This window comes from Budorcas taxicolor, chromosome 2 (genome assembly GCF_023091745.1).
Source record: "Budorcas taxicolor isolate Tak-1 chromosome 2, Takin1.1, whole genome shotgun sequence".
Taxonomy (NCBI): domain Eukaryota; kingdom Metazoa; phylum Chordata; class Mammalia; order Artiodactyla; family Bovidae; genus Budorcas; species Budorcas taxicolor.
This window is the reverse complement of record NC_068911.1, coordinates 74,917,417-75,061,595: the sequence shown is the minus strand read 5'-3', so window position 1 is coordinate 75,061,595 and position 144,179 is coordinate 74,917,417. Positions and strand designations below refer to the sequence as shown.

Here is a 144,179-nt window from a genome sequence, read left to right as displayed (position 1 = left end):
GCCTGGCATGCTGTGGTCCATGGGGTCACAAAAAGTTGGACACGACTGAATGACAAACTGACTGATGAAGGAGACATTTTATTTTCTGTATTTATTACACCTAGTGTAATTTACCCTTACTACTTTTTTTCTCCAGTTTTATTGAGAGACTGTTGACATATAGCACTGTATACTTTTAAGGTATATACCGTTATTACATTCTAAAATAAAGAGTGAGCATTATTAGTCTTCAAGAAATAAATGGATTCAGGAACCTATAATTGGTGATTTCAAATGAAATCCAGTATTTGAAAAATAGTCTACCTTAGGTGATTTGCTAAACACTATGTAATTCTCAACTGTTGACTGAAAAAAAAAAAAAAAGCACAACATGTAAGTTGTGAGTTAAGATTTATTGGGGGGCAAAATAAGGACTGTAGCTCAGGGGACATCTCAGCTCTGAGACTCTGCACCAGAGAGGTAGGGTGAAGATCAGTGTTACACATGTGGGGATGTGAAGGGGGATACATGCAGTCAGGCACCTGTTTTGGCAGAGGCTTGCTGCTAGTCATGTGGTGCAGATGTCTCCATTAATGATTTTAGTGCTTTTCTAGATATGGGGAAATGCAAGAATTTGGGCTCATAAAATCTTCTCCTGAAAATATCTAACTATATGAAAGCCTGCTCTGCCAATTTTCCTCAGAGCACAAAGTGCCTCCTTCCTGATCTACCCCAAACTCCTTTCAGGGTATATTGGAGGTCAGCAGTTGCAGTGGCTACTGACTTCATCCTTGTGGAGGCAGATGGTGAATGCCTTCACAAGGCACTGATTTTTAGATAGCAAAACCAAAATAAAAATAATATATGTTGAATGCCAATAATGTGGTAGGGTTTTACACTATGTAGTAAGATATTACAAATACTCCCATTTTAGAGATGAGGAGACTGAAGCTGAGAGATGTTAAGTATCTTCCCTGATATCACAAGGTGAAGTGAAAGACATGGGCTCAATCTGGGTCTGTCTGACTTCCTGCTCTTTCTACTTTATAAGTTTATCCTTTGCAATGACGGTAGTCTGCATAAAAAAAATTGCTCCAAAAGATAATGCAACATTATATTTGAATCAGATTCATCCTAAGCAGTTTTTTACCCCATAAATTCAAAATTGTTTCCTAGCAGTGTTATCTTGTTTTAAAATGTATTTTTTTCTTCATATACTTTTTTTAAAATTTTAATTGGAGGTTAATTACTTTACAATATTGTGATAGTTTTTGCCATCACTTCAGTTCAGTTCAGTTGCCCAGTCGTGTCTGACTCTTTGCAACCCCATGAATTACAGAATGCCAGGCCTCCCTGTCCATCACCAACTCCTGGAGTTTACCCAAACTCATGTCCATTGAGTTGGTGATGCTATCTAATCATCTCATCCTCTGTCATCCCCTTCTCCTCCTGCCCTCAATCTTTCCCAACAGCAGGGTCTTTTCAAATGAGTCAGCTCTTCGCATCAATCCTTCAAAATATTTGAATTTCAGCTTGAACATCAGTCCTTCCAATGAACACCCAGGACTGATTTCCTTTAGGATGGACTGATTGGATCTCCTTGCAGTCCAAGGGACTCTCAAGAGTCTTCTCCAACACCAGAGTTCAAAAGCATCATTTCTTCTGCGCTCAGCTTTCTTTATAGTCCAACTCTCACACCCATACATGACTACTGGAAAAACCATAGCCTTGACTAGACGGACCTTTGTTGACAAAGTAATGTCTTTGCTTTGTAATATGCTGTCTAGGTTGGTCATAACTTTCCTTCCAAGGAGTAAGCATCTTTTAATTTCATGGGTGCAATCACCATCTGCAGTGATTTTGAAGCCCCCCAAAATAACATCAGCCACTATTTCCACTGTTTCCCCATCTATTTGCCAGGAAGTGATGGGACCAGATGCCATGATCTTCGTTTTCTGAATGTTGAGCTTTAAGCCAACTTTTTCACTCTCCTCTTTCACTTTCATCAAGAGGCTTTTTAGTTCTTCTTCACTTTCTGCCATAAGGGTGGTGTCAGCTGCATATCTGAGGTGATTGATATTTCACCCAGCAATCTTGATTCCAGCTTGTGCTTTATCCAGCCCAGCGTTTCTCATGATGTACTCTGCACAGAAGTTAAATAAGCTGGGTGACAATATATAGCCTTGATGTACTCCTTTTCCTATTTGGAACCAGTCTGTTGTTCCATGTCCAATTCTAACTGTTGCTTCCTGACCTGCATACAGGTTTCTCAAGAGGCAGGCCAGGTGGTGTGGTATTCCCATCTGTTTCAGAATTTTCCACAGTTTCTTGTGATCCACACAGTCAAAGACTTTGGCATAGTCAATAAAGCAGAAATGTATGGTTTTTGCCATACATTCACAAGAATCAGCCATGGGTGTACATATGTTCCCCATCCTGAACCCCCCTCCCACCTCCCTCCCCATCCCATCCCTCTGGTCATCCCAGTGCACCAGCTCTGAGCACCCTGTCTCATGCATCGAACCTGGACTGCCGATCTATTTCACATCTGATAATATACATGTTTCAGTGCTATTCTCTCACATCATCCCACCCTCGCCTTCTCCCACAGAGTCCAAAAGTCTGTTCTTTACATCTGTGTCTCGTTTGCTGTCTTGCATATAGGGTCATCATAAATTCCATATATATGTGTTAATATACTGTATTGGTGTTTTTCTGACTTACTTCACTCTGTATAATAGGCTCCAGTTTCATCCACCACATTAGAACTGATTCAAATGCATTCTTTTTAATAGCTGAGTAATATTCCATTCTGTATATGTGCCATGGCTTTCTTATCCATTTGTCTGCCACTGGACATCAGATTAGTAGCCTTTTAAGCAATGTGGAAGCACATTTTATTGGGTTCAGAGAATTTCCCTCAAGTAATACTGTATAGCCAAATTGCTTTTCCTGACAGGCACCTAACTTTCCTCCTGGGTGAAGGTGGGAGAAGAGAAGGAGCTCACAGTTGAAACCCATTCATAGTTTGAGACCCTGGAAAACACTATAAAGCAGAAAGCGAATTACATACCTTTTTTTCAAAGTGGAGTTCTAACTGACTTAAACTACAGAATTTAATTCATTGGGTAGGTATCTGGGATTACTTTAACTATATTGCGACTTTTTAAAAATTTGAAGGATGTTAGTAAGCATTGTGAAAATCTTTGCAAATAATATTAAATATATTAAGTAAAAATTAAAGTTTCTTTATCTCCTTTCTTCTAATTGGTAAACAGAGTCAAAGACATATCTTCTTTTAAGCCTTTTTCTGTGTGTGGTAAAAACATTACCTTGGTGTTCTCTGCTTTGGAACATACATAGGAACCACTCATTTTTACATCTGCAGAGCACCCCATGTTATGAATGTGTCATTACTCATTTAACTATTTCCATTTGGAAAGACATTTGAAATTCTTTTCAATTTTTCACTGTTACAAGTAGTGCTATAGAAAGCACTTATGTATTTCCAGAGAATATGCTCCTAGATGTAGAATTGCTGGTCAAAAGAGTTGGACATTCAAAATTTCTGACAGTGCCAAATTACTGAACAAAAAAAAACTGTGTCTGCAATGAAGTAGGCAAAAGCCTGCTGTCACATCCCTTTGCCAACATAGAATATCATCAGTCTTGAAATCTGCCAGTCTAGTGTGTGTGCTTTGTTGGTATCTCTGGGTTTTAATTTTCCCTTCCCTGATTATTAGAGAGGTTGAGGATCTTTTCATATGTATATTGACAGTGTTTCTTTTTTCTATTAAGTACATGCATAGAATTCAAAATACTCCCAGTTTCTCAGTGATTTTTGCTTTTAGATTTGACTGAAATAGTCCAGAGGGTAGTCAAACTTTACCCAGGAAATAAGAGTATGTGCACAGATAATTATTTTCAAAATAAAAAGCATATTTCTTTTTGTGTATTTTTTTTACTATAAAAGTAAGTCATGATAATGATAAGAAAAGTAAAATCCAGGTGTGCAGGAAACTATTTAAAAAAAACTATTAAGAGTACACTTAAGAAAAATGTTAAAATCTCTTTAACAATAACAATCCAGAGGTACCACTATCAACATTTAGGTGGATATATATATTTTATATTATTTCATAGCATACCAGTTTACAAAATTAATAAAAGATATTAGAGCATATTATTTTTAAACTGCAAGTATTTTAAATTGTAATTTATTTTGTTTTTATTATGAAAATAATGCACACTCACGGTAAAGCACACAAATGCCTAGAAAAGTATGATATGGAACTCAAAACTTCATGCTCAGCCCTGCTGCTGCACAAGCTAATTTTTTGGTTTGCTAAATCATTTCCTGAACAATTGCCTTATTATTTTGGTATTCAAACCCACGGAGTGTGTAGATGTTAGTCGCTGAGTCGTGTCCAACTCTTTGTGACCTCATGGACTATAGCCTGCCAAGCTCATCTGTCCATGGGATTTTCCAGGTAAGAACACTGGAGTGGGTTGCCATTTCCTTCTCCAAGAGATCTTCCCAACCAAGGAATCAAACCCAGGTCCTGCACTGCAGGCAGATTCTTTCCTCTCTGAGCCACTGGGGCAGCCAATTCAGATCCACGGAGAAAACCTACTTAAGCAATAATGTAGTGAAAATTCCTTCAAAGTATGCACTGGGAATAATTAATCACAGAACTTTGCTTTTCCTGAAGTATCACAAATAAAACACAGCCTTTCGTTATGAAGACATGATTAGAGTCCCATTTCTGCTATTTATTAATAGTCTGACATTAAGAACTACTTCTCTCCTCCTCAGATGTAAACTGGGATTAGTAACATAGACCTCTCCAAGATGCGCTGAGGATTAAATGACATTACTGCCTGACACATGGCAAACTGCCCAATAAATATTCTTGAATTTGAATTATCCAAACTATTCCATATAACTACATTTACCTTATAACTAGATTTACATAGGAAATAATGTTATTTTCACATGCTATAATTTAAATATATATATATTTAGTTATAAATATATAACCAAAAGTCATTGTGTCTCATCACAAAGACAGCAAACAAGACTTTAATATTGTGACATAAAATATAAGCGCTTCATATTAAGTCTTAACATTTATTATTTTCAAGAAAAAGGCATTTAAATTGTTTGGAGATGGTTATATATCCTAAAAATTGAGAAGTGTAAACATGAGCAAGCACATAAAAACTACCAATAGCATCATTTTTTAAGTGACATTAAAGAATCATATTTAATCATGGTATCTCAATAGTTCTGTGAAGAATCCATCATGGACAAGGTACTCTTTAAATAGATTTAGACAGAATTATGTCAAAAATTAATATAACACATATTCATGGTATTTTTCAAAACTACTTCTTTAGGAATTTCTATTCCAGTCTAAATAAAGAGAGAATTCACTTTTAAAAATATTTTCCCATTACTTACATTCCCATCCTTTCAACTTTTTTGGTAATTGTTTTACTGAGGATATATATACATATATATATATATATATATATATATATATATATATATTACTGAAGAGATAAACATACACACACACATATACACACACTGAATATACATAGACTAGTAAAGAGTTTTATGACTTACTTAAGGGAAACTACTTTTGAATTCTTGAATTCTTAGAATCTGGCTATTTAATCTGCTCTTAGTTATATTGAGATTGCCTGAAGGAATAATTTTGAGCTGGTGTTTCATATTGTGAAGATGGTTCTATTTATAATCTGAGCTAATAGAAATTGCATTTTTATGAAGTCTTCATCTCAGAGTCCTATTAAATCTGGGAAGTACCAGAAATACTTCTCAATTTTCAATGTAAAAATACATAGCTTTTCCAAGGTTCACAACTATAAACTACAGATTTGTTTGGAAGAATTGAAAGTTAAGGTAATAAATGTACGTTTAAACTTAAGGGACCAGTTTGAAAGTTTACACTTATAGTCAATTAATCCAAGTTAATAGCAACTGTCTGCTTATGAAACTAGGCTGCTATAGAGCTTGGCCTCTGGCATAGAAAGCTCTGGGGTTTTCTATGCTACAGAGTTAGTTTGTTTTGCTTTGCTTAAGAAATACACCCTAGTTACTCAACTGTAATTTAAGTTTAAATATGATAGCTCTCAATTACATGTAATATTATTGTTCTCAGTGAACTGTTACATTTTCCTTCCATGTTATTCTATTTGAATCTTCACAAAATTGCTGAAAGATACATCTCCTCACCAACACTCAAACTGGGAAGAATTGAAGGGATGGGAAATGTGACAGAATCTAACATGACAAGAAGATAGAGACCATATTTTTTCTACCTATTAAAATCCCCTACAAGGCCACACAGGCTCTAGAGTACAATAAAGATTCATTGTTATGGCTGCCTGAAGGAGCTTTCAGTTTTTCTGAAGTCCATATGCTGTAGATGATGTGTCCTTCCACATTTATATTGACATCTAGAGATAATCATCAAAATGACCTTGGAAATGTACAGAGGAAAATAAATCATTAGTCCAGCCCAAAGGTTTTCCTGCAGTCTGTTGCTCATCACTGAAGAATCATAACATTTTTAGAGTGGGAAGCATACCATGTTTTTAAGCTATTTAATTGTCATTATATGCATAGGACCTTGAATATTCTAAGAGCTGGCTAAATAACCCTAGCTTTAGGAAGGAATTAAAGATGTGGTAAAAGGATAAACGATCTTCCTAGGCCCTGGTGATGATTATTAGTGATTTGAGGGCAAAAAAAGACATTAATAAAACATCAACAAAATTTTCAAATATCACTGGTGGTGCATGAACAAAATGGAAAAGAGAAAAGAATTGGATGCCTGAATGAAGGAAAAATGTGATTTTGATGTTGCAGAATATTATTGTAAGTAAGGCCTTATTTTAGAGAGAATTTAATACATCAGTAAGTCTGTGGATGAATTATAATGTGATCCTGTGGGAAAAAGAAAAATCAAGGGGAACAGAGTGGACGATTTATTTTGAATAGAGTAGAAATGGTATTAACAGCTCAATTAAGTGCCAATAGTTTAGAATTCACTGAGAGTCATTGTCTTCCTGGGACAAGTAAATTCTAGCTGTTCTAACTTGCTTTATGTTTTACATAAATGTGAACTAAAATGTGCTTACATCTTTCCTGTTGACAACAGAGCAAGCCCAGAAAAGGCTTCATCTGCTGAGGAGAAATGAAGATTCACCCGTTATTGTTTTCTAGAACACTGTCAGGGCACAAATCCTTTTAAGTTTCTATATTTAGGCTAATAGAGATACATTTTCACTGCAAAAATCTGGCCCAGCTCTTCTGAATCTTCCCCATTCCTTGCTGTCCTACTTTCTCTGTCTCCAGCTCACATTCACTAGCTATGTCTTAAGAGGCCACCATCATTCCATAGGGGGTTAAGGTTCTCTCATCAGTCATTCTGCCTGGATTCAGGCCTCTGACAAGAACAATTATTTGATGAAACAATCATGATCAGCTTTTCCTCAAACACAGTTTCTCTGCATTGTTAATTTTATCATATAATCCCACTTTCTCCCGCTCACATCCCGAATACTTTTTTTTTCTTTAACCTCTGAAGTTGCTCTTTTAGATCCACTTTCTCTTACCCTTTTTCTATGATCTGCTTCCAGAACTACACAGCTTTCACAATCCCTTCCTGTGCTCTCATTCTTTGATTCCAAATCTGCCTGAGCTTTCAATGCAATTCCAAGGTCATTCTCTTACGGAGGGTTGAAGCTCTTGTTTCACACTGGCTAGGTCAGGCTAATATTCCTAGTCATTTCATCTCCACTCAGAACCCTAGGATAGACACACTGTTATGAGTTCTCCCCACCCCAGTGTGACTCTACAAAAAGATGTTGAAACAGACAGTTTAGAAGTTCCCATTAAGAGAAAATGAAGTATCCTTCACAACTTATTTCCAGAGTGCTTATCTATTTTCCCCAAAATCTTTTAGTCTCCCCCATACTCAAGTGAATAGTGGGACTCCCACTGTTTGTCTCTCTACTACTCATCTTTCTCTTTCTCTGTTGTCCCTGAGTGCTAAATTGCAAATGGAGATAGAGAAATTATACATTAAAAACACTCATGTGTACCCAGCAATGGCAGAAATCAGTTTCAAAAGCCCCTGCAGATCTGGATAATGATGATTTCTTTCTAATTCTGGTTGTTCGTTGCTAAAATAGAAAGCTGGGAGCAGAACAAAATTGCATTACCAGAGGAATCTAAATGGTAGCATTTCATAACAAAGTAAAAATAATGTTCACTGATTTGCAAGCTCTGTGGATGTGTCATAAAATATTGGGCTATCATTCTGGATCTGGGAGCAAAACAAAAATATGTAAATTACTCTAAAAAAAGTTCAGAAGTCCAATCAACTTTAGCCTGTAATGTCAACTTGTTCTCACATGAGACAGATACATGGAAGGAAATCTTCAGAGGGTTTTAAAGAGTTTCCAAAGAAGTACAGAAATTCAGTAAATAGAGAAAGTGTGAAAAAGCGTTCCTATTTATTTTCAATGAAGAATCTAGCTTATTAATTTTCATGATGTGATGATAAACAACAGAAGACCCTACATCCTTGTTTACAGACATTTTATGAAAAACACTATCCTCCGAAATATTGAGAACTCATGTTGCTGGGAAGGCCAGTGTCCTGACAAAATCTGTGACCCATTCTGTTGCCCTACATTTTCATTTATAAGCATGTTGGGCAGAGTGGCTCAAATGGAAATTTAATTGAAAGAGAAAAAAGCTATTAGTTTTTACACAAATAGTTAAATTATGACCTCATGGAATTTCTGATTAATATATTACCAAAATCATCATATCACAGAAATTCTACTTCCTGTGCTCTTAAGCCCATCCCCTTCAGACTCCTACAGCCATCTCTATTAGTAATCTAGAGAGAAAACTAACCGTCTGTTTCAGTATAATACTTATCCTCTATCAGCCAGTGTTAAGGTGAGATAGGCTTTGGTGTTGGCAACAGGTGGCTCAGACGGTAAAAGCTGCAATGCGGGAGACACGGGTTTGATCCCTGGGTCGGGAAGATCCCCTGGAGAAGGAAATGGCACCCCACTCCAGTACTCTTGCCTGGAAACTCCCATGAACGGAGGAGCCTGGTGGGCTGCAGTCCATGGGGTCACAAAGAGTCAGCCACGACTGAGTGACTTCACTTCATGGATTTGATAGGATAATAAGAACCAATATTTTTGAATTCACTGTGGACTAGTACTCTGGAAATCACCTTATATGCATATCTTCTTTAATCCTCAGCAACCTAAAAGGTACAAGCTATCAGTATCTCTATATACAGCTATCTACAAACCCCATATCTCCCCTTCCTTCACTGAAAATATTAGTGTCTTATTGTTACACTCCCTAACATCATATCTTCATAACCTAATTCTTGGTTATATCAATGTCCAGGCAGATAAGGAGAAGGCGATGGCAGCCCACTCCAGTGCTCTTGCCTGGAAAATCCCATGGACGGAGGAGCCTGGTAGGCTGCAGTCCATGGGGTCGCTAGGAGTCGGACACGACTGAGCGACTTCACTTTCACTTTTCACTTTCATGCATTGGAGAAGGAAATGGCAACCCACTCCAGTGTTCTTGCCTCGAGAATCCCAGGGACGGGGGAGCCTGGTGGGCTGCCATCTCTGGGGTTGCACAGAGTCGGACACGACTGAAGTGACTTAGCAGCTGCAGCAGCAGCAGCAGGCAAATAAGCCTTCCAGTGGCAGGTTTCTGACTACCTTCTCCAATAACTTTATGTTTTGCTTTCTTTCTGTGTATATACCACACAGCTTTTCATATCCAATAATTGTAGCCCTTCCATGAGCTCAGTCTCACTAGAACTCTTCTGTGATCACCATTCTCTAACTACCTCCTGTCTTACTTGCTTTCTCCCTCTAGTAATATGAATCTTGTAATTCTACAACCTCTTAAGGACTTACCATGCATGGATCTCACCACCTTTTTACTCATGTCTTCCTTTCTTCCCCAAATAGACTAGATTCAGTTCAGTTCAGTCGCTCAGTCGTATCCGACTCTTTGCAAGCCCATGAACCACAGCACGCCAGGCCTCCCTGTCCATCACCAACTCCTGAAGTCCACCCAAAACCATGTCCATTGAGTCAGTGATGCCATCCAACCATCTCATCCTCTCATCCCCTTCTCCTCCTGCCCTCAATCTTTCCCAGCATTAGGGTCTTTTCAAATGAGTCAGCTCTTTGCACCAGGTGGCCGAAGTATTGGAGTTTCAGCTTCAACATCAGTCTTTCCAATGAACACCCAGGACTGATCTCCTTTAGGATGGACTGGTTGGATCTCCTTGCAGTCCAAGGGACTTGCAAGAGTCTTCTCCAACACCACAGTTATAAACTAGATTACATTGCCCATTATTATAATCACTTCCTTAAATTTATCCTCAATTCCCTTGGCCCATCTCTCCCACTTTATAGTACATTCCTGGCATGATCTGACCCCAGGTTCAACCTAACACTGCCTATTTTAGACCTATTTCCAGTTGAATGTGACTGGAGAAAAATGTACAACTATACTGATTTATTTCTTTTTAAACTTATAACTACTAATTTCAACTGAGCTTTGCTGGTAGTCACTAATTCTATCATACTCTCCAGGTTCACTAAGTTCCTTCGAGTTCAAAAGACATTCTTTCTCTTCTTACAATAAATTTCTAACACCTCTTCCTGACATCTTTGTGATCAGCTTATGATCTTGTTTACTACTTCACTGAGAAATAGAAGCAGAAGAGAAATGGTGCAGGCTCTCCTCCATAGCTCTACCTTCCGTTAATATTTGTCACTATGGATGAACTGTTCGTGTTGCTATCCAAGACCAGATACTCAGTGTATACATGAGATCTCATTCTTTGTTGCCTATCCAAAGAAATTACTCTGATATTTACTCTTCTTTCCCATATCATCAGTATCTCCCTCTATTATGTCAGTTTTATCAGCATGTAAGTATGCCTTTTTTTTTCTTTAAAAGTGAAGTCTCTCTTCTTTCACATCACCTTCCATCTATGCCTCATTACTATCCACACACTTAGCAAAACTCCTTGAAAGAGTTATTTACGCTCTCTGGTCACGCATTGCCCCTACCACTTCATCAAAGCTGCTTATCAAGGTCACAGTGGCCTTTGAGTTTCTAAAAAAAATAAAATTGAATTCTCAGTCTTCCACTTACCTGACCCATCAGTAGCTTCGGAGAAAGCTGATCACTTCCTCTTGTGCACTCTCTTATGTTATTTTTTTGCTTTCTTTACTTTCCACTCATAATTTTCTTTTTGCCATGTTTGCCGACTCTTCTCAGCTTCCTTTGCTGCTTATTCCTCATTTCCCCAGTAGCTAAATACTAGAGTGCACAGAACTCAGTTCTCAGACTGCTCTCTCTTTTATGTACAATCTAGAGGCTTTATGTATATAATTTGTTCACTGGAAAATGTTAATCTTGAGCTTAAAGACCTTCCATAAAATTCAGCTCATATATAGATTGAACTATCTATCTGACTTCTTCACTTAAATATATAATAGACAACTCAAAGTTATTTTTATCTAACCTAAACTCCTATTCTTATTTATTCCTTGGGAAATTTTTGCAGGATTTCCCAGTAAAAGCACTAACGCCCTCTTTGTAATCACACAGGTGACAATCCTTGGAGTCAAGGTTGTCTCCTCTTTTCCCACACCCCAAATCCAGCAAGTCTTTTTTTTTTTTATGCTACTCCAAAATGTGTTCAAAATAAACCATGTCTTATCACCTTCACTTGATTCAAACCTCCATCATTTTTCATCTGCTTCATTGCTAACAGCCTCTAAAATGGCCCTCTTTCTAGCCTTCCTCTCCCATGATATGTTTTCAACACAGCAACCAGAGTCGTCTTTAACCTTATTCAGATCATCTGCTTTTCTGCTCAAGATCCCCGAGGGACTATTTCGCTCAAAGTCCTTACAAGAGGCTGCACATGATAGTCCTGTCTGCTCTCTCCTGATACCGTGTGACCACCTCCCCCACAACCTGTCTCCTCCTCTCTCCATCCCTTGCTCACTCTTTTCCAGCATTCTTGCCTCCTTGTTATTTACAGAACAGGCCAGTTCTTGTGTAGTTGCTGTTTCTCTTTCCCTGGAATTCTCTTCGCTGTAGATACTCTCATGGCTCACTTCCTTCAGGTCTCTGCTCAAATATCACTTCTCAGTGAGACTTTTCCTAATCACCGCCGGAAATTTCCCATCTTCCTCCTCCATCCTATCACTTTACTCCCTATGCCCTGTGCACTTTCCATATGTTAGAGTGTATATTTTAGTTATTTTCTTATTATCTATTTATTTCTTTCTCCCCTCCTTCCCTTATGTCTACTAAAATGAAAGTTCCTTGAAAATGAGAATTTTTTTCTGTGCTTAGAAAAATGCCTGAAACATAATCTGTGTCCCAAAGGTATTTTTTTCATGAATGACTGGAGTTTCCATTTTAAATATGAGGCTTAGAAAGTGTAAACCCCAAGCCATAGAGCAATAAGCTGTGATGCTGGGAACAGAACCCAGACACTCTAAATCCTGTGCCTTGCCAAGTAGTCTTCACCTAGACCTGTTTACCAGTTACTGGAGTAGGAGCTCAAGTGACAATGGCTATCCATACTTTACTTGTTTGGTAATAGTGAAGCTGAGATAGTTAGAGAAAAGAGAAGTCACACTTTCAATAGAAACTGAAGAATAAAATGAAAACAATGAGGAAAGGCTCTTAGAGCAGTCTTATGAATTCAGAGGCTGAATAAATAAGTAGGACTAGGCAGAGGAGAAAAGAGATATTTTTGATAGGAATAACATGTTCAAAGGCATGGAGGTATAGGATTGCATTATATAATAGGGCATTAGATATATGTGTGTTATTATTTTGTATTAGCTTTTTTCCATCCCCCCTATTAGTGGGATGGAGATAAAACATATAGGATTTGATAGAAAGTAAGAGGCTTCCTGGGGAGAAGGCAATGGCACCCCACTCCAGTACTCTTGCCTGGGAAATCCCATGGACGGAGGAGCCTGGTGGGCTACAGTCCATGAGGTCACTAAGAGTCGGACACGACTGAGCGACTTCACTTTCATTTTTCACTTTCATGCATTGGAGAAGGAAATGGCAACCCACTCCAGTGTTCTTGCCTCGAGAATCCCAGGGACAGAGGAGCCTGGTGGGCTATGGGGTCGTACAGAGTCGGACACGACTGACGCAACTTAGCAGCAGCAGCAGCAGCAGCAGCAAGAGGCTTCCTGAGGCAGGAAGCAGAATCTATATGGTGGAGGGTCTTGGGGCCATGCTAAGTATCCTAATAGTGAGTCACTCAGGAGGTTAGTGGAGAGGGTGGTTTCTTTGATTACATTGTGTTTGAGATGGCCCACCTGATGGCCATCTGGTGGTATAAAAAGGGAGAGCAGGGACTAGACCAGCACAGTGGTCCAGCTCAGTGAGAAAGCCTGGGCAAAGGCAGCCATAGTTGGGATGTGGCTAGAGGGGCAGAATTAAGAAACATTTGATGGAGAAGTCAGTGCTTAATTAAGTGGAATTAGGTGTAAGGGCAGGAAAGCATTGAGAATGATTCTACATTTCTTGGCTTCAGCAACACGGGTGGCGTTGCTGGACTAAGATGTGGAATGTGAGAGAGAAGCATGTCTGGTGGAAATATCTACAGGTTCGTTGTCTGACACAGTGACTTTGGGGACACCTCAGGGAAATCCAAGTGATGAAATGACTCTGAAGTCTAAAGAGAGATCAAGGTCAGAGATATAAACATAGAGGTCATCTGCAAGAAAATGAAAATGAAACCCTAAGAATGGATCAGACTGCCAAGGCAAGAACAGGGAACAGGGAGAAGTGGGTGGAGAATGCTGGGGGATATCAGGTGGGAATGGTTGCAGAAAAGAGGGCTGGATAAAGAGGAACCTGCCATGGCAACCAAGAATCAGAAGTTGGAAAACTAGAAAATGCCTAGAGGGATTTAATGCAAGTGACAGAAACTGAACACATAAAAAGGGCTGAAAAATAAAAAAGAGTTTCTTCTGGAAAGGCCAGTTTTAAAAGAATGATAGAAACAGATGCCTTATTGAAGAATAGGTGAGAGATGATAAATTACAATAATTTTCAAAAATATTGGGTATAAAGAGAGTAGACCAGTATCAAGATGGCAGTGCAAAATGTGCTTTGTTTCATTTTTCGGATGAAATGAGGTGTGTTCTGGATTGGTATTTGTCCTAAAGACATCAAAATTATTCACTAGTTGCTTATGGCTCCTATTAGATATGAGAGGCAGATTTTCCCTATTCTGATTGGTCAGAATCTAGAGTCATCAGTCAGTATCCAGAGTTATTGCTAAATATTTTTTATATTCTCCTTAGTGTGATTGGGAGAAGGCAATGGCAGCCCACTCCAGTACTCTTGCCTGGAAAATCCCATGGACAGAGGAGCCTGGTGGGCTGCAGTCCGTGGGGTCGCTAAGAGTCAGACACGACTGAGCAACTTCACTTTCACTTTTCACTTTCATGCACTGGAGAAGGAAATGGCAACCCACTCCAGTGTTCTTGCCTGGAGAATCCCAGGGATCAGGGAGCCTGGTGGGCTGCCGTCTCTGGGGTTGCACAGAGTCAGACACGACTGAAGCGACTTAGCTTAGCTTAGCTTAGCTTAGTGTGATTATAGGCTAAAAGGAAGAAAGTAGAAAAGGAATGGTTGAAGATGTGGAAGAATGGCCATTATTCATAGCAGAGGTCAGCAAACTATGGTTGAGAGTCAAGTTTGACCTGCTACTTATCGTATTTGCTCATAGAATGTTCTAACATTGTTTAATAATTGGAAAAAAGAAAAATAACATTTCATGACTCATAAAAATTTCACATTTCAGTGTCCATATGTAAAATTGTATTGGAGCACAGATGCATTGATTTATCTACATACTGTCTATAGCAGCATTAGCATTGCAACAACAGGCCTGAATAGTTGCAACAAAGACCATATGTCTTGAAAAAGCATAAAATATTTATTATCTGGACTATTACAGAAAAAACTTGTTGACCACTGATTTATAGCACAATTCCTAAGAAGAGAGAGGGAGAATATGGGATCAAGGGCACATGCAGAGGTATTAGCCAAGAAAAGGAAAAAGATGCTTCGTCCTACAAAACAGGGAAAGCGTGATAGGATTGTACAAATATAAACAGTTTTGTAGGGGCTGGAGGAGAAAGGGGAGGGAGCTCCCCTCACCACCACATACACCCCACACTTGAGGTGAAATGTGTTAGCTTCCATCGATCATGACATTCTAGAGGACAAAAACTGTGTCGTATTCATCTCTGTCTCCCACACAGCTTTCAGCACACTACCTTTCTTTCAGCCACTCTCACTAAATATTTAATTGAATTCCAGGTGAAACTCTATTATAAGCACATTCCTAGAAACCTCTGCCCTTAGGGCCTTGCATTTAATTCTCTTACTATCTGAGCCCACATTTATTAAAGTTTGATGTTATGTTTAGAGGTGTAAAGATAATGGAAGCTGGCTTCTCATTCAGTTAATTTCCAGTTCAGTAAATGGAGTCAATGTAGTCAAAGAGAGTTAATGTTCTTATTAAAATTGCCCTGTTTTCCCTTTTCTTTCAGCCTGAATAGTATTGTATATCTCTAAAGGGTTTTAAAAATAAATACAAATATCAGGTGTTAACACAGATTTTTAAAAAGCTACTAACAAGGTAAAAGGAAAGTAGAAACCATAGGAAAGTTGAAAAGTTAAGGGGGAAAATTATTATAAAGTAGAATATATGGCAACTCTTTACTTATTTTATTTAGCCAGCATGTTAGGTTTTAAGAGTTTGAATTCTAACACCTTTGGGTATATACTACTCATTCACTGCCACTATCACAGTTTCTATTGTCTTATACCTACTCGTAGGAATACACTGCCAGCTCAGACCTGGCCTTTAACTACAAATTAAATTTGTAAATGCTAATGAAGAGTCATCTGAAATCATAAGAACAGTGATTAGCTTAAGGTTTATGTTTATCATGACTTAAATATACTTGCACACATACACATACAAGAATATTTACATAAATACACATAAACTCACCCCAACCAGCTCTCTCTTGGAAAAGTAACAGCATGACAGTGGTAATCATATGGCAATATATAAATATATCCAACCATCATGTTTTACACTTTAAACTTACATGACATTGTGTGTCAATTATAAGACAACAAATAAGCAAATATAAGTAAGCACCAAATTTTTAAAAAAGTGACAGCATGTATGTGGAAGTGTTAGTGACTTTACCTATTAATCCATTATGAATGTGAAGGTTGATTTTGCAAGCACTCAGTTATCTAATCTTCTTTAGCCCCCCGCCCCCAATAAATTTTTCCCATCTCCAAAGGGAGCTATTCATGTAGCAATATATGATGATACTTTTCTTGGCATGATCATCCTTATTATTAATCATCTAGCAGGCATAGATTGCTGAAAATAATACTCTGAATTACTGATGATAGCACTATAGTGCCCAAATGACAGAGAAACATATCTATACATGCAACATAATAGTACGGAAAAGGCAGTGGCACCCCACTCCAGTACTCTTGCCTGGAAAATCCATGGACGGAGGAGCCTGGTGGGCTGCCGTCTATGGGGTCGCACAGAGTCGGACGCGACTGAAGCGCCTTAGCAGCAGCAGCAGCAGCAGGCCCATGTTCATACGCACAGGCTGCTGCCTGTAAATGAGACACTTGTCTAACAGGTCTAACGTAAAGGACAAACGTAGAGTCAAATGATAGAGCAGAAGCTTCGGGGGTGGGAGGCAGAGCAAGAGAGAGAGAGGGCATGTAGAAAGAAAAAACTCACAACCTTTTGCATGTTAATCAATTCATTTGGGATATGAAATTTCAAATATGGAAGTTTCCATTCCTTATTTCCAACTGCATTAGTTTTCAAAAAAATACAAATTTTTGGTTCTTTGCCATTTTCCTCAAAAAAGTCACTCTGGTACCAGAAAAAATACCCAAAAGAAAACAGTGCATAAAGGTGACAGAAACAGCAATAAAAATATTCCGTTAACTGTTGATCTCTACTGATAGAGGTGCACCTTTAAGATCACGTGTTTTAAATGGTATCCAACTCAGCATGGATAAAGACTAGGAGAAATAGGGTATGATTGTCAAGTGAACATGTTTGTTTTTAAGTCTCTTACTTAAGGCTTTCTAACTGAACAACATTTAAATGCATCAAACCAAGATAAATGTTGGGAAGCTGAGATTTTTTTATTTTTTTTTTATTTTTTTTGAGTTTTTTTTAAAAAAATGAATGAAATAGAATTTATTAGCAGACTAGTTTTTGGAAGGAGTCCCAGTTGTTCACAAGTAAAGAAAAAGAACGTATAAAAGGACTAATGGTTGTACTAATGAACCAGATCAGGTTCTATTGTCACCATTTAGCTTTGACACATTAGAATCCAAGGGAATATAGCTAAGTTAAGAGATCTGTAAGAACAAATCAGAAAACTATTACATTTGCATTTTAAGTCATCTTGCTAGTCTCCTATTTATCCCATATTATAGAATTACTCTGGGATACTTTTCAAAACCAGTATCATTCTTAATTCATCCTGTTCCAAGAACAAAAGGTTATATATTGTTATAGTTAAGTCCTATTTCTTGTCTTAGAGAGCTCACAGACTATTATCTTATCCAGAAATTTATTCATTGTTAAATGATGGGATCAATGGACTTCATCCCTAAAAATTCATTTTTAATAGGAATATCAATTTAAAATATTATGCCTATATTCCTAGGGACAGAAGTAGTTTCTTAGTGACTTCTATAAAGATTTTTTGAAAATGCCCCAAGATACAGGTCTCTTAAATAAGAGAATAATGTAGTTTGCCCCCTTTTTAGCACTCACTTCAAACATAGTTTTCATAACACGTGTGAATAATCTTTATGTGCCCATCTCTTTTCCTGCATCTTCATCTATCAAGTTATTCCATAGCCAACCCAAGCTCTATACTGTCTTTTCTATCTAACCTAAAGCCATGTAGTTCTCACCAAATGATTCCATTCATGCCCCCCGACAACCTCCCCATCTCCAGTGATAGTATCCACCCAAACAGCCAGAAGCCTGGCTCCCCAGTTGAGCTTGAGTTATTCAAATCACTCTGTTTTTGACAAGAAGAAAAGCAATACAGTAATCAGGTGATAAAGTCCTATCTAAAAGCAAAGCTCAAAATGTCTGTGTATAATTTGGCTAACTACTCATCAGATATGAAATTCAGGTCCGTATGGCGAACCAGACATTTTCCCGTTATGTGCTTGGCTTGCAGATCTACTCCATTCGTGATTTGTCTTCAATCTCTAAACTGTTTCACTGGTGTCTATGATATGATTTGGCTCACTGAAGCTTAAACTTTTGAGAAGCAAAAAATGCTATTATTTTTATATTTGGTTATAGCTATCCACTTTCATACAGTGCATTTAGGAACAGGAAGCATCCCTTTAAACACTATCCATTTATCTAACATATAAAAAGAAAGACTTTAATTCCTTATATTAGTTACTAAGGACTATTGCTTGTCAAATACATTTCTCTAGTTAAATAATAAAAAGCCAGAGTGCTTGACTGAAAAGAGCATTAGTCTAAACTAAGAAAATGGTCCCTTGAAATATTTATGTCTTACTTTTCCCATCAGTAAAATGGGATAAAGTTACAAGTGGTGCTTCTTTCTTGCATGGGTACTTAAGGATGAAAGAAATGTTTAAAACATCTCAGGAGAAAATTCAAGTCCATCAAAAGGTTGAATAAATTCAAGTTACCCAGCACAACCCCTTCAAAAGGCCATATGAAATTGGACTCAGAAAGGGAGAATAGTTGAAATGTTTTTTCTTTCTCTCCAAGAATGATTTCTTACTTTTCCAATTTAGTAATGATATTTCTGTTTATTCTGTGCTCTTGATATTCAGTAAAAAGTCATTTCAATTTTGGCAATATATTCACTGAAACCTTTTGGGTTTTATTCTCTCTGCAAATATTATAAAATTGTATTTTTTTCTATAAATTTAGCAGCAACATTTACAAAATTGTTGCAATACAGGTCACCTTATAATCTCTTTTGTCCTATGAAATTCTCTACAGCTAAACTGAAATCTTACTATTTTCCACAGCACAGTATGTCCCTTGCCTCAAGAGGAAAGAATAGTCAGTTGCAGGCAGGTTCATGTTGATGTATGGCAAAACCAATACAATATTATAAAGTAATTAGCCTTCAATTAAAATAAATAAATTTAAATTAAAAAAAATAAAAACAGAGTAAGAAATTTCTACTTTGTAAACCCTTTTTCCTTCTGGTCCATCTGCTGTAGATTTGATGGGGGAGGGGGTTCTCATCATCAATCAATGTCTCAATAAGCATTTCTTATGTTAATAACCGTTAGAGTCTTGTGAACTTAATGCTGAATGAATATAAATACAAAGCTCTTCTGTATGTACTATTACTGTGTGGACATTTTAGTCTATCTAACATAGTTTCATTTAACACATGTCATGAATTGACAGAAAGCTTCTGTTGACAGAAAAAGTGTTCTTGAAATGGCTTACATATTGGCAGACGTGTTGATCTGAAATGTGACATGTTTGTTAAGGCCCATTAGCAAAGCCTGAATACCTCTTGATGTGCAAGTGTCTGTACTCTGAAAGAAACTGACCTCTGACTTCAAAGAGATCACGTTAGGCAAACAAGTACAAGCAAAATCACAGGCCCTGCTCTTGGACATAGCAACAGTTGAAGCACATCTCTTCTGTATTTGGAAGAAAAGGAGGGAAGGGAGAAAAATTGTTGGCAAAGGGGATAGTAAGGATGATTGGTACTTGAGGAAAAGGCCCAAGAAGTTTTATCAGTTGGAGAAATTTTTAACAAGGCTGAAAATGTGTTATCAGCTGTGGAACAGCTACTAGAGGAGAGAAATTGTAAGATATCCTGTCTGATCCAATTTTCACAACCCTGTTGTGATGGGTGAGAGGAGGAAGTGTGCACAATCTTTCCAGCTTTTCATCTGTTTTCTATTGAGACAAGCTCAGAAAACACAAACTGGAAGCTGGTGTTAAACAATAATTCTGTCCTCTGAATAGCAACCTGTGTGTTACCAGTGTTATCAAATATTCTAAAGACAGCTATCTAAAATCTTTGTACATTTTATGTCTATATTCTAAAAACACTTTTGCAAGAACTTGTTCACAGCATTGAGCATCCCCCAGCGTGAAAGGGTTGTGGGAGGCACTAAAGATATAAATGTGAATAATGTGGAGCCTTTATCTTTGAGATCCCAGTTTATTGGTATCTTTCTAGAAATGCAAACACATTACTACAGTATGATATTGTAAGGTGGGTAGTAGAGTAATAAGTGAAGACATGTGAAAGAGAGAGAAAATTATGGCCTTTTCTCTCTGTGTGCAAGGGATATGGAGATAGGTTTTAAAGGGAAGGCAATTTTGAGCTAAATCTTAAAGGGGGAGCAAGAGTTGACTGATGAAGGAAAGAAGAGAGAATAAGGAAGCAGAGAACCATCTCTCAGTTAATACTGGCCTGTGGTCCGAGAATGGTCTTCTATTGCAGAGTCTCCTATTAATCACCAAAGATTTATGGGTCATTGCAGATTCAAAGTCGCTCCTCAAATTGTTGCCTGGGAAACTCCCCAGCTATGTTATACTTTTCCAGTATATGATTAACTGTAACAAAACTGACAATGGGATATTAGGTTCATAAGTTTTAGCATCATGTCTCTCTGGGATAGCAAGAAAGCCAGAGTTAAATGGCTGGGCACTTGTTTTCCAGGCACTCTCATGCATAAGGAATATTTTGTATGAATGCATTAATATTTTCCCAATTAGATGCTTTTACCCCAGGCTTTCCAATTTTTCTGCTGTTGAGTTTCAACTGGAACTACATAATGCCCAGCTGTAGATTTTTGATTTTTAATCCCAACGTCTTCTTCCAATTTAAACATGTATCTCTTACTCTAGGGCCCTTACCTTCTTCTGTATGTAAAACAACAATCATCTCCTCCAGGCAAGTAAAATAATGTATCGTAATGTAAGGCTCAGCAGCTCATTCAGGAGTGGGGTTACACATTGAGACCTTCTCGTGCCACCTCTAGTCACCTATTCTGGTCCACTGCCCTGAAAGAAGGCCTGGGAGTAGATTCGTGAACGTTCTTGCAGTACCTCAAAGGTGAATTTAGAAAAACAGCACACACAGTGTGTAGTTGCTTGAAGAAAATGTTGAAAAGGAATCTGTTCATCAATGAAAAAAAAATCACATCTTTGAAAACCTAGTAGACCAGATGGCATTGTGTCAAATCCGGCCTAAGGGTGGAGTGTGGAGGCAGAGTTCAATTTCCTTAATATCTGAAGGCTTAAAATCACAGCAGTTAAAATTGAACAATAGCCTTAACTTTAAATTCTTTTTCTACAATCAAACTAATTTAGCATAATTAATTTTAATATGAAAATTATAATATCATTAATTTTTCACTGTATCAGTAACAGGAAATAGAACACATAAAATTTAGAAAAAGCCAAAGTCAAAAATCGAAATCACCTATTACTTGATGTCCAAGAGATAACTACTTTTTATGATTTTGATTCTACTTTTCTAATTATCCTATGCTTAAAACACTGAACTTGCAGTGTGTATATTGTTTTAAACTCATACACAATCCCTAAATTCCTTTAATTCCTCACCAGTCTTCTTTTATACATTTTAGTTGTAATCATGTTTGTTTATATTTCTGGTAAATTTCTTCACTAATTATTATCTTTTAAACATTTATATTTTTATATAGTCATAATGCTGACTTTAATGGCTATATGATATTCTATGACATTGATAAATATGTAATAAGTAATAAGTATTGATATTAATTACATATATAATAAGTAATATGTAATACTTAACTTGTAGTTTATTAAGTCTTAAATTTATTGCTTCCACCTGGTTTCAGGGTGGCTATAATATATAGTAAATTAAAGCAAAGGGAAAAATAAATAAATAAAGGGGAAATGAAATAATGTAGTCATAGGCTTCCTGGGTCAAAGTGATACTGTACAGACACAATGTAATAAGCATCACTAGACAACATTAAAGTCACCTCACTGTGCATGGCCGGGAAATGGTAGCAATATAATGCCCAATTTTGTCTCAGTCATCATAATCCTGTTTCATAGATAAATATGGGCTTCCCCCATAGGTGATTCAGTGGTAAAGAATCCGCTTGCCACTGCAGGAGATGCAGGTTCAATCCCTGGTCTAGGAAGATCCCCTGGAGAAGGAAATGGCAACCCACTCCAGTATTTTTGCTGGAGAAATCTCATAGACAGAGGAACCTGGTGGGCTACTGTCCTAAGGGCTGCAAAAAGTGGGACATGACTTTGTGATGGAATAACAGCAGCAACAACAATCAAAAACTATCAGACTTCCCAGGTGGCTCGGGTGTAAAGAATCCGCCTGCCAATGCAGGTGATGCAGGTTCGATCCCTGGGTTGGGAAGATCCCCTGGAGGTGGGCATGGTAACTCACTCCAGTATTTTTGCCTGGAGAAGCCCCATGAACAGAGGAGCCTGGTAGGCTACTGTCTATAAGGTTGCAAAGAGTTAAATACGACTGAAGTGACAGCATACACATAGATAACTATCAGCAATTAAAGAGGCAAAGATTAAAATCTTGCTTTGGCCTCAAAAGAGTAGCAATACCTGTAGTATCCCTGGTTGTCAGCTAAAGTTATCAGGAGTCACCCAGGAATCCCTCAGGATTCCAGATAAAATGTATTTACAGTTCTTTCTATTCTTAATCTAAGGTAAGAAATTCTTAGAATATCTAGACAGAGTTTAAATGAGACTGTGATCGAAAGTCTTTTTTACTATTTATTTGCAAGACTGATGGCTTTCCTTCAATGGCATGTTGATGTTCCAAATTAAGATAGGTGTGAAAGGTTCTTTAGCCTGATAACCCGAATTAAATAACACCATCGTCTAATACAAAGGAACACATATACACTCTGATCACATTCATATATAACAATCGTGTGTGTGTGTGTGTTTTAGTCTCTCAGTCGTGTCCAACTCTGCGACCCCATGGACCCGTCAGGCTTCTTTGTCCATGGAATTCTGTAGGCAAGAATACTGGAGTGAGTTGCCATTCCCTTTTCCAGGGGATCTTCACAACCCAGGGATTGAACCCAGGTCTCCTGCATTGTAGGCAGATTCTTTACTGTCTGAGCCACCGAGGAAGTCAATTATATACCAGTACAATAAGGGTGTATAATTTCCTTCCCTCCAGAGTTAAAAATTAGAGCCAAACATGCTTGGATCATGGTTTCATGTAATAGTGCTCTTTGATAAAAATAGATATGAATAATGAATACTAAACAGGAAGCTGACTATATGAACAGGAAAGAAAATGCATTCCTCATTTCAAAGAAGTCAGTCACTAGCATTAATAGCAAGCCTGGGGATTAAGCTCATTAAAACACCTGCCTAAAGGAGAAATCTAATTTATTTTTTTGTATGTCTTCGTGTTGTATGATTAATATAAAGCATGGAGGTAGATTTTGTAATCTGGACCATGATCTTAATCTGCATAGAACACTTTTATATAGTTTCCTTATATGAGTATCACAATTAAGTTCAATTAATGGTATTCCAGATTTGAAGTTTGATTGTGAAGTTGATTGTGTTTTCTTCACCTTTAATCAGGCCACTGAGAGAATGGAGAGAAATGTATATCTGGATAATTGATCTTGTCTGTGAACTCCTCTGCCAGGCACTGAACACTCAGGATGGAATCCTTGTGTTCTTAGGGCCTTGTACTTTTTCTGGGTGCATTTTGGGCATCCAGTGTTTACCACTGACTGGCTCCACATCTTTAATTAAGTACAAAGACTTTGAGAGTCATGTCACCTAGAGATCATTTTATACACTGCTCTGTTTGGCTGCCGATCTCTTCTCTCCTCAGGAATGCTGAGGCAGATACCCTTTCACGAGGAAGAGAGATCCATGGTCCGTTGTCTGTGCCAATAACGAAATTGTTGGAGAGCTGGATGGCAAAGCTGTTGCCATTAGCATCTTTTACGTGAGCTACATTAAAAGAACCAGGATGTCTCTCCCTGTCGGTGATCATAGCAACTCTTCCCAAGTTGGCACCTCCAGTCACCATGCACAGGTTGCCAGCATTAAATTTGATGAAATCAGTAATATTTCCAGTCTTCAAATCAATTTGAATGATGTCATTCACCTTGATGAGGAATTCGGGGTAGCAGATAGTGTGGGCATCATGGGTCACAGGATGAGGGATTCCTTTTGTGCCCATGAAGATCTGTCTTACTTTCCACAACTGATACTTGGCCTCCTCGGGTGTAATATGATGAGCAAAGCAATCCCTGATGTCATAGATCAGAGGAAAATTCTCTCCAGTCTTGTCAATGCTGATGACATCCATAAAATCATCAGGGTAGGTTGTATCAGTGTGGACCTTGCCATCAATCTTAACGAAATTCTGTATACAGATCTTTTCTACTTCATCCCTTGGGGCATACTTAAGCCTGTTCCTTCAGTTCAGTCACTCAGTCGTGTCTGACTCTTTGCAACCCCATGAATTGCAGCACACCAGGCCTCCCTGTCCATCACTAACTCCTGGAGTTCACTCAAACTCATGTCCATCGAGTCGGTGATGCCATCCAGCCATCTCATCCTCTGTCGTCCCCTTCTCTTCCTGCCCCCAATCCCTCCCAGCATCAGGGTCTTTTCCAATGAGTCAACTCTTCGCATGAGGTGGCCAAAGTACTGGAGTTTCAGCTTCAGCATCATTCCTTCCAAAAAACACCCAGGACTGATCTCCTTTAGAATGGACTGGTTGGATCTCCTTGGAAAATGATTTGGCGGAAACATTCCCTCAGCTTATGGGGACGGGTAGCTGAATGAGGAGCAAACACGCCAGTCAGTATATCCAGCATGCTATGCTCTGGAGCTGCTACACGTTTCAGGCGCTACTTGGGACCACAAGTCATGGCTGCCCTAGGCATGAAAAGAATTCCTCTGTATTTCTAACACTGGTTACTGATATCATCATCCATGCTGTCCCCCAAATAAAAAATCCTGGATTCAGGGTTCCCCCTCATTCCCACCTAAGTATCTGCTGACCTACTTCCTTAATATCTTTCCTTTCCATAACTAGGCCTGCTACTGTCTTCATTCAGAGCTTTGTAACCTTTTCCTACTGGAGATTTCAACTGTCTCATTTGGTGTCCTTTTTTCCAGACCTTCTCTCCAGTTCATTCTCCTGAATCATCTAATAACAAAACACAGATGTAGTCAAGCAATTTTTACATCCCCTATAAGTACAAACTGATTCTTAGTTGAATTCCAAATAAGCCAGCACTACAAATGCACAATCCCATATCAAGATCAAATAAACTTACCATTTTCACAGTAAAGTTTTTAGCTTCTTCCACATATACATTAGTCATGCCTCAGACTCTGTATATATTTTAGCTCTTCTGCCTAGAATACTTTTCTCCTTTTCCGCAGAACTCTTACTCATCCCTTAAGATTCATTTTCCATATCACCTCTTCTATGAAGCCCACTGTGACTATCTCAAGTAACATGATAGCAGTGGAGGCACAGTGCATTAAAGTTATACTGTCTGGCTTTGGATACTGACTCTGTCAGTCACTTAACTGACAAGTCACTTAACAAGTCACTTAACTAGCCTATTCCTCAGTTTTCTCATCAATGAAATGGAGATGGTAAAAGTAACTTACCTCAGAGGCTTGTTGCAATTGTTATGAGTCAATTTATATGCGTAAAGTAAAACACTTCAGTCTTAGTTAAGTACTTGATAACTATTAGCTATTTTTATATAGCTTATTCACTCCTGTCTTTATGTTCTTATACATTTTTCAATTAGAGGATGTATCCCATTATGTTTTATCTATTTCTTTACATAGGCCCCTCCCTCTAGATGGAAAACCACTTAGCTTGCTGCCTGTGTCTTATTCATCTCTTTAACCTGTCAGAGCACTGAATCAGATTCTGAGCATATAGTAATCAGTGAATGTAAAATGAATATGTGAATGAATGAATGAACCCAGGTAAATAATATGCTAAAACTATTTCTGTATGTCTCATATAAATCAGAGTAGATTCAATCTAGTCAAGTACCTATAGACTTGTGTTAGTGAAATAAAATATAAGAAACTCCTCCCTGTCTTGAACCCCAAAGTAGTGCCATAGCTCTTTTGTATGCATGCTCACTCACTTGGTCATGTCTGACTTTGAGACCCTACAGACTGTAGCCTGCCAGGCTCCTCTGTCCATGGGATTTCCCAGGCAAGGATACTGGAGTGGGTTGCCATTTCCTTCTCCAGGGGATCTTTCTGACCCAGGGATTGAACCCCCATGTCCTGTGTCTCCTTGTATTGGCAGGCAGATTCTTTACCACTGATAGTTCTTTTACTTATGATATAACCTTCCCATTGATATGGAAAAGCCACTGGTCCTATTAAATTATTATTTTTTTCTTTTTCTTTTTTTTACCTGCTCAGTTCCATATTTTTGGTCCCATGTTAGACATCTAATTCAGCATAAAAAGAAATCCTAATAATCAAAGTTGATGGTCACTAAGAAATAAATGTATCCTTTGTGTTCTCAGAGAGAATGTTTGCTTCATTTACTCTTTTCTCTGGATAAATGCTGTTTTCTAATGCCTTTGTGCTGATAAGGAGAAAGAAGGGTAGGGGAAAACCTGGATACTTTCATCTCTGGGTCACTTTGCATAAAGACTTCTTTGCAGCCGTGTTCAGATGATTTATATACATATTGTATCTGCAGCAGCAGCAATTATAGCAATACCTGCCATTTAACCTGCATCATTCTGCGTGGCTGTTCACTGGCTGCTTAACCTAACATCTGATACTTTGGTAGTCTAGTATCCAAATAGAATGAAGAGTCAGAAATATAAAGCTCTAGTAGACTTGTATACTTTGATAGGTAATGGTGTGTGGTTTCGGGGGTGTCTTAGTTTGCATTATCCAAAAGTATCTACCTTTTTGATCTTTGTAGAATTAAGACGTATTTTTATTTTCCCAAGTTAGGAATCAAACAGCAGAAAGAAACATAAGTGGTCTCCTCTATGTACTTTTTCTATTTAAGGAAGAGCCTGTTTTATAGTCTTTTGTAAGCTCCCAAACACAATGTTAACAAAATTTGATGTAAACCAATTTTCACAATATTTGAAACACAAACTGAGGCCAATACAAATCAAACTACCCATGAAATTACTAAATCTGTCTAACAAAGCTAGTTAGATGCTCTATACTGGTCATATATAATTTGTAACTAAATCACAGAACTGTTGAATTTAACGTAATAAATCAGAGAGCTTGGCGTATCCCACCAATTTAAAATTCCTTCCTTCTTTATGATGAATTCCTTTCTCTTCATTCCTCAGTTGCCAGGGTCTCATCATTTCTTCGTATCTCCTCTTCCTTAGACTCCCTGCTGCCTTGCTCCTCTCCTGCCAGTGTTGACCATCACTTATTCATCACTTTGACCATACCTCCTTTTCTATGCCTCGGGCACTTCCCAGTGTCTCCTACGTTGCACAAAATCTCTGCACTTCAAGCTTCATCACACTCTAAGAAGGGGCACCAGACTTCCTTTTTTCTCCTTTAACCTCCCATCACATGCCTAAATCTCCTGCCACCCAAGCTTCCTCAAAATTCCTCTTATTATAGTAAAGCTATTGCCCCTGTTTCTGGGATTTTCCCAAAGTGCCATTACTGGGAATTCCCTTTTCTTCTGGCTAGTGAAGCAGTCTCTTCTCTGTTTGTTCAGATACCCCATTTCTGCAATACACTCTTCTTGAATAACTCAGTCTTCATGTGCTTGGACACGCTCTGAATTTTTTTTCTCCTTTTTTCTCCACCCTCCTAAATTGTATTTTCTTTTAATGAATCCATTAAATTCACCCATTTCACTGAATGTTTACATGCTAATTCTCTTCAGTCATGTCCAACTCTTTGTAACCCTATGGACTGTAGCCCACCAGGCTCCTCTGTCCATGGGATTCTCCATGCAAAAATAATGGAATGGGTTGTCATGCCCTCCTTCTGGGGCTCTTCCCAACCCAGGGATCGAACCCCTGTCTCTTAAGTCTCGGGCATTGTAGGTGGATTCTTTACCACTAGCACTCCCTGGGAAACATGTATGTGTGTGTATATATATATATGTATTTGTGTGTGTGTGTGTATATATATATATATATATATATATATATATATATATATTAGACTGCCCTTTCTTGTACTTTTATGTTTATTATGTTGTCTTTGTCCTACACATGTAAAAAGGTTCTAGTTATCAATATCCGAGTAACTACCACAACACTTAGTGCCTAAAACAGCAACCATTTTATTACATCTTTTGAATTATTTAGGACAAGAATTTGAGAAAAACTCAGCTCAGCGATTCTTGCCCCATAGTAACAACTAGGGTAACTTCATGATACACCTTTGGTGGATAGGTAGATTTGGAGGGTTCATGATGGCTTTACATATGGGTTAGGTATCAGGAATGGCCAGAATCCTGGGCTCAGTTCAGATCATTTGATCAGAGTGCTACTATCTGGCTTCTTTGTGACAGTCTTAGTGTAGTTATTCCTCTCACGTTGCAACTCAAGGCTCCTGAAGACTCAGGAGACTCCAAGAGGCTAGAGTGGAAGCTTTATAGTTTCTTAAGAACTAACCTTGAAATCTCCAAAACATCACTTGTGCAGCCTCTATTGGTAAAGCAAATCATTAAGGCTAACTTAGAATGAAGGCAAGGGAAATAAAATTCAACCTCTTGATGAGAAGGATACCACAGGAATATGTAGCTAATACATGTTACATATATAGATATAGACATCTGGATATGACATTTGATAAATGATTTTCTGATTTTATGAAACAATATTGAAAAGAATTATATTAATTGTACCTAAAATACATGCTAAGTCGATAAAATAGTCAAACTTTAGAAAACATATCTCTGTTGTACTACTCCTCCCATAGCTTGCTAAGCAACTTTTATTTTTTAGCTAGATAGATTATAATCTTCTTGGGTACAGTGTATTTTTCATTTTTATATCCCTAGCAACTCTCTCAATCTTAGTACATAGTAAACTCTCAAATGTTTGTTGAATTGAATTTAGTCCTGGATTTTGACATTGACGTGGCCAACTTATTGACTTCTTTGAATATACTGTAAAGAAGGGTGAAGGTACCTTGAAAATACAGCCTTATCAAGGGTACATCTAACATGACGTACTGGTATATGCCAGTATATATGTGCGTGTGTGTGTGTACGTGCCAATTAATACGGTTCTAGTTAATGCAGGTGATGGTATCTGTTAATCTTCATCTTCATGCGGTAGAATTTTCAAGGGACCATTCACTTGGCGTGTCTATATCCAAGTAACTGAATGAATTGGATAGCAAACATTCTGGATTACTTCTGACAAGCTTTAGTTATTTTCTAGAAAAGAGGGGCAAACAAAACGATTCTAGGGGCAAACAAAATGATTCTATTATGCCTCTGTCATCAGAGAAAATTCAAGCTAGTAAGAGTTAATAATAAGAATTGACATATCTTTTTTGAATTCACAGCTTTTCATATACAAAGCAAATTAAAATTTTCTTTTAATCTTGGATGGAATTTCCTTCTTTAAGCTGTGATCTTGTGTTTCCCTGGTAATTTCAAATGTAAAGAACTCTTGGCTGATGAACCTGTTATATAAGCAGAGGCATTGCTGTTCATTGTGTGAGAATCAGAAACTCTGCTGCAATTCTCTTGTCATGTCCCTGACCAAGTTACAGAATTTTGATTGGAAGGATGGGTATATTTTGTAATTTGTTTTAATCCTGAGGCAATTTTGAGATTCATTTCAAATTACTTACTAAATTCATTTCTAGTTTATTTTCTGCAGGTATTAGGGAAAAAATCAGCTCTTGTTTCAGAAAGTCCTATCTACTTATTAGAACTGTTTATCTTTTCTATTAGGATAATGCATTTAAAAATTCTCTTGACTATTCAATTTTACATCATTTCTCCTTATTTTACGAATATTAGTTGACAATGCTTGGTTAAAACTTATTTAGAGAACTGAAGTATAAAAATATTGCTATTTATTTCCATGACATGTTTTCCAAAGATTTTTCTGTTCCTATTTGCAGACTTGACAAATAAGGCATAAGATGATAGAATAATTCACCAAGGTCATTTAAGACAATAGTAGACCTGGGAAGCTTATATACTGTTTCATGATCATTTTGTTTTTTTTCTAGATCTTTCCAACTCTGTTGTCCATCTTTAAATACCTTTTTCAACATTAATGAATTCAATAAGCTTTTACATTTAATACATTGTTTACAGACTATAGTCTTTCCATTGGAGATATTATTTTACTGATAATTTGTTTAAATTGCTTTCTATTTCTATATCCTTTGTTTTTATTTATAGTTCTTTATTATTATAAATCATTTCTTTATATACATTCACACAAAATTCATATATATGGAATTTTATTTCTAATTTCACAACCTTTGCCCCTCCCTCTCCCCAAAATTTGAAAGTAACTTGGTTTTCTGCTGATTCTTTTTTTCCACTTGGCGACCATTTTATTTCACTGTTTTTGAAGTGATGCAGTAACAGAAAAATGGCTGCCTTTTGTTTATTTCCTTGTACATTAACATGATGACATCATCAAAGATATTAGCTACAATATGCATATCTTTAAGAACCCAGAATTACACTATAAGCCAGAAACCCTTGTTTTCCTTTTTCTTTTAATGCCCCAAGGTTTTCTAGCTTTAGCGCGTCTCTTGTTTGCAGGGGAAAATGAACATGAGCATTTTGGAACAAATACATTAAAATGGTGGTATTTGAAACATATCTGAATATTTTTTCAAGGTTAAGAAAAACCCATGAAAAGGCATTTACTTAAATCATGAAACATTCTAAATCAATGTTAAGACTACAAAAAATATTATAAAGAATGATGTTAAATCATCATATTTAGAGACTGGCAATTTAGCCACACATGCCTATTTTGGCTTTAAATTATTTTTTAAAGTTTCAGCTGACACAGAAAAATTTTAAATTATAATTATTTCCAAAAAATAACTTCTCATTAATGAAAAGTTTAACAGGTATATAGATTTACTATTTTTAGGATTACTATATTACTTACAGGCATTATTAAAATGTTCTATATATCTAACTGTACAGAAAAATTTATTTTCTGATATTTATTTATGGTTTTCTGACTGACTTTTACTTCTGTGCTCTTCGTTGCACAGTGCATGTATTTGTCCTAAGATTTCCATTGAGATTAACAAGAAACAAGCTTTCAATTACCAATTCAATTTAGATTATTAAAGAGATAAGAAGTTTATTTTTTCATCAATTTCCAATTATTAAATAGCTTTTTCATTTGGAAATCCACTATCCATTTTCAAATTTTGAGAAATTATTTTAGGTAATTATTTTAAAATATACTTTGGAAAGATAATCTGACTATACCTATGTGTATATATGTATGTGTATTAATTCAATATTTACATAGGAGAAAAATTACTGTAAATGTTGAGTAGTCAGCTTTGAAACTACTTGTTAACACTGAAATCAGATAAGGTAAACCATATGCTTTATTGAGGTAAGCTGTCTAAAATAAGTTACTGTGATTTTAAGAATTAATATGAACCACATGCCCTTTAGATCTTTAAATTGAAATCTTCATTGTTCTTTTAAGTCAGCTCTTCTAGGAATGTGTCATCTTTTGTGAAGATAAATTAATCTACCTTACTTATATACATCAATAAAAGACACTCACTCTCTCATCTACTTTATCAAAAGTAATTAGAACATCTCTATTTTTATTCATATATCGTATCTATTAGTGACTGAGATTTTCATTGAGGCGATTTTGAGGGAAACAGTGACTTATCCTTTAGAAAACAACCAAGAAAAAGAAAGACCAGCAATCTAAAGGTTAAACATACTGTCAAATCATTCAGTTCAGCAAGGTTCTTTAATAACATTTGTACAAAAGTACTTTCAGAAAGCAAAAGGTGGGAAACAGCTTTTTCCTTAGCTCCCCTTCCTTAAATTATTTTCCAGCCTCTTATTAAAATGAAATCTAGTGAACTTCTTTTGAATTCCTGCTCAAATGTTTTCTATAATAATAAAAAAAAAATCTTGTGAAGGGATTTCCATAAGTTGTGCTGCATTAATAACTTAGAGCAGCTCCCTAATCTGTTATTCCTTCCTCCTAGCAGACCTCAGCTGATAAAAATATCCATAGACACAGTGAAGTCAGTGGCATGCCTGGCTTTCTCAGACAAAACTCCCATGTGATCACATATAGGCAGCCTCAGTGAGGCTGATGCCGTGCAGCAAGCAGTAGGTAATGAGTCTTTGTGCAGAGTGAAGCTCTTGTCGCTGAACAATAAAGCATACGGTACCAGCAATAAAACACAGGGCTGGCAAATTTCAGAAGATTCCGCTGAACCAGGAAGAACAGTGCCTTTGGTGATGCTGACACACATTAGAAAATGTTAATCAATTTATTTTGGATTCTAATGAAAAAAGAGTGCAAGGACTAAGACTACTGCTATTTGAACAGGTCAGTGATTTTATAAATTACTCCAACACTTCCTTGTGTTTGATTGGATTTAAATTAGGATGGGCTGATGTGTATTTTGCCTTAAAAACTTTGCAAGATATTTACAGTGTGTAATATGAAGGATGCACTTGAATTGACCCAACTCAATTAAATGGCTGATGTAGTCAGATGTGATAGAGAAATGTTTATATGATTATAGTAAACTGAAAAGTTATTTATCCTATTTAAAAATTTATGGGTTAAAAAAATCATTTAGTAATTTCTAACCTTCTATAATGCAGAAATAACTTATGGGAGAATACTAACAAATAGCTCAAATAAAAATCTTCACATTTATTTTTCCATGATTAAAAAATTCTGTACTGCAATAGTTTGTGTCTTATGAATTAGATGATATATCATTCAAAATTTATTGATATCTTTTAGTATACTACAAGAGATTTAACATAGTTAATTATTTAAATGACAAATTTTAAAACCAAGAAAATTTTAAAATGTTAATAATGCTATCTCCCAGAACAATGCATTTTATATTTTATAAAATAACATATCTATATTAATCTGTTGTGTGCCTTTTATTTTTCATGTTATATTTCTTTATTGCATTAAACCTTTTATTTCATAAATATTATTCACTCATTAAAGGAGAAAACAAATTAGCTTAATTTTAAAAAGAAGAATGGATTAATTATGTGATGATGCATACTTCCCTTGACTCACCATTTAGAAAAGAATATGTGCCTTCATGGGTATTTATAAAAATATGTATACATGACCTTCTGTACCTAGAAAATAATCACTTAGGTTTATGAGCAAGAGAGTTTGTGTTTTAAATAGAGAGACTGCTGTGTGTAGGAAGACAAGGGAAGAAATAACTCTAGCAAATAATAGCACAACACTGAACATCTCTGCCAAAGAGAGACAAGCGTTACTGCTGCATGAATCTTTGGATCAAAACACATAGTTTAACTTTGCTCTACATTTTTATTGCTGTGTTGTTTTAAAGGCATCGTGGGACCTAAATTCTTTACAATTAATTTCTCGGACACCATTTAGGATGATCTTAAGGCACTAGGGCGCATTTAACATTTTATAGAATTACCACAGTGACTTCATGTATTCGTATAGTGACTCAATGCCTGTAAGATGCTGTTTAAACCACAACAAAAAGAAATATCCTATGTTCCTGATTATGCGTGCACTGTGCCTTCCAAGGGGGGAAAATAGCTATGTTTCAAAAACAAGAGGAGTTAATGAAAATTTTAAATTGGCCTTCCACATGTATTTAAATGAAGTATTTGACTATTTGGGTTTCCTTGGTTACCATAGTCGCGGCTGACAGCTTCTTTTTGGTGGGGAAGGGGAAAGCAGGACTCTAAAACAAAGAGTTAAAAACACTTATACATTAATAGACAAGGGGGCCTGGGGGTGGGGCTGTGATACGGGCAGCCCGGCGCAGTCGGTGCCCACCCCCTATCGCGGATTCCAGTTCTCGGGTGATTCAGGTATTCTGGCAGAACTGCAGTTCCACAATTCCTTACCCAGCATTCCGTTTCAGCTGCTGGAGGGCTGCCCGAGCCTTATGCAAATGAGACCAGCTCCGAGGCTTTGACTGCAGAAGCGAGAGGAGGGGGGGCAGAAGGGAGTTCAAAGGTCACAGGGCTGGTGGAAAGCTGGATCAGTTGCCCGAAAAAAATGCACTGGGCTCCTCTGCAGCAGTGTTTTGCAGCAGTTACATGAAGTGTGCTTTATGTCTCAGAGTGAAGATCTTACAGCGTGTGTGCCGTAGTCGTTTAAAGTGCACGCAGGTACGGTGACAGATTTCGTGATGCGCCTGATTTTATTTCTATAAAAGACACCGATGAGGATTGGCTATTTTAATTCATTGTGGAAATAGGCAGGGTGTTCTCGATTTTCACCTTCCCTTAACTAGTTTATTTAATCTTCTTAATGTTGTCTCAATTTGAAACGTGGGTATTTTGTTCCAGTGGAATAATGTCATGAGAGAAAAAAATTGGATTGGGGATTCTAAATAATTCCATTTGGGAGAAAGTTTTTGATTGCAGGGAGGTATCTCGGTTGAAACATCTAGTTGAACGTCAAGACTTTAAAGTTTTAGAGGATTTTCACATTTTTAATAATTTTGTTTTAAATAAGAACCTAAGATTGTCGTGAGGTATCTGGAACTAAATAATGGAGTTCTTTTGTTCATAACCCACATGATACCATAAGGACAGTTTCAGTAAGTTATATGTTCGTTTCCTTTTAAGAGAGGATTCATTGTGGAGAGTCTTCATTCTGCATTTCATTACTAAACACCTTATCAGAGAAATACTTTCTTATTTGGGGGTTGCATCCTTTAAATCCTTTAATTTTCATAATTGTTATTAATTTTCTTTGGGACTTTTTGGATAATGCTATTTTGAACTCAACATGTTCAGCTTCCTATGACTTTTCCTTTCAGTTAAGTCTAGATTGTGAAGTGAACCTCATAAATGTCACAGGCAGGAAAAAAGTCTTTTTCCATGGACTAAATTTCACACTTTCGTAAAATGTGTGATTACATCATAGTAAAGTCTGACCTGAACCAAACAAATGTGTCCTTACTTTTATTGTTCATACTGCTTTTTTATTTAAAAAGCATATGTTTAAATAAACTTAATTAAAGCAGCATGATCAGCCTATCTATGTCATTAAAATTTTCAAATATATCAATTCAGCAGTTACAGTGCTGATGGGGAAAAATGTTATTGTAATTTGCATCAAATATTTGTATGTTTACCTTATAAGTATATGTGTATGAAAATAAGTTGGAAAGATGAAGAGGCAAAATGATGTTTCGTCATGAAATTACTTTATGCTTTCATATTTGCCTAAGATATTTTGAGTGAATTTTATGAACCTTACCTACAAAGAGCTAGCACATGTTTAGATAATTACTTTCTTTTGCATTGAAAAGGGGGGCATTAATTTTATTATAATGATTATCAAGATTTGGTAGTTTGGCACTAATATCTTTTATTTTAAAATGGGGTACGGGGAGCATGGAGGGCAGACCAAAACAAGAGAATGGCCATTTAAAACAGTGAAGGACAAGTATTTTAAATATTTATGAAATCACTTCATAGTAGTCATTTAGGGCCAGATTCTCATCCTTTATCACTCTATGGGGACATTCTGACATTTATCCAGGATCCTGAGATTAAATTAGGAAAAGATACTCATATTTTGTATGAGTTTTGTAAAAACAAATAAACTGCCATTTTCTTCTAAACTCTCTTTTGTAACTTTCAGTAATGAGCTTAAGGGGGTATATTTTAAATCAATCACTCCTTTTTATGTTGAATGGAAAATGCTGTCCTTTGGTCCAAACAACATATTTGGTTACTTTTGTTTTATATATAGGTATATAATTGTTTTGAAATACATATTTACATATATTTAATATATTTATATGTTATATATAATATATATGATATGTATATATTATATATGTATGCTTACATACTACATGCATACCTGTATTTCAAACAGCCAAATAAAGTCTTTCTTACAGTCAGCTATATTTTATCCAACAATTTTGAAAAGCAAACCTCTTTACTTTTAGCTCAGGTCATGCCCAGAGTTTATACCTACCAATCCTCTACGTGTGTTACAGGCAGGGCACAGGGAAGAGGAAAGAACTAGGTTTAAAGTTCATTTAGCCTGTCCAGTACTATTAACTTTGTAAATGCAACTGCTACTACCCATTAGCACATTCTGAATATAGAAATAACAACAGTGCGGGCAAAGTAGGAGCGCCTGTGAAGATTCTTGTAGAAAATGTGGTAATAGACAAATGTGAAATAAAGAGAATTGTTGTGCTTTCGTGAGCCACGAGAGAGCTATATATGTCCTGCAGCAAATTTATGGCTTTGAATATCCTGGAGAATTTATGTCTCTATGCAAATTCACTCAAAACTTTGAAGTCTTTTTTGCATTTGCTTGAACCATACAGCTTCCATACAAATCTCAGCAGCAGGTACCTAGTAAGTTCATAGTCTGGATACTTAAATGCATATAGAAAAATGCATTTCTGTAAATGCAAATAAAATTAAATTTAGAAAGTTAAGAGTAAATAGAGTAAAGTAAAAGCAAATCATTGAAGGACATACACTTAGTGTACTTTAAGAGGTGGTATTATATCAGACTTCAAAGAAATCTTTAAGGATTTTTCAAAAATTAATTTCCTGCTTTCTGATTACCAATCTGTCTTTGTCATCATTTGAAACTAGAGACCATATTGTAAGCTTGGAAAAGATTTTAGGGCAAACATGTTGTACTCAGTCTAGCAGGATGGAACATAATCTAAAATCTACAAATAGCTGTTGTTGTCTCAAAATTGTGTGTGTAGGTTTTAGGGTGTATTATCAATATATGTGTCCTCTTCCTGAACTTCTGGTGCCTATGAAAAAGAAAGAAGAATAAAATTACAACATATAGATGGAAAACATTCAAAATAATTGAGTATTCAAAACAATCACATTTTTTCATCTTAACCTGGCATTTCTTAGGAAACAAAGCAAATGATTGCATTTTTATTGGCTATTCTAAAATGTAAATAGACTTGTATTAATTTTGTTGAAGAGTATAAGGATAATAAAATTCTAAGATGGTTTTAAAGGTCTTATTTTTATTCCATATTATTAGACAGATGGCAACATTATAGTAATACTTTGTCTAGGACAGTTGGAAAGTAATCTACTAAATTAACCAATTTTCCAAATATGTAAAGTTTATAACTTAAATGGCCAGTTTTTCTTTAATGATAATTGGTTTCATGGAAGTAAGATATGGTACATATCATTCTGCTTTGTTGAGCAAAGTGGAAATCAGTTTAGGCCCTTCTTCATGGCATAAGAATCATTATTTCCACCATTACACCGACTTATAGCAAATGATAACACTGTTACTCAACTGTACCCCAGTACTAAATAGTGTTAGTTGCTCAGTCATGTCCAACTCTTTGCGATTCCACAGACTGTAGCCCACCAGGTTCCTCTGTCCATGGGATTCTTCAAGCAAGAATACTGGAGTGGGTTGCCATTCCCTTCTCCAGAGGATCTCCCTGACACAGGGATTGAACCCGGGTCTCCTGCATTGCAGGCACATTCTTTACCATCTGAGCTACAGGAAAGTCCAGTACTAAATAGTGTTGCTATTATATACTTTTTAGCATATAGCTTTATATGCTTTCTGTATACTTTATGTGCCCTTTATATTTTACTCTTTCTTTTCTCCTTTTAATATTTATTATTTTAGTAATTAATAATTACTCCTTATCTGACAGTAATTAAAAATGAAGTGTATGCACTTTATTTTACATTAAATTCCATATAGCTTAGACTTCGGTGGGCAAAGTGGGGAGAGGTAAACATCCCTCTATACTACCCCATGTGCTGACCTTCTGACGCATGCAGATATGTAGTATACTCAGCATAGAAACGTAGAATTTGTCTTCGTTTTTCTTACATTTAGGATATTTAAAATCATGTTGGAACTCCAGATAAATGAGAAATTGATTTTGGTTGCTACAATGAGAATCTGTCATACTAAATCACCAACAGGGATTTGAAATTACTTTTTCTAACAGGAAAATTAGGAGTTTCTAACAAGTATACCAAAGAAAACACACAGACCGATTATCTTGGTGGCGTTTGACTAAACACTAGTGCATATACCTATTCTTAGCAATTTCAGGAGTTGTGGTCTATTCCATTCTTAAATCCTGGGACTTTTAGGTACACCACCTTCTACCACCATGCTAATTATTACTCAGGCAATCTCTCATCTCTGTGTAAGCTTATGAATGCACATATTCATTTAGAAATGCATTATTTAGTTATTTGTGTGTGTGCATGCATGTACACATGTGTGTACACCTAATATTCCCCCAATCATATACAAGAAAAGTAAGACAACAGAGCCATCAATCCCTATTTCTTCAAAATTCACTAGTATAGTGTATATGTTAAGACACATACAGTGGTTAATATCATACCCATTAATAGATGGTCTCTTACATTCTGAAGATTTTTGAGGAGCTGAAGAAATGTTGCTCCTCATTCTGTAAGAATTAGAATAGTCCAAAGTGCTGGGGAAAATTTCCATATCATGGTCTTCTTTTGCCCACTAGCATTTAAAAATGCCTGAGAACTACTTTAACAAGCCTGGGTAATTTTGCCTAATACAACAAAACATTGTAAATCTAGGGCAATTCATGAACAACTGAAAAATCAGGAAAATGTACATTGTTTTCTTGATAAGTAAGTGCTTTTATGATGTAGTTTTAAAGAGTGTGAGTTCACACTATATTGTGGAGCGTGAAAAGACTGAATAGCATGGTGTTCGGGAGTTTACCTTTAAGTTCCAACCCTGGCATCACTTCTAAAGCATGGTCTGCCATTTACAATCCATGTGGCCCTGGACAGAGTACTTGAAAACTGTAAGCCTCATCTTCATTTGCAAAGTGGAAATAATTTTATCTATATCAAAGAGCTTTTATGAAAACAAAATGGCATGATGCATGCCTGGCACAGAATATGAGCATTAAAAGTGGTACCTGTAGTAATAGCATATTAAAAAGCAGAGACATTACTTTACCAACAAAGGTCCATCTAGTCAAGGCTATAGTTTTTCCAGTGGTCATGTATGGATGTGAGAGTTGGGCTGTGAAGAAAGCTGAGTGCCAGAGAATTGATGCTTTTGAACTGTGGTGTTGGAGAAGACTCTTGAGAGTCCCTTGGACTGCAAAGAGATCCAACCCATCCATCCTAAAGGAGATCAGTGCTGGGTATTCATTGGAAGGACTGATGCTGAAGCTGAAACTCTAATACTTTGGCTACCTCATGCGAAGAGTTGTCTCATTGGAAAAGACCCTGATGCTGGGAGGGATTGGGGGCAGGAGGAGAAGGGGATGACAGAGGATGAGATGGCTGGATGGCATCACTGACTCGATGGACATGAATTTGGGTGATGGACAGGGAGGCCTGGCATGCTGCGATTCATGAGGTCTCAAAGAGTTGGACACGACTGAGCAACTGAACTGAACTGAACTGATAGTAATAAATTAGTAATATTTTTCAACCTACAGGAGTTGGTTCCCTGGTCCTCATATGACAAGTTCAGCTTAAGTCTATAGTTACAACACTCTTGACAAGATTTCAATGAAGACATGTTTTCCAAAGATACAAACCCACTAGGAGTTTCTTAGAGGTCATACCTAGGAAGTACTGGGCCGTTGTTACCTTATATTCAGATGGGACAAGTAGAGGTGGCAGCCACCATAGTCATCAAATTCAAAATATATGTGGTTTCATAGTCCTACCAACTAGAAGTATAATATCCACAAAATCCTCACAAATGTAGTAATATATGCTTTTTTAAAATTCTCTTGTTTTATATCCTTTGTTGCTTTAAAGTTTTTCATTTTTAAGGCTTTGCTCTACTATTTTTTTCTTTTCCATGTTGTCTTTGTACAATTAAGGCATTAGTTGTTCATTTTCCACCCAAAGTTCCTGGTTTATCCATAGACTATGTGTTGCAGGAAGGGGGACCTCTTTAGGGCCCGAAACTGGACTCTTGTCTAACATTCGGAAATGAATTGTCCGAAGAGACACATGCTGACAAAGCAAGAGATTTTATTGGGAAAGGGCGCCCAGGCAAAGAACAGTAGGGTAAGGAAACCCAGGAGAACAGCTCTGCCACATGTCTCACAGTCTCGGGTTTTATGCTGATGGGATTCATTTCCGGGTTGTCTTTAGCCAGTCATTCTGATTCAGAGTCCTTCCTTGTGGTACATGCCTTGCTCAGCCAAAATGGATGCCAGAGAGAAGGATTATGGGAGGAGGTCGGACATGTGGTGGCTCCTTTTGACCTTTCCTGAACTTCTCCGGTTGGTGGAGGCTTATTAGTTCCTTGTTCCTTACCAGGACCTCCTGTCATAAAACAACTCATGCAAATGGTTACTGTGGTGCCTGGCCAGGGTGGGCGGTTTCAGTCAGTGTGCTTCCCCTAACATATGGACCTTTCAGTTATAGAGGGAGCATGGCTCATGTTCGGTGCCCAAGAAACGTTTGCTGATCCAGTGCTGTTGTAGAGCAGGATTCCAGTTCTGCCTCATGACTTAAAAGCACTAATTTGTTTAAATCATGAAAAAAATATTCATGGACTCACTGCTGTTTAAAACTTCCTCTGTATCAGAATGATGTCTAGAAATACTGCATCAATTGATTTAGCCACAAGATTTTTCAAAAGAAATCTAAGAAATATATCTACATCTTTTTTACTTAAAAATTATTTTAACAGTAGCATACATAAAAGTGTTCTGTGATGACTATACAGGAGTAGCAAGTGTTGGATAAATTGGTGGTGGACGGTGGGGGATATCATGATTCTGCTTTTGTGAAACTTGTTTGAATGATGGAACTTTTCTCAATAGTGGGTTTCCAAGTTTTAAAAGATTGTATGAGTTTGGTGTGATTTATTTCTGTTGTGAATGATTTTAATTTATGCCAGGAGAATCTTCTCTGAGACTTGAAAATTCAGGTATTTAATCTTACTCTCTAAATTATTTTTACTAATTGCTGCTTCATGCAATGTCAGCTGCAGGTTGAATAACTATTTACTATATGCCTTCGATAGAAAAAAAATCTATATCTTGCCTAAGGTAGTGATCATTTTAAAGAACATGTTAAGTACTTTTTCTACTTATTCTAATTTTTCAAATCTTCTTAATTTTTTTTGCACAGTATCTTTGTCAGGATCCCAGTGCTTAGATGGGTATGGTCCTGAAGTTTGACCATATTTATTATGATGCCCACTTTAGGGTACTTTACAAGGAAGTGTTTTTAAAAGATCTTTCACTTCAGTCTATTCCCATGATTCTTCTGAAGGAAAAGGATGTCATATCTCTCAAATATCTTTTGATCTATGCTGACTACTCTATTATTTAGTCAGAAAATTTCTAAATGATGAAGAGAATCTTCTTAAGTGCTCAGGAGAAAAAAATGTTAACTTCCAGTGCTGCAGTAATAATTCTAAATTCTTTCACATTTGTGTGGTCCTTTTTTTTTTTTTTTCCTAATGTGGGAAGTCCAAGAAATTAGACTAAGTCTTAATAGAAGCATATAAAATAAATTTTTCATTGGTACTTTTGTTGTTGGGGTAGGAAAAATAGGCTTACAACAGGCACTTGATCAGTTTTCAACAGTTTTAAAAGCCTTATCATGTTCCTGGTTGGGTCTCTCTGCTTTTGCTAACTGAAAATGCATCCTGAAAGTTAACTTTAGGGAACAACTTTGGCTTTCTGTCCACATGTATTCTATTATATTGTGTTGCCAAATAACAATTAATGTATGACCTTTTTAGGGTTACAAAGCATTGAAAATCAAGTTCTGGCTATCTTATCTGGACACTAATCCCAATGACAGGTAGTATGGAAAGCTTCTTGGGGTTCTATAGAACCCCTTTAGCATTAGTAAGTGGAGTAGCCTTCCATTCCTTTGTCAGCAGGGCATGCATCAGTTTAGACATTGCAGTTTGCACACAGTGAGGCAGGACAGTATTGACAGTTAGAGGCACCCACCTTTGATGGAGGCCAGGCTTTTATCATTTACTCCTTGGTTATGGGGACTGTACTGCATCAGAGCCTGTTCTTACTAGGTATGCCCTGCCCCTTGTTTCGATGGAAGTGGAAACTGAGACCCAGAGGAGATAATCCTCTTACCTAAAATTAGGCCACTTGTTAGTAGCTGATCCAGGATTAGGTTCCAAACTGATGACCATTCATTTACTGAACAGGCACTGGAATACATACTCAGTTCAGGAAGAACCTTTCAGTTAAGTATGTGACAGTCAGGTGAACTAGTAATTCTGATGCAGTGTAGTAAATACTGCTCTGTGCACCAACGAGGTGCTGTGCTGTGAATGTAGGGAGGTCACTAGACCCAGTGTGATGCTGGTCAGGGAATATTTTTCAGAGAAAGTCTGGCTCAGGTCTCCTGGACCAATGACCTAGATCTCTGAAACCACAGTTTCCTTTGCTAAAACTACCCTGCAGGTTTTGGGAAAAGATTACAGAGGATAGGTGCAAAGTGGCCCATAAAAGATATTCACCAAATGGTGACTGACATTATTATAAAAGGAATGAGGCAGTCTAAACTACATCTTAGAAAAGACAGACACTGTTTAGAAAGGAACCCTTGAAATCAGTAAGATGCAGTTCACTCTTTGGCACCTATGGCAGAAGAAGCTAGGGGAGAAAGAACCTTGCCTTAGGAGAGGGATGACCCTGGTGTAAAGGGAACAGGAGGTAACAGATGCTCAGACTTCTAGGATACTTTAAACTAATGTGTTCACAATCAATTATTCTTTCAAGTTCTGGATGTCCACCAAAGCTGAGGAAATGGCATTAAGTCACTAGAGCAGAAGTTTTTAACCAGGAAATCCATGGATAAATGGCGTAAGCATGTGTGCACTTGTTTCAGGGGCAAGCATTCATTTCTTTAATTAAATTCTCAAACTGCAAATCATCAAGCTACAAAATTGTCGAAATTCAAAAAATATAAAGTAACTCAGACCTTTAACTCAAGGTCACAGCTAACTCTGGCATAAGGAATTCATACATAATTGGGGAACCCTCCAATTGTTTCTCCAACAAAAATATTCATTAGACAAGAGCACTCCCAGCATTTTTGGCTTAAGCAGACACCTGGACAAGAGAAATGTATTTGGCTAACTTGTACTCCTTGAATTGGCAAATCACCAGTATCATTTTTCACATTGGTGGTGCCCCATGGAAACACCTTGCAGGATTTTACCTTGTGAATTCATTGCCAAATCCCTATCTTCTTGGCAGCAGCTATATTAATTTCTTGCCAAATGGGTTAAGGCAGAAATAGCCTAGTATTGTGGAAGAAGATATCCCCCCTTTTAAAAAAAGCAATGGATAAGCATTCTGAGACCGTTTGGCATGGTGTGGTCAAGGCATTGAAGTCAGATGCCAACTTCTTAAGATAATAATTATCTTATTTAGTAGCAACTTCAGCCAATAGTCAGGGTTTGATTCATGTAACAGTGTAAGGGCAGTAGCAGTGTGAATGTTAGGGCAGAACAAAGATTACTCAAATTCATGGTGTAAAAAACAGGATGCAAAAGATTTTGATTTAAACTAACTCATTTAAAATTGTATCCTGATGGGCTTTCTGGTGGCTCAGTGGTAAAGAATCCACCTGCAATGTTGGAGACCCAGATTTGATCCCTGGGTTGGAAAGATACCCTAGAGGAGCGCATGGCAACCCACTCCAGGATTCTTGCCTGGAGAATCCCGTGAACAGAAGAGCCTGGTGGGCTATAGTCCATGGGATCGCAAACAGTCAGACACAACTGAGTGACTAAGCATGCATGCAGTCAGGAACACATCTTGATAACTAATGATATCCCACCAGAAAACACTACAGTGTGATATTTTCAGCCAAGCCCTCTTTTCTTAAGTACTGGAATAAAACCTGCACACCATCAATTGAGCAACTGTCCTCTTCATCCTCTCTCTGGCCCTGTAGACAATCTAGTTGATGAAGTGTGACATTGTGAATAATCTTGGTTTTGCCAGCTAAGCTTTTCCCACCTGCTATCACAGAAGAGCCATACACCAGTATTTTCATCAGCCTGTTTGCAGTGCTTCTCATCTCATCATCTGAATTTGGTGAAGCAACCAGAGGAAACATCAAAATTGCTTTCCATTCTGCATAACAGTAAAGGAGAATGATCTGCTTTTTCTGTGCAACTGAATCCTGACACTGGTGGTTCCTGGGCTCCGGGCCCATTGCTGACTGAAGTGAACAGCCTTAGCTTATCAGAGTCGTTGGGAGAGAACTTTATTATAGTTTCTTAGTTTTTTGTGCTTGCTGGAAGAATTTGATGAGGATGTAAAGTAAATTATTTTCTTCTTTGATAAACCAGGGATAAATATCCTTCAAGTCAGGTTACATTGCAAGCTAACACACTCCTTTGATATATGCCACGTCACCGAGGCAGAAGGGTCTTTGTTAATGACCTTTGCAGTTAAAGATTACTCTCATTTTGATTAACTACAAAACTAGCAAGCAACCAATGCAAAGGATACACCCAGGTAAAACTGAGCAGAGGGGCTCTAGACACACCTCTTTGTTCCTGAGAGAAGACCATGTATAGTTCCTGGTCTAAGTAGCCTCCATGGAATTAAGGACCTGCAGGTCAGATGAACCATCAGGCTAGGGAAGAAACAGCATCTCACTGAAAATATCTCCCCATTTCAATATAAAGAAATTCTTGCCACGGCAGAATTACTTCCTTTTAAATGCATTTTTTCCAGCATCAGTGATGGGGCAGGCTTGCCCTTAACTTATTAACTATCTCCCACCGCCCCCTCACCTTTTTTTCAGTTGTTTGATGAACTCGTGATTCACCCTAATGACCTTACATGTTTCATTTACTGGGTTTTATCTGATTGGTAAAGAACAGGAATATTCATATGCAGTAGTTCCAGTTAGTGAAGCGAAGTGAAGTGAAAGTTCCTCAGTTGTGTCCAACTCTTTGCGACCCCATACAGTCCATGGAATTCTCCAGGTCAGAATACCAGAGTTGGTAGCTGTTCCCTTCTTTAGGGGATCTTCCTAATGCAGGGATCGAACCCAGGTCTCCTACATTGTAGGCAGGTTCTTTACCAGCTGAGATATAAGGGAAACCCAACAGTATTGAGTGGGTAGCCTGTCCCTTTTCCAGCAGATTTTCCTGACCCAGTAATCAAATCAAGGTCTCCTGCATTGCAGGCGGATTCCTTGCCAACTGAGCTATCAGGGACGCCCCAGTTCCAGTCGGTAGGTGGCATCTTTTATGTAGATGTTTTCTTGATTTCATAGTCATTCTGCTTTTTCACCAAGAGCCAAGAGCACCAGTTAGGGATGTAAGAAGAAAAGCAGGGTGCCCAGTTAAATTTAAATTTCAGATGAGCAACAAATAATAGGTAAATTTATATCTCAGATGTTATTTTTTTAGTCTAAAATTCAAATATAACTGGGTGTCCTTTATTTTAATTTGCTAAATCTTGCAACTCTAAAATGCATCTTCTCCAAATCAAAGAACTTGCTGTACAGAACTAAGAGATTGACAATGCTCTTAAGCCATATTTTCTGTAGCCATTTCCTTATAATACATAGCAAAACATTAAAAATAGGGACAGACTGTCATAAGAAAAAAGGATTAAACATAAGATGAATATAAATGGGATAGTAAGAACTCAGTGAGTTACCTAGAAAAGCTATGAAATTTTTAGTCTGTTGAAAGAGAGGAACATGAACAAGATTCCAACAAATACCCAAAATTTAGCTTCAGTCCTTCCCGAGGCATTAAAGTGTACATTTTTATCCAATGTCTTACTTTTTTTCACCTTCCAGCTTTCTGGTTTCTGACATTTTTTTCCAGAAATGCATTAAATAAAATAATTGTACTTATAGAAAATCTGGTATAATTTATCAGTATCTTTCTGAATAGAGATGGAAACATTTCTACTTTGCAACTACTTTTTCTTTAAATATCCAGAGGCTTCTCACATCTAATACAACTATGAAATAAATAGTATATGTTAATTAAGAATAACAGATATCCAAGATTATAAGATGTTTATTAGAATTTTAAAGTTGAATTTCACAATAGAAAGGGCACTTGAGTGTAGGGAAAAAGGAATCGCAAACCAAGAGGCTGGCCAAGTGATGAATTCATGGATTATATTAATAAACGAAAAAATCAGATAAATCAGTGCTAGACAAAGAGAGACTATTGGCTTTGAAATGCGGTGAGCTTATTGAAGCCTCTGAGTGAGGTTCTTCGTAGTGATACCTAATTGGGTGGCTCCTTGCCCAGTGGCCTTGTAGTAAATGGTCACAGGACTGACACCTGACCCAAAATGGGCTAAAGGTTGCTCATGCCTTGGAACATTAAGCTTAAACTGTGAGACTCAGAAGTTGCTAGACTTAAACCTGGTAACAGTGGTGCTCTAAAAAAAAAAAAACACACACACACACACATCAAGGAATTTCTACAGCTGTAATCTAGAAGTGGTCCTTATTCCTGCTGTTCGTCAATTTTTCATTTCAGCTGTATTTTAGATTGCATCAACTAGTTCAGTATTTTTCCAACAGATGTCTTTGTGCTTAAGTTAGCTAGAATTGGCTTTTGGGTTGCTTGCAAGCAAAAAGAAATTATATGACGCTTTGAGGTCAATTTCATCTCATTTTGATTCTCATCTAATCAAATATGCCAGATATTTTGTTAGGAGAGATAGAATGGTGAATGAGATGAACATGAATCTGCTTTATGGAGCTTTTAGTCTATCAGAGAAAATAGACACTGACAACATAATTAAACTGTGGAAATGGAAGAGTTTCATTCATTCATCATACAAATATTTATTGAGCCCCTATTAGATATAAAGCATTGTTCTAGATGCTTGGAACATCTGTAAAGAAAACAAATATTCCCACTTTTGGATCTTCCAGCAGGGGATGAAAAATAATTAATAAACCTAAAAAGTACATAAATAATATAGATTTAGAAGGTGGTAAGTGCTATGGAAAATAAGCTAGAAAGAAGATTGCAAGAAATCATGTATGCATCAAAGGGCTTAGAGTCCAGAGAGAAAAGACAGGTTGGAGAAAGTGAATTATTATTAGAGCTGAAATACTGGCAACAAGGCCAAATGGTCCAAAAAGGTGAAGTTAACCAGAGTATGTTGTTAAAGACTTTATAAGCCATTTTGAGGATTTTGAACTTCATCCTAAGGCAGTCCAAAGCCACTTAAGAGTTTTAAGCTACGGACATGATCACATTTGCATTTTAAATTTATCGTCCTGCCTCCAACCTGGAAAACCCATTGAAGGCTAACCAGTAGTAGATGAGAGAGAATAATTAGGAGGTGGTTGTCCTAGTCCAAGTGAGAAATGGTGATACTGTTGATTAACATGTGTTTCTTGAATTGGAAAATGGTAGCTGTATTTAAATGGCTGTTAACGAGGCAAATTTTCAGCTTATCATATTTAGAGTAGATTAATGCCTGTCAGGTTTATCTTCTGTTCTTCGAGCTTTGATGCTGTTTACCAATTTGAAATGTTGACCACTTTTTCATTAGCTTCGTACCTACCAAGTTTAATTATGTCTCCTCTTTAGGAAAAAAATATATGACAAGTTAAGGAGCTGTGCAGCCACAGGACAAGCATTGATTCTGTTCACCTGCATCTGTTCCTAGCTACCTACATATGGTTGTCCTCTAATTCTGAGAGAAATAATACAGGGTACAAGCAAACCACGTATATACAACTCCTTTATTAACAGGCCTTCTCTTTAAGTTCTTGTATTCTTTTCTTCCTAGTGAGACACTATAGATGTAGGAGAAAACCACATGCTCCTTTTACCATTCCACTATTAGGTCTTGATCAAGGTTTATCTGCTGGTAAGCAATAGGTCACTTGGCCCTCATAATTTGTGATAACGTCTTGTTACACTCACATATTTTTAAAGGCTGTGAAACTAGACAAGTGTTATGCTTGGTTGCTGCACAAGCAGTTTAGCACTTAACCAGTTTCACTGGTATGAATGAAGTTATAAAGTTATGAAGTGTAAGTCGCTCAGTCGTGTCCAACCTTTGTGACCCCATGGACTGTAGCCCACTAGACTCCTCTGTCCAGGGAGTTCGCCAAGCAAGAATACTGGAGTGGGTTGCCATGCCCTTCTCCAGGGGATCTTCCTGACTCAGGGATCGAACCCTGAAACACATATTAATCAAGGATATCACCATTTCTCACTTGGACTAAGACAACCACCTCGTAATTCTTCTCTCCCATCCACTATTGTTTGCTTTCAATGGGTCTCCTGCATTGCAGGCAGATTCTTTATCATCTGAGACACCAGGAAGCCCAAAGTTAAAGTTATACCCACCTGTAATTATTTGAATGTTTAATTTTCAGCATAGATACTAATCCCGCCTTAACCAGTCCGTTCCTTTTCTCCTTTGACCTGGGAAGAGCTTAGGCTCTTTCAGTCCCAAAGATGTAGACAGAAATTGCAGTCAGCCTTCAACTCCACTGCTTCAGGTCTTGCCAGTACAAATGTAATAACAATGGGAAAAGAGATTTTTGAATTATCTTAGCATCCCTCCAAAAATTTCCCCTCTCATGCTTGAGGAAGTGAGAAAGGAAGAGGAGAGTGCCAAGTACCACATTTTGCCATGCTGGAATGTAGTTTCCTTTGGGCCAATTGGGTGTCCTTGATTCTCAAGAAATCTGCCTTTCTTAAGGAAGTTGGAGGAGATCAGATGGTTAAATGGCACTTAAGGACGTGGTTTTTAACTGTTACCATTGCAATGTCTTATTTAAAAATGTACTTTTTAAACATGGGTTTCCATCTTGTATTACTTTGTGTCTTGGTGTCTCTCCCTCATGAATTACTTTGCATCTTGTTTGAAGTGAACAATTTTCAAATTTATATCCTGTCCTACTTTTATTTCAGGAACTTTACTTAAAATATCTTTTTCCCCCTCCACCCTGCTCAGATATGCATGAACATTATATGCATTTCATACTCTTTAAGACAGAGAAAATAATAAGCCAATCTGAATAATGGTAAAAGAAGAGTCAGAGTAGAGATTTTATTCTCAAAAGAGGGGACAGTGCAGTATCTTCTTATTGCTATCAGTTATCTATTGTTAATATAAGTCATGAAAAGACATAAATTAGTAAAACAAGGCAATAGAACATGAACTTGGAGGTATTCTCAATTCCATGCAGCCCAGCATAGTGAATGCTTGCTTCCTGGGAGCGGGTAACACATCTCCTCCTTTTTGTACCCCCTTACTCGACCGAAGGAGTCAAGCATATGCCTACTGGTTACTAAACACACGAATAGATGAGTAGAGTAAATTGAAATTAATGATACTTAAGAGACATCTAATACTGTCCTTAACTTTACTAGAAGTCACACCAGTGATGGACATAGAAGATTTTGATTAGGAATTGAGTGCTGAGTTATATAACTCTCTGGGGCTGGTGTGTGGCCACACTCAAGGAAGGAAAAGTCCAAGGAAGGAGCTACTGGAGAAGAGACTAGAAATTAGGCAAATGGCCCTCAATTTGAGTATGTGCCAGAATCACCTGGACAGCTTCAGAGAGCAGTGTCCTAGGCCCTAACCTCCAAGAGAGTTTCTGATTCAGTAGATCGGGAATGAGGTTTTAGAGTTTGCATGTGTTAGAGTTTGCATTTCTAAGATTTCCCCCTTAGGTGGTTCTGATGCTGCTAATCCAAACAGAATTTGAAAAACTGGCCCAGCTCCAGGGATCTGGTCAGACTGTGCGCTTTGTGATTTGCATAGAGAAGGAGGTAATTACAGCAATTTCTGAAGCCAGTACCTAGATAATAGAACAAAGAACTTAAATGGGAGTTAAAAATCAGCTGACATAAATAAGATGGAAGATAGAATGAATGGAATCAACCTAGTAATACCTTCAGCTTAGTTAATTTAATTTAGCAATGTTAGACCATCCACCTATATCTGAGCTAATATAATAATAAGTTATTCCTGAAATATGTTCACATTGGCAGAAAGTTTATGCCCTTGTGCATATGTCAAGGTAAATGATGAAGATGGAGAGAGGGCAGCTCAAGGAGAGGAGACACATCATTCATCCTTTAGGAGAAACTACCTCCACTTCCCAGTCTTCACTCTTCCCACCCAATTAGTGCGATATCCCTTGTAAGTATCCTTAGGAGGTTTCTGAAACTGTGGCGACAGCTTCAGCAACCAGGTATCATGTGGAAGCGTTTCACTTTACTGTAATAGTTAAGCGGAAACCACCTAAAATTTAGATCTGATTGCATATGCTTCGTTGTGCTCAGCTAATTGGGTTTCTTGCATTTTAAAAATTGAGTATGAAGTTTTTGCATACTTATCCGTGTTCCTTCCAGTAATCGTTTAGGACTTTGGGGAACATTAACGTTTATCTTTGTTACAGAATTTTACATACTTAAGTGGATTTTCTCAACTTGCCAACAAAAAGGAATAGAGGTAGTGCATTAAAATGAAATATGTCTAAAAAATTGTTACATTTTGGTAAGCAAGTGGTCAGATGCTCGTATTTAATCTAAGTTCATTACTGAAAATATTTTTTAAAAAACTGCTTAGTGATCCTTTCAAGGGAAAACTCAGCTCATGTATAAAAAGCCGTATAAAAATGACTCCAGAGACCTTGGCTGCACATCCAGCGGTCAAATATTTCAATGCTCCGCTGCTCCCGTTCCTGTTACAGGTACATGTGACAGCACTGCAGCGATGAGTGGAATTTTAAAGAGGAAGTTTGAAGAAGTTGATGGCTCCTCGCCCTGCTCCTCTGTGCGGGAATCAGATGATGAAGTTTCCAGCAGTGAAAGCGCTGACAGTGGGGACAGTGTCAATCCGTCCACTTCTAATCATTTTCCCCGTGAGTACAGAAGCCGTAACTGAAGCGGATTGTTTGGTTCTACAGTGAAAATAATTGTATTATTGTGTGATTTTTTTAACTGTTATTACTAATTTTGTTTTGTTTTTACGATTAAACTAAAAGCAAGACATGATTAAGGAAAAATGATTTTTGAGGCATCAGTGGATTCCTTTGTATGGTGGATTATTTGATCGTGTTAACCAACAGTCAATGAAAATTGACTTTTTATATTATTACTTTTCAAAGGAAATGCCCTACTCTGGCAGTAGATGGGGAAAGACATGTCTAGGCACAAAAAATGTATCCTCGTCAAAGCTGAAATGATACCCTAGGAGGAAAAAATAGTGGGGAGGTTGTATTTGGGAGTGGAAGGTCTGGGCTCACTGAGAAAGGGCATAGCCAGCCATGATTTAAGAGATTAAAAGCAGCAAAACTCTCCCAAATGTGCAAGTGAGTGCTGTTTTACCTCTTTTTACTCATCCCTTTATTCTCTTATCCTTAAGGATAATATTTAAAGCCCACAAAATAAAAAAGGTGTATTCTTTCTCTTTTTCCACTGCACTGTAGCATCACACCTTCCTGTCAGGCAAGGTACTGTGAGGTTTGAAGGACTGACAAGAGAATTTCATAAGGTAACACAATAGACAGGCTAAATGAAACTGACTGTTACTAGCTAAATAATCTTGAGTTTATGTTTCCCATAGGAGGCTTTTAATATATCGTGATATGATGATAGATAACTAATTTTAGTTTTTTATTTTTCAGTTAAGTAGCTGATTTTATTAATATGTCATTACATATTGTAGAATTTATTTTGCTAATGTGACTACCGAGAAAATGAGAATTAATCATATTTTTAAGAGTTAATAAGGAGCTCAATAAAACTATTGAATATGAAACACATATACTAAAATCAACAGCATTCCTTTAAGCAAGCAAAATTCATAGAAAATAGAATGAGAGGACATCTACAATTATTATAACAAAAATGTCATCAAATAATAAGGGACAAAGTAATTGTATGATGTAGGTTGATCTTCAGATATATTTACAAATGTCATGATAGTGTGAAATGAGCTTGTGTTTTGATTTTAAAGACGTATGTTACCTGTTTGGTCTTAATATTAACAGTGATAATAACAACAACATCATCATCTAAGATGTTTTGTGACGATCAAAGAGCAAGTGAGCTAATTCACATGAAAGAACTTTGTAAAATGTCAAGTACTGAGCACATGTTATATTAAAATTTATTCTCATAGCTCACGTTTATTGGGTACATGCTGTAATCCAATAGTTTTATATACATTATTCCTACCCTTTACAGCCATCCTGGAAGAACCACTACCTTCAATTTACAGAGGAAATAACTGAGGCTCAAAGAAGCTAAATATCTTGCCCAAGATCACATAGGATTTAAGACTAGACTCACATATATACATGTGTGTATATATATATACATATATATATATCTCTCCATATATTTATGTGTCCCATCCCATAGTCTTCACCTTTTCTATTATCTCATTCTGCCCTTTAATTATATAATATTGGACATATCTTTATAATGCGATTTATTGTGAGTTAGAAAAGTACTTGAATTAATGAAGAGACAGATTATGCTTCTGGATATAAAGGTAAATCTATTAAATATTTCCACATTAATTTGTGGATATAAAAGTATAATCTTTATAAAACGCTCAACTAGACTTTCTTCAGTTCAGTTCAGTTCAGTTCAGTCACTCAGTCGTGTCCGGCTCTTTGCCACCCCATGAATCGCAGCACGCCAGGCCTCCCTGTCCATCACCAACTCCCGGAGTTCACTGAGACTCACGTCCATCGAGTCCATGATGCCATCCAGCCATCTCATCCTCTGTCATCCCCTTCTCCTCCTGCCCCCAATCCCTCCCAGCATCAGAGTCTTTTCCAATGAGTCAATTCTTCGCATGAGGTGGCCAAAGTACTGGAGTTTCAGCTTCAGCATCATTCCTTCCAAAGAAATCCCAGGGTTGATCTCCTTCAGAATGGACCGGTTGGATCTTCTTGCAGTCCAAGGGACTCTCAAGAGTCTTCTCCAACACCACAGTTCAAAAGCATCAATTCTTTGGCGCTCAGCCTTCTTCACAGTCCAACTCTCACATCCATACATGACCACAGGAAAGACCATAGCCTTGGCTAGACGGACCTTAGTCAACAAAGTAATGTCTCTGCTTTTGAATATGCTTAGAGGTGATGGAATAATGAAAATCTATTTGGAAAAATAAGCTAATGAGAATAAAGGGATATTTTTAAAAAGAAGCCTTAAATCTTGAAAAGCTACTCCAGATATTAAATAATCATAGAAAATTATATAGTTTAACATTTTTGGTACTGTATTAGATCTAGGAAAATAGAGAAATCTCAATGTAGTATAGATAAGAATTATATATTATATATATACATATAGGAATATGTATATATTGTGTATATATATGTATACATTATATACATATATGAATAGAGCATTGTAAAGCAATGTGAGAGGGAGGAAGTATTTAATAAATGATTTTGGTATTAGAGTTTGAAATAGAAAAATTCAGAAACATATCTCACAACATATACCAAAATACATTTCAGATGGAGTAAGTAGACAAAGATTTTTAAAATACATACCATGGGGGAAATTACATATTTGCTAAATGTTTGGTAGGATTTTTATCTGAGCTTTGTAGTAATATAAAAAAGTCACATTGCAAAATACTTAAAATATTTAATAATAGAAAAGTATTAAACATACCTGACCCCCGCAAAAGCCCAAAGTAAAATAATCTATATTGGAAAGTAATTTGCAGTTAGTATGGCAAAGCATTATTGTCTAATGGCATACAAAAATACACATGTAAATTTTTCATATAAATTAAGATACATACCTTCAAAGATAATCAACATGATAGCAAATATAATTAGCAAATATTTTGAAGCATTGCAGTAGTAATACCAGAGAGTAAAGTAATACTAGTGAGATTTCATTGTATGAAATCGTGGAAATTTCATCTCCATGAAATTAGTGTTCTTCTCTCCAATAAAAAATGGTAGTACAGTACTTAAGTGCTGGTGACAGTCATGGTACAAATTGTACGTACATCCATATTGCTATGATGGCAATGAAATTTATAAAGCACTTTGGAAATAGAAGAGCCATAATGATATTCATCTCTATACATCTGTACTTCAGATAATTTGTCTAAAGGGGAAAACATCAAAAACACAGGGAAAATGCATAATTGAAAATGTTGATGGTTGGGGGCAATGCCAAAAAATAGGGATTAGGGCAGGGAAGAGGAAGGTCATGTGTCTGAGAGTGGGGAAATGATTCATTAAGTTTATGGTAGCTGATACAGTTAATGTATTTTCATGATAATTATGAAGACATGGGGCTTCCCAGGTGGTGCTAATGGTAAAGAATCTGCCTGCATGCAGGAGATGCAGTTTCTATCCCTGGGTCAGGAAGATCCCCTGGAGCAGGGTACAGGCAGCCCACTCCAGTATTCTTGCCTGGAGAGTCTGATGGACAGAGGAGCCTGGCTGGCTACAGTCCACAGGGTCGCAAAAAATCGGACATGACTGAAGCGACTTAGCACAGCACAGCATGAAGACATGAGGTAGTGTTAAGAAAAGGAGAACGCACAATTATACCTACACTGTCAGGAAGGTCTTTGTATCATAAGTTACTCTAAAAACTGAAAGCAATTTGGTTTTTTGAAGTATTTGAATGATAGATTAATTTCATATTTGCTAATTTTTATTTCAGTTAATATTTATATATCTCACAAAAAGTGTTTTACATTTAAACTAAAATAACTGTAGTTTAGATTGTGTTTATGTAAGCAAATGGCATGATTGCTAAACCATGCAGTGCTTCAGTTAGCTAGTAAAGACTTTTTATGAATTATGTCCAACAGATGTTATTTTTCCTGTTGAATAAAATAGACATATTTTGTGATGCCCAAGAAGTTACTGAAATTTTCAACTCATCATTTATTGTCAGTGGTAGTTAGCAATGGTTAGTTTTCAAACTTGATAATTTAACTTTGTATTAAATGAAATCTGGCAGAGATTTTTCATGGTTTTTAAAGACAATTAAATGATTGATTTAATAAAAAGTGCCCTTTTGATTTAATAGTCTCTTTAGTTCACCATATTAACATTATGAGGAAGGAGAAAAAGTGGGAAGAAAAAAGGCAAAACATCAAAAAACAAAAATTCTCCCTAGAATATTAATATTTGCTGTATAAAAGATCTGAACATGTTAGCCCATATAAGAGTAGCTAAAAAGATTTCTTGTTTCTTGAAATGTATTTCAAATCATTTGCTAGCCCCAAATAGAGGCATAAATTTTTGTAAAATGTTTTATTTATTTTTTTCAGCTAGATTAAAGTATGTCCTGATCTGAGGTCATTTTAGAAATATGTATTATTGTTGATGAATCCTTTTTTTAAATATATTTTTATACTTTCAAAATAAAAGTAATTACCGTAAAGAAGGATTTTTGATTCCTATCAAATTTATGTGGTATTAGGAAACCAAATTTAGCTTCACACAGATCTTTTAAGATACGGTTATTTGAATCTCACTCATTGTGAGCTCGTCTTTCAAATTTAAAATGTCAGGTACACCCAGTGCTTTATAGGCACTAACATATTGTGTAACATAACATTTTGTTATCATTACAAATACAGGAATTGATACAAATCAGGGGGTACGAGTCAGCATCTATGGTAGTAGAAGATTCCATCCTATTCCATGCTTTCTGTAAGTGTATTCAGTTTGTAGCACATCACATTCTGATATCAAAAGCTTCGAAATGTAAATCAGTAAAGACATTATGCCTTTTTCCTTGGACTTCCGAGTTTTGCTAGGCAACTAGCATACTCGCCAGCGATCAACCAAGGTCATACCTGTACTTCCCTTGAGATAGAAGCAGCTGGATTCTGTATTGCTGTGGAACGCTTTGTTTCATCAAATCCTTGTGGCTCTATAGCCAGTCAGCTGAACTTGAGCTCTGTCACAAGGAGAGCTACGGAGAAGCTGGTATGATTTTTTTCCTACCCTCTCAAGATTCTTGGCACTTCATACAAGTAATGAGAAGCTGTTCGATGAAGCATCCTCTCCCAAGGAACACGTATTTTTCCTGAAACATAGTGTTTCCACAAATAAACATAGTATTTAGGAAGTGGAAATATAAAAAGGCAAAATGATAGGTATTCTAAATTGCATGTGAAATCTGATAGTGGATGTCTTATATAGGATAAGAGTTTCTAATGTATACTTCCACATTCTTGAGCTCATTGGATAGCCTAAAATCTTTGTTTGATTAGGAGCCATTATTGTACCCATTTTATACAAGTAGAAGTTAACATTTAGAGACATATTATTGATTTATGCAGTGGCTGAGATTATAATCTGTGTTTGTCTCCCGCCCTCCCTCTCTCCTTCCTTACTTCCCTCGGTTTTCTCTCTGAATACACAGGGCGTGAATATGCTGCCACGTGCAGCCAAGTCACCATTTCCCTCCACCATCATTTCCCTCCCACCGACTGCACATTGTATAGTGGGATTAGAGATTTAAAAAATCAATGGAAATCAGATCTTAACGTGAAACTTTGTGGTGGAAGTATGACCAAAACATATCTATTCTCTTTACCAGGCGGTTAAAATGCATTGAACATTTAGATTCGGTTTTGACAGATATCGTGTATCTTATGTTCGGTCTCTGTGGTAGGTGCTTTTAGACATGTCAAAATGATAGACTACATGCGGTAAATACAGCTCAGATTACAGCGACAGGTCATGTCTACTCAGCATTGTGATAATAACTTAAGAACTTACTATAGCAAAAACAAACATAGCAATCAATCCCTGAATCAATGATTTTTCAAGCAATGGAGGCCTGTTAAGGCAGAAAGTGAACATCGAAGTTTTAGGGAAGTCTTTGAGCAGGAGTTAGCACCATGTGACCCTCAAAAGCTTCTTTCTACCTTGTGATAATATGGTTCTAAGAACAAGGATCAAAATTGGTCTTAAGTTAGAGCAGAAACCAAGTAGGAAAAAATAAGCAACATAGGTCAAGGAACCTCTGATAAGCTGTTAAATTAAGACCTTCCCAGACTCTGACTCCCTTCATCTCCTGTGCTAGAAAAGAACCAGTTAGCCTGGCATTGTGAGATCAGATCTGGAACCAGTTGCAGATTTACATAGTAGGTCATGTCCCTGTCTGGACACTAGCCATGGACCAGTTAAGTCATTAAGTGTTTAGTTTAGTGGAAATATGGGATTTAAGTAGTTTGAGTGAAAGAAATAGATACAAGTTAGTGGTCCGTTTGGAAAATATTTAATACTCACTTGAATATGAATATATTATAAAAGCCATTGACTGATAGACAGTAGAATTATTTTCATATTATTTTGCCTGAGAAATCTGGGAAATCCAGTGCAATGAATCAGAAATAGTTAACCATTGCTGCCTCCTCTGACTTTACTTTCCCTATCCCTCAGGCTGAAAGTTCTCTGCTTCACAATCTCTGACTATGAAGTTCTGTACCTGCTACAAGGCTCATATCAAATGTTTTTTTCTCTATGAAAACTTTACCAAGTCTCTTATTCTACTCATCCTCTTTGCCTGAATCTCCTGGTATTTCACAACATTCAAACACTTTGGCAATGGTTTTCTATCTTCTTTCCAGCCCAGTATTTCCCACCAAACCATGATGTGAATAGCCATGTGATAGCTCACGGAACCATTAGCCTCTTGTTTCCTTGACCACCTCTATTCTGGAGTCTTCTATTCCATTCATATCATTTATCTCCACTCCTCATAGCTGCTTGTGTCCACAGCTTTACCCATGATAGTTTGACAAACCAGAACAGCTCTATCGTTGAAATATCAAATCTCAGTGCTCTAAACTCAGACCATACCCCTTCTCCTTCCACTCCATTTCTCCCTCTACCTGTATTTTTATCTCATACTCTTTTTTTCCCCAACATGTGGGTGCATGCTACGTCGCTTCAGTCATGTCTAACTCTTTGTGACCCCCATGGACTATAGCCCGCCAGGCTTCTCTGTCTCTGGGATTCTACAGGCAAGAATACTGGTATGGGTTGCCATGCTCTTCTCCAGGCGATCTTCCTGACCCAGGGATCGAACTCACATCTCTTATGTCTCCTGCATTGGCAGGTGGACTCTTTACCACTAGCACCAGCTGGGAAGCCCTTTCCCCAACATAATACCGACTTACTGTCTTTACATATCTTTCCACAGCACCCTTTATATTCACTCTATTGTTTTGGCTTTTCTTGCGGAGAGTGTGATGAGGCCTGGACTCTTAACCATTTTCCTCCCATATCCTTTACTCCATATTTCCTTTTTATTCAAAACAGCTGAACACTTTAAGAAGATTTGGAGAAAATGATGACACTGGGTGTTTTCAACTTGGCTGCCCATTATTGAAACATGGCCTCCTCCTAAGGTGCCTAGGGTTGTTTTCTCTTCCATCTCAAAGCACACAGTACTTACCAGACTCATCAAGTCCCTCCAGCTCTGACCTCATATTGAACAGATTACCTTGCCTTCTCATCATCACAAACCCTACTTTCCTCTTTTCCTGTTCTGCATGTCCTTCTTTCTGTCTTTAAGCAGGGCATTCAAAATGAGTTTCAAAGGAATGAGTGTAAGCTCAGCAAAGGCAGGAGCTAGGTCTTTGTATGTCTCATATCTAGTAACTCCTCTTAATCAATATTTGTGTAAGTGGATGAATGAACACTTATTAAGTACTTACTGTTTGCCATAGCACTAGTACTAGGAGCTGGAAATAAAAAAGTAAAGGAGACACCATCCAGTTCTGTGGAAACTTATAGTCTAATAGCTCTTCAGCCCTTGTCTAAATTACTGTATTCTGTTTTGCGCCATTGTTATTTGTGTGTATACCTTATCTTTTTGGAGATGTATAGAGCTTAAGCATATAGTCTCAGCACTAAGACTGTTGCTGGTTCAATTGCTAATAAATACTTGATAAATAGCACTTAGCTTTGTAAAGAGTTTTCTTTTTTAGTACAAATAAATCACATAAAGAAAAAAAGATGCATTTGTTGTAAGACTTCATAATTACATGGACATTAGTGGAAATAAATACCAATTTTCAGGCTAACTCTGTAATTTATGAGTTGGATGGGTGTTGTTGTGATATATCAGGATCCTGATTTATCGGTTATTATATTTGAATATGTGTAATGGTGAATTGGGTTTCAAATAGGTTCCCGCTGTAATTATGTATTCCCAGCATGTACATGCACCTTTCTGGTTTCATTTGCTTGTATACAGCTTTCCCAGGCAGAAACATCACTATTTAATTGGATGCTGTGCAGCTATTTAGGCAGTAGCAATATAACACACTTGAGAGAATCCAAGATGCTTTCAACCTTCACCATTCTTTGAAACAGCTAAGGAAAAAAAGGTATTACCAACTCATACTACTGACATTATATAAGTGCAGTTCATTTAGTGTTCTTTGGTTTGGTTTAAATTTAGAATCAGAACCTCACATGTAGCCTTAATAAATGATGACTTACTATATTGAGCTGTTTATTTCAGCCCTAAGATTTTTTTTTAAAAAATTCTGTTTTGGTCTTACTGTCTTTCCCCTAGAGTCACATGTTATATAATAGGTCTCAAATCTGTCCACCGATCCCCATATGTGTTGTACTCCCAGTACATACGACTTGCATCTCTCCTCTGGACTGCTGCAGGAGCCTGCCAGCTGCTCTGAGTTTCCTTTCTTGTAGGAAAATCAGCCTCTTCTTTATGCAGGAGTGTTTTGGATCGCATCTCTTTCCTGTTTGAGTCCTTTAGTTGCTTTCAGTTGTATTCATTACCTCAGCCTCCAAAAATCAGTGACTGAGACTTTGCTGTCGTTTCCAACTCCTCTCCTGCCTTCCCTCCATCTCCAAACTCCAGCCATACTGATCTTGACTCAGTTACTTGAATGTAACAACATTTCTTGCTCTAAGATCCTTCTTGGAAGAGTCTTCCAATAACTGACTCTTGACATTTGAGGTTCCAGCTTGAATATCTGCTCTTTGAGGTAGCTGTCTCTGATCCCCCATCCAGAGCATGCTGATCCAAAGTCTTCATCTGTTAGTGATATATATGCAAGTTTTTACAGGAAAAATGATACTATCTTGGAGTTGCTTTCCAATAACCCAGCAAAAAAAAAAAGGAAAAAAAAAAAAGAGCAGATGAAAGGAGATTTAAAAGTATGCTACTCTCTTGTATTTTTAATTAAAATTTTACATAATACATTAAAATATGTAGGTACCATTTATCCTAAAATTTCTGTGAAAGGTCTAGGGCTTAAAAAATGACCCAGTAAAATTTTGAAAAAGAATTAGGAAAGGGGAAGATGTGCTTACCCTAACATATCTCAGTACTGAAAATGTTATAGTAGTTAAAAACATGGGACTGCATGTGGAACAAATGGAGAGCTTAAAAACAGAGCCACATTTAAATGGCAACTTAGTTTACATCAGAGGAGACATTGCAAATGAGATGGAAAAGCAAAGACTGTTCTAGTGAATATTCTTTGAACAACTAGCCAGTCACATTGAAAAATATAAAATTAGATCCCTGCCTCATACCATATATGAAAATAAATTCCCAATGAACTAAATCGGTTCAGTAATGAACTAAATACTTAAATGTAAAAAAAAAAAATCAAATACTATAAAACTTGTAGAAAAATGTAGAATATCTTTATGTCAGGTATGATGCAAGTAACACAAAACATAAGGAAATATGATATATTTGCATATATTAAGCTTGTTTATATGACCAAATATGCAATTAAAAAGGTGAAACAATGGGCACAGACAGGAAAAAAAAAATTGTAATTCAGTAACTGACAAGGAATTACTATTTCAATATGAAAGGAACTCTTATAAAAATAAAAGCCAATCCAATAAAAAATAGACACAGAATATAAATATATAATATACAGAAAAATGCTAATACAATTATGAATAGATGTTCAATTTTGTGGTTAGTAATTAGGGAAATTAAAGTTGAAAGAAGACACTGTTTCACACATGACATACTATCAACATGGCAAAAGTTTAAAGTTTGACAGTATAATTTATTGACAAGCATGTATTGAGGCAGGAGCTCTCATAATGTACTCTAAGTGCCAGATGCGCTGTGAGTGTGGCATCTAGGAAACCTGGTAGTAAAAAGTTAACCGTCAATATGGGGCTTCCCAGGTGGCTCAGTGGTAAAGAACCTGCCTGCTGGAGCAGGAGACACGAGCAAGGCAGGTTCAAGTCCAGGTTTGGAAAAACCCCTGGAGAAGGAAATGGCACCTACTCCAGTATTCGTGCCTGGAGAAACCCATGGACAGAAGAGCCTGGTGGGCTATAGTCCATGGGGTTGCAAAGAGTTGGACACAACTGAGCAGGTACACATGCATGCGTGCGCCCATCAGTATAGGGTTGGATAAGCTGTGCTTTGTTCATATAATGACAAAATAGGTAATAGACTGAACTGAATAGTCAGATTTATGTATATATACACCATTCAGTGAAAATTACAAGTTGCAAGACAGTACTTACATCATTAAAACACACAGGAAAACAATCTATTTTATGAAACAAAAAATATACATAGGAAGGGATGATAAAAAAGGATGTGAAAATTGGTACCTCGAAAAAGGAAGGATCTAAGAATGGATGGTGGGTGCTTTAACTGTACTTTTTCATTTTCATTTATATTTCAAAAGGAGGAATCTAAAGTTAATATGCTAAATACTAATATCCATTAAATGTAGGTAACAAGTACATGTTACATCTGTAACTTTGAAATATTTTACAATTTTTGACAAGTTTTATGTATCTTTCACTTGGGATAAAAATCTGTGAATAACCCACTATCCACATCCCCATTATTTTCTTTCTCTGCACCTTTTTACCCTTTCATAGGACATACCCCAATTTGCGACTATTTTATATTTGTTTACTATTGCATATGTATTTTGTTTACCATTGTATTCTGAATAAGGAAAAACAGTAGAGCCTGCAGCCCACTAGAAACTTTCAGGCCAAATTTGGTTGTTAGTTCCTAGTTAGTTCTTAGTTCAGTCGCTCAGTCGTGTCCGACTCTTTGCAACCCCATGAATCGCAGCACGCCAGGCCTCCCTGTCCATCACCAACTCCCGGAGTTCACTCAGACTCACGTCCATCGAGTCCGTGATGCCATCCAACCATCTCATCCTCTGTCGTCCCCTGCTTCTCCTGTCCCCAATCCCTGCCAGCATCAGGGTCTTTTCCAATGAGTCAACTCTTCACATGAGGTGGCCAAAGTACTGGAGTTTCAGTTTTAGCATCAGTCCTTCCAGTGAACACCCAGGACTGATCTCCTTTAGGATGGACTGGTTGGACCTCCTTGCAGTCCAAGAGACTCTCAAGAGTCTTCTCCAACACCACAGTTCAAAAGCATCAATTCTTCGGCACTCAGCTTTCTTCACAGTCCAACTCTCACATCCATACATGACCACTGGAAAAACCATAGCCTTGACTAGACGAACCTTAGTCGGCAAAGTAATGTCTCTGCTTTTCAATATGCTATCTAGGTTGGTCATAACTTTCCTTCCAAGGAGTAAGCGTCTTTTAATTTCATGTCTGCAGTCACCATCTGCAGTGATTTTGGAGCCCCCCAAAAATAAAGTCTGACACTGTTTCCACTGTTTCCCCATCTGTTTCCCATGGAGTGATGGGACCAGATGCCATGATCTTCTTTTTCTGAATGTTGAGCTTTAAGCCAACTTTTTCACTCTGCTCTTTCACGTTCATCAAGAGGCTTTTTAGTTCCTCTTCACTTTTTTCCATAAGGGTGGTGTCATCTGCATATCTGAGATTATTGATATTTCTCCTGGCAATCTTGATTCCAGCTTGTGCTTCTTCATTAGGTAGAACTAAATTTAATGTATTCATTTAGTGCCTTTCTCTTGTCCACAATGATAGCCAAGTGATGTTATCAAATTTTTTTCCTGAAACCTCATACCTTCATTGCCTTGGTCCTAAAATGTAGGGAGCCATCTCTTTCCCAGGTGTTATGCTCCAGGCTGCACAGTGATAGCTGGAAAAATATTCATCAAAATTTGCTTCTTGTACTTATAAAATACACTATACACTGTTATACTCTATATACAGTAAGTCCTACATAACCTTTATGTTTCCTTTATGGTGTTAAAAAGGAATATTGTTTCTTTATTTGATTATCAGTGAATAGCTGCTTGTGTTTGAGAGCTATTGTGAAAGAAAAATATTTAGGTTTGCTATGATTTTGCTTTCCTGATTGGATCAGTTGAATTTGTGAGAAAGAGACTCTACTGCAAATTCCTTCAGTTCGCTGTAATTGAAAAAGTCACAACTGAGGAGCCAGAAGATCCTCAGTCTAGTTTAGTTCTGTTAGAAGTAGCTCTGACCATGATTATATCATTTATTTGAAAAAAAACCTATGAAGGAGATTGATTTTCAAGGTATTTTAAATTGTGTAAGATTCAGGTAATCGTTTTTCCCTCCAAATATAATACACCTCTGATGGTCTTTTAGCTTGAGTTAGTATCGTGCTTGAGGACATCTTAGTGTTTTCAGTGTTTATGTTTGTATACCATTAATGTAGCTATATACAAGTCCAATAGAATATTCCATCTGGCACTTTTAGTTTATAGATTGCACCAGAAAAAAAAAAAAAAAACAAACAGAAAATCACGTGAATTATTTTAATTGATGACATTTTAGGATGTCTTGATTAAATCAATTACGCACTCAAAGTATAGTACGTTATTATTCTTGTTTAGTTGCTTAGTCGTGTCTGACTCTTTGCAATCCCATGGACTATAGCTTGCCAGGCTCCTCTGTCCATGGGATTTCCCAGGCAAAAATACTGGAGTAGTTTGCCGTTTCCTACTCCAGGAGCTCTTTCCTGACCCAGGGACTGAACCTGCGTCTCTTGCATTGGCAGGATTCTTTACCACTGTGCCACCTGGGAAACCCATAGTACATTACAACTGTAAAAAAAGACAGTTTAATGAGGATGGAGTAAAAATAAGTGATGATGGTTGGAATAAGGAGTTAATGTATGTTGTCCTATTGACAGTGAAATGTTAGAAAATAAAGAGAATATTCATGTACTTATAGTTTTAAAAAATTATCTTCAATGCTGTCTTCATCTGAAATGTATAAGTGAACATTCTGGAACATCTCATTACCACAAAGGAGTATGCTAACTAAAAATTTCTAAAGAAAGCCACAAAAGAATGAAGAATTGGAAGGGATGATTTGTCTGGAATATGTTTAAAATACAAAATACATAGTCATTTGATGTCATGGAATGTTATTTATAAAACTAAATATCTACATTTGTCTCATTTATGTGCTAATTGTATTTTTAAATTGGTAAGGTCAACCCTACTTGTCAACACAATGTACAGACGTTTGGGGAGTATATTTTAAGAGGCTTTTCTGTCCTAAGGTATCTTCTACCACATGACTGAAATTCCCACCATTAATATAATCACTTTGGGATGATTCCTTTGGAATGACTATTAAAATCCACAATAAGTGGCCTTCTAGTCTATCTATTAGTTAAAAATATAATGTCTAGACTCAAATTGCCTGTATTCTCTTCAAAGATCATCTGCTCAGTAGCAAGTAATGTAGTAGCCTAACGTTTGGTTTTCTCATCCATCCGTGCATGCATGCTCCGTCTCTGTCATGTCTGACTCTTTGAGACCCCATGGACTGCAGTTTGCCAGGTTCCTCTGTTCATGGGATTCTCTGCCAGGTTCCTCTGTTCATGGGATTCTCTGGGCAGGAATACTAGAGTAGTATTTCATTCTCCAAGGGGATCTATCTTTCTGACCCTGGGATCGAATCTGCATCTCCCGCGTCTCCTGTATTAGCAGGCACTTTCTTTACCCCTGAGCCACTGGGAAGCCGTCCTCATCTATAAATACTGGTAAAAAATATATCTACATTGGAAGTTTGATGGTGGCTTACATGAGTGAATACAGGCAAAATGCTTTCATTGTACTTGATTTATATTAAGTGCCCAGGAAGTGTTAGCTATTATCATAATGATGGCTCTAATGAGAGACAACACAAATTTTATTAATACTTATTCTGGAAAACTACATGAGCAGAACATAGTTTTCAAGAGGAAGGAGACATATGACAGTTGTGTTTTTGGTAGCGTGGGATAGAAGTCTGAAAAAAAATCTAGATCAGAGATGCAAATCCAAATAAATCTTCAGATGCAGGCAAGTCGTAGGTCTGTGAGAAAGGAGCCAAGTGTATGACGTGAAGGAATGGTGGATCTAGAGTATACCTCCTCAGAAGACCTTAGATTTAATGGTGACGATAATAACAGCAAATCTATTCCAGTGAAATTCTTCTTGAGGCCGTGTTCAGTTTACTAACTACCTGTTTGATACTCATGATATAGGCAGGGGAACAATGTTTAGGGAACATCGTGAGATTCAGTGCAACAGATACGGAAGTAAGAATTTCCAGAGTTTACTCTCCATTCTTACAGCAGTAATAACTGGCATTTATTGGGCTTTTATTAAACATCTGTACTGGGGGCTGCACTTACATTTTACACGTGTTATTTTACTTACTTGGCATAACCTATTAAGTATATGATGCTGATTTTAAGTAGTTGCCCAAAATCACAAAGCTAATATGTAATGGGGCCCGCTTTTGTTCTTTATGTCAGCGTGACTCTGGATCCTGTACTTTGTATTATTAGATCATATTGTTTCCCATAATTATTGTTGAAAACAGCATTGACAATCTTTCTCATTCTAGCATCACTTCTCAGACTTCTGAAAACATTTCCTAACTGTCCTCATCCAATTCAGAAAATATACAGTCTACTGATAATTAATCAAATAGCACATAGATTCCATTTAAAATGAGAGGTACTAATTTGACACTCATTACATGGATTGGGTTCAAAGTAAATAAGGTGTATTGGCTTATTTTCTTTGTATTTAAAATGCAGGACAGATAATCAGAGTTTTGTCCTCTCACATTTTTTGAAGCTGAACCCCTTAATTTTTTTTCTGAGTTGTATTTTCTTCTTAGAGTAAAACGAACAGGGAAGAGTTGCTGACATTGTTATGACTGAGGCGTAAGGCTGGGCATTGTGGCACCACCAGCCAGGCCCACCTCCCTGCAGAAAGTGCTTCAGAGCTGCAGAGAAGAGGATGTCTTGGCAGCTGCCTCCCCTCTGATTGACCACATCAGGCTTTAAAAATATCTATGGGCTCATTAGCATCAGCCATTTGCAGAGTTCTCTCTTTGACCATCTTAATGGAACTGTGAGAGCTTTTAAGAGTGCACTCCACCACAGGGTTTATGGGAAAGAGTCACAGCAGGTGTTCGATGTCTTTTGGACTTATTCTCCTGAATTCTAGGCACTATCAGAACATCAATAAAGGGTGACTTGTGTGTAAATACCAGCACAGAGAAGTACGGTGTTGGCACAGGTATTTCTGGAAAGTTTTCTATAACATTTAGCAAGGACAGTGTACTGGAAGAAATAGGTAGTAACTTGAGGTTTAAAAGTCAGGGAAGGAGGGAGGAGGAAGGGATCGAGAAAGAAGATAACGCAGTTGATCGCACTGAAAATGTATACTTACATACGCAGAATGTGGGATCCAGAAAGGAAAAAGGGTAACAAGCAGGAAAAGCATCGCAGGGTGGAGGCCTGTGCTTGGCCCAGGCCCACAGCACAGACAGTAAACAAGTAATAAATAAGAATATGCATTAAAAAACAATTGCTGTCCAAGTGAGAGGGGACATGGGTAAGCCTATGGCTGATTCATGTGATGTTTGGTAGAAACCAACACAATACTATAAAGCAATTTTCCTTCAATTAAAAAATAAATAAATTTTTTAAAAAAGAAAAAAAATTTCTGGTGTTCTAGTTAGCATCTCTTAAAGTGTCCAATTAAGAGACAAAATCTGTTCCAAACTCACTAGAAGGGTGGGTTTCCTTTCAAATGGTAAAAGAAATGTGAGCTTTTTAAAAAAAAATTATATTCACTGCTATACTTTTCGTGCATTAATACACTTAACAGCTGTTACTTTTAATCCTAATTTTACACATGAAGGAACTGGAATTCAGAGATTAGTGTCTTCCTGGGTCCTATTGTTAGTAAGGGCAGAACCACATTCAAACCCTGGTCACTTCATTCTAGCACCTGAATTTTTAACCATGCACATTTACTTTTCTATGGCTCAGTGGTGAAGAATCTGCCTGCCAGTGCAGGAGACACAAGAGACACAGGTTCGATCCCTGGGTTGGGAAGATCTCCTAGAGGAGGATACGGCAACACACTCCAGTATTCTTGCCTGGAGAATCCCAAGGACAGAGGAACCTTTCTATGGCAGCATCAAATGATCTGCTCAATGAAACTTTTTCGCCTCTGAGTTACAGTTGTTAATCTAGGCTTGATTTTAATCTTTGCAGAGAACTATGTGGGTGTGGTTTAACTTTCTAAATATGAAATGAAATCATTTAATTTTCTAAGTATAAAATATAATCTTAATCCAAAAAACTTCATTGTACAGCTTTTATTTGTATTGCCTTAAAAGTAAAAACATTTATAATATACATATATTTTTTTTGCTTTTAATAAAGATTACCTTTATATTGTCTATGTAATATTTACAAAACCACAGAATGCTTGCCAAAGTATTAAATGCATATTGGCCATATGCAAAGAATTTTTTAACTTTATTTTTGTGGTTATTCTTTGTACTTAATTAGTTCTCCAGTTTTCAATTTTATGCTTTATATAGAGTAGCAAAATCAATTACCTTAGAATTCTTGAATAATAGAACTATGCTTGTATAAAAGAGTGTGTCAGAGTACTACATGACCTTCATTCATTTTTCCAAAGGTCTGAGGACATATGGGTGAAAATATTTGTTGTAACTCTTAACCAAAATTTCAGAAACTGAGACCTGATTGAAGTAAAGAGGCATTTATTTGGGGTTTGTTAAGACAAAACCTGGGAGACGACAGATTTAAGAAGTGCTTGAAATTGTGTTTCCCTGACTACAAAATGCTGGAGGCTGATGAAACCAAAAAAACTGCAAGGTTACATAAATTGTTTTCAGTAATTAGGATTGGAGCTAATAAGAAGAGAATTCATAAGCAAGGATTGGTTGGGGTCTGAAGTGGCTTGAGTTTTCCTTGAGTTTGATATGTTCTAGAGAAAATTCAGGTTCTTAATGATGATGAAAGGTGTCTGAAACCACATCTACAATGGTAACTTGGCTTCATTTTGGATGCCTGAACTATAACTCTTCCATTTTGATATTTAAATGGTCTTAAAAATGACATCATAATCATCAAAACAGTGAAATTCTAAAAATATTGTTTGACTCTATTTTGATGGTTATCATAAGAGCTCTTTTGCTTTTGCTTGTATGTTTATTGTGCACTTTGAGTTATTCCCATAAATATTATATTGATATAAAATTATATTAAATTACCAGCCCTGGTGGGATTACTTGCTCCACAGAAATTGGCAAATGCCCCCACATCAGGGCTATCAGTTTATTATTTTATAGATTGTATAGTAGAAAAGAATGGAAAAATGTGAATAATGCAAATTAACTCATTTCTGTAGCTTTTACAGTGTGCATAACACAAGAAGCTGAATAAATATTCTTCTGGTCTTCAAAACTTTAATCCTACTTAGCAGAGAAGTCATTCATGTCACTGACAGATGAGTGAAGTTTCAGCATGTTTTTGATATTTCATTTTCCTTTGACCCATGTGTGTATGCTCAGTTGCTCAGTCATGTCTGACTCTCTGCAGCTGTGTGGACTGTAGCTTGCCAGGCTCCTCTGTCCAGGGAATTTTCTAGGCAAGAATACTGAAGCGAGTTGCCATTTCCTATTCCAGGGATCTTCCCTGACCTAGGGATCAAACCCACGTCTCTTATGTCTCCTGCGTCGGCAGGTGGATCCTTTACCACTAGCACCATCTGGGAAACCCTCTTACCCATTTTCTTAAATGAAAATGCCAACCAATATTCATATCTTAATTACACTCATCTATCATTTGCAGCTGGAAGTTGGTGATGGGTACAAAACTTAGGCAAAACTCAATTAATAATCACCTCTGTGAGAATCAATTGATTAAATGGAATTATGTAAAGAATATTTATATTTTATTATTGTAAATAGTGGGTCTATGCATTCTTTATATAAATAAATACATTTTTGTAGAGAGCCAGTTGTTAACTATTAGATTTAGCTCTCTGACTGTTGTTAAACCCACCAGTTTTTGTGCACCTTAAACTTTGTCTACACTTTTCCTTTATTTTTTTGAATGCCCTGGGTATAAAATTTTAGTGTTTCTTAACTGATAAAATGGTTAATTATCATAAGTATTGACTCATTACACATTCTTAAAATTGTTAAGAATTGGTGGAGGAACAGCACTCATTACAATAAAATGAAAAAATAATTTGGGTGATAATTTATAGATACTTAAATATTTTTAAAAATACCAACTTTTCTCTTATGTTTCTCAACCATTTCCAGTCTTTTTATGCCATGCGCTTTTGTCTGATTTGTGGCCAGTTAGCTCAGTTACAATTAAAGTGTGAATATCAGGCACAACTCCAGACTAACCACTGCCTCAGCTTCCTTCTCCTCCATTGACACCGGCTAGCCCCAATTCTGATCAGACAGCTACACTGTCTATCCTCCAGTTCTACAGAAATGAGGAGGACAAATACATGAGGATATGCCACAGCAACAGAAAACCACAGTTCAAACTGTTTGGTCCTCAATAATCTTTGTACACAGATTGTACCAACAAAAATATTCCATCTGTGACTTTTTAGCACAGTGGTGGCAGGTCATTTGCTGTGCTGTCTTTAGGTAGATGCTTGAAAAACTAAGAGAGTCTTTTTTTCCCCTCTTAGAAATTGAAGTGTGTTATCTGATTAACATAGCGCTTATTGTCATCAACGTTAGCGAATATTTACTAACACCCAAACAATACTGTCATTTAATTGGACTCTTAAATTCACAAAGTTAGGTACCTTTGTTATATAGGAGAAGGACGGTATGAACCAAGAACTAAACAAATTGACATTTACACAAATTATACCATTTCATATAATTGTGAAGCCAGCATTAAGACATCTTTGCTATCTGCTCACCTTTTCCCCCTCTCTACAGGCCCACACAGAGAAAATTATATATGTGGAAGGATTATGGAGTGCTAGAAATAATAGCCTTCACAGGGTTGGGAAATGCTCTGAGGTTAATTATAAAGGGTTTATTAGGAGAACCAAACTTGGCTTTGACTTAAAGAATGATTTGGTAATGTGTTAGAATTTGGAAAAAGAATTATATAGCAGTACTCTTGCCTGGAAAATCCCATGACCGAGGAGCCTGGTGGGCTGCAGTCCATGGGGTCGAGAAGAGTCAGACACGACTGAGCGACTTCGCTTTCACTCGTGCATTGGAGAAGGAAATGGCAGTCCACTCCAGTGCTCTTGCCTGGAGAATCCCAGGGACGGGGGAGCCTGGTGGGCTGCCGTCTATGGGGTTGCGCAGAGTTGGCCACGACTGAAGCGACTTAGCAGCAGCAGCAGCAGCAGGATTATGCTGGGTTACCCTTATGAATGTTGTTATTTATGTGGTGTGACTTTGGGAAGCTGTTCAAAAGTGCTGTAACATGTTAGGAATACATTCTTTTTCATTTAAACCCATCCTTTGCGTTATTTCTTTGGGGATGGTTAATATCAGGTCTTTAAAGCCATGAAATTGTCAATCACAGCCAAAGTAGTGAACGACTTGGTTTCTAATAGAAGGTGCATGGGGCCCCAGTAGTGCCCTGCATGTCTGAATTATAGAATAGCTACAATGAAATCCACAAAAAGAGCACTAAAGCCAAATCTCTCCTCATTTATAATTTTACCTAAAATTATTTCTAAAAGAATGTGAGTATCCTCTTCTGTGTCTTCATTTTCCACTTAACTGAGTTGTGAAATAAAAAATTACAAGGTTTTTTTTTTTTACCTACTTACCTAATGGCTCAGTGGTAAAGAATCCACCTGCCAATGCAGGAGATGCATTTTCGATCCCTGGGTTGTGAAGATTCCCTGGAGAAGGAAATGGCTACCAACTCCAGTATTCTTGCCTGGGGAATCCCACGGACAGAAGAGCCTGGCTAGCTACAGCCCATGGGTGGCAAAAGAATCAGACACAACTGAGTGACCGAACAACCAACTCGTTTTGGAGTCAGATTCACACGTGCTAAAGATAGCAACTGTGGAGTCACATTGACTCTTTTTGCTTCCACAGACTATTTTATTATGTTAAGAGTGAGCTTAGGGAGCAAACAATGCTTCTCGGTGAGTGGGGTCACGTGTCATTTCCCCCCCACCATATAGTACCTCAAGTGTGTGTACTAAATTGCTTCAGTAGTATCTGACTCTGTGCGACCCTATAGATTGTCGCCTGCCAGGCTCCTCTGTCCACAGGATTCTCCAGGCAAGGTTACTGGAATGGGTTGCCATGCCCTCCTCTAGGGGATCTTCTCAATCCAGAGATTGTACCTGGTAGCTGCTAGCAAAATCAAGAAATGGTAAAATATTGTGAGAACATGTCTTTTCAAAATCAGTTATAAAAGTTTTACACACACAATGTAAAGCATTATCAAAAAGAGAAGCGTTAGAGTATCCAGAGTTGGTTTACTGTCAAACATCCTGCTACAGGTAATTTCCACCTGCGCTGTTCCCTTCCTTGCTCAATCTGATAAAGGTACTGAATTGCCTATACAGTCACCTAAGTCAGAAGGACTTAGAAGTTCTCAGTAAAAATATTTTAAAGGGTTTTTTTCAAGCATGCTAGTGATATCATTCATTTGATTATTAATAAGACTAAACCTGCTACTCTCATTGAAGGAATAGATGCTTAGTAAGAGTAAGGTTTGGAAATCAAAAATTCTCAGATAAAGTGCATGTATCTGAAGTGGGCACTCAAAAGATATGCAGCTTTTTTCTTCTGTATTTTTAGAGATTTCACGTATTACCTAAGCAAAACTATTTAATTGCAAAGTTGTTTTAAAGTAGAATTAAAGCAACTTTATAGTTAATAATTACTTATTATGTGGTTTTCTATAAATGTTGTTGGATAAAGCATACAAGCTGTTAAAATTTTTAGTTTTTCTTTATGATTAATTTGATCCAGACAGAGCTTATAACAATATAAACATTCTAAAAATATCTAAGATATCTGGTCATCTACTATTCAAAAACAGAAAAGAAAAAAAGGAATGTTTTAAAGTGAATAAATATTTTAAGTTTTCTTTTCTTTTTTTGGAAATCTATGTAGATGCTGTTGTAGTTAAATAAAACATGTTCAGTTAAAATAATTACAAGTCCAAAGTAGCCTTTTTATGTGTTTTTCCCAATTAAAATTTAATGTGGGGGATGGTAATTTTGATATTAAAAGGGAGCCTCAGTTTGAAAACATTGAAAAACCATTGTTCTAAATACTCCAATATGATTTATTAGGAAATAAGGACAAGCCCAGTGGGGTTGATAAGAAGACAGTTCAGGACTTATTAGTATCCCCTAGATGCCTCTGTCACTTCAAATGAGTACTCTATTCAGATCAACTCTACATAAATGTTTATTTTATTTAAGAATTATTTATAAGGTTAATAAAGCAGAAAAAAGTTTTCCTTAAATATTACCATCAAGTTTGCAAACTACTGCAAGCACGCTCTTGATAAATTGTGACTGATTTTCCATTATATTTTGTAACATAAGCTCATAGTGGGTAGTATTGGTATCCCATAAATGCGGTGGCTGATATCTTTTTAAAAATTATTTATTTATTTTGGCTGTATAGCATAGCATGTAGATATTAGTTCCCTGATCAGAGAGCAAACCTATGTCTCCTGCATTGGCTGCGTAGAGTCTTAACCACTGGACTGCCAGGGAAGTTCTGTGGCTGATATCTTCTTATTTGGTATTTGTAAGGTGCCTTTTCATTCAGTGGATGCTCACATATTTTCATAGAAGGAGTTTATCTGAAAGATATTACATTATAATTCCTTCTCTACAACAAAATGTCAATATTACCTATGGATTAAGTGGCCTCAAGCTTTGTTTACCAGCCCTTAACTTTATCTTCTCTTTCATATGTGTATGTGATGTATATATAAATAGATACAGTATTCTTGCCTGGAGAATCCCATGGATGGAGGAGCCTGGTAGCTTGCCGTCCATGGGGTCTCAAAGAGTCGGACACGACTGAGCGACTTCACTTACTCACTTACTTATGTGAAAGTGAAAGTCACTCAGTCATGTCTGACTCTTTGCGACCCCCTGGACCATATAGTCCATGGAATTCTCCAGGCCAACATATTGGAGTGGTTAGCTGTTTCCTTCTCCAGCCAACTTTCCCAACCGAGGGAATGAACCCTGGTCTCCTGCATTGCAGGCAGATTCTTTACCTGCTGAGCCACAAGGGAAGTCCAGGAGTACTGAAGTGGGTAGCCCATCCCTTCTCCAGCGGATCTTCCCGACCCAGAAATTGAACTGGGGTCTCCTGCATTGCAGGCGGACTCTTTACCAGCTAAGCTACCAGGGAATATGTAATGATTTACATATATGATGATTATATATTATATAATTGTATTATATATGGTTATATCTGGTATAATACATGTAATCAATTCTTTAGTGGGTCTTTTTCTAATCTGCTTTTCTTCAAACTTTTACTTTAAGAGAGTAATGACCATCATATAGTAACCTTGCTTTTCTTACTTTATTTCCCTGATGTTTGAAAGAACATATGGATATGGTCACATTATGATACATCTTAAGCTGGAAATCAGAAGCCAAACTAAACAAATACCATCCTTGGTAAGCAGTTGTGGATCATTGTAGTCCTGGGTGCTTTGCTGAGTCTTGTCCAACCACAGCTGTTCTTGGCAGCTTTTACTGCAGGCGTCTTACCAAAATATTATTATTTGTGTTCTGCTCACTTCCTTCAGTCCTTTTCTGAAATACCATTGATGCCAGCTTTGGCTTTCTTTTCTGGCTTTTCATCCCACTTTCCTCCCAGCAGACAAAATTGTCCTCAAGTATTCTTTCATTTGATATGCTAAGAATGGAAGACACAAAGAAATAAAACATGACTTGGCCCTTAAGGAACTCCCAGTTTTAGTGATTGGAAACGAAGATGCAAACAGTTTTCAATGAAGCATAAAATGAGTCCATAGAAGTAAAGGAAAGTTGTGTCAAGCAGTGCAGAAGCAGAATATTTCTGTTTAAAAGACTATGGACCAAGAAGATCATCCAGATGAGGGGATATTTGAACTGCTTTGTTTTTATTTAGCTGCAAATAATAGTATTTCTTTATTAAAGAAAGCTTAATATATGTTCTCATCAAACTCTCTATCTGTTCTTGTTCTTAATGATTTGTACCATTGAAAAAAATTAATTAAAGTCTAAACACATTTTCATCTTCATACCTGTGAGATATGAAGTATATTGCCTTAGTCTTGTTTCCTCCTTGCATCTCATTGTTTTGTCTTCCCATTTGATATTTCTATCTAAGTATGCTATTATTTCCACAAAGGAGTTGAATATTTATTTTTCTCTTTAGAGATATCCTGTGGCTCAGCTGTTAAAGAATCTGCCAACAACGCGGGACAGCTGGGTTCGATCCCTGGGTTGGGAAGATCCCTTGGAGAAGGGAAAGGCTACTCACTCCGGCATTCTGGTCTGGAGATATCCATGGACTGTATAGTCCATGGGGTCGCCAAGAGTCAGACACAACTGAACAACTTTCACTTTCACCTTAGAGCCATCAACTTTACTAAAAAGGGACTTTTCGTTAGATAATTTAACATGTTCCCCTACTCCTCAGTTCAGTCACTCAGTCATGTCCGACTCTGCGACTCAATGGACCAGAGCATGCCAGGCCTCCCTGTCCATCACCAACTCCCTGAGTTTACTCAAACTGACATTCATTGAGTCGGTGATGCCATCCAACCATCTCATCCTCTGTCATCTCCTTCTCCTCCCACCTTCAATCTTTCCCAGCATCAGGGTCTTTTCCAATGAGTCATTTCTTTGCATCAGGTGGCCAAAGTATTAGAATTTCAGCTTCAACATCAGTCCTTCCAATGAATATTTAGGTCTGATTTCCTTAGGATGGACTGGTTGGATCTCCTTGCAATCCAAGGGACTCTCAAGAGTCTTCTCTAACACCACAGTTCAAAAGCATCAATTCTTTGGCGCTCGGGTTTCTTTATAGTCCAACTCGCATCCATACATGACTACTAGAAAAACCATAGCTTTGACTAGACAGACCTTTGTTGGCAAAGTAACATCTCTGCTTTTTAATATGCTGTCTAGGTTGGTTATAACTTTTCCTCCAAGGAGTAAGTATCTTTTAATTTCATGGCTGCAATCACTATCTGCAATGATTTTGGAGCCCAAAAAAATAAAGTCTGTCACTGTTTCCACTGTTTCCCCATCTATTTCCCATGAAGTGATGGGACCAGATGCCATGATCTTCGTTTTCTGAATGTTGAGCTTTAAGCCAACTTTTTCACTCTCCTCTTTCACTTTCATCAAGAGGCTTTTTAGTTCCTCTTCGCTTTCTGCCATAAGGTAGGTGTCATCTGCATATCTGAGGTGATTGATATTTCTCCCGGCAATCTTGACTCCAGATTGTGCTTCATCCAGCCCAGTGTTTCTCATGAAGTACTCTGAATATAAGTTAAATAAGCAGGTTGACAATATACAGCCTTGACGTACTCCTTTCCCAATTTGGAACCAGTCTATTGTTCCATTTCCAGTTCTAACTGTTGCTTCTTGACCTGCATACAGATTTCTCAAAAGGCAGGTCAGGTGGTCTGGTATTCCCATCTCTTTAAGAATTTTCCACAGTTTATTGTGATCCACATAGTCAAAGGCTTTGGCGTAATCAATAATGCAGAAGTAGATGTTTTTCTGGAACTCTCTTGCTTTTTTGATGATCCAACGGATGTTGGCAGCTTTGATCTCTGATTCTTCTGCCTTATCTAAAGCCAGCTTGAACATCTGGAAGTTCTCAGTTCACATACTGTTGAAGCCTGGCCTAGAGAATTTTGAGCATTACCTTACTAGTGTGTGAGATGAGTGCAATTGTGCAGTTTGAGCATTCTTTGGCATTAGCTTTCTTTGGGATTGGAATGAAAACTGACCTTTTTCCAGTCTTGTGGCCATTGCTGGGTTTTCCAAATTTGCTGGCATATTGAATGTAGCACTTTCACAGCATCATCTTTTATGATTTGAAATAGCTCAACTGGAATTCCATCACCTCCACTACTCCTAAGGCTCTTGAAAGACAGGTAGAAGTTCCCTCTTTGCTCTGGTGTTTCTATTCTATTTTTAAATGTTTCTTTTATAATAGGCATGTTACTTGTTCTGCCATATTTTCCACTTTGAACAATAATTTCAGAAGTTACTATGGCAGTGAGAAAAGAGACTATGTCTCAAACTGAATTCAAAAGGTTCTCCCTTACAAATATTTTTAATTCCAGTAGCCCATTTTCCTTCTTTCGTACATATATTTTCCACTACATCATTATCCAGCTAAGTCTCCTTAATTGACATCTGGCTTTATAGACCTTTTGATGGGTTAGTTCTGGGTCTGCATATTTTTGTAAGAGTCAAATACATATTTTAAAAATAGTATGTTAAAGAGAGGCTTATATTTAAGCCTTCTCTTTAGTATCTATGTATTAGTTTGGCTGATGTAACAGAATAATAGCCACTTTAGCTACACTATAGAATATAGCTTATGGTTAAGGTTATTATGTAGCTTAAAGAAAAATAACAGTTTGTTTCACCCTACACATAAAGGTCTAAGCCTAAGCAGCCCACTGCCCATTTGGCGGCTCCCTGGTTGAGGGAACTCAGGCTACTTCTGTCCTGTTGACCTTTGATATTTCACATCCAATTGATTGCTTGACTGTTTGGCCTCCTGCCAGCAAGTTCACATTCTCACTCGTGGGTAGCAGATAAGAAAAGAATGATGAGGAGAAAGACACCTCTTTTAAACACAAGACCCAGAAATTGCCCATATGATTATTACACATCCCCACTGGTTAGAACCTAGACACTTCATCACCCCATTTCACTGTCAGGGAGGCTGGTGACCAGATTGAGATGACATTAGCAGAGAAGTAGCCAAAATCTTGGTAAAAGAACTACCAGTCTCTCTGCTATTCTAGACCTGTAATGTCCCATTTTCTCCTCCTCCAACCCAGACCTCCTGCCTTTAAATCCACTTGTTCCTCACCTTTCTGAAGAGTCTTGCCCAGGCCTTTTGTATGACATTTAGTTTATTGGTTCTTTGATGTCCTTGCCCAGCAGAGTCTTCAGTTATCACATATCATGGTGTGATGTCATTAATCTCTCCCCCGCCCTTCCAGTTCCCACTTTTGAACCTCAGACTCCTCTCATAGGTGGCTGTTGCCTCGGCTTTTTGCCTCTTACCATCAGTTTTTCTAACACCCTTCCTTTCTGTTTTAGAGCAACCTCAAGTGAAATGACCCTAGCTGTCTCCTCTCTGCAAAAGTTATGTTTTCCTTGTCTAGCATTTCCCTGGATTCCTCAGGAAGTCTATCAGCCTCATTTTCCCGTTCCTCCCTGGAGCATCCTCTTGCCAACCTCATCCCCGCCTCCCTACCACTCCCTGCAAACAATAACAAAAGAGTCCTAGCTGCCTGCTTTGTTGCTCCAGTCACTTGATTTATTTCTTCTTTCATCCTGGGTTGGGCCCTAAAGATAATTCAGAAAAGTCATCCTGGAATTTAGGGGGAAAGAGCAGAAGGAAAATAGCCCTTATTTTATATAATTTGGTCTTTTAAATAAGGACATTTTATTAAATATTTTATTTACCTTAGGCTTTTCCCTATATATTCAGAAGCTAAAGGGTTTATCAAAACACAGAACTGTGTTGGGATTCTGCGTATCTATGCCCCAGCCTGGTTCCGTGAGACCTCCTGAGGGCATGAACAAAGCCTCCGTGCCTGCGGTGCAGAATCACACAGACGGCTCCTGTCAAGCCAGCCCTTTCTTCTTCCTAAAACGGCCTCCAAAGGCAGCCTTTTTTCCCCTTTGATGTAAGCTCACAATTTCCTCACTTTCAGGGATTTAAATTACAACAAATGTTCCGTGGGTTCACCTGTTTTTTTTTTTTTCCCTCTTGTATTTTTTACCCCATTGAGCTGAAATTCACGTAAAATCAACATTTTAAAGTATACACTCAATGTAGGATATATTTTTAAAATTTCACCTTGATTTTCTTCATTTTTACCATAAAGGGTCAAGATATTCTTTCTTTTTGTAATTTTTAAATAAAAATTGTATATATGGAAGGTATACAACGTGATGACTTGTTATATACATATACAGTGAAATGATCACTCTAATGAGGCTAATTAATATATCCATCTCCTCGTATCGTTACCATTTGTGTGTGTGTGTGTGTGTGTGTGTGTGTGTGTGTGGTTGGAGCACCTAAAATCTACTCTCTTAACAAAGTTCTGGTCTACAGTACAGTATTAAGTAGAGTCTTCATGTTGTACATTAGCTGTCTAGACTTATTCATCCTGTATCACTGCAACTTTATGAAGGTTCACCATTCTGGGGGAGCATGGTATCTACAGAGTCCATTGCTGGCCAGCTGCTCTCCTCCATTGCTAAACTGGGGCCTCATAAATTTCCCCTTAGAGGTCCTCCCTTTTTATAAAAGCTGCCTGGTTTCTGCTTCTTAACCAAGAAGGCTTCTTTCCATCCCACAGCTCTCAAGGAAAGCCAAACACACCGAAGTTCTCACCTTTCCTTCCCAGCCTTTCCCTATTTCCTCCTGCTTCCTAACACCTCATTCTTTTATTTATTCTGTCCACTCCAGTAGTCTCACCTACCATTCACTAGGAATTGCTTAGGTGCCAGACGTTATACTTGTTAATCTCCACATCCCAGTGAGGTAGATATTCTCATTTTACAAAGAGGAAACAGGCAAGAGAGGTTACAAAGCCTGAAGAGGGTGGGCAACTAAATTGTGGCTGAGCCAGGATTGAAATCCCAGTCTGGCTGGGAAGCCGACACTGTGTCACACTGCCCTTCAGACATACATGTTCTGCTTTTAAAGAGGTCACACAGAGGAACTGAAACAACAAGCCAGTCCAAAAGATTCAATTTCAAATCCTGACTCCATCATTTTGTGTCCTAGCCAAGTTACGACACTTCTGAGTTCATTTTCTCACTTGTAATATGGGGCCAATGATTCTTTCTTTCCAAAACATATTACTGAGCACGTTTTTTTAAGAGAATTTTTTGATGTGGACTATTTTTTGAAGGCTTTATTGAATTTGTTACAACATTGCTTTTTTTTTTTTTTAATTGGCTTATTGTCCATGAAACATGGACAGCCTCATGACAACCTCACAGGTTGCCTCTGTGAGATCTTAGCTCCCCAACCAGGAATTGAACCAGCACACCTTGAGCTGGAAGGCAAAATCCTAACCACTGGACCACAGGGGAGGTCCCTATAGGAGTACTTTTTATATGCTGGCCACAGTTCTAGATTCTGAGGGCACAGCCTCGGGTAGACAGATGTTACCCTGCTCTCAAGGAACCAACATGTTAGTGGGAAAGCAGATAATGAATATACATATCTTGTAAGCACTTTAAAGAAAAATAAAATAGGGGAAAGGAGAGCGTGAAAGAAAAGAGGGGAAGACAAGACCACTCCAAGAATGTAAAATTTAAGCGGAGACCCATAATAAATAAGGAGCAATGCACAGAGGGAGCAATGTGGTTATTCTGGGACAAGAATATTCTAGGCAGGAGAGTAGAAAGGGCCAAAAGCAAGATTGAGTAGTAACTAACACAAAAGCTTGTAACTATTAAATTAATCCTGACAGTGCATTCAGATTGGTATATTTCAAGTGCGTAAATATTGTCTTTTCTTCTTCAAAGTTTTCATGTGTTGTTAACACTCGATAGTTCCTTGTGCAAAGCATCGGTGAGAGCTGCACACATCTTAAAACTTCCTGTTTTGCTTCACTGCCAAGATGCACAGTTTTTTTGTGCCTGCTGCCAACACCTTTTACTGCCCCCGCTGTCTCTTTGTACCCAGTGGCCAAGTAGCTTCACCCCAGGGTGGACCAATCGCTCCCAGTGTGAAAACTCTTTATTCTGCCAAGCTTTTTAACACAAGGATAAAGTTACTTAAACCATAGAAAATCCCTCTTCATGCCTCTAGTTTCCCATACCCCCAATCCTATCCCATTTCCCCAGGAGCACAATGAACAGCTTCCTTTCTTTCTCCAGCAGCACTCCCCTCGCCACTGTATAAACGGCGTCTCCGGCCTCCTTGTTCTGATGTGATACATGTTGCTTATTCTGGCTTTATGCTTTCATGCACTTTAGAGAAGAGGTTCTTCATGGCTTCCTTTGAATACCCCTCAGCTCCTGTGAGACTCTTCTCTTTTACTACCACCTGGTTTTCTCAGATAATCTCTTAAAGACTCTTCTTGTCACCCAGGACTTGACAGTGTTGAGACATTGTGGAACCCATTTAACTGGGCTGGATGTTGCCCTTCAATATTCTCCTCAGAGCCTGAGAAGACCTCTGCCTCTGATATAAGCCCACCCATCTCCTCTCTTCAGCAGGTGCAATCATTTCCTTTTCATTTTCTTGATTTCTGTGTCATCCAAGCTGAGCTTTCCATCGCCTGAAATCCTCTGCCATCCTGCCTGCAAGCCCTTTCGCATTAGCTGCTCTTGCTGCGCTATGGTAGCCACAGGTAGCTCCCCTGAGTTCTCTTTCATTCTCGACCCTTGAAGTAGGCATAGCCCACTTTTACTGAGAAACTGTGGCAATCTGCTTTTCCCCCTCATCCAAAAGGACGCACTGCTAGTCTCTCCATTTTGAAACCCCTCTTCTCCCTTAACACTGTACTTGATTGCACCACATGCAACCATGCTTTTGGTGCCCTCTCTTGGAGCCACCGTGGAATTCTTGAAGAAGAGAATGGATCGTTTTTAGCCTCAGCCTGTTCGATGTATGGATACATATTAGAGTGTGATGCACATTAAGTTTGAGAACATATTCATGGATCACATATGACCCTGCTCAGAGGGGTAATCTGCTTCTTCAGGCTCTCGCCAAGTTGTTCTGATGTTCCTCCCTCCTTTATGCTTTGGGTCCCATGGATAGATAGAGGACCACTGTGTATGCTCACCATTTACCTCCTCCTGACTCATTAAATAATGTGCAACAGCAGTGGATCCCATGACCCTGGAACTCTCTCACATTCACTTCACTTGGAGTAGCTGTGCGTTCTCATTCCCCAGTTCATGCGCCTCTTTCACATAGGAAAAGTGCCCATGATTTTTCTCCCACATGCTTTGAATTCAGGAGGGTGCATATGATCCGTCTATCTCTGTGAAGCAGCTGAAGCATCATCAGGTCATTGGGTATCTTTCAAGTCAGGAAAGAGGGCAGAGTTGGAGGCAGAGTGTAATCTTTTTCCAGATACCGTGACATAGTCTCCAAGTGAGAAGTGAAACTATCTCTAGTTATGTTTGATTCAGAAACCAAATTAGTAAACATGAAACTCCAGAATCATCAAATTACTGGGTTTGTGAAAACCTGAAGCATCAGCTGAGCATTAGTCCTATTTGATCACCCCCTCTTTATTCCATTTAAAAGTTTTCATCTTTATTTATCTTCATTTTGCACTCTACTGTTCATTGATTCCCTCTTTTAATCCTGGACGCCCTGCCTGCTGTATTCAGCAGACTCTTCCTTCTCTCAGATCTAGAGGAGTCTAAGCTGATTTCCTGTGGTTCAGTTCTCAACCACTTAAAAGAAAGGTTGCAGCTTTTTCTTTTGTAGTCAGGTGGGTTTGATTGTTTAAAACAAGCTTTCTTTCAAAGAATCTCAACAGACTACACAAAAGCTTAATCTTCGTATCTGTATATAGACTAAAATAAGACCTGGGGTGCACCATCCGAGATGCTTGTTCTTTGACTTTCAAAGACATTTTAAAGCTCCTTTTTGTCTCCTTTTCTGCCTGAAAAATTAAATTCTAGTGTTTTTAGTGAACAATATATTAATCTGAATCTTGCATGCATATTTTGGATTGGTCTTTTCTCTTTCTTCTAAAACGGCATTTAGCATTGCAATTTTTATTTCTTCTACTGCTAAATCTGAGTCCCTTTCCTCCAGTGTTTATTCACCCTGCTTCATTGCCTTTCTTGGTTCACCCATTTGTAATGCCTTTTCCTTAATCACTTTGAAATCCACCGTGTTTTCTCCTGTTAGCGCACATCCTCCCTGGGGCACTAGCTGTAGCAAGTGGTGGACACATTTTGGGTACTCATGAGAACCTGCCATGGAGCTTTGTCCCTTCAGTTGGACGCCAATAATTTCTCCAGCCTGGGTCTCCAGGATCCTCCCCACAACTGCTCTTCCACAGCATCTCTTTTCCTCCCAGATACCAGATGAAGAACAAGGTAGACACTTCATATTTACCCTGAACATGGATATCTCTCCCTCATGGTGAATTTCAGCACCATTTTAAGAGACCTTGACCTTGCACAGCTATCCTCCAGTGGGAATTTTATCAGAAATTCTTTTATATCTCTTATAAAATTGCTAACATTCAACATGTTCCATGTCAGCCCTTCAATCCCTCAAAAGTGGTGGAGCAAAGGCCTATTGCCCTCATTCATTCGACAAACATTTGTTGAAAGCCTACCCGGGGACACACAGGAACATGTGGATGCCCTGGGGAGATGAATTGTTTGTTCCACATCCTCTTACTAGGGCCGAGGTTTTCAATTATTTGTATACCTTTTTCATTATGTTTAAAATGAGAGATTTATTACCTGCACTACACATTATATAGCTTTACAACTTAAATGTAATTGCCTCGCTATTGCAATTTTCTGAACCAGATCACTTCTGAGGAGGCATAGAAGACGGTTTTTAATTTAAATGATAAAATAAATCACATGTTCCTGGTAAACAGCAGTTATGCCATATATCAGGCACTTCCAGTATTTCAGCTCCCAGTGACTACAACTTCAGGCAACTGACTTAGTAGCTGGGTGGGGGTGGGCACTGTGTGTGCAGGGAAATGGCTGTTCCTTTCCTTGCAAGGAGAAGTCTGGGGTGTGTGCCATGCGTGTCCTCAACAAAGATAAATGGTGACAGTGAAGGCTTTTTTATATACTTTAGTGACAATGAGACCAATTTACAAGTTGCCAGTCTCAAGAAATCCAGCTTTACTGGCACATATATTTTATGTATTCCTGTGATATTCTAATACCCCGTTATGGATGCCCTAATAGGAACCTTTGGCAACCACCCAGTTGTCCTGCCCTTAATATACCAGGGATATTAAGGGAAAGCCAGATGCGCTCCATGCTCTGAAAGATCTCAACCCAATAAAAGAGGCAGCAGTGAAAACAGATTAGATGCACAAACTAGTAATCAGGCGATCAGAATATGTCTTCTGCTTAAATGATATTTTATAGCAGTAATCTATTTTATAATTCGGAGTTCAGCAAACTACAGCCGCTGCAAGCCTAGCCTCTCCTGTCCCTCGCTTTGGTAAGTAAAGTTTGACTGGAGCACAACCATCCTTGTCCATTTACATATTACACATTGTCTGTGGCTGCCTTTGCACTGTAATGGCAGAGTGGAATAGCTGCAGGAGACAGAATGGCCTGCAAAACCAAAATGTTATTATCTGGCCCTTTACAGAAAAAAGGTTTGTTGACCTCTGCAATAAAATATGCATGAACCTATTTCAAAGTGATGAGTTAAAATACTGTTGGCACTTAAAGCTTTCAACTCGAGAACTGCTTGGAGTATTTTCACAATTTCTGTGCAGTGTGGTCAAACCTAGAAACAATAATGAAATATGACCATCCTCACACTAGCAATAATAGAATACCATTAAGCATTATATAAATGCTTAGAATACTGCCTAGGTACTAATTCTGAATTTAGTGAGAAAATGTTCTTTGTATTTTCTTAGCAATGTCACAAGTCTGACATCCTATTAAGAAAAAAGAAAGCAAGAAAAACCAAATGTTGTTTTCTCTTTCTTCAACAGTCTCTCCCTGCAGTGGGATTTGAGAGTCTTACATTTACATTTTTCAAATCTAAATCTAGAAATCAACAAATTGAAACCATTTGTGTTGAAAGAAATTCTCCAGTAGAATACTTGACTGTGATTCATTAAAAAAAAAAAAAAAAACACCTTGGATTAAATGAACATCTCCTCATGGGATAGTCCCAATAAATATGATTGTGGCATACCTCATGATTTGCTTACATTTTTATTTTGCTACTGTGTTTGTGAGAATTTGCACTCTCCAGTCTAGTTGAACAACATGGACGAAGCGACTTAGGCAGTCCATTTCCTATCTGCAGAGTAGAAGCCCTTTATTTCATTTGTAGGACTGTGCCAAGAATTAATGAGATAAAACCTGAAAAACACTGAGCACTATGGTATAAATGTGAAAAATGTTTATTTTCTTTCTCTTTTTTTAATACAGTCTGTGATATTTGACCATTCTTTCATGTCATGCTTAATGCAAATGTTCCTGTCACCTTAAACATAGCAAAAGGACCACCCGAGTGAACCAGATGCTCACTGAATGGTTAAGCTGATTCCTTGTCTCTGAAAACCTTCATCTCTGTCATTACCTGATAATACCATTTCAAGTGATTAAAACGTAGGGATGCTCACTCTAGAGGGCTGATAATGTAATAATATTGTTAAAAGAAAGGCAATCAGAACTGTCTTTTATTGTTTCTATCACTTAAATCATCTGTAACTACATTGGAATACAGAACATTAACCTCCCAGAGTCAGCAGGTTTGGGGTTTCTATCTTTAAGGAAGAATGCAATGGTCTATCATGAAACCTCAGATTCTGGCATTCATCGTATTCTGATCTTGTTATTTTTCTAGAATTTCTTATGAACCAGCCTGGGAAATATTTACTTTTTAATTACAAGAAGAAAGAAATCTCTTCTGATAATTGGAGCTTCTTTAGTCTTGCTTTAGTCAACATTCTAATGCCTTTCTTTGTTTTCCACCTAATAACTTCAATCCCCTAGTTTACAAGCTTTCTGAGACACCCCACTGAGAACAGACTAAAAATCCAGTCTCCTGATCACAAGATCTGAGTTTAAAACCAAGCTGGTCTGTTCTGTGTTGTATTGTGTCTAACTCCTGTGTTTATTTCCTCAGTGCTAAAAATAGTACCTGGCATATAGTAGGTGCTCAATAAATATCTGTTAAATTTAACTAGTAACTATCGTATAAACGGAACTTCATCTGCAGCCATCCACTCTGTGGTCCCTAAATGTCTTCTGCCACTGGCGACCTTGGGGTTCTTTTCAGTACCATTGAAATCTTACCCACATTTACAAGGCCCTGCTCCATAAAACCTTTCCTGATCCTTCAGTAGCCAAGATGAATTTCTCCATTGAGTTTTCATAGCATTCCCTACTTCTTTTATAGTATTAAAGCAATCCATTCATTCTACAAGTATTTATTTGTTGTAAAATATTATTTATAAAATATGCAGTGAGCACCCATTCTGCAATATTCCAGCACTGAAGATACAGTGGTGAAAAGACTGATAAGGCCCTGTAGGTTTATATGCTGATGGTCATAATGATAACAGACAAATGTATAACATCAGGCAGTGATAGGGACTCTGAGAACAAAGGAGGGAAAGGATTGAAGAATGATGGATGGGCTTCTCTGAGCAAAAGGCACGTGAACAGAGACCTGGATTACACGAGGAAGTGTGCAAGGCCTTGTGCTAGGGGCTGAAAAGATAAAGACGTGAAGCATGCTCTTTGCTCTCATCAACATGAAGAAACTTACCTGCTAGGCGATAATTATTGCACACTAGTGTCGGAAAACTACAGCTAACACGACCTCTAGAGGAAAGCCATTCTAGCGCCTTGTTGCCTTGTTATTTGAGGTACTTCTGTGTTCCTTGCTATATTGTCAATTTGTCTAGGAAGGAATGACAGATTGTTCATCTTGGTGTCCGCCGGCGTTCTCGCGGTGCCTGGTGCCTTCCCGGCCCAGCAGACTGGTGGGCTTGGCCAGTGCCATCCTGAGCAGAACCTTCCCTGCAGAGCCTGCAGCTGGGGGAGGAGGCGCCTGGAGTTCCTTCCGGGCGTTCTCGGCAGAGGGAGCCGATTGCTCTCCCCTGTGAATTACTGTCCACACTGAGAACCCCGCAGCAGAGAGTCGGATGAGTAGGAGAGCTGCCAGAGCAGTGCGGGGAGGCTGGGCCCTCCGGCCGCCAGTGAGGTTCATCCTCTAGCTTTCTGTTTGAAAAACTTACTGTGATCACAGTGGAGATGAATGGGCGGAACTTGGAGAAAGTCGTACTCTTTTTCTCTCCATATATATATATATATATCCCAGTACCACACGGGGCAATTTGATTTATCCAGGTTGACAAAACCCTGCCTCTCTTTTTTTCCCAGGAAAAGAAGGAATTTTAATTGGAAACTAAATTCCAAAGTCTTCAGAAATCGTAACCCTTATTTGCAAGGCACGTTTACTGTCTGGGATAATAAGTTGGTTGGCCATTTAATAAAATGGTTAGCCATTTGTTGAAGCAGAAAGACAGCAAGTAAGAAAGAGCAAGTGCGTGATTTGTATACAGGTAGAAACATGGCATCATAGAGTGTTGGTACATGCAGTACAAATAGCTATTTTGAATCCCTAATCTTATTTGTTATACTATTTACATATGAGGTAATATCATCTTGCCTACACATAGTGTCTCACCTAATGATGAAACTAGTCTGGACTGGTCTAGATTTTGTGTCAGATAGCAGAAGTCATCTCAGAGCTGTGGCCATGATCCAGTGCAAGCTCACCAGGATTGCACATGAGAATGACCCGATTCTATAGAATTGAAAATCTGTTTCAGAGTCATAGGTAATCATTGCATGATAAAAAGTGCAACCTCGCTTCTCTCTCTAGCTCTATTCTTCCTCTGTACTTCCCCGTTTTCCTCCTGAATTGCTCCCCTGAGAGCTGCAAGGCACATCCTTTCATTATGCAGAGCCCTTTAGCTCCCTCCAGCTTCTGCTCGCAAACATTCAAACACAGCATGGGAGTGGCAGACTAAAGAGTAAAGAAACCTGGTTTTTGTTGTAACAAGTTCCTACATCTATGTAAACACATGACACTGTTTTAGTAGTGTTCCTATAAACATTAAGAAAAACAGTGTCTTCCATTGGGTCAAATGAACATCCTTATCTTATCAGCTTGGGGCCAGTGGCAAACTCATTATGTCAGCAGATTGGTAATGTATGCAGAAGCCACATAGAAATTGCCAGGGTTATAGGTGCTTAATATATGTTTATTCAGTGAATGAAAAATATGAATATGTGCCTGCATGCTGCTGCTGCTGCTGCTGCTGCTGCTAAGTCGCTTCAGTCGTGTCCGACTCTGTGCGACCCCATAGACGGCAGCCCACCAGGCTCCCCTGTCCCTGGGATTCTCCAGACAAGAACACTGGAGTGGGTTGCCAGTTCCTTCTCCAGTGCATGAAAGTGAGAAGTGAAAGTGAAGTCACTCAGTCGTGTCTGACTCTTCACGACCCCATGGACTGCAGCCTACCAGGCTCCTCCATCCATGGGGTTTTCCAGGCAAGAGTACTGGAGTGGGTTGCCATTGCCTTCTCCTATGCCTGCATAATTGGGTGCATAAATTAGGTGTTTATATGTGAGGAACTCTTTGAAGGAGTGAATAATATAGGAAGATGATCTGTGTGTTTTCAGAGATCTGAAATGAGGAAAGCTATTCTAACTATATGAGGAAAACTATCCTAACTCCATCATAGACTTATGCCTTGAGGTGCTTTCAGGAGTGCTAATGTATTTGCCTTATTCGGGTTCATCTCTCCCATTTAATTCTCGTGACTTATAGCATTGATGAGGTAATTACACAGGAGAGGTAATTACTGTTACTATGTACAACCTTGGCTTCACTAGAACCAAATTAGCAATCTACCAGATACTTGAAACAAATGGATATATGACTATTTAGATATACCTCTATGTTATTTGTATATATAACTACACATATATTTGGATTCTAGCAAAACTTAGATTCTATGGATATTTTTCACATCCATTCCAAAATTCCATCATGATAATTCTCCTACTCTTGCATTATTTTTTAAGTAATTAGAGAATTAAGCATTAGCTGACTGATAACTGACAAATTCTTTTGCTTTTTACTGATGCTGGAGTAGAGCACACAGAGATTTGGTTTATGACTAGTGGATTGGGATTGAGGGCAGTAGGGACTGGGCAGTAGGGTTGACCCCATGTATGAAAATCAGCAATCCTATTCACAATATCATGGCGTATGGCTCTGATCTAGGTCGGTTATTTCCTTTTAGCTAAAATGGCTGATATGGTGAAAAGAAGTATGGCAGAAGATATTGTGGGATTAAGGAAATAGGCAGGTCATAGAGCTTTGATTCTTGGTTGATGCAACAAATGTTATTCATAAAGTAGCTGGAATTGAAGGAATAAAACCAAGTTCTGAGTAGGAGGAAACTAAATGAGACTAGGGTTCTCGATAAGAAAACTTCAGTTCTGACAAGGAAATGGAATTCGAATTCAGAACCAAGAATGAGGCTGATTTTAACTGTCTGAATCTTTATGTAGAGATTTGTAGAAACACTACTGTCCAGTGATGGTGAGGATGTCCTGTGAAGAAAGAACAGACTAATTGTATACCTGGCATGCTAATGGAGATGAACTTATTAACATATTTCTAGGTTCATCCACACTGTTGCTGAATTAGTACTTAGTTGGTTGTGATGAGATAGACAAGGAATGACACATTCATAACCATTTTGGAGTAGTTTAGGGTCTTAAACATAGTCTGTGGAATCTATGTATAAGGACTTGTGGTTATGTTTAATGGAATTTTCAAAATGTGAAACATATGGTCATAAATGCTAGAGTATAAGATGACTCATTTATAGTAATGCCATTTCATGAATGCATTAAACAATTTTATTGTCTTACATTCAAAAGCAATAGAATGATCTTAAAGTACAAAATGGAGAATTTATGTCTATAACTTTTCTGCTTTTTGTGGCATTCACTGCAGAAAAGTTGGAAAATTCAAAACTGTAAAGAAATGGATTTTGTGGAACTGTAATGCTATCACTTCAAGATGATAATAGCATTATGGTATTTTCTCAGTATTTCTTTTGTGTGTTATTATATAGCTGTTATATATTGTTAAACATTTTTTTCTAATCTAATTTTTATACTGAACATTGTATCAGGCATTTTCCAGTAGTATTAAAATATCTGCAAAATCTTACTAATTTTATTGGCTACAGAACTATCCCTTCATATAGGCAAAGCCTTATGTTAACTCAACCATTTCTACAGTGTCAACCATTTAGGTGGTTTTCAGTTTGTCATTATTATACATAACTTAATGAACATGTTTGGCCACATAATTTTTAAAACTTCTGATTACTGTATCCTTAAGGTCAATTCCTAGATCCAGAATTATTTTTATTGAAAAAAAGAAAAAGATAAACCTTTTCTGAGGTTCTTGGAATATACACTGAGAACTTGCCTTCTGAAGACGTTGTAATAATGTATATACCAATCAATAGTATAGAAAAATGCTCATCTCTTTGTGCTATTGCCACAACTTAAGATTATTCCAATTTTTCATTATTGGCTAGTTAAATGGGAAAAAATTATATTTTGTTATTGTTTTGATTTTTACTTATTTGATTATTAGTGAGTTTGAACACTTTTTATATATTTTAATCATTTAAGTACCACTTTTTGTCACTTTTCTGTTAACTTTGCTCAGCCGTCAATTGTTAGAGAAATGGCCCATGAACAGAGAAAAAGTACTACTAATTCTCATTGTTGCTAGTAGTTGTGTTCTATAAAGTTGCAGCAAACAATAAATTAGCAAATACTGAACCTCTGCGCCTAGGAAATATAGGGTTAGGTTTCTGGGAGCCTGTGGTCATGTTTTCATCCACCGGTCAATATATACTTTGTTTAGTGTGTTTCTGTTTCAAGGTAGTAGTGGCAATGTGAGTTGCTGAGTTGTGTCTGATTCTGCGGCTGCATGGACTGTAGCCCACCAGGCTTTTCTTTCCCAGCCAAGAATACTACAATGGGTTGCCATTCCTTTCTCTGGGAGAATCTTCTCAACCCAGGGATTGAACCCGAGTTTCCTGCGTTGCAGGCAGATTCTTTACCATCTGAACTACCAGGGAAGCTTACTTAATTTTTATTCTTGATTGATTAACATTAAACTCATAGTCAACAGCACAGTGACTCATGCCCATACAAAGCTTATCTAGCACATCACAGCCTTGCACTTAGGGACACTGGACATTTCAGCACTATGCTTGGGGCCATTTCAAACAGCAAACTGACCAACAAAAAGCCCCAAAGTGCATCTCCTGTGACACTGAACATACCACGCGAAGGATGCTGGTTTACATTAGGAGAGCTGAAACAGATTCAAGCAGTCAGCTTGTTCAGCCTCAGCTGAGAACGTGAGGCTACTCAGAGTTTGCACTGCTCTGGGCATGTCTGTGAATGATCATGAAAGTACCATAAGTATTGATTGGAGGTTACAAATAAGTTTCAACAAGAAGGCGAATTCACAAATCCAGAATCTATGAATAATGAGGAATCACTGTATCTTCATTATCTTAGAGATCTGGCCCCAGGTTAATGGTGATAAATATGGGTGGGTAAAGAAATGAATGCACAGATAAATGTAAATCAATTCTTGTTGAAGGTAAAAGAAAAGTGTTACTTAAATCCTGTAATTTTGAAGTATAGACAGGATTTGCAGTAAGCACGACGCAGAAGGAGCAAAACTAAGAACAGTGAAGGATGTATGCTGACACCTGAGGAGAACGAGCCGAAGAGGGAAATGCAGAGGGCACCAGCATGAAGCCAGACGGAGTAGAACATGCATCTCATCGACCAGCTTGTGACCTTGGATGAGAACCACTCTGGGCCTTTATTTTCTCCTCCATAAAATCAAGATTAAAATATCTTCCTTAGACTAAACCTCACTTGGGGAACCTTTTGTCTCTTATTCAGACAACCCTAGGACCTTGTGTAATTCCCAAAATATATATGTCAGCTATGTCAGGTGTATATATATATATATGTCAGATACTCAATGACAGAAATGTACCAAAAATGAAAAAAAAAAGTATTTAAAGTCCAAAATATTGCAGATGATAATTGCAGCCATGAAATTAAAAGACGCTTACTCCTTGGAAGGAAAGTTATGACCAACCTAGACAGCATATTAAAAAGCAGACATTACTTTGCCAACAAAGGTCCATCTAGTCAAGGCTATGGTTTTTCCAGTGGTCATGTATGGATGTGAGAGTTGGACTGTGAAGAAGGCTGAGCACTGAAGAATTGATGCTTTTGAACTGTGGTGTTGGAGAAGACTCTTGAGAGTCCCTTGGACTGCAAGGAGATCCAACCAGTCCATCTTAAAGGACATCAGTCCTGGGTGTTCATTGGAAGGACTGATGCTGAAGCTGAAACTCCAATACTTTGGCCACCTGAGGTGAAGAGCTGACTCTTTTGAAAAGACCCTGATGCTGGGAAAAATTGAAGGCAAGAGGAGAAGGGGATGACAGAGGATGAGATGGTTGGATGGCATCACCGACTCGATGGACATAGGTTTGGGTAGACTCTGGGAGTTGGTGATGGACAGGGAGGCCTGGCGTACTGTGGTTCATGGGGTCGCAAAGAGTAGGACACGACTGAGCTACTGAACTGAACTGAAAATGCAGAACAGAACATTTTCATTGTGAAACACTTGTCATATGGGACTAGTCCCTGCCAATGAATAGTTAACACATATTGATCTCTCCATTTCACATTCTCTACTGCTCTATATAAATGATTTATGTCAATTCAAATTAGATGAATGATTATTGATTTCTTTATTTTTATTTAACAAACACTTGCATAGTACTTCCTGGTGGCTCAGATGGTAAAGCGTCTGTCTACAATGCAGGAGACCTGGGTTCGAGCCCTGGGTTGGGAAGATCCCCTGGAGAAGGAAATGGCAATCCACTCCAGTACTATTGCCTGGAAAATCCCATGGACAGAGGAGCCTGGTAGGCTACAGTCTGTGGGGTCGCAAAGAGTCGGACATGACTGAGCGACTTCACTTTCACTTTGCATAGTACTTACTATGCACCAAGCTTTGTTTAATGCTTAACAAATATCAATTTGTTTAATCCTTGTAACAACACTATACAGTGGGATTTATTACTAAAACTATTTTATATTAATACATGAGTCATAGAGGGAGTAAATAGCTTGTCCAAGGTCATACCACAAGCAAATGGCAGACACAGGATTTGAACTAAGTGTTTTGTCTTCAGAGTTCATGTTTATAACCTCTACTCTGTCACAACAGCCCTAGGAAATTTGAGATAAAGAAGCAGGGGTTAAGTCACTGCCCTAAGTTAGCAATGAGCCTACTGGTGTGTCTGACTTTAAAGCCTGTGTCATTAAGATTTATAGCTCCAGGCCACTAGCATTCTGGTAATCAAAAGGCAGAGGCTTACAACAGTTTACTACCTATGTTGCTTCTAACTGCTTCTAAAACAAAAGCAGCTTGCTTTCTCTCTTCCTGTTTTCTTAATAATGAAGCTAGATTTTCATTGCTATAATTCTAGTTGTTTTTTTTTTCTGAGTCCTGAAAGCTGATTTTCATGGAACATGAAAGTGAAAGTCGCTAAGTTGTGTCCGACTCTTTGCGACCACATGGACTATACAGTCCATGGAATTCTCCAGGTTGGAATACTGGAGTGGGTAGCCTTTCCTTTCTCCAGGGGATCTTCTCAACCCACAGATCGAACCCAGGTCTCCCCCATTGCAGGCTGATTCTTTACCAGCTGAGCCACAAGGGAAGCCCATACCTTGGCATAAGCCCTCTTTATTTTTATGGATGCCAATCCTTGACTAAAGTCTGATCTGACAAACATACTTACGTCATGGAACATAAGAAGGGAGAAAAAAGAGTCAGCCCATTCCAGAACTAAGAATGGGCAGGAGATTGTTAAGATGAACAGCTTGAGCCTTGGACTGATGCTGTCTGCATTCACATCAGGCCGCTCTGCTACCAGCTGTGAGGTTTTGGTAAATCGCTTCACCTCTCTGGACCTCAGTTTCATTTATAAAATTGAACAGTCTACCTATTCTAACAATGCTTGTATTGGTATGAAGATTCAATAAATTAATACCTATGAAGCACTTAGAAAGGCCTTGGCACGTGGTCAACACACAAATAAAACTTCATCAATAGAAGCAACATTTTAAAATTACCCAATTATCATTACTAGTTTTACAGCTTCACCACTGGTGTACTAGTAAGTTTTCAAACTTTGTGATTACACACCTCTACCATTAAAACTGGCCTATGTGCAAATATCCTTACTTTATGTATAGATCGTCAAAATATGTAGCAGTAGTTTGTAGTAATAGATTGCATGAAACTTTAAACTAGATCACAGCAATGATTTACCAAGTCTTGGTTTATCTTTTCCTAATGCCCCTAAGCTGCCCCTGGATTCTTGTACCCAGACCTCTCCTCCCCGAAGAGTTCTGTGCTCAAAGCTGCATATGGCCTTTTCTAGTCTCTCTCAGTTTCAATGGCTTGCTGTAGAAGAGAGGGTAACTTCTTCTGTCGAAGGAAAGTAATTATATCCATTACCATCTGGGAACAATAATAGTCCCTTAACTCTCTCAAGATTATTCAAGTACTCAAAAAACATCCTGTGTTATCCCTACTGAATCCTTGATCAAAGACCCGAAGTCCGGGGCGTCAAGGCAGGGTCGACCTCAAATTGATTCTGCTTCTCACTTTTTTCCTTATGCCATCTCCCAGCACCGATTCCCTTTGGTGAGCGAATTGGTCCCTGGCAGGGGCTGGAGATGAATGCTTTGCTTGTGAAAGTCACTTAAAAGTTGAATTTAGAGTGCTGGCTTCAGCATCACTTATACAAAAATTGGAATAATCCAGAGAAGATTAGCCTGGTCCCTGCTCAAGGATGACATGCAAATTTGTGAAGTGTTCCAGACTTTTTTGACACATGTACACTACTCTGTATGAAATGAGGGCAGGAGGAGAAGGGGGTGACAGAGATGAGATGGTTGGATGACATCACTGATTCAATGGACATGAGTTTGAGCAAACTCAGGGAGATAGTGAAGGACAGGGAAGCCTGGCGTACTACAGCTCATAGGATCGCAGAATCAGATAGGACTTAGTAACAGACAACAACAACATATAAAATAGATAACTAATGAGAACCTACTGTTTAGTGCAGGAAACTCTACTCAGTGGTGTGTGGTGACCTAAATGGGAAAGAAATCCAAAGAGGAGTGGATATATGTGTATATATGTATATAATTGATTCACTTTGCTGTACAGCAGAAGCTAACACAACATTGTAAAGAAACCATACTCCAATAAAAACATTTTTTTAACTGAAAAGAAAACCTTAGACTTAGAGATATCACAGACCATATATGCATGAGAGGAGGTCAGGGAACTCGTTAGTGGCGAATGCTGAGAACCAGGGATCCAAGGTTGAGTTCACTCCAGATGTAAAAGAAGCATAGAAATCATTGAGAAGTGATGCTCTTGAAGATAGAGGGGGTTGAATCCTACTTTTATGAAACTCAGTATTCTCATTCTGCTCATTTTTTTCTCTTCCATCCCAAGGAATAGAAAATCCTAAAATATAGAAGGAAAAGAAACCTTTTTATACCTTTGTTCTCCTTCATAGCCCAAAGTCACATTTAGCTTTGGAAAAAATATTTCCTGTAACAACCTATATGTCATATGAGTAGCATAGAAAGGGAAAACATAGATCCCAGAAGGGGGACTGTTTCTATACATCCTGAGGTACCTGAGAGTATATGCGGATGCACACAGTTGACCACCCCCATATTCGTGGATTCTGCATCTGCAGATTCAACCAACAAATGATTCAAAATATTCAGAAAAAAATTCCAGAAAGTTTAAAAAGAGAAACATGAATTTGCTGTGCTCTGGCAACTATTTACATAATATTTACATTATATTTGCAATAATCTACATAGTATTTACATTGTGATGCTGGGAAAGATTGAGGGCAGGAAGAGAAGGGGACAACATAGGATGAGATGGTTGGATAGCATCACTGACTCAATGGGCATGAGTTTGAGCAAATTCCGAGAGAGTGAAGGACAGAGAAACTTGGCATGCTGCAGTCCGTGGGGTTGCAGAGTCAAACACGACTTAGCAACTGAACAACAAGGCCTTATAAGAAATCTTGAGTTCATTTAAAGTATACAGGAGGATGTACATAGGTTATGTGCAAATATGATATTACTTTACTTAAGGGACTTGAGTATCTATGGACTTTGGTTCCATGGGGGTTCTGGAGCCAATTTCCCATGGATACCAATGGACACCTTTATCCCCCTATTTACCCTATAGATGTGATATCAAATCATAACCGGGTCCACTACTGGGAACTGCCAAATACATTCCCAAGAACTTTGGGCTGATTCTCTCCTTTGGCAAGATATTTTCAAAGGGAGATATCTGTGAGCTGCAAAGAGATCCTGGTAGCTCAGTGGGAAAGAATCTGCTTGCAGTGCAGCAACTCGAGTTCGATCCCTGGGTCAGGAAGATTCTGTGGAGTAGGAAATGGCAACCCACTCCAGTGTTCTCGCCTGAGAAATCCCATGGACAGGGGAGCCTGGTAGGCTACAGTCCATGGTGTTGCAAGAGTTGGACACAACTTAGCAACTAAACCACCACCACCCTGAAGGATGAGGTAATGTCTCCTTCCCAATGAACAACAGGCTTGTTTACTGCTTGCTAAGAAAAACAGTGGATTCCCAAACTCATTGTGCCTTTGGTACAATGCAAACGTACTGTGTGTGCAGCATCCATTTGGCTCCTCCACCTTGCCCCTGTAGAATCTGGTGAACAAGGAGTACCAACAGAAACAAGATGCTCGTTCTGCTTCTTGTACTGTGAATACTGAAATAGTTTGTTTCTGACCCAGAAACTCGTGTTTTTGCCCCCATCTGCGAAATATTAAGAGGACGACTCTTTAGCTGCAGAGTAAAATTGTCCCAGACAAGATAAATAGCTGCCTTCTCTCAAATTACATAGTAGCCTATATTGTATCAGTTCTGCCTGGCTCTCATATTTCAATAAAAATTCAGAATTCTCCTTGCTTGCTTCTGCAGTTTGTCTCAGGAACTCGACAACCATGGCTTTTACTTTCGTTTCTACCAACCACAAAAACAGGAAAATTAGATGTCATAGCACATGGCTGTATATCATAAAATTCCATAGGAAATTAATGAATCTTGTGTGATATGATTTTATTTTTACAGGATAGTCATGACTCTAAGGCAAAGATAATAATTTAAATACCAAGAGACAGAAGTGTTTTGTAGATCTATCACTAGTGAACTGCTAAAGGCAAAAATTTTAGTCTTGTTTTTGCTAGAGGTCAGGACCAATTAGTGATGTTTTATCAGCAGGATTTCTCTTTCAAAACTGTTTTATAATGTTCAGGTAACTCCCCTACTTGCTTTTTAGAGATGGATTTATCAGCTCATTATTAATGGATTATTTAGAGGTTTATTATGGTGCCAGGGTTTTTGTTTTTATGTCTGATCTATTGAAATGGAAAATATAGCATATTTCAAATGGTTTGTAATACAAAAATTGTGTGTACCCTGAAGCCATGAAGGCAAGGTGTCCTCTCTTCAGTATATTATGTTTTTTATTGAAGAGTACCTTCAGAAAATAAAGTGACTAGAAACTAAGAAGGAAGGAAGACACTGACCACGAGGCTTCAGGGGAAAACTGTCAAATGCCATCATATCATTTAAAATTAAGGAAAGTGTATTCAGGAGACGTATACGTTTACATACTTACCTCATAGCTCAGTTATTGATTCATCTCATTTGGTTACACAAACATTTATCAAGTGAGTCCTCAGTGCCTGGCTGTGTGCTGTCCCCTGAGGGCTCTTTAGGGAGCAAAATTACCTCCTTGCCCACCGGGTGTTTACCAGGCAGTGGAGGAGAAACACACCCTCATATTATCTATACCAAGTCAGGGGTGTTCTGGAAATGTGTAGAAAGGGCACAAACCACATATTAGGGATTCTATGAAAGGCTTCTTAAAGTTGACATTTGAGCTGAATCTCAACTGATTTTTCTATTAGTAGTAGATATGGAGCGGTAATTTTATGCCAAACATGATGCTTTAAGCAGTTTCCTTATTTGTAGCTTTTAAAAGTGTCTGAGAGGATTATGAGAAGTTGAAGCATATGCTCAATCAACAAAAAACTATTTTTGGAGAAAAATCATGAACTTTTTCTTTTGTTTTTCTTTCCTTCTTTTTGATGTTTACAACCCTCCCAAGTCTTTCGTTGACAGCCAGGAAACAGAAGGTACCACAGTAACCCCAGCTGCCCCACTCCCAGCTGCCTTCCCAGACTCCGTTTTAATCCCAACTCTGCAGCCCTAGATCTCTTTTTTAAATTTAGAATGTCTGACATATGGAGCCAGTAATACAGCATTGATGAATTTCTTCCTTTTATGTTTTTTTTAATGATTTTGATTTTTGTTTGGGGTGAGTATAGCAAAGGCTTTTTACGTTAAGGATATAAAAAAGAAATGTGCTTTCCGATTTCCTCATTCTTAGCAAAGTTCAAGTGCATTACCTTTGACCCCGTCCTCTCCAGAATGACTTGATCTTAGTTGCTCTTGTTATTTTTGAGGATTTTGTTTCATTTTGTTCTTGTTGTTGTTCAGTGATGCTCTGACCTGGATTATCATGATATATTAGGCTTGATGGGCCTGCATTGTTGAGCCAGATGAGATACAGTGTGGGGAAGTCGTTGAGCAGGTGGGAAGTGCTGTTTAATTCTTCTAACAGGGGAGGCTCATGGTGGTACTGAGAAAATGTAAAAAGCAGCAAAACAGGTTAGTAGAGCCAAAGAATAGCAAATATCTCCTTCTGTTATTGTGTGAGCATTTTAATCAAATGGCCTGCCTCATGCAGCTTTATTTTGCATTGAGATATTCCATGTCCCCCAAATATTTCTCAGATGGTGGTAATGAATTGCATTGCCCTCTCAGTTGTAAGAGCGCGGGTATTCTGCTGCGGAGCCATATGGTTCCCATTTATTTTAATGTGTCTTTGACATCAGGAGAATTGCTGAGACAGCAGAGGAAAGTGCTTACAACTTGGACTGCAGCCAGAGCTGCGAATATTTATGTTTAGTGACAACTACCTTTTTTTCCCGGTAAAAAACGATATGGTCCTAAGATGGTATACATGTTGAGATTTTAATAAAATGAGAGTTTATGTATTTTGGAAATATCTGTTACTTTAATAGCAGTGAAATGTATTTCTTAAGTATGTAGTTTTAGGGTTTAATTGCACATATGAGAGATTAAAGAAACAAGCTGGGAAGTAGGTGGTATTTATTTTCTCACTGATAATAAAGGAACACACTTTTTGTTTGGTTTAACAGCATCACCAAGATAGTAGTCTGCGTATGTAATGCTTTCCATCTGTGATTCTTAAGGTTTTTTACAAAGGTAATATTTCTGATAATACTCCTGAGGTAAACATAATTCTGAAAATACTAACGGAGGGATTGAAAAATGCAGGTGCCCCTTAATTTTATCTGTATAATGGAAATCAGCAAATTTAGAATTCAGATTTTGAATTAAGTACATTATCTAACAATTTATTATTTTCCGAGTATGAGGATAGGATAATACTTTCTCTAATTAATTAGTGATATGGTATGCTTACAATAAAGAAGCATTCTTTAAAAAATGAGATGACAAAGACCTCAGTAATAATCAATGTTCCATATATAAATGTTAATATCATCTCTGTAGAAATCTTAGATTCTCTGGAAAATTATTAGGTTATCTAAAGGAAAATACATACTGTTAACAGAGAAAAGTGGTGATAACATTGATCAGTTTCTGTGAAATTGTTCTCACTAGAGATAAAGTCAGATGGCCAGTTGAATATATAGAACAGGGAAAAAATTTCTGAACTTTCAGTTGTTTGAGACAGAACTGAACAGAATGCAGGTTCTAAATTTAGCAAAACACTTTAATATTATATTGTCTTTCAATATCTTGCTAAAGGATTTTAATATATAAACTTTATTTAAGTGATATGTTATATAAACACACTATTTATCATATAAAGACCAGAAGGAAGACTTCATTTCAAATATAGAATTAGAATCCCAAGATTCATGATACCTAGGACTATAAATTTGATGGATGAATTGATGAAAAAGGAAAATTAGAGTGAAACTTGGTTGATCGTTCAGTTAATGGTACTATTTTAATCAATGGTTTAATCTAAATTTGTTTTAGTTTAACAGTTCACTATTCCCAGTATTAATTGCATTTGATGTTGATGGATAGGGCTTTCTGCGTCACACTGCATTTTCAATGGGCATCAATTTAATATAAGCAGTGAAAGGGTTAGTGCTAAGTCATCTATAAAGATTAAAGATAAGGGAGAACATGATTTCTTTTTAAAATTTTTGTTCTTTCAATTAAAAAAACTATATTGGAGTATAGTTAATTTACAGTGTTGTATTAGTTACAGGTGTGCAGCAAAGTGAATTAGTTATAAACTTATATCAATTGTTTTTCAGATTTTTTTCCCCGTATAGGTTATTACAGAATACTGAGTAGAATTCCCTGTGCTATACAGTAGGTCCTTATTCATTTCTTTCAGTTTTTTAATTTCAAATTTATAACTTCAAAATACAGCATTTATTCCTTTTGTTCTAATAAGTATGAGAATAAAATGACCCCCTCCCTATTTTTTAGATAACTCACAAGAATTAGGGGGAAAGTGCAGAGGGCACTTTTAATAAATTCAAATGTATGAATAAAAAAGAGCTAGTTCTGAGAAATGACCACTCTTTGTGAGTTAATCATCATAATTATTTATGACATCAAAGCTGGAAGGTCGAAGTTCTCAATTTTTATTTGCAGCTTTCTAAATATATATCAAAATCCTGGACAATAAACTTTATTTTTTTTTCAAGCAGAGAATTGCAAGTAGATGATTCCACTATTAAACCACCCTCTCTAATGTCAAATTCAGCTTGCAGTGTGCTGAGCGGCCTGGGCTGTAGCTGTCAAGAGACTGGGGAGAGAGCTGCCTCCCTGCACGGATCTCCAGCTTGCTTGTGTGGACGTAGCTGACAGACTGAAAAGATGACGACGTGACGCGCATGCTCATTATCCAAAACAAAGCGTTGGTCGTCCAGCCTGAAGGGGCAACTTTTTATATTATTTCTGTTTTCTTGTTAAATTTTTTGCTTAAATGCGTATGCAGTATTTATACGTCTTGATAGAAAATTTACTATCACATAGTCTTATGAGAGAGGGTTTTTTCTTCTGTTTTGTTTTTGTAAAACTAACGATTTAAACAAAAGGGTTTCATCTTGAGTTATTTCCACTCAGAAGCTTCAATGCACCAAAGACGTTATTAGTCTTCAGAGTAATCCATTGTGAATATTTTCAACCTGTTATTAGGATGGAAAATACTTAGGGCTAAATGGTTAAACTACCTAATCTTGTCTGTAAATTATAAACCTATTTCTCTTCTACAGGACTGACATCAGAATGCTGACTGGTTCTTATGTATGTTTATCATACTTTATATTCTCCAGTCGGTTTGCCCCGTTACTAGAACATAAATTGGTTGGTTGGTTGGTTGGAGACGGGGAAGAATGGCATTTAGGGGCTGGAGAGACAGATGTGCTGCAGTTTGAAAAGCAGTTAGAGCTATCATTCATACTACAGGGAACCAGAAACAAACTGGGACTTGATATCTCAAGCATCACTTCAAGTGGGAGCTACTCTTCCTTGATTTTTATTTTTGAATGCTGCTTTCATAGAAATAAGGGCATAGTAAAAGAAAAAGTCCCTAATTGGATGGGTCCTGACGTTTTCCTACATTTACCGACTCTGTCTCCATTCTGATGGCCTTTTGGGAAATGCAAAGCACTTCAATTCCAAAACACTGGGAATATCCCAGTATTGTCTCTAACAGATCCAGTGTTTGGAAAAGTCTTTCTTTCATGATTGTTTTTGCACATGGTATATCTTTCATGAAGTGAAAGTGTTATTCGCTCAGTCCTGTCCGACTTTTTGTGACCCCATGGACTGTAGCCCACCAGGCTCCTCTGTCATTGGAATTCTCCAGGTAAGAATACTGGAGTGGGTTGCCATGCCTCCTCCAGGGGATCTCCCCAATCCAGGGATTGAACCCTTGACTCCTGCATCACAGGCAGATTCTTTACTGCTTGAGCCACCAAGGAGGCCCTATATCTTTCATCACTGAATATAAAATAACATCCTGAGTATAGCATACTATTGATTTGGCCACCACTTTTTTTTATATACTTCAGGTAATTTGAATTCTGTTCACAGTTGGAAGGAAAATACTCCCAAATAGTCTTTACTTTCATTTGCCTCTCATTTATCCATGCCTTAAGACATTTCCTTTTATTAGTCTTTTGGAATTGTTCCCACTTGAAAGATTTATTGCTTCCCTAAATACCTTACTTGAGCAAAATAACCAAACAAACAAACAAAAAACCCCACAAAAATAAACCCCACAAAAATACAACTGTGGTAAGTAGATTTGAGAAACTTGAGAATGTGACATAAAAGAATGAAAGGGAACAATTAGAACAAGGAAGAATTACTTTTGACAGAAAACTTGCTTCATTTTCAAAGGAACTACTCCTATTTTGCTTGGTTGCTGGATTCATTTCATGCCTTACCTGTGATTAAGCTCTGAGACCATGTGTGGGACACCATGATCAAGAGGGGCCGATCTTGACAATTGTGTCAAGCTGGAGAAGATGTGAAAATATGATCACGGGAGATTTGTAGAAGTCTCTTGGATAGATTGAGGACATATATTTTTTAAAATCTTAATAACTTTAACCATTGGAAGTTGATTTAATATCTAAGCTGTTATTGTTAATTCTATGCAAAATATTTTCTGATGACAATGGGGTTTTTGTTTGAAAGTTAGGTTTCATGACTTCATAACTGATATGATCTTGATTTGTTCTTTAAAAGGTGAGAAACAACATACTTTCAGAGACCCTGATTAACTTGGCCTGTATAATTTAAGAAAACAAGTTTTTATTACCCAGGATTTACCTAGATAAACTAATTTCAACAATCTCACTTTGCTTCTACTAAATTCCACCCCACTCCTACAACAAAGAAAAATAAACTCAATATTGACTTACAAATCATCTGGTATTTTCCTTTTGAATATACTGGATAGGAGAAAGAAGTATACTATTAACTTCATCAGACCCAAATGATAAAATTATTATTTTCCACAATTTTCCCCTTGTTTAACATCAGACTGGACCAAAAACTCTCAACCTCCATGTGGCAACTTCAGAGCCAAAATACATAGTTCTGTTTACTGCTGTCTGCCTTTCCACCTCTATCTGGACTTTGCTGATAGTTGTTGACACTAAAAGAGCCAAATGTGCATTAAGAGAGTAACTGAATTACTCCTCAAGCACTGGCCCCAGAATGATTGCGCTATAGTGGAATCAATGATCCAGAATCTTGTCTTCAGTTTTATAGACTCAGACACACGATGGTCTCTGTGCATACAGAGAGGGCAATCTCAGATGCAGTGACACACACATTCACAAACGTCTGAAGTATAAACCAGAAAGCAAATTTGATTATTTTCAGCAAGAAATAGAATTGACAGTCAATCAGATAGTCTTGTTGACTTTTGAAGTTATATTCCAATGTGAATGAACAGGTTGGTTTATGCGTGTCGAAATGGAGCAAGGTGGGTTGCATTTTCTTAGAGCCTGATGTGAGGCAGCTTTGATGTCTTAATATACTCATCTTCTGTGTAGGATCAGAATATTCACTTAGCTTTGGCTTCCATTTTTTAAACATGTATTTTATTGAAGTATTGCTGATTTACAATGCTGTGTTTATTTCTGCTATATAACAAAGTGATTCAGTTATACATAAATATATTCTTTTTCATATTATTTTGCATTATGGTTTATCACAGGATATTGAATATAGCTCCCTCTGCTATATAGTAGGACTTTTGTTGTTTATTCATTCTATATATAATAGTTTGCATCTGCTAATCCCAAATGGCTTCCATTTTTAATCCACTCTGAGCATGAACTCTTTATATAAATGTATGGTATAACTTATTTTATTTTATCTACTTACTTTCTAACCCTGGCATCGTGAATTAATTTCTCAACTCTCTTCTTCATTCATTTTTAAAAGCATTTTAAAGATGAGTAGCTTCTGCAGATAGCTAATGCTGGTTACTCTATGCTGTTTATTCCTTTAATTTACAAGGATCAATATTATCTCCATAATCTGTGATGATTGTACAGCAATACCAGTACACCCTGATGTGCTAGCCATAATGGTGGTCCCAAGAGCCGTGTCCTGGTTGGGACAAATAATACTGCTGCACTTAGACACTTCTGCTGCAGGATGGTAACTGAATGAGATAAAAGAAGAGGAGCTGGAAGGCAGCAAAAAATTAGCATTGCATATGAAAACAGACTAGTTATTTTTCAAAGCAGTAATGAACGCCACCTTCTCCATTTTTTTTTTCTTGCTCTTGACCTTGCAGTAATAAAATGAACCCTGAACTCTGTAGAGACACAACGTTGAGTTCAATTATCTTGTAAAGGGCACAGATTACTAGGTAGGTGTAGCATCGAGGTTTCAGATTCCCTATGGCAGATGTGCTGGGTGGATTTCATCTGTTTTTCTCAGGTTTGAAAAACAGACTCTTTTTTGATAACTTCATTCTGTGATTGTTAGTCAAATTGGTTCTGGAGGCAAGAGACAGCCCACAAGGGCCTATTCTAGGGCTCCAGTTCAATCATCAGAAGAGAGAGACATGAGTGCCTCTTAAGTTTAGGAAAGCCACATTTAAAATATTCCTCATGAGGCTAATCTTACAACATCTCAAAGGCTTCCTTTAAAATGTATTCTATAGGCTTTTTGATCATATTTCTATAGTGCTACTTATAATATGCAAATGCTGAAACAAGTATAGGCACGTTTGAATTATAAGCTGTAGTGGATAGGAAAAAGCATAAGTCCACGTGCACTGTGACAGTGTTAGAAATGCCAAGAGCCCAGGTGAAGGGGTTCTACTCTCTGCCGCTGTTGTCTTTTTCCAAGCCTTGGAAAATCATCTCTTAACAGTTTTCTGGGGAAAGTATAATATGGCCTTTTGTGAAAGGATGGTACAGTAAATTCATCCAAAAGGTGGAATTCTTTTATTATCTAAAAATGCAGGTACAAAATCTCAATAAAAATTTCTAAAGGAGACTCATGTAGAGTACTATGAATTATCTAAAAGACAAGTAAGGAAACTATCAGATGTGTGTATAATAATTATTTTAAATGAGTACATTAAAATATTTTTATTTTATTTGTAAATTATGGCCTTGAAAGATAGTATTTTCAGGGCATCATTCTTATGATATGAAGAGCAAATTAAGTTCAAGATTATCACCCAAAAAGCAGAGGCTCTAGCCTGCTGTAAGGTGGTGACGGATGAGGTTGTCGGATCAGGTAGCAAATTACTGGGCAGATGGTTGAATTTTGCTTTCTATGGTGAAATCTTTTACATTTTGACAGATTCTTCTTTGTTCTGAGATGATTTAAACCTACAGTTATGAAGCAGATCAGAGCTTTTAAATCTAAGTTGAAAATTGTCACTACTGCCAGGAGTACAAGTATGTTGCCGTGAACATGTACATAGATAACTAGAAAAGATAAATGGAAAAATTACATACACGCTAGAAGCATTTGCTCCCTGGCAATCTCTTCTGGAGAAGTAAAGCATTGATGAGGAGGAAAAGTTGAGATAGCTAAATTCTTGCCCAAATGTCTTATTTCCTTTACTCTGTTTGAGTCTATTTATTATGAGTTTCTCATCACTGGAAATGAAAGCTCCATGTGGGCAGGGATCACAGATGTCTTTTCCACCAATATATCCAATCATTTAGAAAGTGCCTGGGAAAACTACTGGTTTATATTTATTAAATATATAAATCCTCAAAATGATATGTATCACAGCAACTTCTCTATTTGGCTTGAAGGTCTTATAAGGAGAAAATGAGACAACTGAACCTGGAAGTTCATTCTATTCCCTTAGAAGCATCAGTTCAGTTCAGTCGCTCAGTCGTGTCCGACTCCCTGCGACCCCATGAACTGCAGCACTCCAGGCCTCCCTGTCCATCACCAACTCCTGGAGTTCACTCAGATTCATGTCCATCGAGTCCGTGATGCCATCCAGCCATTCCATCCTCTGTTGTCCCCTTCTCCTCCTGCCCCCAATCCCTCCCAGCATCAGAATCTTTTCCAATGAGTCAATTCTTCGCATGAGGTGGCCAAAGTACCAGAGTCTTAGCTTTAGCATCATTCCTTCCAAAGAAGTCCCAGGGTTGATCTCCTTCAGAATGGACTTGTTGGATCTCCTTGCAGTCCATGGGACTCTCAAGAGTCTTCTCCAACACCACAGTTCAAAAGCATCAATTCTTCGGCACTCAGCCTTCTTCACAGTCCAACTCTCACACCCATACATGACCACTGGAAAAACCATAGCCTTGACTAGACGGACCTTTGTTGGCAAAGTAATGTCCCTGCTTTTATATGCTATCTAGGTTGGTCATAACTTTTCTTCCAAAGAGTAAACGTCTTTTAATTTCATGGCTGCAATCACCATCTGCAGTGATTTTGGAGCCCAAAAAAATAAAGTCTGACACTGTTTCCACTGTTTCCCCATCTATTTCCCACAAAGTGATGGGACCGGATGCCATGACCTTCGTTTTCTGAATGTTGAGCTTTAAGCCAACTTTTTCACTCTCCTCTTTCACTTTCATCAAGAGGCTTTTTAGTTCCTCTTCACTTTGCCATATGGGTGGTGTCATCTGCATATCTGAGGTTATTGATATTTCTCCTGGCAATCTTGATTCCAGCTTGTGTTTCTTCCAGTCCAGCATTTCTCATGATGTACTCTGCATATAAGTTAAATAAGCAGGGTGACAATATACAGCCTTAACATACTCCTTTTCCTATTTGGAGCCAGTCTGTTGTTCCATGTCCAGTTCTAACTGTTGCTTCCTGACCTGCATACAGATTTCTCAAGAGGCAGGTCAGGTGGTCTGGTATTCCCATCTCTTGAAGAATTTTCCACAGTTTATTGTGATCCACACAGTCAAAGGCTTTGGCATAGTCAATAAAGCAGAAATAGATGTTTTTCTGGAACTCTCTTTCAATGATCCAGCGGATGTTGGCAATTTGATCTCTGGTTCCTCTGACATTTCTAAAACCAGCTTGAACATCTGGAAGTTCACAGTTCACGTATCGCTGAAGCCTGTCTTGGAGAATTTTGAGCACTACTTTACTAGCGTATAAAATGAGTGCAGCTGTGTGGTAGTTTGAGCATTCTTTGGCATTGCCTTTCTTTGGGATTGGAATGAAAACTGACCTTTTCCAGTCCTGTGGCCACTGCTGTTTTCCAACAGTGCTGGCATATTAAGTGCAGTACTTTCACAGCATCATCTTTCAGGATTTGAAATAGCTGAACTGGAATTCCATCACCTCCACTAGCTTTGTTCATAGTGATGCTATCTTAGGCCCACTTGACTTCACATTCCAGGATGTCTGACTCTAGGTGAAGCATATTTTTATATAAATCCAAAGTGCTCCTGTAGTTACTTTTCTTTCATTGTTTATACAGTCTTACAAATAAAAATCATCTTTGGAGTCTGCAGCAGTTGACATCTCCCAGAAGTAGTGTGGCACCAAATCTTAGCCTTGTTCATTTTCCTTTGCTTGATCCCAGCTTTCTACAGTGACCTGATGGCTAAAAGACTGGGTTCTAGAATAATGAAGCCCATTTTCACTGCTAGTTATATGACCTTGGCCACGTCATTTAACCTTTTGTGGATTGTTTTCCTCAGAATGGAGGCTTGGATTATTCTAACTCAAGCAGTCATAAGAATAAAATGAGATAATTCATGCATAGTCCTTTGTATAGTTCTTTGAACAGTCCATAAATGGTTCATTGTTTCTTTTTGTTTCATTGAAAGAAATCACTCAAATTCTATAAGACTGGGTTACTTCACAACAAAATAAACAGACCGGCACATCTTCCAGCTTCCAAAGGTCAATGTGTAATTCTCTTTCTCTCAACTACAGAGTTCATCTCAACCTTCCATGGTGCTCTCTGCATCTTGATGTCTCTGTAACTAATAGTAAAGGTTCTGATATATCTCATGATGTTTTTGATATTCTCAATGTATACTTGGATTAAAGTCCCACTGTCCATAATGTTACTTATTGGTGTTTTTTCAGATGAAAACTTGGCTAGATTTAGATTGTAAAAATGCCTAAATAGTGCCATTGAGCCTTTTTCTATCAATTTTTATTGCATTTTGGAATTTTCTAAAATTTAAAAATAGACATTTCACACCAAGAGCCTTCCATATCAAATGAGAGCCAAAAAGTTTGTAGTATGTGGCTTTTCTGATTATAGTAAAATACAACTCATGTGAAAATTATAAAAGCAAAACTTAAAAGGTGAAGGAAAATGAGAAATTAAATTCTGCCACTGATTCACAGACTACTGGCAACTTGCCTAAAAGTTTGCTTAGACTACCGTTATAGAGGACTTAAAAGTCTACTTCACCACAGCTAGGAAAAAATCTAAGCAAGGAATGTGAAGTCTGTGCCAATTCTGAGTGACAACATTTTTAGTGTCTCCCAGCCAGAAAGGGTTGACCGTAAATTTAAGATCATCGAGTGGCATTTTGTAATTCGTCACCTCATCCGAAAGCTGCTGTGGGGCTGTTCTCTGAGTTGTTTCTTTCCCTTTCAGCTTCCTCCATCCTCAAAAGAGAGAAGCGGCTGAGGACCAAGAATGTACATTTCAGTTGCGTCACTGTGTACTACTTCACCAGGAGGCAGGGTTTCACGAGTGTGCCCAGCCAAGGCGGCAGCACCCTGGGCATGTCCAACCGCCACAACAGCGTGCGCCAGTACACCCTGGGCGAATTTGCCAGAGAGCAGGAGAGGCTCCACCGGGAGATGCTGAGAGAACACCTCAGGGAGGAAAAACTGAATTCTCTAAAACTAAAGGTAAAAAAACCCTTAGAAATGCACTTTTTTTTTTTTTTTTTTGCCAAACCCCCAATCCTTACCTCAATCTGGTTACATTATCCCATTTTCATATCTAGATCTGCAGATTAAAATGGGTATTTTCCAAGCAGACTCTCTGCTGAGGCTTTTTTAAAGAAAAAACAGTATAGTCTCATCACTGAAAACAGGGCAGAAAAATTCCCTGACATCGTGTATTTATTCACTCTATAAATATTTATTTAGGTCATAAACCCTGTGCTTCAGCTGGGGCTAACTGCTATGAAAAATAGATGTGCTCTCTTTTCTCCTGGAACTTACATATTAACAGAAAAGAAAAATATTAATCATGTAGACAAAAATCACATCTTCATTAAGTACCATAAAGGGGAGTTGCTAGGTGCTAGGAAAGTATGTAACGGAGAATTGATGTGGGCCGGATATCAAGGAGTTTCCTCAAGAGAGTGACGATTGAACTGAAATCTGAACAGGTAACTAGGCAGAAAAGGTTGGTGAGAATCGTTCAGGCAGCAGGGAACGATGAGTTACCTTGTGTCAGGAGGAAGCACGGGAGCATGCAGAGGCGAGTGAGCCTGGAGCAGAGATGGAAGGAGTAGATCGTGATGGGGGTAGGGTTGGGCTTTGTCAGTCTGATTAAGACATTGTTTTTCTCTTCATCCTAATGCCATCAGAAGTCATATAGGAGTTTTAGGCATGGGGTCCGTTGGCAGAATAATGTGATATGGTTCATGCTATGATTTGAGAATGGTTTAGGGGCAGGGGTAGCCGTGTCGGGAGAGCTTATGGAGTCAGACCAGTTAAGAGGCTATTACAATAGTCCAGGAGAGAGATGATGGTAGGTTAGATTACACTGATGCTAGGGGAGATGAAGAGAGATGGACAGGGGGAGTAATTTAGGAAATGAAATCAACAGTCCTTGATGATGTGCTGGATTTGGAAGGAAAGTGGGGAGCTGTCAAGAATGACTCCTAAATTTCTGGCTTGCAAAATTGAATGGGTTGTGGGTGATAGTACCTTTCTCAATGACAAGAATATGACAAGGAATCCAGGTGATTCTGAGAGGCTTTTGAGTTATTAAAGTGATGTCAGGGAGGGATCCAGGTAGAGATAACTATCATTGTGCCATCTTAGAGATTAAGTGGAGAGAAACACAACTCAGACAACCTTTTCCTTGATCAGAGACACTCTTTATATTTGTATTGATCCATCAACTTATCAGCTTATAGTAAATGGCCTCCCATTATTATCTAAGGACAAAGGAAGAAAGACAAACATTTTTCTTACATAATCCAGGATGCTTAACATAAAGGATCACTGGTTAAGTAGCAGAAACACCATAAGCACACCTGTGTTACCTATACCTTTAGAGGCCAATATGAAGTCAGTTAGCAGAGGTGTGATGTGTGTTTCAAAACACCTGTTTTTAGGTATTTTAAACCTCGTGTACGTGCTTTGTTCCCAGCTGTGCAAGAAGACAATTGCTTAAATGAAGCTAGTTAGAACCTAGCCTAGAGCAAGTCTCATAACTCCTTTGGAAGTATTTTTGACACAGTTCATTGAAAGGCCCTTAAGATTTATTTGGTAACAAGTCACTATTGTTGCTGTTCTTCATGATAGCTTTGAATGTAGCCTAATTTAATAATAATTCTCAGATTTGCTTCTGAAATAGACTCTCTGCTTTTCTAACTCACTACAAACCAATTGTAACCCTTACTCAAAAGATGAAGTCATTTGCCAAACTCAAATATTGGCGGAACAATAGTGATGGGCTGCCATTCATTAAATGATTTTTTACTTGCCAGGCATTTTATAAACATTATTTAATTTAATCCTGACAAAAACCCACTGGAATATGTAAATTATGAGACCATGTACACAACTGAAGATAAAGAAGCACAAAGATGTTAACTGGCTCACTCAATAGAAAACTATTATCTTGTTACTTACTATTCTAAAATTAATTGATTATCCCCAATAGGTGTCGGGAAAGACAATCTCTGTACCTATTGGGAGTCATCCCTGTCTGGGGTTTGGAACTGTATGTGGTGGTTTTTAACAGGTGGGGAACTGTAATTCTATCTGAGAACCAGAAGATTTATTGTGGTGACCTTCGTAGCAGACACACACAATGACTGTTGGGGGAGCTACATACCTTCAGGAACATTCCTCCTTGCCAGGCAGTGATGTATTCTGATACTATAATTTGTATTCAGTTACTTCTACCCTTTTATTTTTAGCAAGCTGAAGAAGAAGCAGAAAGAGGCTTCTGTCATTGATTTACTTTTGTCATTGTGCTTAGCGCTGCAAGTTGAAGAGGCAATCTTCCGAGTGGGTGTCATGCCTTGGTTTGTCATTGATAACTGAAAACATGCAACTTTCCATTTTGGTGAAGATACAAACAAAAGGCATTTGGATATCATCACTCCTTTCAAGTGAATGCCAAGCAAAAAGATAATGAATGGGATTCTAAGGTGATCTGATCTAATCCTACTGAAAGTATTCAGAAACTGGGAAACACATTTCACAGAAAACTAATAAAAGATCAAAGCAATGTGGACTCATTGACTGAAAAATCTGAGGGTTATTAATGGAGGAAAATGTATATTAACTTCAATGAGTTTTTAAATATCATTGACTATGTTTGTCTAAGGTTTAGCTATCCAAAATCTAAAATTAGCTATCCAAAAACATTACGGATCCAAAAATTTCAATCAGATAAGACTTGAGATTTCACTTTCAATATGATATTTTCTTTGAAATATACCTCTGGGATAAGCAACAGAATGTGACTAAGTTGATTCCATTTTTTGGCTGAAGCAGCTAGAGAGGGTCAGTAGCAGAGAGAGGGACCCAAAGAAGAAAGGGAGGATTATTAAGGACAAACTTTGCCACTTAAATTTGGTTTTCCTGGAGATGGTCCTCTGTGGGTGACAGTGAATTGCCCATTAAGGGAGGAGAGAGAAGGAACATCTGACGAAAAAATAAAAATAAAAAAACACTTTGCAAAGCTTTCAGTGTCAAACTTTTTCCAAAGCCTTCACTATGCCAACCAGATAAAACACACCAGGAAACTCAGTGGACTTGGTACTGGTCATTTCCTTCCTACCTCCCTGAGAAACAAAAGCTCCAGGACATAAAGGAGATGTTTTTCTTTCCACTCTACCTGTGTGTCTTTCCAGGGTGTCTTAGGTTCTAAACAGTGAATCAGTTTATACAATGACATCTCTTCCAATGGGGCCTTTTTTTAAAATTAATTTTTATGGCATATTGTTGCTTTACAACGTTGTGTTTCAACTGTGCAGCAAAGTGAATCAGCTTTATTTATACACATATCTCCCCTTTTTTGGATTTCATTCCCATTTAGGTCACCACAGAGCACCGTGAGTAGAGTTTCCTGAGCTATACTACAGCTTGTCATTAGTTATATATTTTGTACTTGGTATCAATAGTGTATACATGTCAATCCCAATCTCCCAGCTCATCCCATCCCTCCTTCCTCTCTTGGTTTCCATACATTTGTTCTCTAAGTCTGCGTCTCTATTTGTACTTGCGAGTAAAATGATCTATGCCGTTTTTCTAGATTCCACATTCATATATGCATTAACATACGATATTTGTTTTTCTCTTTCTGACTTACTTTACTCTGTATGATAGCCTTGTGTTGTGTGCTTAGTCGCTCAGTCATGTCGGACTGTTTGCAACCCCACGGACTGTAGCCTGCCAGGCTCCTCTGTCCATGGGGATTCTCTAGGCAAGAATACTGGAGTGGTTGCCGTGTCCTCCTCCAGGGGATCTTCCCGACTGATTGAACCCAGGTCTCCTGCATTGCAGGCAGACTCTTTACCAGCTGAGCCACCAGGGAAGCCTAAGAATATTGGAGTGGGTAGCCTATCCCTTGTCCAGGGGAACTTCCCGGCCCAGGAATCAAACCGGGATCTCTTGCGTTGCAGGTGGATTCTTTTCCCGCTGAACTACCAGGGAAGCCCAAAGTCTTAAGATTAAGGTCTTAAGTAAAAAGAACACAGGCATGTGTTTTAGTGTTTCTTTATAATAAAATACTTCAGAAGCAAAATAAGGATAGAAATTTAGCTTTTCATTGTAAACTGTCTTCTTAGTGATTCATCTCAATCTAATTATGAGTTTGATATATTGAGAAATAATATATATAATTAGATTTGTAGAATGAATCCAGTTTTATTTGGTGGGGGGGGGGGTGTAGTTCAAGTGTGCCTTTATTGGTGGTGGTGGTGGTGTTTGTTCCAAACATTGTCTAGAAACAATTAATAGAGAAAGCTTATTGAATAAAGTACATGTTTCTAGAAGAAATAACTAGCTTTAGATTTCTAAATTACAGAGTACAGTTCTTTTTCCCTGTCAAGCCCATTCAGACATGTCATGCTCTTCACAGTAATCATTGCAGTCATCTTAATACTACACATTTTTCCAAATTAAGTACTTAGATTTCATCATCTGCACCACACTGTTGAACAATTACATTAGCCTTTATTCCCATTTCATGTGTATCTGTAAAATCCATTAGGCGGCTGCTTCTATGTTTCAAAAGAACCTTGGCATTGAATTCGCCTCTGGGGTTATATTTTTCTGGATTCTATTACCATGGTATAGGAAATGTAACTTAGTTTTCACAACTTTCACTGGATTCTTTTTCTCAATGTTTTCTCAACCCTGACTGTTCTTCCTCTCCTTTCTAAGGTCAAAGCTGTTTCTTCATTGTGGGGTTTCCCTGTGTTCCTTGAGTAATGCTTGGTTGTTTGCTCTCTTTTTTCATAAAAAAAGAGTTGCCAGATGGTAACTCTTCCTTTAATGAGCAAACTTTAAAACGTCTCTGTCTAAATTTCCTTTACCCAGAGTCTTAGATTTATGACTGTGTTTATTCAGTTAGTAATTACCTGTACAGTATTATAATTCTCCACCTGCACGCCCAGTCTTCCAGCCCTGCCCTCTTGTTTCCTCTCAACAGTTTCATAATTTAACTAATCTTCAAGTAAAATTCCTAAATGCTCTAGGAGATAGAAGCCATTAGAGGTTTGTGAGAGATGACTGATGCCAAGTATCTCTAACCTATAGTTTCCAAATTTAGGGATAGGTTTTTAACTATTTCCTCATACTACAGTTCTTACTAGATGGGTCAGAGAATGCTGGTCTTGTTGTGAAGTAAATAAATAAATAAATAAACTCCACTTAGAATTTTTAAACTCCATACAGAATTTCTTTGTCAGCCTCTGTAGAGATTACTCAAAAGCTTATGTAGGACCAGTACTTCAGAATGCATTGCTCTGACACCAAATGGAAAACAGGGACTTCCCAAATACTTGCCATATCATATGTGCAACATATTTTGAGAGGATCAGAGAAAATACACCTAACCAAAGTGGTGCATCCTGAGAGGCTGGGCTTCAGTCCTGAGCAAATGCAATAAATTTAAGAATCAGTTCCTTCAAAAATGCTGGCATTTTTATTTAGGTGGAAAAATTAAACATATGTAATCAATCTCTACAGTTTTCCTATGCAATAAACAGTGATCTTCTAGTTCAGGAGACATCCATTCAGCTGATTTTTCTCATTAATATTTGGGGCTCATGTTGTGTTCTGGAGTCAGCGTATAAAAATTCATCGCTAAAGTGGACTGGACTGACCTCTTCCCCCATGGTAGCTTGAAATCATCAATAATGGGAATAGAAAGCAAACACAACATTAGACAAACACAACAAACTCGACAACAAATTAGAAACAGCCCTCCCTTTTTTTTCTGAGACATAGTTATTAAATATTTACCAGCACACTCTTGGATTTATTTCACTTATTAGCCTCTGCTAAAACAGACAATGTTTGTCTAAACCAGAAGGAAGAATAAAGGAATGTATGGAAAATTTATGTCTTATTTTTTGATATTGTCATCTTTTCTGGTGACTTTTGGGGTAATATGTAAACCAAGGCCTCATTGTAAATTCAGTTTGTTGAAATTCTTATCAGCTGACAAAACAGCCAAACATAATGAATCTGGTTCCAAATTGCCACCTACAATTAACAGCTAATGAGCCAAAGACTTATACTGTAAGATCTGACTGAATATCAAAGTGATATGAATGTTTTAGTTTGGTTTGCCAGAGACATTAGCACCCAGACTATTTATTCAACGCATAACATGTGACCAGGAATTCCTTTCATCAAATATATATCCTGTGTGTATTTGGGTATACAAATGCAGATATGTATATCCAGCCTCTCATTGCACACCTCTGGCAACCCAAAGCACATTGCTTTTTAAAAAAAAAGGATTGAAGTATAGTGAAAGTGAAAGTGAAGTCGCTCAGTCGTGTCTGACTCTTTGCGATCCCATGGACTAGCCCACCAGGTTCCTCTGTCCATGGGATTTCCCAGGCAAGAGTACTGGGGTGGGTTGCCATTTCCTTCTCCAGGGGATTTTCCCGACCCCAGGATCGAACCTGGGTCTCCAGAATTGCGGGCAGATGTTTTACCGAAGTAAAGTTGGTTACAAAAGAGGAAAGGAGAGGGATAAATTAGGAGGTTGGGATTAACATATATATATATACTACTGTATATAAACACACACTGCTTTTTGAGAAAGCCCATTCCATTTTGTAGTGATAATTGTTAGAAAGCTCTTCTTCATATTGATCAACCTGCTATCATCTAATTATACCTTCTGACCCTGATTCTGGCCTCCAGAGACATAGAATAAATCTTATTCCTGTTCTCCAAACTCCAGGTGTTTGAAAGCAGTCTTGATGGACAAGCAACTATTTGACAATAGGTTATATGGGCTCCATGTGTCTCTGTTCTTTAGATTTAAACATCCTTAGTTCTTTTCTCTAATGCTCCTGTTTTCCAGACACCTTATAGCCTTGGTTACTTCTTCTGAATATAATGCTGTTTATTAATGTCTACCTCAAAATATGGAACCTGGCGGTGGGGTGGGAGTGAGGCTCATGAGAGAGGGGATATGCACATACATAAAACTGATTCATGTTGTTGTACAGCAGAAACAAACACATTGTAAAGCTATTACACTCCAGTTAAAAACTATGGAACTTGATCTGGACATTGCACTCAAGATGGGATTTTTTCAGTACATAGGGATATGTTACATTACCTGCTAACCAAGCTGTAGATACTCTATCCACAGGTATATGCTAAAGGTACAGGAGCTTTTGGATCTTAATCAAGATCTTTGTTTGTTTGTTCATATTATGCTGGTGGTAAGTAAAACAACAACAGCAAAAAGACAATGAAGCAAACATGCATATCAGGCCTGGTAAATCAGGCCTGCATCATCATGCAAATTAAAACTTTTTAACGTCTCCAGGGTAAGAGTCCTCTTTAGTACTATACATGGTGTACAGAGAGCAGTCAATAAAATTTTGGTTTTTTTATTTGAATGAACTTGATCTTATCATCTGAAAAATGTGCTAACCTGCCTTTTAGTTATCCATCCAAGATATTATTTAAAAATTACATTTAACAAGACAGGGCCAAGTTCATAATACCCTCTCAGAGGGTCCTTGTCACCACCCCATGGTGACGTTCATGGAGATTCCTTTCCTGGGCTGGTCTCTACTGCCAATAGGATCTCTAGGCAGCACGCGCCTTATTGGTGGTGCAAAGAGGCTGAGTATCTCTGTTCTTTGAAATATTTTCAGCATTTCAACTAACTAAAATCCATGCATTCAACCATACCCTTATTAATCAGCTAGTATTCCATCCTTCCATGTACAGAACATAAGAAACTTCATCAGAGAATCTCAAGACTAGATCACTGGTTTTCCGCTTATGTTCCATGAGGTCAGGGCTTTGGATAGATTTCTCAGTTTTGTTTGTTTAATAGGTTAAGATTCTGCATGGACTTTAATTTGACAAATGGACGTTCTCTCCTTAGTGAGCCCAGGCAAAGGTCTTATAGTTACTGTTCCCTGTTCTCACCTGTACAGAGACCATCTTTTTAAATCATCTTTTTTTGGAATTTTATCTAGAATTTGCAGTTTTAAAAAGAATAATTCACTTGCATTTTGATTACCCTTTAATTCCTTTCTCCATGACTCTTTGCAGATACTAGACAGAGCAGTCATAACTTTCAACTTTTTTGTTGATTTAAAACATGAATAGCCCAGGCCTAAGGATTCTTACATAAAACTGCTGAGCACTCTTTCACTATCTCCCACCTTCTTTTTTTACGTGAAATTCTTCCTAACGTATCTGTTCTTCCATTTCTTGTTTAAAGGTTTTTCTTCTTGATACAGACTGTAGAATCAGAATAGGAAGTAAATGATTCTATTTTGTGTCTTTGTAGCTCCCTCCCATTTTATTTGTCTGTCGTTTGCTCCTCTCCACTGCTTCTATAACTTGCTCATATATTTTGTTGCACTTACCACACTCTATCATATTTATTACATGATCATGTCCCCAGCAGACTAGTAGCTGGTGGTCCTTATTCTCAACATATTCCCATTATAATGAGGGAGATAGACATAAAACCAATCACCAAAACTAATATATTACTACAAAATTAGGCAGCATACTATGGCAATGATGGCTCAGACAGTAAAGAATCAGCCTGCAGTGCGGGAGACCTGGGTTCGATCCCTGGGTTGGGAAGATCCCCTGGAGAAGGGAATGGCAACTCCAGTATTCTTGCCTGGAGAATCCCTATGGACAGAGGAGCCTGGTGGGCAACAGTCCATGGGGTCCCAAGAGTCAGACACGACTGAGTGACTAAGCATATAGCACAGGGTAAACGAGTTACAAGTCAGCTGGGAAAATCAAAAGTAACACATGAGGTCAGCACTGGTAGCTATCACTTGGACTAGCTTCTTTTGCTGGCATGTCTATTAGAAAGAACACCTCCACAAGCGCACAAAATAGATTACTCAAAGGAAATGCTAACTGGTGAGAATGTCATATCTTCAGCTGGCTTCCTGTATTCTTTTTTGAGCTCTTGTTCTCTGTGTATGAATCATATATATTTTTTTAAATTTCTGAATGAGCTAATTATAAGGAAGCTTTTCTGCTCTCTTACTTCCTGCCCCGCAGCACTGAGATCAGCTCTTGGAGTGTAGCTGCAACCATATCCTTCTCTTTTCTTCTATTCAGGTTTTCTATTAATATTATTCTAAGAATTTTCACTCCAAACTGGTCTTGTGAGCCTGGCTCAAGCTTTGGAGTCAAACAAACCTGAGTTTGATTCTCAGTGCAGTCACCAATTATCTAAGTAGCTAGACTTTGGCAAATTATCTTCTTCATGCTCCAATTTTCTCAACTGTTAAAATACTTTCTATGATTGTTTGCACATCAGGTGAGATAATTTATATAAAGTAGAGAGTTCAGCACCTGGTTTTCAATATATGATGGCTTGGGTCATTCTCCACATCACCCTTATTATTATAGGCAGCAATCAGTGTTTGTGGAATTGAATTATTTTTTCACATTCTTATTGCCACTATCACTGATACATGTGTTAATGACTTTGTAATAACCAGGAGTTTTTACTATTAAGAACACATTAAACCACTGAAAGGAAGTGCTTTTATTTTTGTGGGTTTTTGCTTTGTTTTTAGCATTATGGTCGATCCACATTTTCAGTACTATTTCCCTCGCTATAATTATTTTACATTAAATTAGTTTCTTCAAGCCTTCAATTCATCAAAAAGCTCATCTTGTTGGAATTTACAGTGGAATATATTCACTACATGATATAGGGGAAAAAAAAGATTGACTACTGAGGTGACAATCTCCCACTCACCAATCCCCTACCCCACTCACTCCCCCATCCCATCTGGTCCTTGATTCAGGATAGTCTAAGAATCACTCTGCTGATTCTGGAAGTAATGTGTAACATGTCCCATCCCTCAAACATATTTAGATGGGCAAAACTTTTACTCTGTTGGGCTTTGGAAACTGTTTACTCATACTTATCAGTATATATCAGATAGATTTGCAAAAGTAAGGAGTTTCAATTCTGTTTAAGAAAAGCTATAATCCTTTAATTTGTAGAGTGAGTCTGTAGAGCCTCACAGTGGCTCAAGAACTAAGTCCTATCTTAAGTAGCATCATTAGAACAAAGCAAATACACACACACACAGCATCCCTGGAGATATTTCCAATACAGGATAAACACATGTACACATAAATGAAATAAATAAATATAAGCTAAGGATCACTAAATCAAATTATGAGTTAAGACATTACTTATCACCTGAAGATGGCGAAGGCAGAGGAAGGGGGATGCTACTTTCTGAAAACGTTCTGTTTATTTACTTTTTATTTTTTGCTTATGGGCCAAGACAGGAAGGGATGCCACACAAGTTCATCCAGTCTGGATATTTTGTAGGCCAGTGAAAGCTCTGTCCCATCTCAGGCCTGTAAACCTACTGTTGCTCAGCAGGGACTGCCTTCTGCCTTCTGCCTCCACCTGTTCAGCTAACTGCTACTCCATCTTCAGATTCAAGCTTAGGTGTGAAGTCTACCCTCCTCACTCCACCACTTGCCCACCACTAGAGGCCGCTTCTGGTGGTCTAGTCACTAAGTTATATCACTCTTGTGACCCCATGGACTGTAGCCCACCAGGATACTCTGTCCAAGGGATTTCCCAGGCAAGAATACTGGAGAGGGTTGCCATTTCCCTCTCCAGGGACTGTCCCCAACCCCAGGATCCAACCCCAGTCTCCTGCATTGCAGGGGGATTCTTTACCATCTGAGCCACCAGTTGCCCCTTCTACATAGTCTCAATGCCCTGTGTCCACGTTCAGTTAGAAAATCATTATCAGTTCAGTTCAGTCGCTCAGTCGTGTTTGACTCTTTGTGACCCCATGGACTGCAGCACGCTAGGCCTCCCTGTCCATCACCAACTCTTGGAGTTTACTCAAACTCATGTCCATTGAGTCAGTGATGCCATCCAACCATCTCATCCTCTGTCGTCCCCTTCTCCTCCTGCCTTCAAATATTACTAGATTCCTCTTCTCTAATCCATTGATTTCAAGACCCATATCTTATACACCAACACACCTAGAGCCTAATGCAAAATAAGCATAAAAGATTACTGAATATATATTAAACATATAAAAAGAGTGTATCTCAGTAATTATCAAAGCAGTTAAGAACACAAGCTGCAGAGTTAATATTTAGGATTCTGACATAGTACATACCTCACCACATATGATTTTGGACAGGTTATTTAGCATTCCTGTGCTTCAGTTTCCCCATCAGTTAAACAATCTAATGCTAATATCTACTTTATGAGATATTTTGTGATGCTCAGTGAGCTTATGCAGGTAAAGTGCTTGAAGCAGTGACATGCAGATTCAAAACTATTGTTATTCATATTGCTATTATTATCTCATATCTGATTCTCTCACCTCTCTTTCACCCCCACCTCCAATCTCTCTCTCTCCTTCTCTGTCACACACAAACACACACACACACACACACAAACAGGTTTGAAGGTCAGTATCATTTGATGGTCTCCTTAAATCACATTTTTTTGGCAAGCCTTCTTTGAGCTCTTGGAAAGGCAGCATTCTTTGGGAAAACAACACTGAGCCAGAAATGGTCCAAGACAGATTGTCTTCTAAGGAATCAACTTCAAAAGAGAGCATTTTTTTGAATGTGGTCGTTACTCTGTATGCATTTATTTTATAAACAAAGGAACTTTTTAGACACATTGTGGTTTAATTTCACATTATATTAATAGTCCCCATACTGCATTAGGTACCACTGAACTTGGAATCCATCTGTTTTATACAGGGAAAGCATACTAAAATAGAAGTCAGGGGATTAGATTCTATAAGCATGTCTTAGAGAAGATGTAATTGTTAATAATCTGAGCTTCAGCAATGCATAAAATAAGGAGGCTGCATTTGATGAACTAATGTCTGAAAATTCAATGATTCTATTTTAAGATAGGAAAAAGACATTTAAAGGTATCATTCATGTCAAAGAGAAAAAAAATTGTACAAAATAAATATTCCTGTGAAGATGGGTCATGGGGTAAAGGAGATGCAGAAACAAAGGCAAAAACAGATGAGGAAGTCTTGGAAGACTCCCCAGAGTTTGTTGTACTAGATCTTGAAAGTGAAATGAACATGAGTTAGTGAACAGAAATAAAATGCTCATTGACTTATTTCTCCATTGCTGTAATATAGAAAATGCATTTGAAAATAATGTATGCAATACTTTAATTTAAAAGAGCATTTAAGCTCAGTAGGTTTGGCCTGAGTTTTAAAGGTGCAAATGGGCATATCCTGGAGGAGAGAGTTGGAGAAAGACTTCCGAGGGGACAGCAGAGAATAGTACCTGTCAGTGGTTACACACCAAACCAGATACTGTGAGGAGGGAAGACAAGGCAGTTAACTAGGATGAACTGGAATAGTTCCAGTCTTCACTAGAAATGGCAGAGATGATATTGGATCGGTGAGGCGAAAACCTTGTCAGACCACTTCAGTGATAATATGAGATTTTGAAAATCTTCATTACGGCCCTTGTGTGTTCTTGAACAAGAGTGAAAATAGTTTGCACTCTGTATCAAGGATTTTTAGATTCTTAACTGAATTTTTATTTTAAAATGAAACTCCTTATTGTCATTTAAGGGACAGGTACACAGCAAAGTGATTCAGTTTATATATATATATGTATATATATATATATGTATATGTATATGTATATCTTTCTCAGAAGCTTTTCCATTATAGGTTATTACAAGATATTGAGTTCCCTGTGCCATACAGGGAACCAACAACCGACCCTGTTTGTTATCTATTTTATACAATATATAGTAGTGTGTATATTTTAATCCCAAACTCCTAACTTATCCTTCTTTTCTCCTTTCCCTTTGGTAATCATAAATTTCTTTTCTGTCTGTGAGTCTATTTCTGTTTTGTAGATAAGTTCATTTTATCATTTTTTTTAGATTCCACATGTAAGCAATACCATACGATGTTTATCTTTGTCTGTCTGTCTTACTCCCCCTATTATGATAATCTCTAGGTCCACTCACATTGCTGCAAATGGGGTCATTTCATTCGTTTTCTATTCCATCACACAGACATATATATATATATGTATATATATATACACACACACCACATCTTCTTTATCAGCTTTCTGTCAGTGGACTTAGGCTGCTTCCATGTCTTTGCTATTGTAAATAGTGCTGCTATGAATGAACACTGAGGTGCGTGTATCTTTTCAAATTATAGTTTTCTCCAGATAAATGCTCAGGAATGGGATCAGTGGATCATGCGGTATTGGATTAAGAATCATCTGTAGTTTATTTGAGATACAGTTGTTTCTTTTTCATTCTTAGATGCCAGTTGGGTTATTCATGTTGTCCTAAAAATGTTCATGTTTTTAAAATGTTTGCTTATTTTTATTGATTTTTAGATTCCATGTGTTATATGACAGCTGCCACTATTTTTTTAAAAATCAAGCCCTGTCAATATGAAATGAAGTTCTTTGTTGTTTTTGTGATGTTACCAGCTTCACAGGGAGCATAAATATTATAGAACACGGAGATTAAGTAGGAAGGAGGTACTGAAATGAATCATGCTAACCAAGTCCTGGGTGTCCTGCATGTGCTGCAGAGTCAGAACTTTGATGAAGTTCACATAGACAAGCCAGGAATTAATGAAAACATAATTTAAATCCCACAGAAATGACAAAATAGGAAAGGTAAGCCTCCTGTTGGTTAATTGAGTATATGTTAGGCAGGACTGAGCATATGTTGGGCAGTTATACACTTGAATTCCTTCAAAAGTCAAATCTTTACAGATGGAAAGATGTTTCTGTGGGCAAATAAGAATTAACAAAAGTGCTAATAGCAGCCAAACAAAGTCATATCCTATTAGTGGACATCAAACAAAAGTGAAAACAGCTTAACCAATGCATTTATAAAGAAATTTCAAGAAAGGTAGTAAATTACAGATCACAGCAAGAAACAAAACCCAATAAAAGGAAATGCCTTAACTTTGTTAGAACACAGATTTAAGCTCTGAAGTAAAACAAAAATTTTATATAATAAATCAACAGCTTTTGAGAATGTATTTCAGGGACTCTTTGCAACACACAGACACACACACACACACTTGCTACTGTGTTGTTTCCTCCACCTAAGGGCAAAGATCAACCTTTTATTTGTTTTTCAATACATTTAGAGTTGTCAAGTTGTCAAGTTTGGGATTTTTGGTCAGTAATGAATATTCTTCTCTAAATGTCAGACTTTTTCCTATGAAGATGAGAAAATGATGTCTGGTGTCACCAGGGTATTTTAACTGGGTAATAACTGAATTGTTGTTAAGATCAAAAAGCATAGTAATGGTTACAGTTAATGAAATCCATAAAGTAATACATTGAAAAGCTAAAGAATCAAAAAAGTTCTATTTAGAACTTCCTTGAATAGTCCCCTACTGAGTTTCTGCATTCATTCCTGAGCTGCTTCTCAGAATATATGTTTTGCTCATATTCAGAGAAAGTGTCTCTTTCTAAATGCTTGTTTATGAAGAAAACATGTTATGTGGTGATATAGCAGTAAGAAGTGAAATACTGACTCTGGGTTTCCTGATGAATGAAATTAATTTAGAAAGGAAATATACATGGAAGAGAACGGTTATGGTATGAGACCCAGCCGCCCACAGGGGCTCTATTGCAGAAGGTACTGCTGTGGGTAGTCTCCTATGAACTCGTTGGAGGGTGGAGTTTGTTTGGGTACCTGTGTGCAAGAGCCTGCCTCACTGCCATCTGCTCTTGTCTTACTGAGAGCACACTGACCTGACTGACTGCTTCGTATCAAGGCCTCATTCATGGAACATTCTGTACAGAAACCATGTTCGTAATCCAAACAGCACAGGGCAGCAAAACTTTATTTCCTAGTGCATGGCTTCTCTGGAGCCCAAAAGACAGAGTTGTTTCAAGGACATGTTTTGCTGATTTAGGTGGCAGCAGCTTCCACTAAGATGCTATCACCTCTGAACAAGGATACATTTATCCCAACATCAAATGTGTCCATCATGAACTGAGTCTAAAGATAGCTTTCAGTGATGGGCATCTGTAACCTTTGGCCTGTTTCGCATCATGTTGGCTGAAGGCTCCAACAACTGTAGCTCCTAGATTAGGAGGTTAAGAGTTCCAATTAACGGTCTTGTGTCCATATAAAAGCCTATCATTTTGATATGTTCATGTGCCTTCCTGTAACTTCTCTAAAAAGAAAAGTAAGAGGAAATGATTTGACTCACAGTTTTTTGTTTTTTTCATCCCATATGAATCATTTGTAAGTGGAAGTGTAGATCTCTTAATCTCCCACACCTATCCATAAACACTTACGGATTATGGGGACATAATGTTATATAATAACTTCATTCTTACCAAGTGCAAAAGTGGGGATTTTCAAACCTGCTAAGTCTCTTATTTGCTGCTTTGTATTTCTAGATGACAAAGAATGGCACCGTGGAATCTGAAGAAGCGAGCACTCTTACAGTGGATGACATTTCTGATGATGATATTGATTTAGACAATACCGAGGTGGATGAGTACTTCTTTCTTCAACCCCTGCCGACAAAAAAACGAAGAGCACTGCTGCGGGCCTCTGGAGTTAAAAAGATTGATGTGGAGGAAAAGCATGAGTTGAGGGCCATCCGCCTGTCTCGAGAGGACTGTGGTTGTGACTGCCGGGTGTTCTGTGATCCAGAAACGTGTACCTGCAGCCTGGCAGGCATTAAGTGTCAGGTAAGGATTGGGATTTCAGGGAACCCAAAGGCAAGACATTATACACTATCCACTAAGAGGCAGTTGTGTTACATGTAATGAAGTTTCCCACACATGAAAAAAACTGAAGCAAGGCAAGACACATGATTCAAGAGAGAGAAATGCTAATTCAATGACATGAGTATATGTAATATATATACTTATACATAATATATATTATATAAACATGCATATATACATATCTATGTAAATATATGTGTACATAATTTATATATTATATATGTGTATTACCTACATGCATATATTTATGTTATATAATATTTGTATATATAATACATGTATTATATACATAGTATACATAATACATAAATGTGTATATATAATATATTAATGTGTATATATACACATATTACATAATATATATACACACACATATGACATAGTGTGAAAGGCAATCCAAGCTGCAATTATCAGTTGAAATTATCAGTTTCCCCTTGGATTCGTTTATTATACGAGCTCATTTTGGCTTCTAACAAGCAGCCAGGGAGATCATGTCATCCCCACCATTTGAGTTTGCATTCTCTAATCCATCCATGGGCTATAAAATGATGATTGGTTAGAAGTGGTGCAGACTAGTGAAATAATGATTATACTGGAACTTCAGAAAACTGAGTTCTCCTGGCTCTGTTTTCTGCCACTATGTGAAACTGGCAAGTCAGGTAAGCTTACTGGGTTCAGTTTTTGCACCTCTGACCTGAATGGGCTAGACTAGATCAGGGGTTGGGGAATGATTACTCACAGGTCAAATCTGGCCCACCACCTGATTTTGTAAATAAAGTCTTATGGAGGCACAGCCATGTTTTTGTTTTTTTGTTTACATGTTTCCTATAATTGCTTTCATAATTCTACAGCAGAGTTGAGTAGTTGCTGGAGAGACTGTATGACTCACAAAGCTTAAGATTATTCTCTGGCCTTTTACAAAAAAAAAGCTTACCAACCCCTGAGCTAGATGATTCTCAGGTTCCTATCCATCTGCAGCATTGGTGCTATGTGATTAGATGGGGGTGGTATTTTATGCAGAAATTCAACTTTTTCAGTTAAAGCCCTCAGGCAGACAAAAGGAGAAGGCTGTTCTCCTGAACTGAGCAGTTGCTTGAGGTGGATTCACAGAAAAGGAAATCACAGCTTAGAAAGCCGGCTCTAGATTCTGGCTCTGACATCTGCTACTGCTTTTTGTTGGGGCCAGGATGACATGGGAAATTCCTGAGCTTGAATAAGGTAGCAAGAAAGGCAAGTTCTTCCTGGTTGCCTATACTCTGGTCTGCATACAGATGGGGTCTAAGACAGTAAGCATATCTTAGGCGTTCCTTGGGATGCCCAGAATTCCACTCATCACCTGAGTGAGGAGCTCAGTCTTACAGCCCTTGCTGAACCCAATCACTGTATCTATAGAGTCCAACTATTGGAGTAATTTGGGGGTATTGATTAAATAAGCAGCTTCTGTAGAGAAACCTGTGGGGGCTTCCCTGGTGGCTCAGAGGTTAAAGCGTCTGCCTGCAATGCGGGAGACCTGGGTTCGATCCCTGGGTCGGGAAGATCCCCTGGAGAAGGAAATGGCAACCCACTCCAGTATTCTTGCCTGGAGAATCCCATGGATGGAGGAGCCTGGTGGGCTACAGTCCACGGGGTCGCAAAGAGTCGGACACGACTGAGCGACTTCACTTTCGCTTTCTAGAGAAGCCTGTAGTCTAAGGGAGGGACGGGGACCGGGAGCCAGCAACTAAACCGGAATCCACCAGTCACAGTCATGAATGTGCATACCTATCGCAGCCCCCACAGTGCATCAAGTACCAAGAAGAATAAGACAGTGAACCAATGCGAGTGAATTATCAGGCTGCATGAGACTAAATGGTGTCTCAGGCAGAGAAGTTCATTTTACAATAAGAAAAGAAAAAACTCATGGCTAGTGTAAGGAGTGTCATGTTATTTAGACTAAAAATAGCAGATGGGTATTGAGGGCAGTCAATTTGTTTAAAATTGGGCATGTAAAAAAAATAAAATAAAATAAAATTGGGCATGTGAGCTGGCTTGCTGCTGAAAAAAGAGAGCTCAGGAAAAAAGAGAGCCGCATTGGGGGAAAAAAAATGGGACCGAAATTAATGGGCAGGAGAGAAGGGGTAAGGGAGGATGGAAACAGAAGTAAAGAAAGCACAGGAGGGATAAACGGACTAAAATCTTACCATCAACTCATTGTTATATGAAGCATAGGTTTAAAATTAGTTTAACTCTTCTGTCGTAAGCCTTCACTTCCCCTTTTGCTTCTGTTTACTGTTTGATTGTCATTTATTCTGGCGTAAGTGGGTTTGTCATCCCAGATTCCAAGGGTTTGCCGTGAGGTACCGGATTTTGATTTGATTTGTTCAGAGTTCCAGGGGGGCTAATCTGTGTTCTTCCTCCCAAGGTGGATCGAATGTCTTTCCCCTGTGGCTGCACTAAAGAAGGATGCAGTAACACAGCAGGTAGAATTGAATTTAATCCTATCCGTGTCCGGACTCACTTTTTGCACACAATAATGAAACTTGAACTGGAGAAAAACCGAGAGCAGCAAATCCCCGCGCTGAACGGCTGCCACGGGGAGATAAGTGCGCACGGTAGTTCCATGGGCCCGGTGGCTCACTCCGTCGAATATGCTCTCGCAGACAATTTCGAGATTGAAACGGAACCGCAGGCTGCCGTGCTGCACCTGCAGTCGGCCGAGGAGTTAGACTGCCAGGGGGAGGAAGAGGAGGAGGAGGAGGAGGAGGATGGCAGCAGTTTCTGCAGCGGAGTCACGGACTCCAGCACACAGAGCCTGGCCCCCAGTGAGTCCGAGGAAGAGGAGGAGGAAGAGGAGGAGGAGGAGGAAGAGGACGACGACGAGAAAGGGGACAGTTTCGTGGAAGGTCTGGGTCCCCACGCCGAGGTGGTCCCTCTTCCTTCCGTCCTTTGTTACTCCGATGGCACCGCCATCCACGAGAGCCACTCAAAGAACGCTCCTTTTTATGCCAACTCTTCGACCCTCTATTACCAAATAGATAGCCACATTCCAGGAACTCCCAACCAGATCTCTGAGAACTATCCGGAAAGAGAGACTGTCAAGAGCGGTACCCTCTCGCTGGTGCCTTACACCATGACCCCGGAGCAGTTCGTGGACTACGCCCGGCAAGCCGAAGAGGCATACGGCGCCTCCCACTATCCAGCCGCCAACCCCTCCGTCATCGTTTGCTGCTCCTCTTCGGAAAGTGACGGCGGCGTGCCCTGCAACAGCTTATATCCCGAACACAGGTCCAGTCATCCTCAAGTGGAATTTCACTCATACTTGAAAGGCCCCTCCCAGGAAGGGTTTGTCTCTGCGATGAATGGTGACAGTCACATTTCAGAGCATCCTGCTGAAGATCCTTTGAGCCTTGCAGAAAAGAGTAGATTGCACGAAGAGTGCATCAAATCGCCCGTGGTCGAGACTGTCCCTGTTTAGTAGTTTAAGTTATTCTAAGACCAACTCTTCTCCTATTTAAAGCACTGTATTTAATTGGATTTCCTGGGCTCGTTGTGGTTTCAACTGAGGACCAAGAAAACTTGGCCCGTGGTGAAGCTTCCAGACTGTATTTTGTTTTCTCCTTTCTAGCTACATGACTGTGCCATTGCACAAACGCAGTCTCTATGAGGATTTTAAATGATTTCAGACTGTTTTGATAGAAAATGCTAATTTTAAAAAAAGCATATCTCACAGTTGCCTACCTGTCAAACTGTGTGAAACCTGCCAAGCTGTTTAGATCAGAGCTCCAAGTTTTGGATTATCGGGCCTGTGCAAGATTGTTAACTAAGACTGGGAAATGAGATTTAGAGTCCTAATTTTCGATATATCTGAAGATGACGGTGACTTTTTAATGTAAAAGTTATTATTGTAAGAAAAAGATTTAATTGCCCCATGTGTATTTTATTTATGGTAGCTAGAAGTCATGTTCTGATGAAAACGAACTGCAGCATGTTCTTTTCAGCTGAAGATGCATAGTTAGTACCACCGAGCATGCCCACATGGATTGCCTCTGGAATCCATTCATGTTTTTATGATCATGTCTGATCAGATTTGCAAATACTTTCTTAAGGGTGAAATAGGCCTATTTTTGCTATTTTGGACAAACAAATGAGTCTGTATGTGCAGGTCCTTACACAGTTTTCTCTAAAGTTAAGAGTTAGGACAATCCTCTGGTGAGGGCCTAGTTCATTGCCCTCCCTCAGCTGACTCCAGAGATGGAGGTAGAAGGAATTGCCTTTCTTTTTTAAACACAGCATCATCTTGGTTCTTAGCTTGGACAGCACCTTCAAACTCTACTCCCCTGCATCAAAATGCACTTTAGTGCCCCTTCATGGTACTTTGTGAGGGGTGGGGACTAAGAACTCTTTGAGATGAAAAATTAAAAACAAAAAACATTTTTAAAATCTGTAACTATTATAAGGTTCATAGAATTAAATAGAGGAATCAATCCAATGATACTTTATGAAGGAAAAATGACCTGTTTTCCTTCACCATTCTCAAGACCTAACTCGGTCAAAGCAGAGGAGGCTGAGAAAACATGGAAGAGACACAGCCTCAGCAACCAGCCTTTTTCTACAGCGTGATCAATCCGTCTCTACAAAAATGAGTGTTTAATGAAATTTACACTTAGTGACTAGCTGACTGAAGTGGGGGCCTCTACCCAAATACTCAACTAGGCCTTACTTTTCTGAAGCATTTTGATTTCTCTTGTCTGGGACAATTAGCAGAACAGTCCAGAATGCATTGAAATACTTTCTAATTACCTCATGTTCTCTTATAAAAGGGGACAGATAGAAATAAAACATGCACTCCCCACCTTTAGATTATCCGCACTTGGTTCGTCGGAGGACTTCTAAGATCCTGTTTTCCTGTAAATTAGTTTAGGTAACTAAATAGTGTGTTCTAACTTTTTAGTTCCAATGCAATATGACTATGCTAAATCTGTTTCATATTTTTGACCTTCTATTGTTATGTCATTTCACATTTTATGCCTCTTTGAAATGTGGACATGCCTTGCTATTCAGTGACTGCATCACTACTTACTTTTTGTCTGTTAGACTTGGATGTTTAGAAATATGGATATAAATACATTGTAGATCTCAAGTCCTTAAAGAATACTATTTTATTTCACTGAATTTAAAAATGTTTGGTCTAGAGAAAGTCCTCCAATGGAAGAATTTCTACTAAGACTTGACTTGGGGAAAACATGTTTACTTGGCAGCTCTTCCACTGTGCAGTTGGTTACAGCCCCTACTCTACCCCCACAATGAGCCAACCCAACCTTAGAACCATTAATATTAATATTAAAGCAGCTTTGGGCTGGTCTTTATGGAGGTAGCAGTAATAGGGGCAGGGATGCTCCTTTTGAATGACAGGCCCTTTGGGCTATTCAGATTGGGGTTTTGCTCAAATCTTGATAGCATATCTCATGTTGTCTGTAAAATTACAGTTTTTAGTGCTTGCTCTCCAAATTTTTCCCCCTATCAATACAATCTAAAGAGCACAGGCCCAAAGAGAAAATGACAAGAAACTATTGTTCCTTCATTTGAGCACATGAAAAATCCTGTTTGCCATATTGATTAGACCATTGCAAGCCTTTGAAATAGTTACTCATGTGTGAAGCACTCAGCTTATGCTTGGAACACAGTGCGGCAGAGTGGGGCAGAGGTGTCTCTGTGCAGAATTGAAGGGTAGAATGCCAGTCTAGATTCTGAAAGGATGGATATTTAATTCAGTTCAGCTTTATTTTCACAAGAAGGTTGACACCTACTTGTTTATGTTGGACTGGGTCTCTGTTTTGTAGCTTCATTTCCAAAAAGATGCTTAATCTAGAAACAGGAAAACAAACAAAAAAACAGAGCTTTTTCCCCTGTCTGTCTAATTGGGGTCAAAAGTCACTGCTACACAGGATTAACCTTCCAGCCACGAGAGCTTCTGTTCCAAACGTTCATATATATATTTATAACCTAACCCCTAAATATTGCCTACATACATAGATTACCTATGAAAACACTCACGTACATGCCTCCCTCAATACACACAGTAGGTGTAATACCACACATCAGAGAATGACAGATTTTAGGCCAATAAGGAGTACTGAATTTTTCCTACCCTAGCATTTGGTTGGGTTTTATGATCTAAAACTGTGGTCTGGAAATGAAGATGATTTTTAAAGCTATAGTTTAAATATACTGGTTCAAAGTTGTAAATAATACTAATGGTGGAATCGGTTCACTGTTACTTTTTCCCACAAAAGCTGAGAGAGCACAGTGTGCCATTTGACTCTTTTTTTTTTTCCATTAATAGATCATCTATTCAACAAAAAAATGCCCACATGCCAGGAAGGCCTACGGTTTTTCTAAGCATTTTTAAATGGGGACCAAGAGCTGGACGCAGCCAGTGGATTCCTCAGATCTTTACACGGAGACACAGTAACCTGACCTGCAGCTGTAGCATTACCCCCGTAGTATAGCTAGCCAAATTATAGTCTTGTTTTAACACACGGCTTTTTAGTCATTCACTGTCAATGGCAAAGCTTCGTGCTTTAGTCCCTGTTGTTTTAGCACCAGCCCTCTACCTTTTATTAGGGTTTAATTCCCAGTTATAATCCAGGCCAAATTGATTTGCAAGTCAAGTGGCTGGAGCAGCTTGCATTTCCTTTGTCATTCTAGGTTTCCTCTGGGAGAAAGAAATCAATCAAAGAGATTCACTTTTTTCCCTTCTCTTGATCATTGATTATTTAAGACATCAGTAAAATCCATTTGTCTTCTGCCTTTTGGTTAATTGAAGAATATGGTTACTTTCTGAAAGCCAGTCTTTTCTTCGTGGTGAAACAGCATTTTTCCCAGAGTGCCAATCACATATAAAATTGGAAGCTAATACTTACTAATTAATTTTATTATTAAAATCTTCATAATCATCTATAGCCCAGCAATACCTCCCCCAATAAAAACAATAAATTACAGAAACACTGGTCTCACACATTAACAAAGGAAAAAGGAGATTATAAATGATTATGTTCTTTAAAATTTTATCCTCTGACAGATGATTTCTAGGCAGAATTCTGGTTTGGTTGTCATTAAGCAAGGAAATGAATGATTTATTTCCTATTAACTGATATATCACTGATTCTTTGGTTAAACTTCTGAGATTGTTGTACAAGTCAAAATCCTTTGGTCTTAACATATTTACAGTGTGTTTATCAATTCTTTTAACAAATATTTATTGAACACCTACTATATTAGAAGAACTGTCCTAAGTGGTTAAAAAGAGGGGGAAACGCTACAAATTCCAAGGGATTATGATAATGATGAAAAGTGGAATGAACTAATCAAGCTTCATTACAGTCCTTTTAAGTTATGACTTTATAAAGTGATGTTAGAAAAAATGACATCAATTCTTGTCTGACTACATGAAAACTAATTTGCCTAAATTAGTAGAAGTCACTGGATCCTCCTACTTCCCTCTCTGTCTGAAATTTATGAATTAAATTTGGCCACAACTAGAAGAACTTAACCCAATGAAAAAGAGATTTTCACATAATTGCTTCTTCGGTGTTAGACCTATGTAAGTTACACTAAATTTATACCAGCACTCCTAACAGACAGTTTCAAAGGCAGGTTGACTCACACATAACCCAGGAAACCTTTCAGGAAACCTTTGAAGCAACAATGTAGAACACCATCACTCATTTCTGTTTACAAAGAGCCTATAAAATAGCTAAGCTTGAGTTCCTGGTTCCAACAGCATTGCCTTGCAGCTTGTAGAAAACAGGTCACTCGGCCTCCTTACTTTTAGCCAGGGATTACAAACCATTGAATTAGCAGGTAGAAAATCGACATCCTCCAAAGTTAAGAGACGACCCTTGTAAAAGGTGCCACGAGACTTCCCTTTCTCCAAACACAGACTTCATCTTTCTCTTCAAGATGGCATCTGCTCCTTGTTGTCTCAAGATAGTTCAGAGTTTATTATTGTAGTTGATGTATAAAATACCAACCTTAAATGAGAACTAGCTTCATGCTTTCAAAGGCAAGACCACTATAATTCAAAACGGGAACTAAGCTATGAATTCTTACCATAACCAACACCAAAAGCTAAAGCCTTAATCACTTAGTTCTAACACAAATTTGCAACTACTGATTACATTATTCATTCTGAAATCTGCCAACTTGTGCATGAGTAACTTAAATGCCTAAGCCGAATGCCACAGCTCTGTGCAAACAGCACAGCTCATCAGATGTTTTCTGTAGCATTAAAGAGTGTAATTGACTTAATGTAACTGAAGATCAGCAATTTGAAAACTCACTAGAATTATAGAAATTTTGGGTGGGGTGAGAATGGACTATAAGCTTAATAAGTTATGGTGTCTCCTATGAATCATAAAGTTTCAGCTGAGCTGAGAAACTAGAATTTTATTTTACTAGCAGAACTGAATTCATAAATGGCAACCCAAAACCTAGAAGTTACAGTGTGGACCCTCACAGCCCAGTTTGTATTCATATCTGTGACCTACTATTGCCATCAATTACATCTTCCTATCTAAAAATAATTTGATGCTTTAAGAAAAAATACCGAGCTACAGCATGATAAAAAAAAACTTTTAAAGATGTAAACACATTTTGTATTAAAAAGACTGATAGAGTCTTGTCAAAAGTCATGAATATGGAGATGAAAGAGCTCTTTGATATTTCACCTGCCAAATCTGTATATTGAATGTGATTATTTAAAACTGCTGTTTCTAAGTTTTATTTCAACCCCTCTCCTACAAAGGGGAGCAAGAGATTCCTCCCTTTCTAACAATGCAAGTATTTTGGTTTTTTTCTTTCTTATCAGAAATTCAAATTTAAAAGCTTGATGTGACCTGGGTTTTACTTGATAAGCAGCCTTGGGGTTAGTCTAACTTTGTGCTGTCTGGATAGTGCCCTGATTTCTGTATCCCGGCAGTGGTGATTCAGACAGAATGATGGGAAGCAGGAAGGTCTGTACAACCAGATTGAAAACCTAAGCCAGTTCATTTTTATATGCAGTTTTTGTAATCTAACATATAGGCTGCGATTTCAGTAAACTCAGATACTTGGTACATTCATGGAAAATGAATTTCAAAGATTTAAGTCAGGTTGTTGACTACCTTCTTTCACTTTTGATAAATATATCACTATACAGGGTAATTGTTTTTGCTTGATACTCTTCACTTGCTTATAATTCAAGAAAAGCCAACTCTAGTGTGTCATTTTATTTCTTCTCCTAGAAGCTTCTGGCAGAACTGAAGTTTCAGGAATGTAGAATTTATGTTGGACAATGCTTGTATTCAGCGTACTAATGGTGGCATTCCTTTCTTTGCATTACTCGCTACCATGGTGATAGTCAACTCAGTTCAGTGACTCATTCTAGTGACATGTGAGGCCGCTTAAATATTTTTAAGCTAATATATATTGATTAGAAGGGTTTAGGAGAAGACAAATGTATGGTAGAAATTAGCCTAGTCTTTGTCTAAATTAATTTATGTGACCTGTTAGAATGACTTCAGTTGTAATTTTGGAATACTTCTTTGTTAGGTATTCTCCTTTCTCTTGTGGCTTTCTCTCAATATTTTAATCTGGCTTAGCAGGATATTGCAAGTTATTTATTAATGAATATTTTTAGAAGGGGAATTGACTTAGAGAATATCTCTTTAAAAATTGTCTAGGAGCTTCTATCACCCAAGCTCTTTATCAGGCTCTCCTGCCATGTTGGGTAGGACCAGAAATGACCTTGTCAGGGGTGTGATCTCCTAATATGGTTTTGTTGTTGTCTCTAAGTAGGGAACCTATACAAAATAAAATTGAAGTTTCTAACTTTGTAGCAAAGTTTATCCAATTTTGTTTTGTTCTTTCTTTTTATGTTGGCCACCAAGCTTTTCTCCTTAGCCATAAATAAAGTGCTTATCTTTAAAAAAAATTCAAAGATCTATATACCATTTTGAAAAGATACTTAAACATGAAAGAGAAAGAAGAAATGAAATTCTTATCTGAATTCTTCTAAAGAGGAAAAACCCAAATATCTAAAACTAGAATATAAATTGCCCAAGGTTAGCTGTTGTTTTATTTTTAATTTAGTGTTGATCCTTGAATGTTTTAATGATACCCAAATGACTTCTGAATATAATTGATTTTAAATTTTAGTAGTAGGCAAAGTCATTTCCTCTTTACCATAACCAAATAAGGTCCACTGCCATGGGTTACTGTGTCTTGATTCATTAGGCATTAGTCATGCCAAACGGGTATCTCAGCATAGTTTCATCTTTTCAAAGATACTTAAAATGGCCAACTGTGTGTGAATAATGGAAAGTTTGAGATTCTTCTGTATTCTTCAAATTTTATAGCCCTGTGGCTCCAGAGGTCATCTAACTCATCCATCTACCTCTAGGGAAGACTGTCACTCAGGCATGCTCTACAGGATAGATACCCATCTATTCTTAACATCTCTGGGGAAGATGGTTTCCTTAGCAACACAATCCAGTTCTCTTAGGCTTTTCTCACAGTAGGAAAATGTCTTGGCCTGTCTTTGTGAACTAGGCACCTGGCAACAGATGTGGTGATTTGGGCCATTGTCCTGGGAGCCTCAGAAAGTTGGGTTTCCCTTACCTTTGTTGTTTGTTACATTTGATGATTCCCTAAGACTCCTAAGAAATCAGAGTTTTAAAAATAAAAATCTGGCTATTGGGACAATGTTCAGTAACTTGACCTGCTCATGACAAATATTGCTGTAGTTTTTGGTTTGTTTTTAATCTCCTTTTTTGTTTTGCCATTGCTATGATATCAGGAAAAGTGACTGTTTCAGATCCCCAGTGACAGATATCAGAACTAGGATCAAGTGACTCCGCTTTTGAACTGCTCAATATTCTGAGAAGTTGGAATTACAAAAAGGGAGCATTTTCTCCCTTCTTGCTTCCAAATAGATACTTTCTCATTCATCTTTCTATACCCTAAAATGACAAAGGAGAATCTCTACTTTTCCCACTTTTTCTGGGGAATGGACTGGCGATGGAGAGTCTGGTGTGGGATAGAATGACTCCAGAGAAATTACTCAGCCACCATTTGATCCCAGTCTTTGTCCCCATGTTCTGGAAACAGTGGTTGCATGCCTTCTCAGGGTTCCACACAATGATTAACAATGTGTTGTCCTGACAAAGCCTGAAAACAGAAGGAGGAGTCCAGGAGGGTGGTGATTTTTTTCTGATTACATCACTTGACCCAAGCACCCCCTGCAGAGAGCTTTTTCTGTTTGTTCAGAGTAGCCTCCAGCTTGGAGTTAGAACTAGCAGGAAAATAAGGAGCACCCTGGAAATCAATTTCTCCTCTCTCTGTGGGATTTTTTCTAGTCTAGGTACAGCTGCTTAACTCCCCCAACTCAGATGATCTTGTGAAATGACAGCCACATCCATGTGGTTGCTCCCCATAAATAACCTTAGGGGAAATAACCTTTTTTTGCTTTAAAAAAAAACACAAAAACCCTATAGATTGCTTATGTAAAGAATGTTGAATCATTTGGCCCATGTTTTAATTGACTCTAGACACCTCTATGGAAATAAGTCTGAGGCGTAGTTTGTGAAACATGTTTCAAAAGTGTTTGATGTAAAATAAATGCTAGACATTTACAGTACAGAAATAATTTTGTTTTTTTTTAATTGTAGATTACAACTCTATTCCTAAGAACCTCAGCCTTTATTGTGTCTTAGTAAAGCTGATCTGCTTTCATTTTAGTTTATTGCATTTCTGATGTAATAGCCTCTTAAGATAGAACTATTAATACATATGTACTGGTTAATGCCTGTTAATGCAGAAAATGGCACTTTGTTATTTCAATGTGTTTCCCTCAGTGTCACAGGGTATAACAGTTTGATAGGAAAAGGTCATCTGACATTGGTCAAAAATGCATTCTGCCCATTTAAAATGTGTATGTATAATTGGTTGCATAGACAAATGTCACCTTTTGCAGTATCTTTATCTTGATCATAGTCTTAGACATCAACTGTGTGTCCACTTTCCAGCTGCCATAGAAATTTGGTACATTTGCAAATTCTGGTGAAATTTTGTGAGCTGAATGTAATGGTAGATCAAATGATCCAAAGCACTTGGGTGTTATCCTTCAGTCTACATTGAACCATTCGGACATTGGGAATGGTCTTTACACAAGGGAAGTCTTTTGAGAGTATTTGTGGGGTTTTTTGTTTCTTATCTGTTGGATTTCACTGGCAAAAAAAAAGTAATCTAAACACAGTGGGATCAGTTCACCATATAACATTTCTATATTGTGATTGGTTTTATCTTTTTGTTGACTCTTACTATGACCTTTACTCAATTTCAACAGTATTTCAATAGATACTTTATTACTGTTATGCTCAGTATAATCACTTAGAAAGGTTGACGGGAAGAAAATCAAAGTCATACATACCTTCACTTTACACTAAGACATCATGTTGTATGTCACATAGTTTCTAGATTGATTTCTCTTGTGTATAAGTTATAACATCAAAGATGCCAAAGGGTATATAAAATAAGCTACAGTAATAGTCAACAGAACTTAACCTGGATTTTATGTTGTAATAATTTATTCATATTAGCTGTAGTCTTCTGTATTTATATTTTCAGTATTTATTATGAATGACATGGAAATTCGTGTATTTATTGTGGCTTTTTATTGCAGTGTGTATATATATATATATATATTACAAATAAGCATTTTTAAGTCTTATCCTTAAGTTTCTTTTATTAGTGGCCCTTGTATTATGCTGTACTTTTTATTATATATTGTACAAATATCTTGTCCATTTGTTTGCAGCAGAGTAAAACCAGTTTCTAAATTGTATCTATTGTTGCATTTTGTGTAAATCTTTTGTTCTTACCTTCAAAGCAGTCACACACATACAAGAATACCTCCCTCCTTCGGTGTAACAGATACATTCCTGAAAAGTTGTGTGTGAAGCCAGTTCCTGTGAAATGACTCAGAGATGTGCTAACTCTACTGTGATTGATCTCTAAGTGGAGATGCTTAATAACATTTTTCTTCCTCAGCTGTATTCAACCCTTTCATCAAGTAATGACATGTAAACAAATATGAGGGCCAGAGAGGAACTTCCTGTTCCAGTGAAACTGGGGAGGATATTTTTACCAAGACAAATCCAATCTTTTGTAAGTAGTATCCTGCAATTCACCTGTTTAGTAGTATTTGTGTTTTGCTTTGCTTGAGGCAGAATCTGTGTGATCTGGTATTTAGAATATGCACACATAGATACACGTACATGCCTATCTGTTTAATCATGCTGACTCAAGGTAACCAAACTTCTTTTTATTGGCAGTAGAAGGAAGAGAAAAGAAAATGGATCCTTCCTAATTTCCTATTATGTACAGGTCACTGTCTTCAAACAACTTGTTTTTCTTACATTTGAACACTAGATCTATATTTTTGAAAGTTAAATCATAATATGTGATTGATCACCCCTGAACACAGATTTGATCATGTTGCTCACTTACTTAAAAAATCTGAGGATTTCCTTCCTCATTGTTGACAAGATAAAACACAAACTCTTTGGAATGTACCCAGGGTTTCTCTGATAGTTCAGCTGGTAAATCTGTCTGCAATGCGGGAGACCTGGGTTTGATCACTTGGTTGGGAAGATCCCCTGGGAAAGGAAAAGGCTACCTACTCCAATATTCTGACCTGGAGAATTCCATGGACTGTATAGTCCATGGGGTCTCAGAGTTGGACATGACTGAGCAACTTTCACTTTGGAGTGTCCCCACGAGGTGATGTAAGATCTGGGTTCAGCAAATCTCTCTAGCTGTTTCACTTGTCAGACTGTTTGTTCCACTGCACACAGACCGCTTAGACTTTGCTTTTGCTCTTTTTGTTCAGTTGCCCAGTTGTGTCTGACTCTACTACATTGTTTTTTCTCTGCCTCCTCCTTTGCCCAGAATACACACCCCACAACTACATCCTGACAGCACAGTTCCAGTGAGTACTTATTTTTGAACAAAAACTCAGATGCCCCTTCAAACTCCATGTTGCCTTTCTGAATCTCCAGGACGGCCTGCTCTTCGGCGCTAGTGGTAAAGAATCTGCCTGCCAGTGCAGGAGACGCAAGAGATGCGGGTTCCATCCCTGGGTCAGAAAGATCCCCTGGAGTAGGAAGTGGCAACCCACTCCTGTATTCTTGCCTGGAAATTTCCATGGACAGAAGAGCCTGGCTGGCTACAGTCCCTGGGGCTGCAAAGTCAGCAGCTTACATGTCTGAATGACAGCACAGCACTTCAAGTCTCACTGAATTTATTTACCTATTTACTCCCTCTGCAGGACTCCCTGCGAACCAAAAACGAGCGTGTCTTTATACTCACCATGTCCTTGGCATCCAACTTAACACCCAGAATATAGTAGATGCTTAAAATGTGTTTACTGACATATGTGCAGTACAAATCTGAGTGGTGCGTTTGCAGGAGTTCAGAGGAAGGAAGGATGGCTGTCTGAAAGGGTGGAGATGGTGTCAGATTCAACAGGAGGAAGACATTTTACAGGTAGGGGACATCCAGATTCCAAGATGTGGGATGGCTTGAGGAGGGACTGAGTCAGGACCAGGTCACCCCCTTCTGTGCAGGGTAGAAAGACGCTGCTAAGAGCAGATGATATACCTTGAAGGACAAATGAGCAATCGGATGAGGAAAATCTGTTCAGACATTGCAGAACTCTGAAGACTAGTCTGCAGAGTCTTCCTTTTAGCCTTAGGGAAGGAGGGAAATCTTGAAGGTATTAAAAGAGGAGGTTCAACCAAGTAAGAGTGATGCTTAACAGTGTGAAAGCACTGTGGTTGCAGGATACAGACAGTTTGGGAAGATGGGAATGCCAGAGTAGAAATCTTCCTTGTAGCTACTGAAGTCACTACTCATTCATCAAATCATTGTCAAGGGCCTACTATGTTTAGGACATTTTGCTAGATTACAAGGGGGCAGCATGAACAAGACAGGTCCCCTCCAGACAAGCAAGGACAGGGATCCAGATGATTATGGCAAAGAAAAGACTGGTTATTTGAAAGCCTGCTTGGGTGAGAGAGATTAAGAGCAGCAAAAAGATGACGAACTCAAGACACTACAGGTGGAGAATTTAAGTGAACAGGGAAGAATTCAAGTGAATAGATACATCATCCACAGAAATTAGTGTTACAAGGAGGTGTGTTCATTTTGGACAAGGAGTGTTGCTGGAATACTCAGTGAAAATACCAAATGGACAGAAGGAAATAGGAATCTAGAACTTAGATAAAGATGTGAGATTGAGAGTGAAAGGGTGTTTAAAGAGGTAACTAGAGAGAGAGAATGAGAATGGTACAAAGAGGAGGACTGAATCTCTCAGAGTCTGGGGTTGCAGGCTGTGCTCTCCAGCAGAAATACTGAGATGCAGTTTAGCAAGCAGGATTTTCCTTAGGGACCAATGCTTGTGGAAGCTTGAGGAGGACACAGGTAAGGAGGAGATCAAGCTACAAAGCAGACCCAACAAAGCCCCAGCCAGCCATCCCCAGTTGGGTGCTCTGGACAAGAAAGGGCTCCTCCAAGCCTGGGGGCTGAAAATGGTTGGACCTTTATAACCACCCCACAATCAGTCACTGGACGAGGTCCCCCAGGGAGTGCTCTGGGGCAAGTTGGTCCTCTGTAGTAGAAATGCCCCAAAATAGAGCTGCACGCTGGAAACTGTTTACTGAGCACTCTCAGAAGCTGGGGAAGCCCTCCCCTGGAGGGGAATTCTTAAAGGTGACAGTTCTGTGTCTTTCACAGACCACAACTCAGACCCACTTCTTCATTTAAATTTCAGGGAGCAGGCCCTCTGGGATTCAAGAAAACTTAAAAGAGCTTGGTTAGTAGAACGAACTACAGCTTTTGCCACTGCGGATGGTCTTAGAACCACCCCGATACACATCATCTCCCTCGTTCACTCCATGTTCTACTTTCTCCTCAGCTTCAGCGACCACTTCTGCTAGTCTCAGTGGCTTCTTTGGTGGTAAGACCCAGACCCAGGAGGCATCCTAATGAATAGTTCTTCCTGTTCCCACTGTGTAACAGTAAACCCATCTCTTCCTGATGATCAAGGTCAATTACTTCTACTAAGATGACAACTCTTCTTCCTGCCCCAAATGCCCAGGCAGCAGCTTACATTCTATGGGAATCTTTAGACCCCTGATAAAAGTGTGCCCACTTTGAGAACTGGGACCTCTAGCCTGGCCGAGCCTTTTTTTTTCTTTTTTTTTTGTTTTGAAGTCGCTCAGTCGTGTCCAACTCTTTGCGACCCCGTGGACTGTAGCCTGCCAGGCTCCTCCGTCCATGGGATTCTCCAGGCAAGAATACTGGAGTGGGTTGACATTTCCTTCTCCAGGGGGAGTTCCCAACCCAGGGATTAAACCCGGGTCTCCCGCATTGCAGGCAGATGCTTTAACCTCTGAGCCACCAGGGAAGCCCGTAGAGTTGTGGAATAGGACGCAGTTTTCCCCAGGGGGTCATGTTAAGTGGGGCCACTTCTGCTTTCACCCTATGGAAGGAACACCTGGGTTCCTAGACCCATGTGTTCTTCCTACTGGGGATGTAATAGTATAGAAAGGTCCAATGTATAGACTTCATAACCCCATCCTATAGAATTTCACCTCCAAACTTGCACTCCAGCTGCACCTTTAGCAGGCCGGTCAGCACTCTGTCCGGTCAGCAGCTTCTGAATCCATGATATGGCCAGTGAAAGCTCATAGTCACAAGCCCACTACACACTTCCTTTCCTATAAGTTAGTTCACCGTTCCGAAATGGTGTGATATCGGGTCTCATATAAGCAGATTAAATATACTGTAAGCCTTGCAGCTAAGAAAAGCAAAATCAGACTTGGAATATACATATATTCCAAGTCTGATTTTATATATATATATATATATATATATACACACACATATACACATAAGTTAGAAGCAAACAACAGCAGGAATGAAAGACAACCTCTTATCCATCTAGGATGTAGGAAGTCCAGTGAAATTAATCTGCCAGTAAGGGTCTGGTTAGACTTCTGGAAAAATAGCATCATATCAAGGGCTTACCATATTGAGTGTCTGTTGCTGGCATTTTGTAGTTTGGGCAGCAGTGGTAGCTTTATCTACCTTGGTAAATGGGAGGCTGTGCTCAAGGGGCCAGCACACCTTTCCTGTCTCCCACTGCTGCCCAATTCATGGGCCTATTACGGCAGCACTGAAGTACTCAATGGCTGAGGCTCACTGCTGTTAGCTGGCCAAGTTTTTCTGCCTACATCAACATAATGTGAGTCACAGGGGTGAGTTGCACATACAACTTTACATTTTCTAGTAACTGCATGGAAAATAGTAAAAAAAAAAATTCAAAATATTTTTATTCACCCTAATATTAAAAAAATTTCAATATGTAATCACAACAACCAAAAAACACATTTTATGTTCCTCTTTTTTTGTACTCCTAAATCTTTGAAGTCCAGTATTTTCACTAACAGCATGTTTCAGTTTGGACAAGCCACATGTGGACAGTGGACAAAGTAATAGGCAGCATGGGTCCATAGTGCTGTTTTGTGGCCCTTCTGCCGTGGATGCTCCCTGGTCAGTGTTAACATGAAATACCACAATCCTCACACTGTGTGCCCACTCCCATATGCCCACCCACATGATCCTACCCCAGACCTCCTTTTTCCTAATCTTCTGATCTCTCTCATCTCAGGGCCTTAATTAATCAGCCAGGCCATTCACTTCTGTTCATGATCCATATATCTTAACAGAGCCATTTTCCCTTCCACGCTAGAACAGCCAGGTACACCACCGATGCTCTGCCCATATGAAAGGTCTTCCCCAGCCACTATCTTTGAAAGCTAACTTTAAGTGACACCACCCTTATGGCAGAAAGTGAAGAAGAACTAAAGAACCTCCTGATGAAAGTGAAAGAGGATAATGAAAAAGTTGGCCTAAAGCTCAACATTCAGAAAACAAAGATCATGGCATCCAGTCCCATCACTTCATGGCAAATAGATGGAGAAACACTGGAAACAGTGGCTGACTTTATTTTTGAGGGCTCCAAAATCACTGCAGATGGTGACTGCAGCCATGAAATTAAAAGACGCTCACTCCTTGGAAGGAAAGTTATGACCAACCTAGACAGCACATTAAAAAGCAGAGATCTTACTTTGCCAACAAAGGTCCGTCTAGTCAAGGCTATTGTTTTTCCAGGAGTCATGCATGGATGTGAGAGTTGGACTATAAAGAAAGCTGAGCACCAAAGAATTTATGCTTTTCAACTGTGGTGTTGGAGAAGACTCTTGAGAGTCCCTTGGACTGCAAGGAGATACAACCAGTCCATCCTAAAAGAAATCAATCCTGAATATTCATTGTCAGGATTGATGTTGAAGCTGAAGCTCCAATACTTTGGCCAACTGATACGAAGAGTTGACTCATTTGAAAAGACCCTGATGCTGGCAAGATTGAAGGTGGGAGGAGAAGGGGATGACAGAGGATAAGATGGTTGGATGGTGTCACCAACTCAATGGGCATGAGTTTGAGTAAACTCTGGGAGTTGGTGAAGGACAGGGAAGCCTGGTGTGCTGCAGTCCACGGGGTCACAAAGAGTCGGACATGACTGAGCAATTGAACTGAAATGAACTGAACCCCTGAGTGAGGCTGCAGAGCAGTTGCCATGCGTTTTGGGCTTACACTGCGCCTACTTTCCAAACAAAATTCAAGGTTTTTTTCCTCCTCCATAAGGAATGGACATAAGGAATCCTCCACATGGTAGAAGGGTGAGCTGAGTGAGAGGTGCTGGCACAGAGATGGAAGATGGGGCTCCCTCATGCAGCTTCCTATGCCTTCCAGTCTGGTTTATGCTTAACCCCAGTCTTTCTGCTTTGACTTTACCATGGATCGCTGCTAGCCTTGCCTTATCTTTGGACTTAGTGGCTTTGTTGGAACCCAACTTCTGAGATCTGATTCCAAAGGCATGGGCTTCCAATGTAGCTCAGAGGTTAAAGCGTCTGCCTGCAATGTGGGAGACCTGGGTTCAATCCCTGGGTTGGGAAGATTCCCCTGGAGAAGGAAATGGCAACCCACTCCAGTATTTTTGACTGGGGAATCCCATGGACGGAGGAGCCTGGTGGGCTATAGTCTACGGGGTTACAGGGGTTACAAAGAGTTGGACACAACTGAGCGACTTCACTTTCACTTTCATTTCAGTCAGGTATTTAGTCTCTACCAAGCCTCAGGAATATATTGAGTTGTTTTACAAAAGGCATATAAATTACTACTACAAATGGCAATGCCTTGATCCACAGGCCTGGCTTGTGATTATACCACTGGTACTTGCCCTGACCTCCATACCACATCTTTTACCATCACCTCTGATGTCATAGCTTCTGCCACACTTGCAACCAGGACTTGCTATACAGACCTTGTCTGCTCTGTGTTCACTCAGAGATGGCAGTTTGTCCCGTTGTCCAGTTT

General features: G+C 38.2%; 1 protein-coding gene, 1 non-coding gene and 1 pseudogene across 2 annotated transcripts; 2 read left to right on the top strand and 1 right to left on the bottom strand.

The window, feature by feature from the left end:
- Nucleotides 1–24,035: 24,035 nt before the first annotated feature.
- LOC128060606 (40S ribosomal protein S4-like) lies at nucleotides 24,036–25,129 on the bottom strand (annotated as a pseudogene).
- A 26,020-nt stretch (nucleotides 25,130–51,149) lies between these two features.
- CSRNP3 (cysteine and serine rich nuclear protein 3) lies at nucleotides 51,150–128,115 on the top strand. The gene is made up of 4 exons (XM_052635979.1): nucleotides 51,150–51,327; nucleotides 108,595–108,854; nucleotides 124,326–124,622; nucleotides 127,063–128,115. The coding sequence occupies exons 1-4, from the start codon at nucleotides 51,180–51,182 to the stop codon at nucleotides 128,113–128,115; spliced, it is 1,758 nt and encodes a 585-aa protein (XP_052491939.1). The 5' UTR covers nucleotides 51,150–51,179.
- On the top strand, nucleotides 94,568–94,674 carry LOC128043991 (U6 spliceosomal RNA). The gene has a single exon (XR_008198988.1). It is a non-coding gene; the product is annotated as a U6 spliceosomal RNA (small nuclear RNA).
- Nucleotides 128,116–144,179: the final 16,064 nt, after the last annotated feature.

Excerpts from the sequence above, each read along its gene's own strand:
- CSRNP3 (XM_052635979.1), top strand. The coding sequence starts at position 51,180 with ATGAGTGGAATTTTAAAGAGGAAGTTTGAAGAAGTTGATGGCTCCTCG. Across the intron at positions 51,328-108,594 it reads CACTTCTAATCATTTTCCCC|CTTCCTCCATCCTCAAAAGA; the intron begins GTGAGTACAGAA and ends TTTCCCTTTCAG. Across the intron at positions 124,623-127,062 it reads TGGCAGGCATTAAGTGTCAG|GTGGATCGAATGTCTTTCCC; the intron begins GTAAGGATTGGG and ends CTTCCTCCCAAG.